The following is a 122,888-nucleotide window of genomic DNA, read 5'->3' on the forward strand; positions in this document are numbered from 1 at the left end:
GGGATTTCAATTATGTGGTTAGATTGCAGAAGCTGCAGCTGTTCTCCTGGGAGAAGGTTGAGAAGAGGTTTGATAGATATGTTCAAAATCAGTGAGGAGTCTAAACAGAGTAGTTAGGGAGAAACTGTCCCTATGGGAAGAGTGAAGAACTAGAAGACACCGATTTAAGATGATTGGCAAAAGAAGTAACAATAACATATGGAAATGTTTTTTTACGCAGCTAGGACCTGGAATGCACAGCTTGAGAGTGTGGAAGAGGCAGATTCAATCGTGGCTTTCAAAAGATCATTATCAGAAGAGAAATAATTTGCAGGGCTATGGGGAAAGGGCAGGGAAATGGCAAAGGTCAACCACTCTTGCAGAGAGTTGGCTGAATAGCCTCTCTCTCTGCTGTAACCATTCTATGACTCCATTCTAAACAGAGCTGATCACTAACTCCTGATAGACAAGACTTTCAGGTTTGAGGATTGTAACTGCCTGTAATTCCCTAATCGGTCTATCACAGGCCACTTTGCCATCTCCTTCCTCTAATCATGCCGCTTTCTGTGAAACTCAGCACCAGAAGTGTCCTAAGCAGTTATTGTGTGACCGAGCTGTGCGGAGTAGCAGAGCATAGGTAGGAGGCTAGTGTGGATGGTCGTTCTGTTTGTATATACGTTATTTACAGTATAAGTTTCTATTTATCTTTTTTCAGAAAATGCACCAATAAAAGTTTCTGTCTCATGTGGTATCTGCTTCCTTCAGCCAACAGGTGTTCTGCCTATCTGATCAAGCTGTACTAGGGAAAACAATTCAGAGAGCTGGAACTCCAAAGCTACAGCTGTGTTTTTGCCCCATGTTCCTTGTGTGAAATATTTCTACTCTACACTACTCTACCTGTAAATAAGGGGCCAATTAGCTTAGATGGCTAGGGCATGGTTCAGAATAACACCATGTTCCGGCTGAGGTAGACTTGGGACCTACCTCCTAGAACTGCCACTGAGAGTAGAAGGAATGGCAAACTACCCCTGAAAAAAAACTACTAAGGAAATGGCTCAGGATGAAGCATCAGCAGACAAAGGGCTTTGGGCAGAGCACACATGAATGAATGAATGAATGACTTGTAAATAATAGTATTTTAGTCAGTACACAGTGGGCTAACAGTGTGATAGAGACCTGGAGTTATACGTGCACAAATTGTTGATGGTAGCAGGGCAGGGTTGAGAAAATAGGTAATAAAGAATTTGGGATCTTAGGTTTTATAAATAGATGCATGGATTACAAAAGCATGGAAGTCATAATGAACCTTTATAAAACGTTACTTAGTCTTACTTGGCGTATTCTATCCAATTCTGGACACCTCACTTTAGGAAGGATGTGAAGGCATTGGGAAGGGTATAGAAAAGATTTGAGACTGGTTTCAGAGATGAGGGACTTCACTTTGATGAATAAATTGGAGATGCTAGGGTTATTTTCCTTGGAGAAGTGAAGGTTGAGAGGAGATTTGATAGAGATGTCCAAAATCATGAGGGGTCTGATCAGGAGAAACTTCCCATTTGTGGAAGGGTCGAGAACCAGAGGACATCGATTTAAAGTAAATGGCAAAAGAACCAAAGGCAACATGAGGAAAAGCTTTTTACACGAGACTAGGATCTGGAATGCACTGCCTGATTGTGTGCTGGAAGTAGATTCAATCTTTCAAAAGGGAATTGGATAAGCACCTGAAGGGAAAAGAAATCGCATGGCTACAAGGAAAGAGCAGGGAGAGTGGGACTAGCTAAATTGCTCTTGCAGAGAGCCTGCATGGATAGAATCAACAGGTCAAATGGCCTCCTCCTATTCTGCAATGATTCTAAGATTCCAGGTAGCACCATAAGGGTGGGATATTCTGGTCCCGCCCAGTGCTGGGATTGTCCGGTCCCACCGAAAATCAATGGACTTTTGGCTGGTCTGCCGAATCTCCTGCAGTGGGTCCTGCCACAATGGGGCTGGAAAATCCCGGTCTAAGTGTTCCAGGGAGAAATTTATTGTGATTGGGATTTGCTTTTAGATTTGGGCTGCACTAACCCACACAAAGCTGATTGAATAGAGGTTTGTGTTCTTAGAAACATTGGTCAGCTCCTGGAAACTGTCAGCAGTTGTGTATATGAGGAAAGGTTTTGGGAAACAGCCCATCCCATAACACATGCCTCACTGTAGCATCTCACCCAAAACAGCTCTGACAGTGCAGCACTCTAAGCACTGCAACCTTGATAGTGACACACTTAAAGACAACCTTCAAGAATAAAACCTTCTCAGTGACTTGGGAATGTGATATAGGCAACAAAACAAAGATGTGTGGGTTGGAATCTCAGGATGTGGTACTTCTGTGGTAGCATTCTCTGATTGCAAGGCTGTGCATCTTCTGAAATGGTGTTTTTGATGTGTTACACTTCCTGTGTGCCCTTCCCAAAAATGCACTCGTCACATCCTGCCAATGCAGATGTAAAAACATCCACCAGGAACTGTTAATAGTTTCGAAGGCCATGATCATGTGAATGAGAACAATCCTATAGTTCAAATAAACCATCTGTCTCTGCACCTGTGGGAGGATCCAATTCCTCAATGAGAGATTAATGAAATCAACTATGGGCTTGGTATAGCTACAGGTTGAATATTCTACAATGCACTGGAATCCAGGCTTGTGTGTTGAATACAGTCGGCCTGATTAGTGAGGGGCATGGTGTGCCTCAGCGGACGGGACAGTCATGCAGATCCTCCACAACCACCCATTGTCACCCACTACCCTCCCCCCCACACCCACCCCTCAAATGATGCAAGCGGTCCCTAAAAAGGCATTAATCCTTAAGGTCAGCACTGCACTGGGCTCCAGATAAAATTCTGGACTTCTCCAATTGCAGCTCAGCAATTGCACAGTATTGGTCAAGGCCAGGGATGCAGTACACAATTTAGACCAAACCCTTCCCTGCATCACTGTGGAATGAAACTAGCACACTGTACCAAGCAACATGCTGAGATTTATTTTACTTCTGAGGTGGCAATGCAAGATAAGGAATCATTTACACTGAAATATTTAATATATATTTACCAGGATAGTAGCATCTGTTTCATTTGGATCTCTAGTTGTATAATATTAAATCAGAAGCAAAAAATAAACTCTGAATAAATACAATTAAAACAAGTTTGCAAGAGACACATTTATCTGTAAAATGGAGAACGCTTCGATGTTTGAGGCTGCTATTACAGGTGGAATATGCTGATGAATTCCTATATCTTATCCTGCACAGCGCAGTGTTAAGTTTGTATTGAGTAGAAACTCTAACCCCAACTGCTTACTTTGTTCCCAGAGGGACTTCCAAGCCAATTTCCACTGTGACTTGTGTTAAATGTAGAGACACTGCCCATCTTTCATCTGCGTTGAGGTGGAGTCATGGGCTAATGCTGTTTGTTGTATTGAGCTGAAGAAAAGCCCATTTTATCTAAAAGGAATAATGCCTGGCACAGCCCTGAATCTCACATGGATGCCTGTCTGGAGGAGTCAGAGCGCCTACAGCTCACTGGTTCTGCATTTAATTGGATTCATATCTCTATCTTTGATGTAGATTAGGAAGAAGTTGAATGCAACAATATCTATCTTTAATGCATAATCGTAGGCTGATACAATTGGGCAAATGCAGCTTTGACGCCTGCAGCCTACATGTTTAATTGATAAACTCACTGACCATTTATTATCCAGGCCTCCAGATGAAGCAGATTGAGCTCGCTGTGTTACATTAGGGGACTAAAATTACTTAGTGAACATAGTTCTGTCGACCAACCTGAATCTGTATCATTAGCAGCTGGGGAGAGATTTATCCTATAGCATATCCCCAAGGAGACTATGGGGAGGAACCATCAGGAATAGAGATGAAAGAAGATTCTGTAGAAAACTTCTATGGTTTAATCAGATCCCACCCTGAGAAGTAAGCAGCACCAGTCAAGTGTAGTTCAAACTGCTTTGTCAGGGTTATTTCAATACACAGCAAATTAGTGGTTACAGAATAACAAATGTGGAAAGAAAAACTTTTAAACATGGAAAAAAAACAGAAGTTTGAGGAAAAAATGCTAAATTGCTTTTTGTTGCACTGACTACTGCCTCATCTCTCTGAAATAGCAGCAGTGTGTTGTTTTAAGAGTTTGGAGCTGTGGAGGTGATGATGTAAATGCTGTTACTGCAGCAGGTTAAGAATCTTGGAGCACGATCTGATGAATACTTTGAGGAGCAAGGGAGTCAAACAGACAGCAGATCAATCGTTCCACCTGTTCAAGAAACCAAGGTAACAAAGAGTAATCATTCATCTCATAAACCGCAGGGCTAAAGTTCAGGGAATAATCACTCACCCTGTAAATCAGCTCTCACCACTCCTCTCCACATCTCCCTCCAGATTGTCTGTTCTTGTGAACAAGCCTTGCCATCAATTAACTTAATGAGGATGATTGTATCCACAATGTGGCCATAATGGAAACTTGGCTGAGGGGGATGACACCTTTCCCCTAAACAAAGCCTCCTCACCTGATTATACATTCCACCATTTGCTTTGCCCAGACAGTTGTAGTGGTATTGTGGCATTTATCACAAAATCATACCTACTCCTCCGGCACTTTATCCTTCTTTGAACATCTCCAACCGTTCCCCCCCTCACCTCTGTTTCAAAATCCACATTCTCTACTTCCCACCCAAGTAAGATAAAAATGTTCGCACCAAGGTATCAGCACTTCTTTCCTCCCTCAGCCTCTGCACTGAAAGACATCTTCGTGCTCTCTCTCCTTTGAATTCACTGTCTTCTTATCCTCCCTAAATCTCTCCCTCCATGTGAACTCCCCAAACCATATTCACCTCCATCCCCTTGCTATTTTAAGTGACCTCACTCCTCCCGTTGTGAGTCACAGATATGGTCATCTCTGATCACTTCCTTGTATCGCTGTCTACCCACTTCAACTATCCCATCCCAACTCTGTATCTCCCTGTATCTCTGTATTTATGTATCTTCCCCCAGCCCAACCCAGAAAAAGCAAACCCCCCCAACTTACTTACAATTGCACTTTCAAAATCCCAACCGTTTAACCAACTGTTTAACCTCTGTTTACTATGATAATTGTGCAGCTACTGATTTGTTCAGCTGCAGAAGTATCAAAGTGAACTGCACCCTCACTTCCATCTTTGAAACTTTAGTCATCACAAAAACCATTGCTTTCTCTCACCCTGGCCATTCCCCTACCAGGGTCCTCATCTCTGCTACCTTAAGTCCAACAGACACAGACTTGAACGGATATGGTGAACTGGTTTAGCTATTTACTTCCAGGTTTTGTTGGACCAGATAAAGGACTATCAGGTCCTGTTCTTGTCTGCCAAAACTGCTCACAATTCCAGGAACATCCTGGAATGTAAAAATAACCCCGGCTTCTTTCCCTGGTGGAAGGCATCTTCTAAAACCCCTATTTCACGTCTCCTCCACCTTCACCAACAAGTGTGAGGATCTTATGGAGTTCTTTACCTCCGAGATCAAGACCATCTAATTAGCTGCCTCTCTCATGTCCCGCTCTTGCACTAGTCCACCAGGCCAAACTTCCTTTAAAGATCTGCTGCCTGGCCTGAATTTACACTGTTCTCAACTTTCTTTCCTATCTCCCACCATGTCCTCTCCAAGGACCTTATTCTGACTGTGACAAAGATATACAATCCCTTGTCCTTTTCGACCTGTTTGGGGATAGAGTCGGTGCAAAAGGCACAGGGGGTGCAGAATTCTTTAAATGCTTTCAGAAGAACTTCTTTTGTCTATGCAACAAGTCCCACAAGGACAAGGGGCAATTCTGGACTTAGTTTTAAGAAATGAAGTTAGGCAGATGGAAGGTATCAGTGGGAGAACATTCGGTAGTAGTAATCATAATTCAGTTAGATCCAGAGTAGTTTAGAAAAGCATAAGGAAAGACCAAGTGCAAAAATTTTAAATTGGGGAAAGGTCAATTTTACTAAGCTATGATGCAATTTGGAAAATGTGGATTGGATATAGCTACTAGCCGGTAAATCAATGTCAGAGCAGTGGGAGGTATTCAAGGAGGAGATAATGAGGGATCAGAACAAATATGTTCCCACAAGGAAAAAGGGCGGGACTCTCAAACCTAGATCCCTCTGGATGTCAAAGAGCACACAGAGTAGGATAAGGCAAAAAGAGAAATCTCAAATGTCAAGAGCTCAATAATGCAGAAAGCCTAGATAGGTAAATAAAATGCAAGGTAAAATTAAAAATGAAATTAGGAAAGCAAAGAGAGGCAAGTAAAATCAAGAAAATCCCAAAGATATTTTATAGGTACAAAAACAGCAAGAGGATGATTAAGGCTGTTTCCAGGGGAGTTTTGCGGGGTTAGGCACTCGGTCCCTTGATTTTCACTGTATAAATCAATGATTTAGACTTAAATAAATGGGACATGATTAAGAAGATTGCAGACAATACAAAAATTATCTGTGTGGTTGAAAGAGAGGAAGAAAGCTGTAGTCTGCAGGAAGATATCAAGTTAGGTAGATGATCAGGTAGATTGAGGTAGATGATCAGCAATGATCTAATTGAATGGTGGAGCAGGCTCAATAAGCCGAATGGCCTACTCCTGTTCCTATGTTCCTACATCAGGTGGGCAAAAAGGTACAAATATAATTCAATCCAGAGAAACGTAAGGTAATGCACTTGGGGTGGGCTAACGAAATCACAGAATGGTTGCAGCACAGAAGGAGGCCATTCGTCTCGTCATGTCTAACAAGGCAAAGGAATACACAATAAATGGTAGGTTACTGAGATCTATAGAAGAAAAGAGGGACGTTGGAGTATGTGCCATACCTCTCTGAAGATAGCAGGACAGGTAGCAAAGATGGTTAAAAAGCCATATGGGGGATATATTCTATGCCTATAAAAGAAAGTAACAGCAGGAAGGTTATGCTAGAACTGCAAAAACATTAGTTAGGCCACCAGCTAGAGTACAGCGTGCAGTTCTGGTCACTGTCGAGGAGATTTATGAGGATGTTGCCAGGAACAGAGAATTTTAGATACAAGGAAAGTTTGGAAAGGCTGGGGTTTTTTTGGCATAAAGGATGCTGAGGGGAGATTTAATTAAGATTGTGAGGGGCCCAGGACAGAGTGGATAAGAAGGACCCATTTCCTTAGCAGAGGGGTGATTAACCAGAGGGTGTAGATTTAAAATAAGTGACAGAAGGATTAGAGAGGAAGTGAGGAGAATCTTTTTCACTTAAGAGGGTAGTGGGGGCCTGGAATTCACTGCCTAAAAGGGTGATAAAGGCAGAAACCCTCATAACATTTAAAAAATACTTGGATATGCACTTGAAGTGCTGTAACCTATAGGGTTTCAGACCAAAAGTGGGATTAAGCTAATTTGCTCTTTTATGGCCGACAGACACCAATGGACTGAATAGCCTCCTTTTGTGCCGCAAGTTTGCTATTTTTCTATCCTACCTTCCTTAAACTTGAGGTCATCTGAAACTCTGCTGCCCATGTCCTGACTTGCACCAAGGGCTATTCACCCATCAGCAGCCTTGTGCTCGCTGATTTACATTAGTTCCTGATTTTAAAATTTTCATCCTTGTTTACAAATCCCTCCATGGCCTCACTCCATCCTATCTCTGTAATCTCCTCCAGCTCCGCAACTCTTGGAGATATCTGTTCTCATCTAATTCTGGCTTTTGAGAATGCTCAAATTTTAATTGCTCCAATATTGGTGGCCATGCTCTTCAGCTCCCAAGGCCCTAAACAGTGGAATTCCTCCCTAAACCTCTCTGCCTCTCTATTTCTCTCTCCTCCTTTAAAACACTCCTTAAAACCCACCTTTGTCCAAGCTTTTTGTCATCTGCCCCTATATCTCCTTCTGTGCATGTGTCAAATTTTGCTTTATAATGCTCCCGTGAAGCACCTTGGCATATTTAATTAGATTTATGATGCATTAGAAATAAAAGTTGTTGTTGAAAACCACAGGATTGAAGTTCAGGAAGCAATTTTCATGTTCAATGTGGCTGTAGCGGTTATATGGGCAGGTCTAGAGATCATTGCTTTGGCCGGTTCTGCCACTGTACTGAAACCGGAACGGAACATTCTTTACAATTATTTCAAAATTAGGTTAGAAAATATTAAAGGAAGTTAAATTGTTTCAATTATTTGATTCAAATTAGGATTTATCAAGTTATTGAAAATCTCCAGTTCAGTTCAGGTATAGAATGACTAGCACAGCCCAGTCCCAGTCCACAAAGAATGGGTAAAGTAGCGAAGATATTTGTTATTTTACATAAAACATAATATTCATAAGTGAACAAATTTTACATCATTTTCAAAAAGAACAGAAAGGCAAATTGTGTGAAAGTTCTAGAACATCGATATGTATAAGATGTAAGTGGCAGCCTGCAGGAAGCAATGGACTGAGTACTTACCTGTGGCTCACTCTTTGGGTAGATGAAATACTGCAGACAATCCTCAAGCTCCAGTTTTTTCCAAGCAAGGCTGGAATAGACAGGGGCAGTTAATTTGGGAATTTTGTCATATACATTTAAGTTATTTATGAAAAGAATTAGACATCTGTCTAAACTTTTCCACTCGTGGATTTTTTTGCTTGAATGTTTGAAGACCCAACTTATAATTTTTAATCATTAAGTACAAGTAGTCCAGATTGGCCATTGGGAAAATCAGAGGTAGCCACTAAAAAACTTCCTGCAGCATATAAACCCACTTCACTCCCATGTTGATGTTTTAGCTATTTTGCTGGTGTAATGCTGCTGGGGCAGACTGAACGATTGTATGGTCAGCTGCTTAGTAGTGCTGACTGAAGGCTTGATTCATATTCAGGGCCGGGCTGGATATACCAAATAGTGGACAGCTGGCAAAAGGACTTCACAGCTTGCCGACTCAATATTTGGAGGCCCACATCCTGACTTGACCTGGATGGGGTGATGGGGCAATTCTAATATGCTAGCAGCCCACATTATTTGTATGGTATCCCTGGTCCTCCTAGCCCCACAACAGTGATTAAAAATTTTCTGGCTGCCCTTGAGCTGGAGTGCCATGTGTATTTGGTGGGGTGAGCTCAGTGCAGGCTCTGCCCAGGTGAGTCCCAAAATGATGATTGGGATCCTATGCACATCATTAAACCCAAATGTTGATAATGTAGAGTCTACTGGCAGAATCAGGGTGGGGGGAAGTCTCCAGCCCATATGAAGCTGACATTGGCCAAATGGGACGCAGGGCCAAGTGGCAAGGTTTTTCACACTGTTGTAGGGTTGTTAAAACTTGTTTTAGTGACAGTTGTGAAAATCTCCCCCATTATATACAATAAACTCGGAGAGAGCCTGAAGGCTGGATCAACAGTTACTGCCACTTGGAAATATTTCCATTCAAAGAACAGAATGTATAGAAAGCCTGCCATTTTCATTGCATATGTCTTGAGTCTGACTCCATGACACACCGGGTCGGGGGGGGGGGGGGGTGTGTGCCGGGGGGAGGGGAGAAAGAAAGGAATTAAAGGAAGGGGTGGGGAGAGAGAGAGACACACAGAGGGGTTGCTCTGACAAATCATATTAACTCTTTTCTTCTCCGTTGATGCTGCCAGACCTGCTGAGTTTTTCCAGGTAATTGTTTTTGTTTTGGATTTCCAGCATCCGCAGTTTTTTGTTTTTAAATCATAGCTTGTCCTTCGCAGACAAATCCATTTATATTTGATTTATGAAGAGGATTGCATCAATTGGCAATCCTGCAGATTTCAACATTAGACAATTGTGTTTTTGGGATAAATCTAAACTGGAAATCCTTTGATTTGGGCGAATGGGGGAGGGTTATTAGTTTTGCCTGATTTGGGACAGTGAGGAGATTAGAAGGAGAAGAGACAGTGGGCAGAATTTTATGTATGACGTGCAGGTGGCGAACCACGCACGTCAGCACTTAAAATGTCATGCACTGATGTCAGGTGAGCGTGATGTCAGCACGCACCATCGCGATATTTAGCTGGGCGGGAACGCGATGAAGTGCAACGCGCGCCCGCCATTAATTAAAGGCCTTGTTAAGGCCCTTAACTCAGCAATCAACACTGATTTTGAGGAGCCCGTGCGATCTTTGGCTCGGCGCACGGGCGCAACAGGCAGGTGGATAAGTGGCTTTTTAACAAACCTCATACACGGGCGGAATATGTGGGCTCAGAGGGGTTGTTAATGTTTTATCTGAAGTATTTATTGCAGAAAGCGTTTTAAACTTGCCTGTGTGATTGTTTGCAGTTCAGATCGACTTCCAACAGCTTTCCCTGTACTTTGAAGCTTCAGCTCACCAGTCTGCAGGCAGTAATCTTTATCGGGCCTGCAGCTTTCCAGAGACCTCCATTTAGCCTGGGGGTATGGGTTCTAACATCTTCACTGGAAGCAGCTCCTCTGAGGAGGAAGGGAGGGATAGGATAAGGAGGAGGCCAGAAGTGGACAATCAGCCTCCAGGGGAGCCACCTTTGGGAGGCCAGACGCAGGTACAAGGGGCGCAGGGCCAAGAGGTTGTCCAAGGTGGAAGGGGCCGCAGAAGACGCCACTATCCTGCTGCTAGGGTGTATAGGTGGCAAAGCAGTTACCTCAATATGACTGAGGTGCAGTGCCGAAGGAGGCTCCGACTGTCAAGGGGGACACTGAATTATGTCTGTCAAATGATTGGCCCTGAGATCTCCCCTAACTGTGTGGGTGGACACCCCAAGCCAGCAACTCTGAAGATCACAGTTGCTCTCCACATCTATGCACCTGGCTCCTTCCAGGGCTCGGTGGGTGATCTTTATGGTGCCTCCCAATCAGCTGTCCACACTTGTGTCAAGCAGGTTACAGATGCTCTGTTCAAACATTCATTGACCTTCATCCACTTCCGCTGTGACCAGGCAAGTCAGGCACAGCGAGCCAGAGGCTTCGCAGCCATTGCTGGCTTCCCCTGTGTCCAGGGTGCAATAGACTGTACACATGTGGCCATCAAGGCACCAGCAGGTGAGCCCGGTGCCTTCGTCAACAGGAAGGGTTTCCACTCCATGAACGTGCAGATAGTGTGTGATCACAGGATGCAGATTCTGCAAGTTTGTGCAAGGTACCCAGGCAGCTCCCACGACGCCTACATCCTCAGACATTTCCAGGTGCCGGGGCTCTTCAGTGCTCCCGCTCGGCTGGATGGTTGGCTGGTGGGTGACAAGGGCTATCCCCTCTGAAGTTGGCTCATGACGCCACTCCGCCGTCCAAGAACAGAAGCTGAGGAGCACTACAATAGGAGCCATGCCTCCACAAGGGCTGTGGTGGAAAGAGCCATCGGTCTTCTCAAGATGCGCTTCCGTTGCCTGGACCACTCAGGGGGCGCACTCCAGTATCCTCCAGATCATGTCTCTGTGATAGTGGTAGCATGCTGCGCTCTGCACAATCTTGCGTTGGGAAAGGGGGGATGCAGTTGATGATGAAGACCTTGACGCAGTGGATGAGGCTGCACATGATGAATCCAGCAGTGGCTCAGAGGATGAGGAAGCACAGGGCGATGATGAGGGGCAGCATGCAGACTCGCTACTACATCAAGGAGACAGGGACATCCGGGACACTTTAATACAACGAACCTTCAGATAGCTCCACACACATGAATCTGCAGGACCAGCATTGCCTGGCACTTCCACACACAGCACTTAGGTGCTACATCTTCCGCCTCATCAGCTGCAACTAAGGGTTTAGTACATAAACATCAATATCCACTCAAACACTCACGATATGTCTGTGAAACATACAAATGCAGCACAAAGGAAACACCCCCAGCCTTGGTCAAAAATGTGGACTTTATTGCTACCAAAAAAATGAACAAACGTTGCTCTGACGCTGATAATCAAACATTCCCTAATCTAGGGCCAACACAAATTCACCAGTGACAAACCTGCCTTATGCTTACGTTTGCGGGTGCTACGTCTTGGTGCCGCCCCATCGCTTGGAGTGGCTTGTAAGACAGCCTGCTGATTCTGCTGTCCTGTTGGCCTCGATGACCTTGGCGGCCGTCCTCTGGCCAGTAGAGCCTGTGCTGGCCCCGCCTGGGAGGGAGTGGCCAGTTCCACAACTGATACAACGGTCACTGTCAGAGGGGCGGAGGAGCTGCTGCCCTCATCCGGAACGCCCTGAGAGGAGCTCGTAGCGACGATAGGCAGCTGCTGCGCAGACATGAGGTCACATTGGACCTCCCTGCTCACCACAGATGGATGGGTACGGAGCTGGGACACTTGGTGCCCAGAACATCTCCCACATTGCCAATGACCACCTGAGGCCATTAGCGCTGTGAAGGCTTGCAGGTCAGAGTGTAACCCAATCAGATGATTCTCAATCTGTTGGAAGCCCCTCTCCATCAGTCGCCAATCTCTCAATGGAGGAAGCCTGAAGCTCTGTCCTGAGGTTCATGCCATCACTGACACTCTGCCTGGATTCCTCCACCACAGAGACCAAGTGAAGCATACCCTCATGCAACCCTGCCAGATGCTCCCGCGCACCCTGCCGTTTGTCCTGTAGCTGCTGCATGGCAGACATCTCCAGAGGCACATCATCACTGCCCGACTCAGCATGTGCCTGGTCCCCTGCAGACCTTCGGCTGCTGGCGCCATCGGCACTCTCTGTCCGTGCCATCTCCTCCAGCGATTGTGAAATGCCCTCTCCACTGTGCCCCGGGACACGAGCCGACGCTATAATCCCCAATGATGTGGTAGTCGCTGTGCTGGTGCCTGCCTCACTAAAATGATGTGACGCAAGTTGCAAGTGACGCCCCTCAGGTGTGGAGGGGGGGCAGATTTTGGACTTGTTGCTGGCAGCCATGCAGTGGTAATGCTGAAATTAACAACAAGGACAGTGCATCAGTTAGCGTTCAGTCAGTAACACCATTCATCCCTTCCCCCCCCAGGCTCATAATGCGCTCAACCTTCAAGAACCTAAGGAGACAAACATTGGTGGGCTGGTAAATAGTCAAGAAGAGGCCCAAACGTTACACGTGCATACGGACAGGCTGGTCAGATGGCCTAAGGAATGCCACATGGAATATTATGTGGATAAGTGTGCGGTTCAACACTTGGGCAAGACAAACAAAGTACAGGAATACATGATTAATGGTAGGACCGTAAGTCACAACGATTACAGGGACCTTGCTGGGCAGACCCGTTAAGGTAGCAGAACAGGAACATAAGGCGCTTAACAAGGTCAAAGCCAGATTGCCTTTATTAGACGAAGAATAGAATGTAGGAAAAGGGAGGTCATGTTGCAAGTACAGAAAAAGCTGTCAAGGCCACATCTACACTTCTGCGTTCAGTTGTGTCCTGTGCTTCATGGGAGGGGTAGCATTGGAGTAGGGAGAGTGCAGAGGTTCCTGACCTGGATACTTGCTGGCCTGGAGAGTTGGAGTTATGAAGAAACATTGCGTACACTTGCGATATTTGCCGTGGAGCACAGGAGATTGACAGGTCACAATATTGACCTTCATACCGTTATGAGGGGCATAGAACAGGCGGACAGAAGGCAACATTTCCCCTTGGTGCAGGGATAACTAACGTGGTGGCATTTATTTAAGTTGAGTGCCATGAGGTTGACAGATGAGGTGCTGAGGACCTTTTGGACAGGGTAATGTGGGACGCACTGGCTGAAAGGGTGGTGGAGGTACAAACCTTCCTACGATGCACTAAGTCTTTGGATGTGCAGCTGTGATGCCATGGCAGGTTAGGCCATGGGGATAGTGCTCACAAATGGGATAAGGTGACTTTGGAAGGTGCTAGAGATGCGCATCCTTAAGGGGCCAAGGGACCTTTGTGTATGAACCACATGTCTGACTGTATCAGTCTGTGAATGAGCAGTGTTGTTACATTAACGATTGCAGCAATCATCAGTGCTTTGGATGGTGGAGAGACAGAGTGGATGGGACTGTGGGCCTCAAATACCTGGCTGCTGCACCCCAGCCTCACTGACACCTGCCGACCTGGCTGCTTGCCTCCTCCCCAGCTCCATAGCCTACTCCTCAAATGTGGTGAGATGCTGCAGCACAGTGTGCCCACCACCAGTCCTCTGGTGCTCCCTGAGATTGTGTTCTGTTTTTGCCTGCAGAACATAGAGCATTTATTGGGGCTGATCGCTCATGTACTCTGCACGCGCATGCCGCACCCCAACCACAGTGGCCCATCTGAGGCCTCCAGCAGCTCCTGTCCACACTACTGGTGATCAGTCACCAGAAGATAGTACGGCTGCTCCCAACCCCCTCCCCCAACAGCCACCTTGGACACATTCGGCGTCCATCACTGAATAACACACGGGTCTTAGCGCCCGTGGCAAGGAGGCGCAACTAAGTGCGGCGCTGAGGCCAGCAGATGGCTCTTGGCCACAACACCTTGAGGCTCCCCTTCCACCATCTCATCGCCATCTGAGTTCTGAGTATGTGCCTAGCTGCCTCCCCTGCAGTTTGCCCCCAGACTACTCAAATGCGACAAACACCAACATATGCTGTGGGGAGAATCCATCTTCTCCTCAACCACTAAGGCTGATGTAAGCATGGTCACTATCTGTTTGCCCACCCAGCGTGCGCCAAATGCCCAATGCAGTAATGACACTAAGACTTGGGGGGGTGGCGTCAAAGGCTAAGGCTACCTGCTGGGTTAAATGGCCAAGGCCGACATGGTACTCACCCTTCCAGAGCGCAACAAATCATTGAAGCGTTTGTGGCACTGGGATCCTGTGTGCCGCACAGCATCTTGAGAGCTTACTACCTCCGCCACCTCCTGCCACGCCTGCTTGGTAACGTGGGAGGCTCTCCTCCTCCCATCCTCAGGAAACAACACCTCCCAACAATGTGACACCTCTTCAAGGAGGGCAGCAAGGCAGGCATCAGAGAACCAAGGGGCACATTGGCTCCCCGCTGGCCTACCCTGCAGCCTGCCCCCCTCTTCCTCTGCCCTGCCCTCCTCTAGAGCCTGCTGTGCAGACTGGTCGGTGAACAGCCAAGAGGAGGCTGCCTGGCCTTTCTCTATACAGACTGCTGGTTCCCCATTGGAACCGACGGTCTGTACACGCTCGTCACACATTTGAAATTGCCACTGTATACTGGAGTCTACAACGCGCAGGGCGGGCCTTAATTGACCCGCCTGCACAAAACGGCAGTGGGGCCCATTTTGCCGGTGGAGTTTGGCTACGCGCCTGCTGCCGATTGGGTCAGGCCCACACGCCCGACAAACATAAAATTCTGCCCAGTGATTCTGTTATAAGATAAACCGGCAATGTTAAAATGAGCTCAGTCCTGGATATTGCAACAAGATATTCTGGAGAACGGCAGATATTACAAAATAATAAATGAAAGAGTTGCTGCAACTACAGAAGTTTCAGAACAACTATACTTTGATATTCCGGGAGGGTGGAGAGGTGATCTTGAACCTCAGTGAGAGCCACTGCCTATGCCAGAAACCCTTAGACTACATTAACAGCATTTCTGGGCCAAATCGGGTAATACATCCATCTGAATCTTAAATGAGGGAAATTCACACTGAGTCAAACTTGGAGTTCCTGAAGGTATGCCTTTGAGAGTGGCAGCAGGTTTTGCTGCTGCTCTATCCAGCCTCAACTGGAATATTGGCCGGAATTTTTCTGTCGGCGAGTTGGGAGTGGGGCACGCTCGCCGATGCGAAAATGACGCGGGATGACGTTGGGGAAAACCCCAGACGTCATCCAGCTCCAGTTAAATATTCAGGAAGGTGGGTGGACAGCGAAATCAGCTGTCCGGCCGCCGACCTGTCAATGGCCAATTGAGGCAATTGACAAGATAGTTAACCCAATTAAAGGACCTGCCCGTCCAACCTTAAGGTTGGCGGGCAGGCCAGGAGCCCCAGTGGGCTTCTGAAAAAACATGAAAACTTATCCACTGGCGGGATGAGGTTTCATGTCTGTTTTTAAAAAGTTTATTAAATAAAGTTTTAGTCATATTTATTAACATGTCCCATCTCATGTGACATTGTCACATGAGGGGGACATTTTAATAATTTTTTTTATTTTTCTATTTTTGATGTTTATAAAGCTTTCACCGATCTCCCTGAGACAGCACTTAGTCTCAGGGAGATGTGCACTCTTTCATGCGCATGCGCGAAAGAGTGCACTTTGACAGTTGGGGAATCCCTCCCCCCTTCCTGTCGGGCAGCCTGCTGGGTGGGACTTAATTGGCCCGCCCACTCAAAATGGTGGCGGGGCCCACTTCGGCAGCAGCAATCGGCTGCCCACCTGCCGCCGAGCCAGTCAGGCCCGCTTGTCCATCAAGGGCAAAATTCTGCCCATTGTGTCCAGTTCTGGGCACCACACTTTAGGATGGATGTGATGGCTTTGAAGAGGGTGCAGAAAAAAGATTGACAAGAATGGATGAGGAACTTACATTATGAGGATAGTTTGGAAAAGGTGGCACTGTTCTTCTTACAGTAGAGAAGGTAGAGAGGAGATTTGATAGAGATGTGCAAGATCATGAGAGATCTGACAGAGTAGATTGGGAGGAATTTTTCCCATTGGTGGAAGGGTCAAGAGCCAGAGGACACCAATTTAAGGTGAATGGCAAAAGAACCCAAGGCTAGATGAGAGAAAAAACTTTAAAATGCAGTGAATGTTTGGAATCTGAAATATACTGCCTTAGTGTGTGGTGGAAACAGATTCAATCATGGCTTTCAAAAGGGTATTGGGTAATTATCTGAGGAGAAAGAATTTGCAGGGCTATGGGGAAAGGACAAGGTCAGGGACTAGCTGAGTTGTGCTTGCAGAGTGCCAGCACAAACATGATGGACCAAATGGCCTCCTCCTGTGCTGTAACAGATAACTGATGATTTGGCGGCTGGAATTTTTGCAGCTATACAAAATATTGAGAATAACATTGCTAATTTATCTTTTCACTTCTGAAAAATGGAAATGTTCTCATCTTGCAGAATCCCTCCCATTATCTCTCCATCCATCTCTCTACTGAAATAACCTAAGGTATACGTAAAAGGATACACAGTGAGCAATTAAAGATGTGACAGATTTACTCACCTATTCAGCAGTGTACTAAAGCAGCAGACTCCGTTATCTCTCTCCAGAGCCAGCATCAGGCAAGGACCACTAGTGAGCAGTGAGCACTGGGGAAAAAGAATCACAGCTATAGATATCTGGCAAAGAGATAGCATGAAATAAAAATACACGTAACTACCCAGTGCTATATTCCTACCTCACACATCCCCAGGATAGACTGTGCATGAATAGGTAGATAGAAATAGACAAAAGGAGAAAACCTAGTATGTGCAATACTGCATGAACTGCCTGGCTGAGTGTCTATTCCTGTTAACAGCAAACTCCCTTGGGTGGGTTCTAACTTGTTCCCTATATTCAATGTCTTGTTATCAGCATGACTGTGAACCTAAGCACACACCCAAAACAGCAAGGGAAGAACAGTGACAATTAACTAAGGATACACAACTGTGTAAACTCTTACCAAGCAACAAACTGACTATACATAATAGCTGGAGGAAAGAATTAAAAATAAATATGCTAAACTTATTTCAAGCCTTGGTTGGACTACACTTGAAGAGTTCTGGTCGCCATACTAAATGAAGAAAATAAAGGCACTGGAGAGGTGCAAAATGATTAACAAGGATGATGCCAAAAAGACAAGATTACAACTAACAAGAAACGACTGACAGGGTAGATCTCATTTCTCTTGAAAAGAGAAGGATGAAGGTGACTTATTGGAAGCCTTTAAAATTATGAAAGGTTTGATAGATTGGATACAGAGAGTGTGTTTCCACTAGTGGGCATCAGCTTAACTAGAGGTCATCGATATAAAATAATCACCAAGAAATCAAATACAGAATTCAGGAGAAACTTCTTTACCTTGAGAGGTTGAGAAGGTGGAACTCACTACCACAGGTTGAGGTAAATTACATAGATCCATATAAGGGAAAGCTAGATAAGCACCCGAAGGAGAAAGGAATAGAACAGTGGTTCCCAAACTGTGAGTCACGACTCCAATTGGGGTCACAGAAACAACGAATGGAATCACAAGAAATAAGATCATGTTAATCCCCCAACCCTCATATTGTCCTGGCAGTGGGACGTAACCAATCATAAGTAGAACTCCTGGCAATGGACACTTTGATTGGCTGCGGCAGCTTTGATCATGCATGAGCTTAAGTAACTATGCATCTACGTAAATATGTTAGATGTTTTCCAGAGAGGGTGATGGAAGCGGATGCAGATTTAGCGACCAGTGACAGCCCAGTCACTGAGGGTTTGGGACTTTCATCACAAATCTTCATATTTTTATCATGTTCTATAATATCTGGACTTTAATAATTATATACATAATGTTACTATGCTGCTTTATTGCTGTTTTTGTTGACGTCTGGAGTTGTGCTAAATTATGTGTTAAAACGTGTATTGAAAAATAGTTTCAAAAGTCCTGGAATTGAAGGGTATGCTGATGATATGTTTAGATGAGGAAGGATAGTGGGAGGCTCGAGTGGAGCTTAACCACCTGCAATCGACTGGATGGGTCAAATGGCCTGTTTCTGTGGAACACATTCTATGTAATTCTATGAAACTTTGTCTGATAGGTGCAATGGGAATGAAGCAGTAATGATAAACACAGTGGAAATAACAGTCTTTCTGTAAAGTTCCCCTATGATTATTGTGTGACTGTTTTCACTTGTTTCCTCACTTCCTTCCTTACACACTGTTCAATTGTACAAAGGCCTGATATTCTACACAGGCAATTGCAGTGGGGTGAGTATAGGCAAATCTCACGTATATTTCCAAGCAATTTTCTGATCATTAATTTTAATGGAGCACATGTTCAGGGTATAAAATGTGCTCAGTATTCATGTGAATGCCCCTGAGAAGATCAGTGAAAGGGGCGTACTATTGTTGAGATATTGTCCATAGTGATGAGCTCTGCCACATGCTGAGCCTGTGATTGGTCCAGGACACTCATCCTTGCCCCCATTAGCCTATAATTACAGCTTTCCAACTGGTCCAGCACTTCAATGTATGGTGGGTGGTGACACCTCCTGATGAGTGGAGAGGCCAGCAGCAGGCACATGGTCTGGCACAGTGGTCTGGGCAGCAGCAGGTCTGTGGGGCAAAGAAAAATAAAGAGCAGTAGATTAAATCTGACACTATGCTAGGAAACTGAGATTTCAAATGTGATGTTCCAACTCCAGAGGCAGAGGGAATTACAGACTTGCACTTAATATGAACTGCTCTCAACAACGTATTTATATAGCGCCTTTAGCATAATGAACTGTCCCAAGGGACTTCACAAGAGCAGTATAAAACAAAGTTTGACACTGAGCCACATAAGGAGAATTAAGTCAGATGAGAAAAGTTTGGTCAAAGAAGTGCCTTAAAGGAGGAAAGGAAGGTACAGAGGTAGAGAGGTGTACAGAGAGTATTCCAGAGCTTGGGGTTTAGTCAACTGAAGGCACATTCACCAATAATGGATCAATTAAAATGGGGGGGTGCACAGGAAGCCAGAATTAGAGGAGCGCAGATATCTCAGAGGATTATGGGTATGAAGAAAATTACAGAGATAGAGAGGGATTTGAAAACAGGGATGAGAATTTGAAAATCAAGACATTGCTTGACTAGGAGCAAATGTAGGTCAGTGAGCAGAGGGGTAATAGGCGAATGAGACTTGCTGCAAGGTAAGACACAGGTGGCAGAGTTTTAAAGTTACCTCACAGGCAAGATCCCCATCAATCAGATATACACAATTCCCAGGATTGGCTCCTTCCTATAGATCCCACCCTCACACTGGCAACATTATTTGCAGTAGTGGCTGGTATTGTTACTGAAGGAAGGTGCTGTGGTAATGATTGTTATTATTGGCTGGTATTGTTATTGAGGGAGAGGTTGTGATGCAGACTAGTATTGTCATTAAGGGAGGCACTGTGGTTCAAACTGGTATTGTTACTGTGAGGGAAGGTTTTTGCAGTAGCTGGTCTGATTACTGAGGGAAGGGGCTTCCTCACTAATTTCTGAACTGTTCCTGAGTTAGTTGGCAGCATCAATAATTCTTTTGTGGAAATTAGTGTCAATGGTAAATCATTTGAAGGTAGATGTAATATTTAGATTGAAGAGTCCTAATACTATGGCTGGGACTGAAAGCATGGAGCTCCTATTTATTCAGGCTAGGACATATTGTAAGGATTACCTTGCTGCTGCTGCCATGTGGGAGCTCCTGAATCCAAATGGGTGAGAGTTAAAGACTTGACCAGCTTGAATTTTTTTGGGAACTCAGGGCTTATGAGCCAGTCCTTTCTGTTACTGTCAATCTGCAAACAAAAATTGGAAATTTGAGGAATGCATTTAAGTGACAGCTATGGGGAAGTTAAAGGAGCAGTGTTGTGACCCATAGATCCCAGGAGGTCCTGATCTTTTTCTAGTGCTGTTGCCCGAGGGTCCCAGGATGTCCTGGCCTTTTCTCAGTGCTCCTATCTGATGGTCCCGTGAAGTCCTGGTGCTTTCCCAGTGCTTCTGTGCTGATGAGATGAAGTGACAGGTTTTTGATTTTCTGCCTTATTTAGCTGTCACATAACCACTGTGCACCTTCAGAGGTCTCTAACAGGCTCTGGGGCTTTCTAGCAGCAGCCAGGCCCTGGTGAGTGAACCAGAAAAGCTGTTGCATCTCAATTTCATCTCAATGGTCAGTCTCAAGGCCCAGGTAGGGCCAGGTCTATACTTGGTGTGTGCCGGGGCTCCTAGGAACTGTCATCTAGAGAAAGAGGTGACATTAGCACCAAACTTTAACAAGCTAAACACATCCTACATATCGCTATCTTTCAAATTAAATTAAGATGTTGATTTAGGACAGACTTTGTGTTTATGAAGGTGAAACTCAAAAATGTCTGCTTATAAAACAAGTCATTTGATACCAGGCCTCCCCTATGGTTTTACTGTGCTCAGAGGTGGGGACACTTTACCAACAGATCTACTGAGAATATTAAGATGAACCAGGCAAATCCTCTGTGGTTTATACCAGGAATGTCGACCTCACTAAAGAAACTGGAAACACAGATGGGATTTTGCCAAGTCTGGGGGAGGAGGCCAGGGATTTGGTGCTGCTTTCCTTCCTCCAGAGAGTGTGAGGCTACTACTAGTGTCGGCAGTTGCTGCAACGTTATGGAAGTATTTTGCCTTCAACTTTGAGATTGGGCTATTGATCCCAGCCTGGACCCGCAGGTGGGCTCATGTACATCTGATGATATTAGGGTACATCACTGCTGATGCCACTCTGGACAGGATTTTCTGCTCAGCATGCCGGCGCATGCCTGACTCGCCCGAGTGTGAAATAGCATGCGATGACGTCAAGCGAGCATCCCGACACCATCACGCACTCGTGCGATATTTCAGGTCATGGGCGCACGCGAGAGTCAGCAGCAAGCCTGCCAACAATTAAGAGGCCTATTAAGGCCATTAAAGTCTTAATTAACTGCTATGTTTCGCTGCCCGTCCGACCTTATGGTTGGCAGACGGGCGAATCGGCTAGGCAGCCTTTGAATTTTTGAGGAAACCTCATCCAAGGGTGGGATGAGGTTTCCAACATTAATTAAAAAAAATATTTCGACATAATTTTTATAATGTTTCTGTTCATGTGAGTGAGTCCTATGTGGGGACAATTTTTTCTGATTTTCAAAATCTTTATTTTTGATTTTAATATTCTTCAGCTCCCTGAGGCTGCTCCCTGCTTTCAGGAAGCTTTCAATGCGCTCTCCCCCACGCATGCGCAGGCTTTTGTGCTCGGCCTCCTCCTGCCCTCACCTCGGCAGCACTGAGCGTCTCAGTGCACCTTTCACACTGGCTGACCGTTAATTGGCCAGCCAGTGAGAAATCGCGGATAGGGGCCGATTGCGGGTGGCGGGCTGTTTCCCAACCGTTCCCGAGGCCTGCCTGTCTCGCTCGCTGATGACCCGAAAATCTTACTCCCTGTGCTCTAAATGAGGGAAAGAACATGCAAACTCCCAAGTTAGGGCTCCCCATGCTTACTCCAGTGGTCTTGGAAAAACCAAGGGATTTCAGTCTGAGTTTAGATCACTTCCCATTTTTTATAACATGATAGGTCACACTGAGTTCATAGGGCATGACACAGACATCTGGTGCTATATATAGAGACATCTTTACAAAATAATGGGGCATCTGAAACACATTTCTTCAGAGCAAATGTCAGGTTTTACCTGCTCATCCTGCATCATTTGTGACTCTTCACAGCAAAGTCCTTCTGGGAAAAATGCCTTTACATCCCGGATTGCTGTCACAAAGGACGAGGAACCTGTAAAGGAGAGAATCAGACACAGAGAACGTGCAAGTAAACGCCAATAAATTTCCACTATCTATAATACATTAAATTCAATCTTATTTGGTGTCTCAACCCATGTCCTGTCTCTAGGGAGCATATCGCTAGGATTTTTCAACACTAAGTGAGCAGCTCCAAATGAAGGGAAATCCTAATCAAACTGGAAGTATGTTTTCTATGAGCATTCCAGATGATTACTCTAGAATCACTGTCTATGTCACACAAATATAACAATGGTATTTACTTTGTGAACAAAATACGCACAAACGCTGTTCAAGTCCTTAAGATGGTCTCTCAAAGCTTTGTTGCATGCTCTCACATATTAACTTTTCAGTTCAAGGTTACAAATACCAACTACTACTGAATTGGGATATACCTTACTAAATTCTGCAAAATTGTCACACCTGTTTACTCCTACAAATTTTATTGTGTTGGCCCTGTATTGAGCTGTTCTCCTTGGAGAAGAGAAAATTAAGAAGAGATTTGATATAATTGTTCAAAATTATGAGCAGTCCATGCAGAGTATGGATTGGGAGAAATTCTTCCTGTTAGCGGATGGATCGAGGACCAGAGGCAACGATTTAAGCTGACTGGCAAATGAAACGATGGTGGCATGAGGAAAAACATTTTTTAATGCACAAATGGGTTAGGATTTGGAATGCACTGACTGGGAGTGTGGTGGAGACAGATTCAATTGAGACCTTCAAAAGAGAATTGGATAATTATCTGAAAAGAAAACTTTTCAAAGAAAACTGCAGGGTCGCGGGGAAAAGGTGGGGGCTGAGTGGGGCTACGTGAGTTGCTCTTGCACAGAGCCGGCATGTACACGAAGGACCAAGTGACCTACTTCTATGCTGTAAACATTCTATGATTCTATAAGAGCTGAATGCTGGAGCTGTCCAATGTCACAAGTGCTTCTTAAATGACAGCAGCAAAGTAGGATCCACAGTTTATTCATCCTACACGTTTGGTAAAATGGATTTGTTGCATTAAATCTACCAAAGTGCCTAGTGCTAATGTGTTAAATGGCTTACCATATAAGCCGTTGTGGACTATGTCTGTTCCACAGTGACCTCTCCATAGGAACTGGTCCAGGCTTCTGGCCACCCGGGGATCTTCAGGGCCGAGCAAATCAAGCAGCTTTTTCACAGCATTATCTCGTTGAACACACAAGATGATGGAAGCACCGGAGGTCAGGGAATCAATGCTGCATTTCACCAGCCATGGATCCTGCAAAAGTGTTCAGCTATTGCAGGTCAAGAGTGCGTTAACCAGTGTCAGTGTTGAGTATAGAACACCAATGGTGAAATGTACCATAAAATAAATGTCCACAAAAAGCAGAACAAATCCAATTACAATTACAACCCCATCAGTCTACTCTCGATCATCAGCAAAGTGATTGAAGGGGTCATCGACACTGCTATCTAGCAGCTCTCACACAGTAATAATCTTCTCATTGACGCTCAGTTTGGGTTCCGCCAGGGCCACTCAGCTCCTGCACTCATTATAGCCTTAATCCAAATATGGACTGAACTCAAGGGGTGAGGTAAGAGTGACTATCCTTGATATCAAGGCAACATTTGACTGAGTGTGGCATCAAGGAGCCCTAGCATTCCCAACCTCTGACCCACACTGTAGCACATTATTTATATGGCTGGTCCAGTTGAATTTCAGGACAGTGGTGAGCCCAGGATGTTGATGGTGGGGGGAGTCAATGATGATAATCCCATTGAATGTCAAGGGCAGAAGATTAGATTCTCTCTTGTTGGAGATAATCATTACCTGGCAGCTGTGTGGTATGAATGTTACTTGCTACTTATTAGCCTAAGTCTGAATGTTGTCAGGTCTTGCCACACACGGGCATAGAAACAAAGAAAATAGGAACAGGAATAGGTCATTTGGCCCTTCAAGCCTGCTCCGCCATTCAATATGATTATGATGCTCTATCTCAACACCATGTTCCAGTGCTCTCCCCATACCTCTTGACGCCTTTAGAGTCCAGAAATCTATCTATTTCCTTCTTAAATATATTCAGTGACATAGCCTCCACAGCCTTCTGTGGTAGAGAATTCCATAGATTCACCACCCTCTGAGTGAAGAAGTTTTTCCTTATCTCAGTCCTAAATGGGCATGGACTGCAACAGTATCTGAGGAGTCACTGTACCAGGAATAGGCTCAGGTGATAAACCAACCTGGCTGCCTGACCAGCTGTGCTGTTTGGAGGGAGTGGTTAACAACTGAGTGCAAGACTATGTGCTCATATCTACTGGCAGAGCTGAAACCACTGCTGCTATAGAGGTATCCTCGACAGGTTAAACAATCTGTAACTGCAGACTTTCACTTGCTGTTAGTCAAAACAGAGTGATCCCCAACTGGAAACACTGGGGACTCCTAGGGGTTTATGTCATTAGCACACTTTAGTATAAAGACAAATTCTTTCAACCCTACCGACCTGCTGAATGCTCTGTGGAGTCAGAAGTGAGGCCTTTTCTGTATCTAGACTGATAAGTTTCATTCCAACAACACAGAAATGCTCCCAGTCTAACTTGCGGAGTATCTTGAGGTGATGTTGTGGCCAAGCAGAGGGTTTGATAACCAGCACTGTAAACAAAGGCTGGGCACCTGCAACCAACAGCAACACAATTGTAGACATTGCACCAACTACAACAATGACATGCTATTAAACACAGATGGCTTAGGGATGTATAACCCGCCGGCAGAAGATGTGTAGGGCAACTCTGGAAGATCTACCAAGGTTCACGACAACACTTTTGGTCTGTTGCTTGTAATATGATCTTCGTTCATTTTTTTGGTGAGGTAAAGGATATGTGTAGATGAATTGTACGGAGAGCATAACGTGACCTCCCTAGAGGTGATAGATGTGGACACTCAGGACTTACCAAGCAGCATGTAGCTGAAAATGGATTCTGTGCTGACAGTTTGTGTATCTTTATCTGAAACAGAATGAAGAATGATAAGAGACAGACAGACTGTGATATGCGTTTGAACCTTATACCAGAGATACAAACAAAATGAACAATAGATTCATGCCCATGTGGTTATACATACCCAGCTTGGTGTTCCCAGACCTGAGAGAGGGAGAGAGGTACTTCAGTAAAGGTCGGGCCCCTGAATCTGTGGATGATACAATATGCCTATAGTTATAGGAGCAATTCAACAATCAGACCAACACCTCTAAGCTGTTGGAAGTGGATGGGAATGAAGCTGTATTTCACAGAAATTAAATGGACTAGACTTTAGCTGTCAGCAGCTTCTACTTTTAATATGCCCACACCACGAGAAGATATGTAATACATCCTGAAGATTCGGCATTGGCCTGATTTAAAGGGTGGAATTTTCCCTGAGTTGCACGAAGTGCGGTGGTGGGTGTGAAAAAAGACGTTTGTCCCGCCAGCCACAAGGGTGGGTTTTTGCGCATATCATCTGCTTCCTGCCTCATTAATTATGCAGCCACAGGAAATACACCGTATCACTGGCGGGCAGCCTCTGAATCACCCGGCATGCTGTTATCTCACCATTTCCTCACTCAGAGTGTCACATCTAAATTTTGACAAGGTCCCACATGGGAGACTTATAAAGAAGGCAAATGCACGTGGGATGCAGGGTAATTTGATAAGGTGGATTCAAAATTGGCTTAGTTGTAGGAGACAGAGGGTGATGACAGAGGGATGCTTTAATGACTGGAAGTCAGTGTCCAGTGGCATACCACAGGGATCTCTGCTGGGTTCCTTATTTTTCGTCATTTATATAAACGACATAGATGACTATGTGGGGGGTAGGATTAGTAAGTTTGCAGATGACACCAAGATTGGCCGGGTGGTTAACAGTGAGGTTGAGTGTCTTGGGCTACAGGAAGATATAGATGGGATGGTCAAATGGGCAGATCAATGGCAGATGGAAGTTAACCCTGAAAAGTGTTAGGTGATACACTTTGGAATGTGTAATTTGACAAGAAAGTATTCAATAAACGGCATGACACTAGGAAGTTCTGAGGAACAAAGGAACCTTGGCATGTGTGTCCATAGATCTCTGAAGGCGGAGGGACATATTAGTGGAGTGGTGAAAAAGGCATATGGGACACTTGCCTTTATCAATTGAGGCATAGATTACAAAAGTAGGGAGGTCATGTTGGAGTTGTATAGAACATTGGTGATGCCACAGCTGGAGTACTGTGTGCTGGAGTTCTGGTCGCCACATAATAGGATTGCACTGGAGTGGGTGCTGAGGAGATTTACCAGGATATTGCCTGGAATTAAACATTTAAGTTATGAAGAGAGGGTGGATAGACTTGGGTTGTTTTCATTGGAGCAGAGAAGACTGAGGGGCGACCTGATCGAGGTGTACAAGATTATGAGGGGCATGGACAGGATGAATAGGAAGCAGCTGTTCCCCTTAGTTGAAGGGTCAGTCACAAGGGGACATAAGTTCAAGATGAGGGGCAGGAGGTTTAGGGGGGATGTGAGAAAAAACTTTTTTTACCCAGAGGGTGGTGACAGTCTAGAATGCGCTGCCTGGGAGGGTGGTGGAGGCGGGTTGCCTCACATCCTTTAAAAAGTACCTAGATGAGCACTTGACTATGGGCCAAGTGCTGATAAATGGGATTAGGTAGGTAGGTCAGGTGTTTCTCACGTGTCGGTGCAGACTTGATGGGCCGAAGGGCCTCTTCTGCACTGTGAGATTCTGTCATTCTGTGAACTACACCTGTATACACAGTTCTCAAAGCTTGCAGCCCAGGACTGCTCAAGTGAAGACATGGCCCTGAAAGCCAAGAAGAGTTCAGTGACCTGTCACTGGAATGCCTTCTGGAGGCCCTGGCTGCAGCTTCACCAGTTCAGCTTGGAAGGCAGTAGCAGTGGTGGTGAGTGCACAGAAGAGGTTGGCCATCCAGTACAGAAAGAGGATGAATTATCTCATCCGTTGACAGGGTAAGTTAACCTTCTCATCACTCTAAGCTCACATATTCACAAGCCCATCACACATTCATTGGCATCTCATTCACTGCCAGATCAAGGGACATCACCACTTACTCTCTCAAACACACCCTCACATCTCCATCTAGCCTCACGTCCTCTGGAGACTGCCCCCTCAGCGCTAACCATTTTCAGACCACTTGCACAGATCAATATGTGCCCACACCCTGGAATACCCATTTCCCCAGTACAGCCGTTGCCCTGCAGCCTCTTCCCTTGGTTGAGGTTACTTCTCTCCCTTCCCCAAGCAAGCCCTAGTCCTGCTGCCATTGAAAGGCTACCCGGATTTTCCGCAGGTCTGGTAGGTAGAGACTTGCCTGTGAGTCCTCCTAAAACCAATGTGGTGCTGCCTGTGAAGACTGGTGCTGATGACCATGAGTGTTACCTGAAGCAAGGTTGGCAAACAAGCCTTGAAGTCCCAAACAAAGTGCAGATCGCCAGGTGCACGTCGCTTATGTACTATTGTGAAATACATCAGCGTGATTTGTGAGCTCATGATCCAGTGTGGCAGGGGGATGATTCCAGCAAGCAGGGTTTAAAATGAGATTCTAATGTACTGAAGTTAACTTCCCGACATATGGCGGTGGGAAACGTGGCCCGCCGTTCAGAAGTGGAGCAGGTGATCGCAAATTGCTTTTACGGTGACGTGAAACCGATTGTTGCAAGCTCCCAATATTTTCTGCTCCAGTCCAACATGATGCCCGCCACAAACAGGAGCAGAAAAATCCCAGCTTAAAAGACTTGTAATCTAACAACCATTTGTCCAACTTTTACTATAGGAAGATGACTACTAGAGGCAGCTCTTCAACTGCTAAGACCCAGGGCCATGAGAAAATCACCCATGGTTTTGAGTGTAATAAATAGTGGAAGTACAAGCTTGGGCATTCAGTCCTTCTCCAATTTCTCCAATGTTCTTTTTTTTAAAAAAATTATTTGTTCATGGGATCTCAGCAGCGCCGGCAAAGCCAGAATTTATTGACCAACCTTAATTGCACTTGAGAAGATGGTGACGAATTGTCTTCTTGTATGACTGCAGACCATGTGGTACTTCTGAAAGGACACAGTCAGATGGGAACCCAAATGCTCTGTTCATCTCTGCAGTTTTGCTGACTGATGACAGGCTGTGGACTGGTGACCAAACCAGAAGGTCAGCCTGATACAGGACTGACGTTAGGGAGGAAGAGACCTGGGGCCATAGCTCTGATTGGCCAGGTGCACAGATTCTAAGGTCTCCCTGGACCAATTGAGATTGGACATTCTGGAGGTCAGGTTTGCCTGATAGTCTCAGACTCAGTCACTATCACACTGCCTGTGAGCTGAACCTGGCCCAGGTGCCACACATTTTGCAGTAATGGAAGATATTGGCAAAGAAACTACAACAAAAGCTACAACACTGGCATCTACCAGGTAATATGGAAAAATTGCCCAGGTATGTCCTGTACACAAAAAGCAGGACAAATCTAAGCCGGCCAATTACAATCCCATCAGTCTCCTCTCAATCATCAGTAAAGTGATGGAAAAGGTCATCAACAGTGCTATCAAGTGGCACTTGCTTAGCAATAACCTGCTCACTGATGCTCAGTTTGGGTTCCGCCAGGGCCACTCAGCTCCTGCCTCATTACAGCCATGGTTCAAACATGGACAAAACAGCTGACCTTCAGAGATGAAGTGCAAGTGACTGCCCTTGACATCAAGGCAGCATTTGACCGAGTGTGGCATCAAAGTGCCCTGGCAAAACTAGAATCAATGGGAATCAGAGGGAAAACTCTCCGCTTGTTGGAGTCATATCAAGCACAAAGGAAGATAGCTGTGGTTGTTGGAAGTCAATCATCTCAGTTCCAGTACATCACTGCAGGAGTTCCTTAGGGTAGTGTCCTAGGCCCAACCATCTTCAGCTGCTTCGTCAATGACCTTCCTTCCATCATAAGGTCAGAAGTGGAGATGTTGCTGAAGATTACATAATGTTCGGCACCATTCACAACTCGTCAGATACTAAAGCAGTCCATGTCCAAATGAAGCAAGACTTGGGCAATATCCAGGCTTGGGCTGACAAGTAGCAAGTAGCATTCATGTTACACAGGTGCCAGGCAATACCCAACTCCAACAAGAGAGAATCTAACCATCGTCCCATGAATTCCCCACGATCAACATCCTAGGAGTTACCATTGACCAGAAACTGAACTGGACTAGAGATATAAATACTGTGGCTACAAGGGCAGGTCAGAGGCTAGGAATCCTGCGGCGAGTAACTCATTGCCTGACTCCCCAAAGCCTGTCCACCATTTACAGGGGACAAGTCAGGAGTGTGATCGAATACTCTCCACCTTGCCTGGATGAGTGCAGCTCCTACAACACTTAAGAAGCTTTACACCATCCAGGACAAAGCAGCCCGCTTGACTGGCACCCCATTCACAAACATCCACTCCCCCCACCAGCGACACACAGTGGCAGCAGTGTATACCATCTACAAGATGCACTGCAGGAACTCACCAAGCCCCCTTAGACAGCACCTTCCAAACCCACAACCACTACTAACTAGAATGACAAGGGCAGCAGATACATCAGAACATCACCACCTGGAAGTTCCCCTCCAAGTCATTCATCATCCTGACTTTAAAATATATCACTGTTCCTTCACTGTTGCTGAATCAAAATCCTGGAACTCCTCCCCTAACAGCACTGTGGGTGTATCTACACCAAATGCATTGCAGTGGTTCAAGAAGGCAGCTCACCACCACCTTCCCAATGGCAATTAGGAATGGGCAATAAATGCTGGCCTCACCAGTGATGCCCACATCCCATGAATTAATAAAAACCAAGAAAGCCAGAGTCAGCTGGAGGCCAGGATCCATAGGGCTCAATGTAAAGACTGAACCCAGGCAGTGGACTGGGCCTGACATCCAATGAGATTGGTTTCATCCCAGAAGTCTTCAGGTGAACTGGGAAAATCTCTTCTCAGACTTCAAAGTCAAAATCCCAAACTCTCTAAATTGTTTCTAACTCCATTCTATCAGCAAGAAGTTAGCTAAAGCAAAGCCAACAGACAGTGATCATTCGGACTCTGTCAGAGGAGGAGGAGGCTCATATTGAAAGAGAAATGACTGACTGCCTCACACATGAGGGAAAATGACTGTCTGATTCCTGGGGCACAAACCTCCTTAAAGGCACAGCAGTACAGGTGATATGAAAGTTGACTGTATGAGGAAGAAATGAACATAGTTTTAAAATGAAAAGCCAGCCCATAAAATGTCATATCTGGAGAATGCAAATGAGAAATGGATATGAAAGTTAATTTCAATCTGACTTTAGTTTCTACACATTCCCTCTTCAGGAAGAGGGAGAAACATGTTTCTGTGCCTTTAAGACTGACTTGAGATGAAATGTGCATCATACCTGACATTAGCTCCCTGTCAGTGAAGAACAAAGCTGCCTGTCTGAAGGCCAGCTCCGGGGTTGGTGACATCACTTTCTCCAAGTTTCTGTGGTTTTCCTTGAACAGGCTGGCCCTGGGTTTGGGTGTGCTGAGTATTGCAGCCAGTGCTTTGAAAGCACCCACACGTCGCAGCACACACACCAGGGCAGAGCTGGACACCAGGCAGTCAATGCTCGCCTGCCAGTGTCTGTCACCCACTTCAAATGGTGTCAATTCCTCGGCCTGGCTTCGGCTTAGATGTGGCAGCCATTTCAAACCCAGAAGCTCAAAGCCTCCATCCATTAGATCTTCACCTGAGGAGAGAACTACAGGTTAGGGACATGTCCCATGTATGCCTGTATATCACACACTCACAGCTCATTCCTGCACTACCAGTAAAACCTGACCAACTGATTCAAAACAGCTTTCACAGCCCCAAAAAAGCCCTCAATTTCAGAATAGCCATGGTGTGTGAAAACCAGAATTAAAATATGCTCATTCTAGAAAATTTGTTTAATTTCAGGCTTGATCTGATATGCAGACTTTGATGAACCTTAACTTAACTCCAGCTTAAATTCAGGAGGACCAAACCATTTGTCTTCAGCTCTAGCCACCGCCTGTACCAATGATTTCAACTACTGTCTTTGAACTTTGCAGTCCTGTTTGATGCTGAGCTGAGCTTCACATAATTTATATTACAAAGGCTACTTCAATGCTACACCATGCTGCATCTCTGACTCAGGGGCTTTGTACATGCCTTTGTCACCTCCAAACTTGTCAACACTAGCATTGTTCTTGCTGGCACCCACCCTCCATCTTCCATAAATTCTAGCTTATCCTCGTCCTGCCCCACTCACATGCCATTGTTGCCCTCTCTGACCTGCATGGGCTCTTCAGCCCTATGTATAATAAATTAAAATTCTCAATTCATCTTTAAACCCCTCAATGGGCACAGCCACATGACACAATTGCAATTCTCTCTAGTACCTGAATTCTCTGATCCTCTGATCGACCTTTACTAATTGGTAGCACTGTATTCCAACCCAGCCCTACTTTCTGGAACTCTCTGCTTAGACCTCTCCATCATGCTGCACTCCTTTAAAAACTTCAAAGCCCATCTCGCTGTGCAAGTTTTTGGTCACCTCTCCTGCTCACTCCATTCTTGGCTCAGTGTATGTTTTCCTTATGCCTTTCTGTGAAGCACCCTGGATAATTCTTTACATGAAAGATGCTAAAATAAATGCAAAAAAATGATAAATGGCCTCACCTGATGTGTTGCGTGACTTGTTTAATGGGGGTCGTAGAAGGTCCCGCAGACAGTTCCCAGAATTTTTCATGGCAGTGGGTCCAGTTAGTGTGAGAACAACAACTTGCTCCAGTTCAGGGTTGGACACAAAGCTGTGTTTATACAGCACACCCAGGATCAGATTGGCAGAATGGGGCACGGCACTGAGAGATCCTCCTACACAGGCAGAAAGCAATTCCATCACCTCAATCCACAGTACACAAAATTACTTGCTAATGCTTTTCACTTCTAAGTAGAGTTCTGGAATATATGCAGGCCCCACAAGAAACAACTTCATAGGTGATAGTGGTAATGTTAGAAAAACAGAAAATGTTGGAAATACTCAGCAAGCCTGGCAGTATCTGTGGAGAGAGAAACAGAGTTACGTTTCAAGTCAATGACCTTTCATCAGAACTCATCAGAAGTGGTAATGTTACTGGAATAGTAATCCAGAAGTCTAAACTAATGATCCAGATATGAAGCTCAAATCCCACCTGGTGAATTTAAGTTCAATTAATTAAATAAATTTGGAATAAAAAAAAACTTGTCTCAGTAATTGGCTTATAAGCCCACCTGGTTCACTAATGTCCTTCAGGAAAGGAAAGCTGCCATCCTTACCTAATCTGGCCTACATATGACTCCAGACCCACAACAATATGGTTGACTCCTAACCGTCCTCTGAAATGGTCTAGCAAGTCAATCAGCTGCATCAAACTGCTGCAAGAAATATCAAACTGCTACAAGGAACAATAAAAATAAGACTGGATGCAACATCAACCTAGGTACCAGACATGACAAAGCCCAGTCTAGTTGACCCTGCAAAATCATCTTCACTACCATTTGGGGACTTTGCCAAAATTGGGACAGCTGTCCCACAGAGTTCTCAAGCAACAGCCTGAAATAGTCATACTCAACAAATCATATCTTACAACCAATGTCCCAGAATGGTAGTGGACAATTGAACAACTAACTGGAGGAGGCGCCTCCAACATCTCCATCTTCAATGATGAGGAAGCTCAGCACCTCAGTGCAAAAAACAAGGCTAAATTGTTTGCAATTATCTTCAAGTGCCAAGTGTATGATCCCAGAGGTCCCCAGCAATACAGATGCCAGTCTTCAGGAAACAGATTCATTCCATGTGCTATCAAGAAACAGCTGAGCACACTGGATACAGCAAAAGCTATGGGCCCTAACAATATTCCAGTTACAGTGTTCAAGAGTTTTGATCCAGAACTAGCTGTGCCCGTGAACAAGCTGTTCCAGTAATCCAATTGAATGTGGTAAACTGTCCAGGTCCACAAAAAGTAGAACAAATCAAATCAAGCCAATCGCTCTACTCTCAATCATCAGCAAAGTGAAGAAAGGAGTTACTGACAGTGCAATTAAGTGGCACTTACTCACCATCAACCTGCTCAATGATGATTAGTTTGAGTTCCAGCAGAACTACTTGGCTCCAGAGCTCATTACTGCCTTAGTCCAAACATGGACAAAAAGAAAAGAGCATAATTCCAGGGGTGAGTGGAGAGTGACTGCCCTTTACATCAAAGTAGCATTTGACCGATTGTGGCATCAAGGAGGCCTTGTAAAATTGAAGTTAATGGAAATCAGAGAAATCTCCCCACTGTCTGAAGTCATACCTACGACAAAGGAAGTTGGTTGCAGTTGTTGGAGGCCAATTATCCCAACCTCAGAACATCACTGCAGCAGTTCCTCAGGGCAGTGTCCGAGGCCCAGTTGGTTCATTAAAACCTTTCCTTCATCATAAGGTCAGAAATGGCGATGATTGTTGATGATTGCATAGTGTTCAGTTGTATTCAGAACTCCTTAGCTGTCCATGTCCTCGTGCAGCAAGACCTGAACAACATTCAGGCTTGGACAGATAATTGGCAAGTAACATTTGCACCACACAAGTGCCAGACAATGATCATCTCCAACAAAACAAAATCTAATCATTTCCTCTTGACATTCAATGGCATTATCATCGTTGAATCCGCCACTATCAACATCCTGGTGGTTATCAGTGACCAAAAATTCAACTGGATCTGCCACATAAATACTTAGTTTGAAGAGCAGGTCAGAGGCTGGGAATTCTGCAATGAGTAACTCATCTCCTGACTCCCCGAAGCCTGTCCACCATCTACAAGGCACAATTCAAGATTGTGTTGGAAAACTTCTCACATGCCTGGTTGAGTGCAACTCCAACTGTACTCAAGAAGCTTGACGTCATCCAGGACAAAGCAGCCTGTCTGACTGGCACCTCATCCGGAACACTAAACATTCATTCTCTCCACCACTACTACACGGTGACAGCGGCAGCAGTGTGTACCATATTTAAGATGCATGGCAGCAACTTGACAAGGCTCTTTTGACAGCACCTTCTAAACCTGTGACCTCTGCCACCTATAAAACCAAGGGCAACAGACACATGGGAACACCACAAAGATTTGCTCTTAGGCTGAGTGGCCCAGAAATTCCCATGCATGCTGCACACAAATTGACTCTTTTAAGTTAGCATGCATATGCAGCCATGCAAATATTTTAAAGGCCTGTGCACTTAAATGAATTGATGGAATGTTGAACACCAACACCTGCAAATTCCCTTCCAAGTCACACACCATCCTGACTGGAACTGCTGTTGCTTTGCTGTTGCTGGGTTAAATCCTGGAAGCCCTTCTCTTACAGCACTATAGGTGTATCTATACCACATGGACTGCAGTGGTTCGTTCCATGAACAAAAAAAAAACTGATCTGAAAGTCTGAAAGAAGCTCAAGCCACTAGACTCTAGGATCCCTGGCACTGACTGGTACTTCATTTCTCAGTGACTTCCACAATGTATCATCTATTGTGAAACCTTACCTAAGCCCTGCAGTGTTTGTTCAGTGTAGGGTACCACGTGAAAACATGATTCAACCTCAAATTCGGCATTGGGAGGAAGCCTGTTCCGAACACTTCCGAGTAATCCCTGTTCTGCCAGCTCATTCGCTAAACCTACAGCAGGACAGAAGCACAACATGAATACAACATAATGTATGAAGAGCTGTAATAATGGTGACAGACCAGTGACTGCAGAAGAATTGGTACCTCAGTTAGGGTAGGACGCTACTGCAAAAACACAACCAGTAGTTCCGTACTGGTGAAATATTCTGATTGTTGTACCTTTCAGCAAGCTGACAATGTGGTGACTTGCATTTTCTTTTCTTATAAGTAGCAAGAAGCAGGGACAGGGCAGCTCAACAGTGGAGGGGCCACCAGCAGAATCATGAGGAATTAGGGCTCCAGTTCGGCAAAACACTGGGATCTGCAACAGCAAAGGAGATTTCCTGTTCAGAGCTCCCAATAAACAGTAGGTTGCAAGTTATTCAACTGTCCATTATCAAATATTGCACAATTCGCTAAACATATTCTCACCTGATACACTAAATCACATATTCTCCAAAACTACTTTCACAATTTCATCCTTCACTCACCTCTAACCGGCAAGGTCCCACCCCAATCTTCCTTTTATAATGGGAAAGTCCCATCTCATGGTCTCTTTAAATGTGAAATAGGAACTATTTAAATATGTCAACTTTTCACTTAAAAGATGCAATGGTCTTTGCTTCAATCACTCCCTGTGGTAAAGCATTCCAACTAGATTTCTGTGAACTTAAGAAAACCCTTTTAAAGCAAATTTCTACCAGATCCACAGTATTATCTTTATATACTCAAACTTTGTTAAATTTGTCAATGATGACTTTAACAAATTCATTCTGGCTCTCCTTGATTAAGTCATTATCAGGAAAAGGAAGAGACCATTCAGCCTCTCAAGCCTGTTAACATTTGATCATGGATGATTTGTACCTCAACTCTACCATCTCTCTCCCTTGAATAATTTGTACAGTACCTTCTTGTTGTGACCCCTGACCTTCTCCCATAACCCTTTTACCACGACCTCTGATGTTGTCCCACAATGCCATAACCCTTTTACAATGACCCCTGACCTTCGCCTGCTGTGCTGTACCTGCATACTTGCAATCCCAAGGCTCCCTGCTCTCTTTGGAGACAATCGAAGGCGTCGCATGCCCTGTAGACTGAATCCTCGCTTAGTACAGATGGCCATTATATCTCCATAGCAACAAGGTGGCACAGCAGGAGATACTAGCAGAAATATATCAGCTGGGAAACAAGGAAAAGTGAGAAATTCAGTATTTCTTTCAAAATATAGAATGATATTTGTTTATAGTGGAACCTGCAATTTGCATGTTACTGACTGACAGAGTGCCAAGGGCAGAAAGCAGCAGCCAATTCAGCTTGAAAACATCCATTCCCCATTACCTTGCATGTTCTTAGCAGGGAGTAGCCCCTTCCTCAACAACGGAGCAGCACAATTAGGCAGGAAAGCACTGGGTCATTGAAGGTCAGCACATGCTGCTGCCAGGGCTTGCCTCCGTACTTCAGGAATCTCAGTCACTGGAACTGACTGCTGCCCTCAGGTCTGGAGTGACTGGCAGAAAATGCTTAACAAAGAGTATCATTAAAGGGTTCTTATAGGAATAGCACAGTGTGTCATCCCTTGCAACAATGGTACAATACATATTATTCTTCATGAGCCAGTCTAGAACCCGAATCTGTAGCCTTACACCAAGAATCAGTCTAAACCACAGCCTCCTGATTGGGAGTTATTGCACATTATTCTGTCTGTGTGGTGAGAGTTACCTCGAACGGTTGCAACTAGTGTAGCAGGAGGTCTGCAGGTCTCTCTGGGGTCTATGTGCGTTCCTGTAGACTGGAGACTATGAGATCTGTGGATGAAGAATTGGTACAGCAGAAATAGAATAAGGCTGTATATCAAAATCCTTGACAAGTGCATGTTTTAAAGGAAAGTATTTTAAAATTGACTTCTCTTGATTCTTTTGTCAGCTTGGCTGAGTTAAGTTGGACTCTTACCTGAGTCAGAAGTCATGAGTTCAAGCTGCACTCCAGGAATTAACACCTAATACAATAGGATAGGATTGCTTATGCAATAATGGCAGTACTGAAGGAGGGCTGCACTGTGGTAAAACCTCTGTGGAGTACCCGATTCCTCATTGTAACTTCCATTTCAGTGTATAACATACCTGGATTTCAAACTGTTTTTCCTGCCAGGGTTCTGAATGCCGACTCGTACAATCCCATTTTCAGGAATCCTTCCACCAAACCACACACAGAGCTCCCAGTGGATACGGCTTTCCTGGTGTGGGGAGTAGAGGACTGGCTCATCACGATGCTTGCAATAGAGAGCATTGATGGAGTGCTGGTCTGTCACACTGGCCAGCTGAGGATCAGAGGGCCCAACAATGTCCATCCACAGTGCACCAGCATTCACACCTCTCAGTGCTAATGCCAAAACAGGTCTTGAGTCAGCATCATCTGGAGTGTAAGCAGAAGGCAGCTTACCTATGGAGAAAGAAAACACTGTAACCATATCTACCAGCAAACGTAAAAAATTACCTATCAAATAATTAATGTAACTATGAGTTTGAATTCTATGATATGTTTAGCAAAACTGGAGTCAATGGGAATCAGGGAGAAAACTCTCTGCTGGTTGGAGTCATACCTAGCACAAAGGAAGATGGTTGTGGTTGTTGGGGGTCAATCATCTCAGTTCTAGGATATCACTGCAGGAGATCTTCAGGGTAGTGAGAAACTTCACAGCTGACTTCACCCAAGAGAATGAGGATGAAAGTATGGAACTCGGGGAGAGAGACTGCGAGGTTCTTGAGCAAATTGATTTAGGGAGTGACAAGGTATTGGAGGTGTTGACAGGCTTAAAGGTGGACAAATCTCCAGGTCTGGATGATTTGTGTCCCAGACTGCTGAGGGAGGCAAGGGAGGAGATCGCAGGGGCTGTGACCCAAATTTTTAATTCCTCTCTGGGGAATTAATTCCACAGGGGAAGTGCCAGAGGACTGGAGAATAGTTAATGTGGTTCCGCATTAAGGGTTGAAGGGATAAACCATGGAACTACAGACCAGTGAGTCTCACGTCAGTGGTAGAGAAACTATTGGAGAAATTTCTGAAGGAGAGTATCTATCTCCACTTGGAGTGGCAAGGTTTGATCAGGGAAAGTCAGCATGGCTTTGCCTAACAAATTTGATTGAATTTTTTGAGGAGGTGACCAGATGTGTAGGTGAGGGTAGTGCAGTTGATGTAGTTTATATGAATTTCAGCAAAGCCTTTGACAAGGTCCCACATGGGAGACTTATAAAGAAGGCAAAGGCACATGGGATACAGGGTAATTTGATAAGGTGGATTCAAAATTGGCTTAGTTGTAGGACACAGGGGGTGATGACAGAAGGATGCTATAGTGACTGGAAGCCAGTGTCCAGTGATGTACCACAGAGATCTGTGCTGGGTTCCCTATTCTTCATCATTTATATAAACGACATAGATGACTATGTGGGGGGTAGGGTTAGTAAGTTTGAAGATGACACAAAGATTGGCCGGGTGGCTAACAGTGAAGTTGGGTGTCTTGGGCTACAAGAAGATATAGATGGGATGGTCAAATGGGCAGATAGCGGCAGATGGAATTTAACCCTGAAAAGTGTTGGAAGGAGTAATGTGACAAGAAAGTATTTAATGAATGGCATGATACCAGGAAGTTCTGAGGAACAAAGGGACCTTGGCATGTGTGTCCATAGATCTCTGAAGGTGGAGGGGCATTTTAGTGGGTGGTGAAAAAGGCATATGGGACACTTGCCTTTATCAATCGAGGTATAGATTACAAAAGTAGGGAGCTCATGTTGGAATTGTATAGAACATTGGTGAGGCCCGGCTGGAGTACTGTGTGCAGTTCTGGTCGCCACATTATAGAAAGGATGTGATTGCACTGGAGGGGCTGCAGAGGAGATTCACCACAATGTTGCCTGGGATGAAACATTTAAATTATGAAGAGAGGTTAGGTCGACCTGGGTTGTTTTCATTGGAACAGGGGCGACCTGATCAAGGTGAACAAGATTAAGAGGGGCGTGGACAGGATGGATAGGGAGCAGCAGTTCCCCTTAATTGAAAGGTCAGTCATGAGGGGACATAAGTTCAAGGTGAGGGGCAGGAGGTTTAGGGGGGTTGTGAGGAAAACCTTTTTCACCCAGAGGGTGGTGATGGTCTAGAATGCACTGCCTGGGAGGGTGGTGGAAGCGGGTTGCCTCACATCTTTTAAAAAGTACTTGGATGGAGTACTTGGCACATCATAACATTCAAGGCTATGGGCCAAGTGCTGGTAAATGGGATTAGGTAGGTAGGTCAGGTGTTTCTCACGTGTCGGTGCAGACTCGATGGGCTGAAGGGCCACTTCTCCACTGTGTGATTCTGTGACTCTGTGACTAGTGCCCTAGGCCCAATCATCTTCAGTTGCTTCATCAATGGCCTTCCTTCCATGAAAAGGTTGGAAGTGGGGATGCTTGCTGATGATTGCACAATGTTTAGCACCATTTGCAACTCCTCAGATACCGAAGCAGTCTATGGCTAAATGCAGTATGACCTGGACAATATCCAGGCTTGGGCTAACAAGTGGCAAGTAACCTTTGCGTCACACAAGTGCCAGGCAAGGACCATTTCCAACAGAGAAGGGTCTAACCATAGCCTCTTGGCATTCAATGGCATAGCCACCACTGAATCCCCAACTCTCAACACCTCAGGGGTTACCATTGACCAGAAACTGAACTGGAATAGCCATATAAATACTGTGGTTACAAGAGCAGGTCAGAGGCTTGGAATTGTGTGACGAGTAATTCACCTCCTGACTCCCCAAAGCCTGTCCATCATCTACAAGGCACAAGTCAGGAGTGTGATGGAATACTCTCCACTTGCCTAGATGGGTGCAGCTCCAACAGCACTCAAGAAGCTTGACACCATCCTGGACAAAGCACACCGTACACAAACATTCACTTCCTCCACCACCGATGAACGGTAGCAGCAGTGTGTACCATCTACAAGATGCAATGCAGCAACTCACCAAGGCTCCTTAGGCAGCACCTTCTAAACCCACGACCACTACCATCTAGAAGGACAAGGGCAGCAGATACGTGGGAACACCACCACCTGGAAGTTCCTCTCCAAGCCACTCACCATCCTGACTTGGAAATATATCGCTGTTCCTTCACTGTCGTTGGGTCAAAATCCTGGAATTCCCTCCCTAACAGCACTGTGGGTATACCTACACCGCAGGGACAGCAGCAGTTCAAGAAGGCAGCTCACCACCACCTTCTCAAGAGCAATTAGAGGCAGGCACATGAGTGGTGGCATGTCCAGTGACACCCTCATCCCATAAATGAATAAAAAAAATTTCAGAATCACAGGATCACAGTGCAGAAGAGGCCCTTCGGCATATCGAGTCTGCACGAGCACGTGAGAAACACCTGACCTAATCCCATTTACCAGCACTTGGCCCACAGCCTTGAATGTTATGACGTGCCAAGTGCTCATCCAGCTACTTTTTAAAGGATGTGAGGCAACCCGCCTCCACCACCCTCCCAGGCAGTGCATTCCAGACCGTCATCACCCCTAAACCTCCTGCCCCCCACCTTGAACTTATGCCCCCTTGTGACTGACCCTTCAACTAAGGGGAACAGCTGCTCCCTATCCACCCTGTCCATGCCCCTCATAATCTTGTACACCTCGATCAGGTCGCCCCCTCAGTCTTCTCTGCTCCAACGAAATCAACCCAAGTCTATCCACCCTCTCTTCATAACTTAAATGTTTCATCCCAGGCAACATCCTGGTGAATCTCCTCTGCACCTCCTCCAGTGCAATCACATCCTTCCTATAATGTGGTGACCAGAACTGCACACAGTACTCCAACTGGGGCCTCACCAAGGTTCTACTCAACTCCCAACATGACCTCCCTACTTTTGTAATCTATGCCTCAATTGATAAAGGCAAGTGTCCCATATGCCTTTTTCATCACCCCACTAACATGCCCCTTCGCTTTCAGAGATTTATGGACACACACCAAGGTCCCTTTGTTCTTCAGAACTTCCTAGTGTCATGCTGTTCATTGAATACTTCCTTGTCAAATTAGTCCTTCCGAAGTGTATCACATCACACTTTTCAGGGTTAAATTCCATCTGCCACTTATCTGCCCATTTGACCATCCCGTCTATATCTTCCTGTAGCCCAAGACACTCAACCTTACGGTTAACCACCCGGCCAATCTTTGTGTCATCCGCAAACTTATTAATCCTACCCCCCACATAGTCATCTATGTCTTTTATATAAATGACAAATAATAGGGGACCGAGCACAGATCCCTGTGGTACGCCACTGGACACAGGCTTCCAGTCACTAAAGCAGCCTTCTGTCATCACCCCCTGTGTCCTACAACTAAGCCAATTTTGAATCCACCTTATCAAATTACCCTGTATCCCATGTGCCTTTGCCTTATTTATAAGTTTCCCATGTGGGGCCTTGTCAAAGGCTTTGCTGAAATCCATATAAACTACATCAACTACACTACCCTTAGCTACGCATCTGGTCACCTCCTCAAAAAATTCAATCAAATTTGTTAGGCATGACCTCCCTCTGACAAAGCCATGCTGACTATCCCTGATCAAACCTTGCCACTCCAAGTGGAGATAGATTCTCTCCTTCAGAAATTTCTCCAATAGTTTCCCTGCCACTGACGTGAGACTCACTGGTCTGTAGTTCCCTGGCTTATCCCTGCAACCCTTCTTAAACAGCGGAACCACATTAACTGTTCTCCAGTTCTCTGGCACCTCCCCTGTGGCCAGAGAGGAATTAAAAATTTGGGTCAGAGCCCCTACGGATCTCCTCCCTTGCCTCCCTCAACAGTCGGACACAAATCATCCGGACCTGGAGATTTGTCCACTTTTAAGCCTGCCAACACCTCCAATACCTTGTCACTCCCTATATCAATTTGCTTAAGAACCTCGCAGTCTCTCTCCCCGAGTTTGATACTTTCATCCTCATTCTCTTGGGTGAAGACGGACATGAAGTATTCATTCAACACTCTAGCGATGTCCTCTGGCTCCACCCATAGATTGCCCCCTTGATCCCTTATGGGCCCTACTCTTTCCCTGGTTATCCTCTTCCCATTGATATACTTATAGAATATCTTGGGATTTTCCCCACTTTTACCAGCCAGAGCTTTCTCATATCCCCTCTTTGCTCTCGTAATTGCTTTCTTAAGCTCCACCCTGCTCTGTCTGTACTCCAGTAATGCCTCTGCTGATTTGCTTCCCTTGTACCTGCTAAAAGCTTCTATTTTCCTTCTCATCGTAACCTGAATATCTCTGGTCATCCATAGTTCTCTGGGCTTGTTACTCCTTCCTATCACCCTAGAGGGAACATGTTGAGCCTATACCCTCCCCATTTCCTTTTTGAATGTCCCCACCATTCCTCTGTAGATTTCCCCACAAGTAACTGTCCCCAGTCTACCTTGGCCAGATCCTGCCTTATTTTACTAAAATCCACTCTTCCCCAATCCAAAATATTTTTTTGCAACTTGTTGATTTCTTTGTCCATAACAAACTTAAATTGTGCCATGTTATGGTCGCTATCACTAAAATGCTTGCCCACCACCACCTCAGCCACCTGTCCAGCTTCATTCTCCAGAATTAGGTCCAGCAATGGACCGTCCCTTGTTGGACCCTCTACATATTGACCTAAAAAGTTCTCCTGTACACATTTCAAGAAATCTACTCCATCCAAGCCCTTAACACTATGTCTATCCCAATTAATGTTGGGAAAATTGAAATCACCTAATATAATTACCCTATTGTTATTGTTTTTATATACCTCACAAATTGTGCACATATTTGCTCCCAATTTCCCACTGACTATCTGGGGGTCTATAATAAACATCTAATATTGTGGTTGCCCCTTTTTTATTCCTAAGCTCTACCCACAAAGCTTCATTCAATGCCTCCTCCAAGATATCATCTCTCCTTACTGCAGTAACTGACTCCTTAACTAATAATGCAACGGCTCCTCCTCTTTTACCCCCTCCCCTGTCTCGCCTGAAGATTCTATATCCCGGAATGTTGAGCTGCCAATCCTGCCCTTCCTTCAGCCACGTCTCAGTGATGGCTACCATATTACAATTCCACATGTCAATCCTCACCCTTAACTCATCCGTTGTACCTGTAATACTCCTGGCATTAAAGTAGAGGCCATCCAGCCTTGCCTCACTCCCTTGAAGATTGCAGCTGTACTCCCTCTGGCTTGATTGTTTTACTGTATTATGGTGTGTCCCGCTTCTGCTAACATTCTGTGTCCCCTCCCCCTGCCGAATTAGTTTAAACTCCTCCCAACAGCACTAGCAAACACGCCCACAAGGATGTTAGTCCCGCACTGGTTCAGATGTAGACCGTCCCGCTTGTACAGGTCCCACCTTCCCCAGAAACGGTTCCAGTGATCCAGGAATCTAAAACCATCTCTCCTGCACCAACTCATAAGCCACGTATTCATCTATGCTATTCTCCTATTTCTGAGCTCGCTAGCACATGGCACTGGGAGTAATCCAGAGATTACAACCCGAGAGGTCTTGCTTATTATCTACTGCCTAACTGCCTGAATTCTTGATGCAAGACCTCATCCCTCTTTCTACCTATGTCATTGGTACCAACATGTACCATGACCTCTGCCTTATCACTCTCCCCCTTTAGGATGCCCTGCAGCTGTTCAGGGACATCCCAGACCCTGGCACCAGGGAGGCAACGAAACATCCTGGAGTTATGTTGACGGCCACAGTGGCACCTATCTGTTCCCCTGACTATAGAATCCCCTATTACTATTGCTCTTCCTCCCTTCCTGTACAGACAGGCTGCTTATGATGCCAGAAGCTTGGCTCTGTCCGCACTCCCTGGAGGAACCAGCGCCCTCATCAGCCTCCAAAATGGAATACCGATTTGCGAGCTGGACCCCAGGGGACTCCTGAACTAACTGCCTGTTTTTTTACTTTTTTTAAAATTCCACCAACTGCCATGGTGGGATTTGAACCCAGGTTCTCAGAACATTACCCTGGGTTTCGGCATTACTAATCTGGTAACAATACCACTGCACCCCCTCCCTCCTGGGGGCTGACAAGAGTGAGTTGAATCCAGCCCAGGGTTTGCTGGCTGATTCTTCAGGAGGACTAATTAGTGATTCTGCTGCTCAGACTAAGTTAGAATACACATCCTACTGGTCACGTTTGGCTTTGCATTCTGTTTACCTGCATTCTCAGCCAGGAGTCTGTGTGAAGGGTAAAGTAGTCGAAGGCCACAGATATCCATACCATAGCCAAGGATGAGCTGCAGTGTGTGATGAAGGGCCATAGGATTAATCAATAGGTTCTCAAACACTAACGCCATGGTAACCTGAAACAAAGTAATGTTGAAATTAACCAATCAAATGGCACTTTAATTCTCAGTAAGCATCTAATGCAATCCATTATCCTCCATACATGAAAGGAGAAACTTATATACAAGAGTTTGCCCACAACTTCCTGTTGTGTGCGGTGGTGGGCATGGTCTACTATTGTGTTTCCTCCAGTCAGTATTTGCTGGAGTACTGATATTGTGTACAAGTGCTGTATGCCTTAACGGCATTTCTCCCATAATTTTAAGTAAGTTTTTAGCATTCCCAACACTTGGGATGTAAGTCTCTTTATTCCTGTGGCCCATCATTAGCTATGGACCTGACTGGATATTCACACAGGCCTGTTCCATTCTAACACTGTCGCTGATATGTGACAGCAGTGTGTGATCCTGTCCTTACCTCTGGTTTCTCTTCACAGCTCTCACCAATCTCAGTCACTGAGGGACAATAGCTCTCGTCTGTCTCTACTGTCTGCCAATAAAACCCCATCTCAATTTCAAATATTTTCTTAACCATCTGTGTAAAAACCAAAGGACAAATTCAAAATCTGATCAGAGTCACATATTTAAAGATCCTGTGCTTGTTATATTATCTTTCACATCCTCCAGTGCAACTAAACAATAAACAGACCCGCGAGTGCTCAGTGTGAACAAAACAGTTTTTTCAAGCTCACCTTGAGATCTGGGTTGACAGAGATCATGGAATTGAGACGAACTGGGGGAATGTAGATATGTGGAGGGAACATTTGTTCTTGAAGAGAATTGTTCAGTTGCTTACTCCACCATGTCACTGCTTTCAGGCATGTTTGGGATAAGAATTTCACAACTAGCTGATAAAATATTGACGTTCCTCGCAGTTCCTCCTTTGTCTGTGAATAACCAAAGAAAGGAGGCTAGGGTAATCAGTTCTCCAACTAAATATCCCCATGATAGTGTCTGTCCCTTTAGTCACCCAGGAACAACAGCTATTCTGGCATCCCATTGAGAATAGGTAGGGCTGGTTAGCACATCTGGCCAAGGCTCTAAAGCACTGGTTACGGCCTTGCAGTGTCTTCACTCTTTAAAATGACGGGCGTCTTCCACAGACAGTGCAATTCATACAGCCCTGGATACTTCCTAGGGAGAACAAGAGGTGAAGATGCACAGCTTGTGATGTTAACTGCTCCAGGACCTTATACATGTCCTATTCACATTATTCTCATGCTGTAAATATGTCTTCCTACTCACAAAATGCATGCATTACAGTTCTTTCTCATCTCCAAGCAACTTAAAAGTCAAAATCCTAAACAGCATAGTGTGCCCCTGTAAGTTATGAGAGCTGAGATGGGAGGGACGGAACGTAGCTTGTGGGCTACACATATCATTGCACAAATGAAGGACACTACAAAGTACTAATCTTTCTTCATTCAGTATCCTCTGGATAAACCAGCATTCAGATTAGAAAGACTCAGCATGGATAGTAAGAGTAGACACTACTGACCTTGTTTTTCCGGCTCTTATTGTAGGTGGGCTTGTTGGGGCTTGGACCTTGACTCACTGGCACCACACAAACATAAAGAGCCAGACCATCTTCTTGCCAGGTCTGTTGAAGACCCACCACCTGAAACGGTGCCCTCAGCTCAACCTCAGCACAGTCTCCATGTAATGCATTCACAGGAACCAGCTGAGTGGGCACCTGGTCAACAGGAAAAACAGTTTGTTTATAAATAAACATTTCGAAAGTTGGAAACATCAGTTAATTCAAAGTATTAGATGGATTTTTTTTTCCTCAGTTGGCTATCATCTTGTAGTCAGCTATCTTCCACGCATTGAAGTAATGGGAAACAACAGGCTGAAATCCGTGAAAGCCAGACACAAAACACTTGTAATTCTTTTTGGAAGAAATGGACCACCATATTGGAAAGAAGTGGTTTATGAAATACCAACACACTCCTGTCCAGGTGATGTGAAAGAAACTAAAATAAGATTGTGTCTAGTTGGAGACCACAATCCCTGTTCAGCCTAGGAATACTGGAGTTCAGAATCTCATTTGTCCCTTTTTAGCCAGAAACTCACCAGGGAAAGGAACCATGACACCAGTGCATTATACAAGTTGGATGTGGTCATCATACTGTCCAGCAAGTGTCCGGCCTGCTGTCCACTTGTCACAAGTTGACCACAGCTGGAGAGTTGAACAGTCAGTAGAAGCATGTCACTTCTTCCTTTCTGGGGTAAAGTGCTGATGTTGGGCAAATAGGAGGCCTCCTGAAAACAAAGAGAAGAGAATGAGCCAAAGGCTGCAGAGTTTTCTCTGGTTTTAAATGGAAGTTGATTGCCCAGTTATCCAAAAGATAAAAGGAATCTGAGACTTCAAACCTCATATCTCACACAGTATCACTGTCCCCCCACTGATACCTAATACTTCACACCTCTCGCTGTGCGATAACAGGAGCAGGTCATTGAGGGTAATACTAATGATAGTGGTTTTGGTAAGGAAATTGCTGGTAGTTACTGCAGGAGATGTTCACAATTCAACATTGCTACAGATGTTCCTGTCTCCTTTCCATTTTCTTCTGAAGTAGCTCCTTCAAGTCACCACAGCACAAATCTCTGGGTAGTCACTGTGAAGGCAGCTGGTGGCCCACTAAATCCTGCTTGCTCAATTGCAATCCCAACCCATCACTCCACCTGCTATCAAGAATTGGACAGTGATCCCAGAGACACGTTCCAAATTAGACTTCTGGAAAGTTCAACTGGAAGGTTCACCACTTGGGCATCCGGGTTCCTGACTTGGAAAAATCGCCCAGAAAAATTTGCCGTTCATGCAAAATCTAAGGCTGCAAGATCCATCCAGTTTCTCAATCTCTCACCGTCACCCTCCAGTTCATACTTCACACAGTATCTCTGCTCCAGTCCCACCTTCAGATGTGTTCATTGACAACCAGGGAAAATTCTATTCTTGTTTCATTTTCCTTTCTAAATCTTGCACTCATGTAGGAATGAGGCAAAGAGAAATTTCTTCACTCAGAGCAAATCTTTGAAATTCTCTACCCTATGATCTGTGAATGATCAGCCATTGAGCATATTCAAGGCTGAGATTGATAGATTCTTAGGTACTAGGGGAATCAAGAAATAGGAGGATAGTGCAGAAAAGTGGAATTGAGATAGAAGATCAGTTACAATCTTATTGGACAATAAGAGGCTCCTGCTCTTTTTTTAATGTTCTCACAGATTTCAACAAAAAGGAGCTGAGTGGGTATAAAAAAATGGATGAGAAAATGTTCCAGGCGTTCTCTCCACGGTGCACTGCGCACCCTAACCTGTGAAAGAGGAGTGACATTCCATCCGTGCAATGCTGCTCACAATAACCATGTGGAAGAGGAATGATGCCCTTCCATACTGCACTGCACACACTAACCGTGTGGAAAAGGAGTGGCGTTCCCTCTGCACCACGCTGCTTTCCTGTCACAGACCTCAGGGGCTTCAGGCTGTCTAGCTGCCTGTGCAGCCGCTGTCGGCTCTGCTGCTCTTTCCTCTTGTGCTCTCTCTGCCTTTGGTCATTTGGCTCCAGACTGCGACTGCAGCATAGATTACTGTTTCAAAATTAAATAGAAAGGAAAAGCAGAATATTTTTTAAAAGACGTGTAGCTTGTAAATGTTGATGTTCAAAAGGTCTGGATGTACCCTTAAAACAAATAAAGTTAGCATACAGGCACTGCAAGCAGTTAGGAAGGTAAATAGCATGTTGGCCTTTACTGCAAGGGGACTAGACAGCAAGAAGAAGGGAGACTTGCTACAATTGCATAGGACTTTGGTGAGACCACATCTGGAATACTGTGGGCAGTTTTGATCTCCACATCTAAAGATGGATATGCTTGCACTGGAAGCGATGCTGTGAAGGTTCATTAAATTGATTCCTAGGAAGAGAGGCTGAGTAAATTGGGCTAAAACGCTCCGGAATTTAGAAGAATGAAAGGTGATCTCATTGAACATAAGAAATACGAACAGAAGTAGACCATTTGGCCCCTCGAGCCTGCTCCACCATTCAATAAGATCGTGGCTGATCTTCTTGTGTTTCGATTTCCACATTCCATCTACTCCTGCTAGCCTTTGATTCCCTTGCCTATCTACCTCTGCCTTAAAAATATTCAATTACCCCGCCTCCACCACCTTCTGAGGCAGAGAGTTCCAAAGGCGCACAAACCTCTGATAGAAAAAATTTCTCTTCATCTCTGTCCTAAAGGGTGACTCTTAATTTTAAAACACTGCCCCCTAGTTCTGGAATCACCCACAAGAGGAAATATCCTTTCGACATCCACCTTGTCAAGGCCGTTCAGAGTCTTGTATGCTTCAATCATATCACCCCTCACTCTTCTAAACTCCAGTGGAAACAAGCCCAGTCCGTCCAATCTTTCCTCATAAGACAACCCACTCATTCCAGGTATCAATCTAGTAAACCTCCTCTGAACCGCTTCCATGCATTTACTTCCTTCCTTAAATAAGGGGACCAAAACTGCACACACTATTCGAGGTGCAGTCTTACCAATGCCCTGTATAACTGAAGCATAACATCCTTATTTTTATGTTCAATCCCTCTCATAATAAAGGATAGCATTCCATTAGCCTTCTTAATTAATCGCTGTACTTGCATACTAACTTTTTGTGACTCACGTACGAGAACATCTAGATCCCTCTGCACCTCAGAATTATGCAGCCGTTCTCCATTTAAGTAATACTCTGGTTTTTGTTCTTCCTGCCAAAGTGAACAACTTCACATTTTCCTAAATTATACTCCACTTGTCAGATCTTCACCCACTCACTCAACCTATCTATATCCATCTGCAATCTGCTCATGTACTCTTCACAACATTCTTTCCTACCTATCTTTGTGTCAAGATTGTGAAAGGACTTGATAGGGTAGAGACAGAGATTGTTCCCCCTGGCTGTGGAAATAGAATACTGGGGCAGTCTCAAGAGAAGGGGCTGATCATTTAGGATTGAGATGAAGAGAAATTTCTTCACCCGAAGGGTTGTGAATCTTTGGAAATCTTTATCTCAGAAAGCTATGGATGCTCCATTGTTGAATATATTTAAGGCTAAGATAGACATATTTTTGGTGACTCAATGAATCAAGGGATATTGGAGCAGGTGGGAAAGTGGAATTGAGGCTGAAGATCAGCCATGGTTGCAATGAATGGAGGAGCAGGCTCTTAAGACCATATGGTCTACTTCTGCTCCTATATCTTATGTTCTAAATCAAAAGACTTTACAATAGGGAAAAAAATAATTACATCCAATTTATTCACTAACAGTAGTTAAACCTCTATCACATCTTGCTGAAGGTTGGTGTTCACTGACTGGAATGTTAGATTACTTGTCATAAATGTAGGCTTTTTCTTTGAACAAAGTTCTGCCTCAATAAATTATTGTTGATAAATATTGTTAGACACTTGCCCTTTAAAAAGTTCACATACTGAGTGGCGATGTGATCTTTCCCCATTCTTCTGCGTCAGAGCTTAATTCTCTGGGAGAGGAGATATACAGAGGTAACAAATGCACCAAAAATGAACCAATCTCTACCTAACTTTTGTGGGATGAGGACACAATCAGGCTCTTCTGTGATGGTCAGCCGACCCATCAGGTTCACAGAAGAGTGGTCTGTTGACTGAGGTACCGGGGGCTCCTGAAAGCCACTGACCTGAACACCAACAAGTCACTGAGGTAGTTATAGATTTGATGCATTAAATACACCATAATGGCTTGCAACTATACTGCACCTTTTCCACTTCACAGATAAGAGAGAAAGATTAGGAGGGGTGACCAAATACTTGGCCAAAAAGGTGGATTTTAAGGGAAATCTCAAAGGACGAGAGGAAGATTGAGATACAGAGAGGTTTAGGGAGAGAATTCCAGAATGTGGAGTCTAAAAGGGTGAAAGAGCAAATGTCATGAGCTAGGGATAATGCACAAGAGATAGGGTCTGAGAAATGGGGAGTTTGCAGGGTGTTAGAATCATAGAATCTTACAGAACAGAAGGTCATTCAGCCCACTGTGCCTGTGCTGGCTTCTAAGGAGCTATCCAATTAATCCCACTGCCCTGCTTTTCTCCCATTGCCTAATATGTTGTCATCTGGTGAATGTTACAGAGGTTGGCATGGGTGAGGCTATGAATGGATTTAAAGTTAAGGATGACAATTTTAAATTCGGTGTGTTGAGGGACCAATAGCCAAGTTGGGTCATTGGTGGTCTGTAGAATCACTGAGGTCAGCCAAGGCACATTGCTCTTCTGTAACTGGAGGGATAAATCACAGAGAGCAAGGGAGAGAGAGAGAGATAGAAGGAGAGAGAGAGAAAGAAAAATCAGAAGAGAAAGGAAATTAGTGGAGAAACAACAGTTTGAATTTTGATGAAAGGTCATCTTCCTGAAAGTTTACCTCTGTTTCTCTCTCAGTAGTTGCTACCATACCTGCTGAGTATTTCCAGCATTTTCAGTTTTATTTCAGGTTTTCAGCATCTTCAGTATTTTGCTTTTGTTTTGAAGAATAGATTGATATTTTGTTAGAGCATCTATGCAGTAACCCCGTCTCAGACATACGCCCTTCCTTACCGGTTTATATTTGCAGGATATTGCTCCAACCTAGGCAGTGTTGGCTCACTCTGTCTAACAGATGGTATTGTGACTTTTGAAGCACAGTTTTTCAGTGTGGGAGCAGATGTGAGGGCAAGTTGTTCACTGGAACTAGAACTGAGTTCCTCTAGGGCTCTTCTCTCCGTGTTGGTATTTGGAGCCACAGACACTCCAAGTCGTTCACCAACAGGTTTCCTGATTTCACTTCTTGCTTTCCTTCTCTTCATCTGGGTTGGTTTGGCTGCTTCACCAGTTGCTTCTGCCTGTCCAGCTGTACATTTAGAATCATTGTATGGCATTTTTAAGTACTTGACAGAGGCTTTTCGCAGTTGCTTCAGTAACATGCTTTTACCAGTACAGTTGCCGTATCTGGTAGAGAAAAATAGAATCAGATGCATGAATGACATTAAAATCAAGTGTAGTAAGTCCATAATTTTGCAAGAGGGACAGTAATGCTCCTGAACTCTCAATCCAGAGGTCTGGGCGAATGCTCCGGGGGTAAGTTCAAATCCTATCACAGCAGCTGGGGTAAGTTAAATTCAATTAATTAAATATATTTGGAATAAAAAATCAAGTCTCATTAATAATGATCATGAACCCAATGGATTGTTTGAAAACCTGTATAGTTCACTAATGTCCTTCAGCTGATGAAATCTGCTGTCCTGACCCGGTCTGGCCTACATGTGAGTCCAGGCCCACAGTGGCTAGCTCTTAACTGCCCTCTCAACTGGCCTAGTAAGCCACTCAGTTGCAGATGGCTTACTATCACCTGCTCAAGGACCACCTAGGGATGGACAATAAATTCTGACCTTGACATCAATGCCCAAGGATGAATAAAAAAAAGTCTGCCCCATTCCCCCTGCTGCATATGCACCTGAGTCACCCAGCATGAGAGCTGGAAGTCAAGGCTCCCACTAGTATTGCATATCTCTCCATAAAGCCCCTATGGTAACCAGTGTATGTTGATCTCTGTACAAGTTGAACAGTTTCCTTAAATTTCAGTACAAAGTGGTATATATCTTAGTTTCAGGAAGAAAATTTAACAGGAAGCATCACTGTGGTATAACTCACATGGATATAATAACCAATCTGTGTCACACGATGTAATCTCAGTCCCACAAATAAACATAGGTCGCAATTCATTCACACCACACCAATGAACAACAAAGTTCCTTCAGCCACTGTGTCTCTGGTTTGATGGGATTAAATTGAATTGAGAGAGCTCAAATTCCAGTTAACCATTCAAATAGCATGATTTTCATTCACACACAAAATGATTAACCTTCCTACCCCGAGTCACTCTGTGGCTCTTTCTGTTCTTGGTCACTGTCTTGGGTTGACATGCTGTTCTGGTTGTCTTCCTCAAAGGATGATTCTGTAGAACTATGTAAAGCAACAGGTACAGGAACAGGAATTAAAGATAAATATTACCCTCATACCCACTGCCAACTGGCAGCAGCAAGACCTTAGGAAATGACTGAACATGTCGCCATGGTGATGAACCCAGTAAATCTAACAAGAAACCAACAGGACACAGGTAGGCTCACAGTTTGAAGTTACATATTGAAGAGATTAGGTAACAACTTCAGCTTGGCCTAGCTTCCTTTAGTTTGGGCGGGTTTTGAAATCCAGTGCTCCCAAGGTACAAAGTACTCACAGGGAGTGTAATTCAGGAAAACACACATGCCTGCAAATTCTACTTCCCTTTGTAAGTGCTGGATCATGGGTAAGCTGTCATTATTTCAGTAACAGTGTGGACACTTTGGAAAGAAATGGATAATTTTCTTAAAGCTATTAAGCCATGAGGGGTAATAATGCCTGTTAACCATTTAAGTGGGCTGTAAGAAGACCTGGATAGTAAATTTTAGTTTAACTTGGCCACTTATATATATATATATATATCACCTCAGTTCTAGGATATCACTGCCGGAGGTCCTCAGGGTAGTGTCCTAGGCCCAACCACCTTCAGCTGCTTCATCAATGACCTTCCTTTCATCATAAGGTCAGAAGTGAGGATGTTCGCTGACGATTGAACAATATTCAGCACCATTCGCAACTCCTCAGATACTGAAGCAGTCCATGTCCAAATGCAGCATGATCTGGACAATATCCAGGCTTGGGTTGGCAAGCGGCAAGTAACATTCACGCCACACAAGTGCCAGGCAATGACCTCCTCCAACAACAGAGAATCTAACCATCGCCTCTTGACATTTAATGGGCTTACCATCACATAATACCCTACTATCAACATCCTGGGGGTTATCATTGACTGGAAACTGAACTGGACTAGCCATATAAATACTGTGTCTACAAGAGCAGGTCAGAGGCTATGAATCTTGCAGCGAGTAAATCACCCCCTAATTCCCCAAAGCCTGTCCGCCATCTACAAGGCACAAACTAGGAGTGTGATGGAATACTTTCCACTTACTTGGATGAGTGCAACTCCAAAACACTCAAGAAGTTTGACACCATCCAGGACAAAGCAGCCCGCTTGATTGACACCACACAAACACTCACCCTCTCCACCACCGACAACCAGTGGCAGCAGTGTGCATTGCAGAAACTCACCAAGGCTCCTTAGGCAGCACCTTCAAAACCCACGACTGCTACCATCTAGAAGGACAAGGGCAGCAGGTACATGGGAACATCATCACCTGGAAGTTCACCTCCAAGCCACTCACCATCCTGACTTGGAAATATATCGCTGTTCCTTCTCTGTCGCTGGGTTAAAATCTTGGAACTCCCTCCCTAACAACACTGAGGGTGTACCTACACCACAGGGACTGCAGTGGTTCAAAAAGGCAGCTCCCTACCACCTTCTCAAAGGCAACTGGGGATGGACAATAAATGCTGGCCTACCCAGCAATGCCCACACCTCATAAATGAAGAAAAGAAAGTTTTTACATTACATTGACTGTAGTAAGCTAACAAGGCCAAGAGACCATTTTGTACTAATATAGGGCCAAAGAAGCTATTTTCTACTTAATACTTTATATTAATTCAGATGTATTAATTAATTAATTACTGTATGATAGTAACCAGCCAGCAATAAAAGATCAAATAAGTAGTGAGCCTCCGTGTATAATTGAAGGAAAAGTAATTAGTCAGGTAGTTCATTAAAGGCTAGATAATATGCTAATGTTTGAAGTTTAAAGTATTAATTTGCTGCTGTAAGCATTCTCTGTGGGAACAGAGAGCACTCAATACCACTGTCTATGGCTGTCTGAAGCAAGTACATATGAAGATACAAGTTAAGAGCAGGCCCCTCCAGCCTGCTCCACCATTCAATAAGATCATTGCTGATCTGATTGCAATCTCAACTCCACATTCCTGCCTGCCCCAAATAACCTTTCACCTCTTTGCTTATCAAGGAATAAGAGAATGAATGGAGAATTGTCCAAACTCAAATAAAACAAAGATTAAGAAATGTTCCATTGTTCTTCTCCATGGAACAATGTACGTAATTGACTAAATCCAACTAAATTAACCTGGTAACAACAATGACCAATCGGATAATTACAACAGAATTAATTTGAGATGAGGTAAGGCTATTTCAAGAGTTAAAAGTGGGTTCCAAGAGCCATTTTGTTGCTTGCAGGTTGGACTAAGGTCATGGTGATACGGAGTGCCTCCTGGGCAGGATTTGTGGGAAACCACTACCAGAGAGAGAACGAGAGGAAAATTTACACTTCAACCTGGGGTGTTTACCCAAACTGCAGATGTAAAGGTCAGTCGTACATTGATAAGTATATCTTTTCCTTTCTTTTTAAATAAGCTTTCATATTATTTGCTAATTCAGAGTCCTGTCTTGCTTTATTGTTGAGTCTCATTCAAACTAATCCATTTTAGAAGGTCAATTCGGAACCGATTAATCATGCCGTGTACAACTAAATAAAACTGGATCTAAATTTAAATTAAATACCCCTTTAAAACGGACAGGGATTCGATCTCAAAAATCTGCTATGAAATAAATACTTCAGTGACACACTATTTGTACAGATATGGAGAAGACAAGTCTTATCTTTCAATATTCAGAATTCATGGAGTGTGTAGCCCATCTACATAGGAACTGTTTTGCACTGGGAACCAATTCAGCAGACCTGTTAGCACAGACTGAATACTTCTTCCTAAACACACTTACAGCATGTTACCCTGGATTACTGCCCATTACCTTTCATTCTGCAGACATGTGAGCTTCTCCTTACTGTTTCTGCTGTCTGTCTGTGATGTCCTTCTTTCCTGCTCCCAGTTCCGTAGGTCAATGAAAACAGTTTTTGGTTCAGAATCCTTTCTCATTGTCAGCTTTTCTTCCATCCACCTGGTACATGTGTTTGCTTCAGGACTGAGAGCATGAAATGCGAAAATAGAAAAGATTATTAAGGCTATTGTTTAACAAAAAGCTATACTGTGAGGTAACAAATACACCTCCCTATGCAGATCTGAAATCATGGCTGGCAATTTCCTTGATGTTATTCCTATTTCGCCATCATAACTTTGACAGAATGTGGTTTCCAGAACCTGGTAGGTCAAGAAATGATTAGGCGCTTTAAAAATGCAATCAGTCTCTCAGAACGTCATGAACATTAGAGATCCCACAACAAAATTCAAAGAGGAAAAGAGTTCTCTCGATGTCTTGGCTAATTTTCCACCGTCAATCAACACCACCCAAAATAACAAATTAATTTGGCATTTTTCTCATTTGCTATTTGTGAGAGTTTGTAGTGTGCAAATTGATCTATTTTTGCCTACAACTACTCTGAATATCAAAATTAATTAATTGACAGTAAGACACTTACTGAAATGTTCTTTACATATCTTAATCACTGAATGAAATATATATATATTGTTAGGTGTGAACTTAATTCATTCATTTTTAATATATTATCCAAAGTTCCTAATGACTGCCAAATAGCTTTGTTTCTGATTCCCATTCCCTGATTTTCAACTAAAAGCACATTTTAAACTTAAAAGCACATTTTCTGAAACCATATTTTTAACAAATTAAACTCTCATATTATTGATTACTAACTTGTTTTATACCTCAGGAAATATTTGAGGTCATTGGTTTTGCCTCCATCAAGCCTGGTCCATCTCGCCCTGTCAGGCTGGTGCTCTCCATTACACACTGGTGTTTGGTTGGTCAACGTGACAACTCCCCCTGACTGCTTGACAGACAGTGAGGTGAGCTGTTCCATTAGGCTCTGTTCTCTATTGACACGAGAAGGTACTGTATAGCAAAATGAGAACACAGAGTGAAATCCGCTTACACTAGATGCAGATTTGCATTTCTTTTCACACAATAAAACAAGTAGTTGTACAAAAGCTAGTTAAGGTGCAACTCTGAGACAATGTAGCACATAGTTCCATTAGTATATGGTTCCTTACAGCTTGTAACTGAGGAGCGCTCTGTATTCTTAGCAGTAATTAAGTATGTGCAGTCACCCAGGAAACGTTGTCATCCATTGTAACTTTTACAATCGGTAAATCGAAGTTATAATGCATGCTAATGAACTAAAGAAAAATCAGCCATGCATCTTTAACAAGTCAACTGTACCCTATCTAATTATATGGGATGAAGGCATGTTACAAGAGGTGGAAAGGAAGCATTTGTCTGTATCTGATTTAGCCAATTCCTGACCTGACCTGGCCTGACACTCACAGAGTGCTTAAAGTAGGTGTTCCACTCCTCACTTTGATCAGCACATACACCAGAAAAATTAAATTCACCTATCTACATCTTTTTTTCCAAAAATAGACTTTATTCATAAAATTTATAAAAGTACATTGGATTTTTTTTTACTCACTACATTTACAATTGCAGTTACTATTTACAATATTCATTACATATCAAACATACAGCCCAAGGGGTTTTACCCAGTTTCCAGCCTCTCAGTTTACCATGACTGAAAGGCCTCAGAGGGTGGCCTCTCTCCAATGCAGCTTTGCAGTGGCTGCATGAAGCTTTAGTGCATCACTCAGCACAATGTCCTGGACCTTGGAATGCGCCAGTCTGCAATATTCGGTTGTGGGCAACTCATTTCACAGGAAGACCAGCAAGTTTCAGGCAGTCTAAGGTGCATCTTTCACCAAGTTAATGATCCTCCAATCACAGTTGATGTTTATCTCGATATGCATCCCTGGGAACAGTCTGTAGTCCTACGTCACAGAGCTAATCAAGATGAACCTCAACAAAACCACTGCACTCTTTTCAGACCTTCTTTGCAAAGGCACATTCCTGAAGGAGGTGGACACCAGTCTCTTCCCTGCCACAGTCCCCTCAAGGGTAACGCGGAGGTGGTGAGACTCTGGGCATACAGGAAGGAACTGACAGGGAGGGCCTTTCTCACCAGCAGCTAAACTACATCAATTCACTCATCTACTGCTGCCTCTACAAGGCTGCTTCTCAAGCTCAGACCACAATCCCTGTGAGAATGGCTAATTTGGAGAATCATGGGACACTGTTCACACCAAGTACATAGTGAATTGCTGGAAAAAAAGTTTCTATCTTTTATAAATGCTTCACTCCAACTGCTGTCAAGCTACAAATCACTGACGTATATTGTGCTCATCACATACAGATAATAATCACATAGAGATAATAATGCTGGTCTTTATATCTAGAGGACTAGAACACAAGCTTCAGTTGTATAACGATTAAATATAAAAAAGTGGCAAATAAGCTTTATTTTTTATTTAATCCTGTTTAGAAATATGTTTGTAAGGGTCATCAGATATTTGGCACACTGAATAACAATTTTTTATGGTGTCGCATTGGTCAGTGAATTAAAAACTCTCCAATTTGTCACCCTTGTAACAAAGACTAATTGTGCAGTGAATGTGAAACAGGTGGTAGAATTTCATTATTGGGCTTCTGGGGATGGTGGTGTAGTGGTAATATCATGGACTAGTAATTCAGAGGTCCAGGTTAATACTCTGGGGACACAAGTTCAAATCCCACCATGGCAACTGGTGCAATTAAAATTCAACTAATTAAAAAAAATGTCTGGATTTCAACACTACTCTCAGTAATGGTGTCCATGAAACCATCAGAATGTTGTTAAAACATGTCTAGTTCACTAATGTCCTTTAAGGAAAAATTGCTGTCCTTACCCAGTATGGCCTATACGTGACTCCAGACGCTTAGCAATGTGGTTGAATCTTAATTCCCGTCTGAAATGGTCCAGCAAGCCACTCAATTGTACAAAATTGCTCGAGTAAAGTTACAAAGGAAGAAAACTGGAAAGACCGCCTGGCATCAACTAGGCAGCAGAAACAACAATGGCACACCCTGCCCAATTGACCCTGCAAAATCTTCCTCCCCAAAATTGGGAGAGCTGCCTCACAGACTAGTCAAGCAACGGCCTGACGTACCAAATCATAACTTACCGCCACTGCCCCAGATTTCTCCATCACCATTCCTGGGTATGTCCTGTGTAAGTCATATTTAGGGCTAGTTTTAAGCCAATCCACCTAACTTACAGTGAATTATGTCAACACAGCTAGAAACAATCATCTAAGTTCAGCACGTGACCTAGAGGGTACCTTAGAAAGGATTTTTGCATTTCTGTCAGCCAGCAAAACAATATGTACTCTTAATAATTAATATATTTAGTTGCAGAAACAATAGAGATATATATGCCCATAACTATGATAACATACTAAAATGTATGCTAGAAGAAACAGATTAATTGAAAGCAATGTGCTTTGGCGGTAAGCCGAAGAATTAACCCTAATCAGCAGAGCTGACACTAAACATTCAGGCTTTTAAGTTTATAAGTATTATTTCACCTTTTTATGTTCCATTCAAGATAGAACTGTTTCTTTAAAATCTATTACTCTTTATAGATTAATTTCATGTTATATTCACAATAAGCTGACAATGTCAAAATACTATTCTTGTGCTAACACTGAGATAAAAAGCCATTTTGTGTTCTGTACTTTATAATCACTTACATATAATAATTAAGGGTTATTATATAATTAGGAATCAGCCAGGAACAGATGATGACCAAATAATGGACCTCAATTAAGTTGTAATTGAAGAAACAGTAATTAATCAAGTAGCTATATTGAGGCTGGATTTAAAAGTGTATAAGTTTAAACAGTACTGTAAGATTTCTGCATGGATGAGTATCAAATCAGATATTTTGTGCTAAGCTCTGCATAAGCCTTGAACAAATGGACAAGAGACAATTATACTAAGTCAGATAACAAAAGACACTGTGAGTAGTCAAACTCCAATTAAAATAAAGCAATAATTAAATTAACCAATTATGGAATTACACAGACACATTTTTTCCTTTTAATATAAACTCTCTCTTTTAATTTACTATTCGAGAAGACCATCTTTGCCTTATGGTCATGTCTTGTTTGAACCAAAACCTTTATTGGATTTTATTCGGTTAATTTGAAGTCGGATAATTGCATAATTAAGAATTAAGATAAATTAAAATAATCTATATATAAAATAGCTACACCTGTCCCATCAGATGTGGTGGCAGGAAGGCATTGCTCTATGAGTTCTCAACATTGACTCTGGACCCCATGAAGTCTCATGGCATCAGGCCAAAATAGGCAAGGTAACCTCCTGCTGATTACCACCTATTGCCTTTTCACAGTTGATAAATCGGCACTCCTCCATGTTGAATTCCACTAGGAAGAGACAGTGAGGGTAGCAAGGGCACAGAATGTACTCTGGATGGGGGACTTCAATGCCCATCACTAAAAGTGCCCACTAGTACCACTACCGAAAACTTACTGAAGGACATATCTGCCAGACTGGGCCTGCGGCAGGCGGTGAAGGTACCAACAAGAGGGAAAAACCTATTTGATCTTGCCCTCCTACCCATTAGAGATGCATCTGTCCATGGCAGTATTGGTAGGATTTACCATTGTGGTGCTTGCAGAGACAAAGTCCGGTTTTCACACTGAGGATTTCATCCATCATGTTGTGTGGCACCACCAACGTGCTAAATGAGGTAGATTCAGAACAGGTCTAGCAGCTCAAAACTGGACAACCATGTTGCACTTGGCCATGAGAAGCAGCAAAATTTTATTTAACCACAATCTGTAATGTCATGGCCCTCACTCTACCACTACCGTCAAGCCAAAGTATCATCTTTGGTTCAATGATGAGTGCAAAAGGGCAATCCAGGAGCAGCACTTAAAAATAGCTAAAAATGAGGTGCCAATCTGGTGAAGTTACACCACAGGCATGCCAAACAGCAGAAGTAGCATGCGATAGAGTGAAACAATCCCACAACCAATGGATCAGATCAAAGCTCTGCAGTTCTGCCACATCCAGTCGTACATGGTGGTGGACAATTAAACAACTTAAACAGACAAATCAGTTCCACAAATATCTCCATTCTCAATGCTAGGTGAGACCAGTATGTCAGTGCAAGAGACAAGGTTGAAGCATTTGCAACCAGCTTCAGCCAGGAGGGGTGAGTGAATGATCCATGTTGGCTTTCCAGAGATCCCCAACATAGATGCCAGGCTTTTGCCAATTTAATTCACTTCACGTGATATCAAGAAAGGGCTGAAGGAACTGGATACAGCAAAGACTATGGCCCCTGACAACTATCCTGGCAGTAGCACTGAACATGTGCTCCAGGACTAGCCATAGCCCTAGCCAAGTTGTTTCAGTACAGCTACAACACTGATATCTACACAACAATGTGGAAAATTGCCCAGGTATGTCCCGTTTACAATAGGCAGGACAAATTCAATCCGGCTAATTACCACCCCATCAGTCTACTTTCAACCATCAGCAAAGCGATGGATGGTGTCAACAATGCTATCAAGTGGCTTTTACACAGCAATAACCTGTTCATCAATGCTCAGTTTGGTTTCCACTGGGGCCACTTGGCTCCAAACGTCATTGCAGCCTTGGTCCTAACAAGAGGTGACATGAATGTGACAGCCCTTGACATGAGGCAGCATTTAATCAAGTGTGGCATCATGGAGCTCTAGCAAAATTGAAGCCTATGGGAAACGGAGAAAAATTCTCCATTGGTTGGAATCATATCTAGCACAAAGGGAGATAGTTGTAGTTGCTGGAGGCCAATCATCTCAGCCCAAGGACATCAGGGAGGCTCAACCATCTTCAGTTGCTTCATCAATGACTTTCCGTCCAGCAGAAGGTCAGAGGTGAGGAGGTTTGCATAGTGTTCAGTATGATTCGCGACTCCTCCGATACTGAAACAATCTGTGTCCATATGCAGCAAAACCTGGACAACATTCAGGTTTAGGTTGATAAGTGACAAGTAACATTTGCGCCACACAAGTGCCAGACAATGACCATCTCCTTCAAGAGAAAATCTAACCATTTCCCCTTGACATTCAATGGTAGTACCATTGCTGAGTTCCCACCATCAACATCCTGGGGTTATCATTGACCAGAAACTTAGCTGGATCAATTAAATAAATACTGTGGCTACAAGTGCAGGTCAGAGGCTGGGAATTCTGTGTCAATTAACTCAACTCCTTACTTTCTCCAAAGCCTATTCACTATCTACAGGGCACAGATCAGGCATGTAATGGAATATTCTCCACTCACCCGGGTGAATGCAGCTCCAACAACACTCAAGAAGCTCAACACCATCTAGGGAGAGCAGCCTGCTTGATTGGCACCCCATTCATCATTTTACGATCATAAAATCATAAGAAATAGAAGCAGGAGAAGGCCAATTGGCCACATTGAGCTTGCCCTGCCATTCAATAAGATCATGGCTAATCTGATGGTGCCCTTAACTTCATTTTCCTGCCTGCCTCCTCATAACACATGTGGATCAAAAATATGTCTAACTCAGCCTTGAATAAAATTAATGATCCAGCTCAAAGGGAGATGGTTAGATTCTCTCTTGTTGGAGATGGTCATTGCTTGGCACTTCTGTGGCACAGATGTTACTTGCCACCTGTCAGCCCAAGCCTGAATGTTGTCCGGGTCTTGCTGCATATGAACACAGACTGCTTCAGTGTTTAAGGAGTCTCGAATGTTGCTGAACATTATGCAATCATCAGCGGACATCCCACTTCTGACCTTTTGATGAAGGGAAGGTAATTGATGAAGCAGCTGAAGATGGTTGAACCTAGGACATTATCTACGTCACCCTGGCTACTTTATTATTTTTCTTTTAAAATAGGCAAATGGCTGGACGGATAAATGACCGCCATTCCCCACATGATGGTAGCTCTGGAAGTTCTGAGCAGTTTAAAAGTGGACAAGGGCTAACACATCAAATCCCTGGAATGTAAAACTCCTTGCATTCTATAAACATTTCAGCCTAGCCAACAAAGGACAATGGATGAGATGTCTGCACCAGCTATGCACAAATGCAGAGCTTTTTATGACTCATCTCCAACACTGTGCTAATGGTTCTACAGTTACCTGCTCAAAACACAATGGGTTTTAACCAAAGGAGCTTCATTAACTGAATAGTTCAACCCAAAACCATCCTGTCATGTGACTACGACTTGAACTGTTTTAATTGCTTTAATTATATAGCTTTCAGATTCCATCTTCAGTCTGCTGTTTAACATCTGATTGGGAGGCCACGCAGAAGCAAGCTCTGACCAGGTTGAGCAACTAGCCTCATCTGGGGGAGGGGGTGGTGTGTGTGTGTGTGTGTGTGTGTGTGTGTGTGTGTGTGTGTGTGTGTGTGTGTGTGTGTGTGTGTGTGTGTGGTGAAGGGGGGAGGGTGGGGGGTGGGTGTTATTAATACAGGATTGGATCACTCCAAACCGAAGGGTTGGGTAACATATGCCATCTATATAAAAGGTCATCAAAAATCAAAACACCTTTGGATGGCTAGTGAGTGGAGAAATCAGGGCTATTCTAAATTAAACCCCCTCCTGTCCGTAACACTATCCTGAGGAACTCCTGCAGTGCAGTCTCAGGCTGAACCTTCTCACAGCAAAGAAACACAATGGTGAATATGCAGACAATTCAGAGCTCCTAGCTGGAGGAGGCTAAATTATAATGAGTATCTAAATAACCTAGTTCCCTGCTTTAGGGAGAATCGTGGAATCCACCCTAAATACTTTCATGCTGGTGAGGAGAGTCTGTGGGGCGACTGATTCCCCAACCTCTAGAGTGTCCCATCCTAATGAGTACAGCTCGAACTATCTTGCTCCATGGTTGGGAGGATTTTAGTGGTGAACAGATTGCCAGAGGCAATGGGGAAAGAGCAAATATTAATAGATTGTAAACATGCAAAATTGATCTCTACTTACCTGAAGCAGACCAAGTTCTATTCATGATGTTGTCTAAATCACTGCTCCAGTTTTCCACCTGTTGCAGACTCTGTAAGATCCCATCCAGGTTTACTTGTTCTATACACTACAAACAAGTTCAACAGCAGCTGGAGGTCAGCTTGTCAGCTTACACTAAATATTATTAGATTTAAAATTAAAGGAGAACATCTGTTTAAAGAATATAATTCGAGGGCAGCTTTCAGAAGCTGAGGACAAACATTAGGAAGACTTGGTCTTTGAGACTGATATTGGTGCCTGGGCTGGAGCAGAGAACATTACTTCAGATTTACCAAATGCTATTAGTGGAGATGGAGAGGAGATCAGCTGACTGTCAGTCAGAGAACTGGATGCTCCTATCACTCATTTGGTATTGATGTTGGATAGCAGTAGCCCAACAGATAAACCTAAAGGTCCAGCTCACTACCGATGAATACCGGAGGAAGCTATGGAGGACCTGAAGTGCTTGGACGACTCCGCTCTGACACAATGCTCAGAAAATGTATCCATAAAGGGAAGCCCCTGAGAATAATTCCATCCGCCTCTTAATGTACTTGACCAACATTTTTAAAAATCAAAATAATTGCCATGATTCTTTCATATCTGGTCAGGATCTTACCCAGAGGTGAAGGGCAGTAAATACCTTCTACAAATCAGTTATGGTCAGTATTCTAACTCAACACCGCTCTGCCCTCTTCAGGAACATCTTAAGGAGGCAGTTGTGTCTGCAGCAGTGAGAAGAATGTTTATCTGCTCACCTCTAAAGAGAGTATAGGTGGTCTGTGGGTGTGCTGTCCAGTACATGTTGAATTCCTTCCATTTAGCCCTTCCTTTGGCACTTGTATAGTTTCCTGGTCTCTACTGGAATTAATTAAATGACTTTTGGTGAATGTTGCCTTGTTCTTGTTCAGCACCGTTTCCAGAATGTTTTCTGGGATATTTTGCATGAAGTATTTTTCAGTTGTTAATTCTGAATCTAAGTTCCTATCTCCACTGCCTTGACACCTTAGAATTTTCGGTTTCTTATTGTTAATGACTTTTGGAGTTATGGATGATTGAGGGTCTCCTCCACCATTATTTCCTAGATCCACAAGGTGCTCTTTTTCACCAGGCCGGGATTCCGTTTCTAAGTCCAGTGAGTTCTCACTCTCACCAGTGATAAAAGCTGCTGATAACCCCAGTGATTCAACATTGTTACCAATTAATGGGCCAGCTTCAGCTGCCATAAATTTATTAGTGGTGGTCGATTTTTCGGAGAGTCTTGAATTTTCACTCCTAAAGTCCTGGTGATCCTCGAATGGTCTTTCTTTATAGTCCTGTGCCCAAGCCTCACGTGGGCATCTTGCAGATTCCAGCATTTCCTGTGAACATTCAGAAATCATTGACATTGTCACCAAGATGGAGAATTAATGTTCGAGAGTTAAGGCTTCAAGAAGAGAGGTGACAAAAACATTTTAAAAATCAATAGGATGGAAAGCCGTACTTGATACGAATGTGGGTCAGAGAAAGAACTACAACATGGTGGACACAATTCTTCATTCACTATTGATGTTTAGCAGGCTCAGCACCAGCACAAAAACCTTGCACTTTGTGTCCCATATAAAATATAGTGTGAATCAGATGTCCCTTTATTCAGGAGATTTGGCAGTTCTGCTCCCATCCTAGCTTGCACCTGACAGAATGGCACATGCCCAATTTTATTTCAGCCTGAAAAATTCATCTTAGCTATTTTTTTGTAGGAGAGGGAGGAACATCTCTGGACTGCTGTCATACTGCCTGTGCTGGCAATTCACGGATAGTGATGTATGACAGACTCAGCTTTGCATTCATTTTAATGAATAAAATAACTGTAACAGGTTAAAGTTGTTGTTTCACTGATTCAATAGAATGACTTACAATGCACTTCAACATGCAGCCTAAAGCACATGCATTTCAAATCAGTGCAGTGTCAGGTGACCCGGAGCTCTATCACAGATATGTGAACAGAACTGAATCAAGATGGAATCAGCTGAAATTGGGTCAGTGCTGAGGCATTGGCTACAATGAAAAATCCTAAGCCAGATTCTAGTGTAGAATGAAATGGAGAAGAGCACAGGTATTAAAATACCTTGCAGGGTTGCTAAAGGAATGTGATATATGTTGAACAGTTGCACTTTACCTCAAGAACTGGATCATCGAGTGATAACTCCCTCAGATCCTCGGGCAGGTGGGAAATTAGACCTATGGTACCACGTTGGAAAATAGGAACTTCACCATCTTCTGAACCAGACTGTGCAACAAAAAAAATGCAGAACATGAGGGTTTAGATCGGATTGCAGTAAGACTGAAGAATAAAAGGAGTTGGGTTGATGTTTGGTGACAGGTGAGGTAGCTCACCATCAGTGCAGGCTTAGGGAATTCACTCCCAAATTCAGTAAGAAGCACATTTAACTGTGGGATTCTAAAGCTGAGACTTACTGATGAAAAGTCTGAATCAATGGAGGGAAGTTCATCCTTAACATGAGCGAATATCCTATCCCAGTACGATTTGAGACCATCACAACCAATCGTTGAGCTGTCATATGTTCTCTGAAGTTCACAGTTGCCTTCATCAAATAATGCTGGTTTCTGATTATTTGAAGTCATTTTTATTCAGGGCCCTGCTTGCTCATATAGTAGGAATCTGGAAACAGAAACAATTAAATGGTTTGGATCATTTACATTTCTTAGTGATTAATCCAACCAGGATAACAGGACACACTCAAAGGCTCTCCGGTCAGTCAGATTGTGAAAGATACATTCACCCAGGAGTGAAAGGAAAGATCTTTCATACAACCTCTTCCAGTTAGAGGAGTTACTATAAACAAGGAGTAAATTCATATCCAGTGGAATGAGAAAATACATCAGGAAAGAGGATTAAAATGGCAGCAAATGAACAGGAGGACAGCATTCAACTCATCAAGCACCTTCAACCACTCAATTCGATTATAGCTGATCTGTACCTCAACTTGATTTACCTGCCTTTGGATGATCTTACCCAACAAAATCTTACAGATCTATCTTAAAAATTTCAATTGGCCCAGAATCAAAAGTCTTCTGGGGGATTCAGTTCTAGAGTTCCTTTGTGCAAAAAATGCAAAACACCACCAGGTTGTCACCTCCAGGTGTGTTCCCCTCTGAGCCTGCATTCTCACAGCCCCTCACCCCACAGTTGGTGTTTCCTCTCATTCTCTTCAAACCAGGGCCCCACTTCATCCCCTGTCTCTGTGTTTCTCACTCCTTGGGTCAGTGTTTCTTCCACATTCAGGGCCTATGTATTCCACCACCTGGAGGCCTGTGTTTTCCCCCACTAGGGCCTATTGTTTCACCAGCCCTTCCTCAAGATCTTGGACCTGAGTTTGCAGTCCCTCTCCACCCCCACCACCCCAGGCCTGCTTGTCCCAGGACTGTGTGTTACACTATCAGGGCCTGTATTTGCCCCTCCCACCACCTTGGGGGTCCTTGTTTGCCCACCTGCCTCAGGGGGAATGGGGGGAACTGTGTCTGCCCACCCAAGGGCCTGTGTTTTCCCCCACCTTGGGAGTCGTCTTTGTTTCCCAACCCACTACACCAGTAGCCCTGTAATTACTGTCATTTGCGGCATACGTTCAACCCCCCTCCTGATGAAGTATGTGTTTGCTGCCCCCCCACTCCCCCGGAGGCATGTGTTTGCCTCCCCCGCCCCCACCAACTCCCCAGAGCATGTGTTTGCACCCCCCCTCCCCCGGGAGCATGTGTTTGCCCCCACATCCCAGGAACATACGCTAGCCCCCACAGCCCGGGAACATGTGCTTGCCTCCCCTCCCCCGGGAGCACGTGTTTGCCCCCCCCCCTTCCCCTGGGAGCACGTGTTTGCCCCCCTTCCCCTGGGAGCACGTGTTTGCCCCCCTTCCCCCGGGAGCACGTGTTTGCCCCCCCTCCACCGGGAGCACGTGTTTGCCCCCCACCATCCCCCTCCCCCGGGAGCATGTGTTTGCCCTCACCATCCCCCTCCCCCGGGAGCATGTGTTTGCCCCCACCATCCCCCAATCCCCCGGGAGCATGTGTTTGCCCCCCCCCCCCAATCCCCCGGGAGCATGTGTTTGCCCCCCCCCCATCCCCCTGGAGCATGTGTTTGCCCCCCCCATCCCCCTCCCCCGGGAGCATGTGTTTGCCCCTCCTATCCCCCTCCCCCATGAGCATGTGTTTACCCCCCCCCATCCCCCATGAGCATGTGTTTGCCCCCCATATCCCCCTCCCCCTCCCCCGGGAGCATGTGTTTGCCCCTCCCCCTCCTCCTCCGGGAGCATGTGTTTGAACTGCCCTCTCACCACCCACAGGCGAGACATGTATTTGCCCCCCTCTGATGAGCTGTGTTTGCCACCCGCGGTGGCCTGTGTCAACACCCCCGCACCCATCGTGTTTTGTGGTTGCCCCTTCTCCGGGGGAGAGTCTGTGTCTGACCGTCCCCTGGGCCTCTGTTTTGCCCCCCAACTGTTTCTCACCTCTTAACGGTCGGTTGGTCGGTTCAAAACCACCCGGCACAAAATGGTTGCCGCTGTTGCCCCTGGTTACTGGACGCCAATCAGGCTATGGGTTCGCATGAAATGTAACAATAAGAAGCCAGTAAAGCACAAGATGGTTGTCCCCCCAATTACAAAGTGCTCTGGACAGCGCCGGCATCTCGGAGGACTCCCTGTGACAGCTGCTGAGGTGTTGCCCAAGGACCTTTAATGTGGTTTGTTTTGAGAATTGGTTAATCGGACTCCAAGAAAACAGCATCCACCATAATTTGCATTTGTTTGTATTTTGCTCTTGCAGAGAGCTGACACACACATGACGGCCGAATGGCCTCCTTCTTTCTTGTAGCCAGCCTATTAGTCTAATTTATTGATATGCTTATTTTTGATGTAAGGGAATTGATGGCTGATTTTACAACTGTCCACAACTCTGAGCCTGACTGTGCAGGAACACGAACCCAAGAAGGAGTTGACCTCAGTTCCCCAGTCTTTGTAGCATTGTTAAGACTATCACTCCCAATTTGCACCGTTTGATCGGTTGCCCAAAGATACTGTCACTTAAGGGAAGATCAGGGGTTTGGCAGGGGGACATGGAATCTGAATGTGCAACTGCTGACCCCAGAGAACATTGAGGAGCTCAAGAGGGATTACAAAGGTTGGAGAACCATGAAACCCCTCTTTGAGTCCCTGACACACCGGTGGGAAACGATCAAGGAGAACATCAAGAGGTTTTTCATCCTCAAAGGTGTCCAGAAAGCTAGAAAGGAACAGAGGGAAATATCCCGACTCCAGAAAAACATGCAGAAAACGCTTCGGCTGCAGTCAATGGGGGTTGATGTCAAGGAAGAACTCCAAGAGGTGGAGAGCCAGCAAGCCTTGCTCTTTGCCCTCGGAGGCGTCCAAGATCATCTTCCGGTCCGATCGCTCCGTGGAACAGGATGAGACGTTCTCATGTTTCTTCTTCCAAAAGGTACACACAGAGAGCTCCGTAATTAGCAGCTTGAAGGAAGAAGACGGCTCAGTAAAGTCATCGCAATCTGACATTTTGAGGATTAGCAAATCCTTTCATGTTGGATTGTATGACATGAAGCTCGCAGACAGCACGGTCTCCCAGTCCTTCCTGTCCTCTATCATGCAGGTCTTAGATGACAGTACACGGGAGAGTCTGGACAGACCGCTAACTCCTGTCAAACTGACAGGAGACCTTGAGTCCTTCGAGAAGAGTAAAACTCCTGGAAGTGACGGCTTACCGGCTGAGTTGTATTTGGCTCTGTGGGACTGGATCGGCCCAGCCTGCTAGAAGTATGCTGCTGGCTGGCAGCATATCAGAATCCATGAGAAAAACCATCATCACCCTCATCTACAAGAAGAAGGAGGAAAAGGAGGAATTTAGAAATTGGTGACCCATCTCACTGCTGAATGTGGACTGTAGGATTCTGTCCAAGGTCATTGCCATTCGGGCCAAGTCTGCCCTGGAGTTGGTGATCCACCCTGAGCAGACCTGCGCTGTACCCGACAGGAAGATCTCTGACAGCCTTGCACTACTCAGGGATACGATTGCCTAAGTACAGGACAGGGGTGTGGACACCTGCCTCATCAGCCTGGACCAGGAGAAGACCTTTGACAGAGTTTCACACACCTACATGGTGGATGTGCTTTTCAAAATGGGGTTTGGGGAAGGAATCCGCAACTGGATCCAACTGCTCTACACAAACATCAGTAGTGCAGCTTCAATCAATGGGTGGGAATCAGAAAGCTTTCCAATTAAATCTGGAGTCAGGCAGGGCTGCCCTCTCTCCCCTGTCCTGTTTGTTGCATAGAACCCTTTGCTGAGTCCATCAGGAAGGATCCGGGCATAAGAGGAATGACGATCCCAGGCAGTGGAGGCACTCAGGTCAAAGCCTCCCTGTACATGGATGATGTCACCGTCTTCTGCTCGGATCCACTGTCGGTGCATACTGATCAACATCTGTGACCAGTTTGCACTGGCCTTGGGAGCCAAGGTAAATCGTGGCAAGAGCGAGGCCATGTTCTTTGGGAACTAGGCTGACCGATTCTTTGTCCCTTCACCATCAGGGCGGATGGCCTGAAGGTGCTGGGGATATGGTTCGGAGGGACCAGGACATGCATTAGAAACTGGAAGGAGTGAGTGGCTATGTTGGAAAGAAAACTGGGAATGTGGGAGCAACGCTTCCTCTCCATTGTGGGTAAGAACCTGGTCATCAGGTGTGAGGCACTCTTGGTGTTGCTGTACATAGCGCAGATCTGGTCCATTCTTCACTCCTGCACGATGGCAATCACCCGGGCCACCATTCACTTTATGTGGAGGTCAAAGATGGATCGTGTCCACAGGGACACGATGTACAAGCCTCTAGATAAAGGGGGTAAAAATGTGCCCAACATCGCCCTCATCCTGATGGCACCTTTGTGTGCGGCTGTATCAAGCTGTGCGTAGACTGTCGGTACACAAACACCAAGTGTCACTACGTGCTGAGGTTCTACCTGTCCCCAGTGTTGCGAAGGATGGGTCTGGCTACCCTGCCACAGAATGCTCCAAGTAGTACCACCTATCCCTCATGGAAGAATTTATGCGGAGAAACACTTTTGACCACAAGTCTAACAGGAAGTGGTCGGCGCGTAACGTCCTAGAGGCCCTGCAGGGAAAGGAGATGGTGGATCCTGTCGGATGATTCCCCAAGCAGACTGCCTAGGTCATTTGGCAGAATGCCTCATCGCCAGTACTCTCCAACAAGCACCAAGATGTAGCTTGGCTGGTGGTGAGAAAGGCCCTCCCCGCCAGATCTTTCCTACATGCCAGGAGTCTCACTCCCTCTGCATGCTGCCCTTGAGGTGGCTGTGATGGGGAAGAGACCTTTGTTCACCTCCTTGTGGAATGTGCCTTTACAAAGAAGGTCTGGAGAGAGATGCAGTGGTATTTGTTGAGGTTCATACTGAGCCATTCTGTGACACAGGACTCTGTGCTCTATGGGCTGTTCCCAGGGACACATACCAAGACAAACATCAACTGCAGCTGGAGGATCATCAGCTCGGTGAAGGACACCCTTTGGTCTGCCCAAAACTTGTTGGTCTTCCAGTGCAAAGAATTGTCCCCACCGAGTGTTGCAGACTGGCACATTCCAAGGTTCAGGACTACGTGCTGAGGGACGCACTAAAGCTTGGGGCAGCCACTGCAAAAGCATAATTGGGAAAGGTCGCTGTCTAAGACCTTTCCGCCATAGTGCACCGAGGGGCTCGGAATTGTATAGATCCCTCGGGTTGTATGACTCACAAGGAATGTGTACAGTGAAAACTACAATTGTATTGAAGCACTTCAGAGTGCAACATGAACTATGCAGATAACTTGAATACCATTACACTGTCTGACTGTTTGTAATGACCATGTTGAAATGTCTGTAATGTTCATTGATTGTATTGAAGCATCTCATGATCTATGTGGGAACTTGAATCTGATTGCACTTTTTGTGATGGCCATTTTGAAATGTATTGTAATGTTCTTTCAGAAATTTCATGAATAAAGTATATTTTCCCAAAAAAAAATCAAAGCTACAACCCAGCAGTTGAGACTCTTAAAATCAGTCCCTTGTGAATAGATTCCCTCCCACAGTTAAGAAAGCATTTAAAATATGTACATCAAATAGGGGTAGCAATCTTGCCTATGGATCAGAGATTATGGACTTGAGGCTGATCCTTCAGTGAGGGAGTACCACTCTGTCAGAGGTTCCATATTTTACACAAGATGACAGGTGTGTGTAAATGATTCCTTGGGGCTATTTGAAGAGAAGGGATGGAGCCAAACTTGGTTGGGCATTTTCCTGGAGGTTTGATCACATGTCATCTGATCAAGTGAATATGATCATGTGATATTTCCCCATAGTTTGACAAAGTTGTTGTATTTACCTTGTTCTGGAATGTATTGCGGTAAGTGAATATGGCTGTAAACCTTCCCCCCTCTTCTCCAGTCGAAATGAAAGGTGATATGTGACAGAACTGGCAATTTTCCCACCTACAATGGCAAAATTACAAGCTGGCAACAGAGTTAATTAGCAAGCTGGAACTGATAAGAGTAGCCATGCTTCTAACACTGTTGGGGAGGGACTGCTATAAATTGTATTCCACCCTAAATCCTACAGATGAACAAAGAAAACGGACAACAGAGATTTTGAAAGTCTGAGCACACTCTTGAGTGCTATGTATTTAACACTAGAGCTCAAGTGAAGAAGAAACTATAGATCAGTATGCGACTGCAGTAACACAGCTTGTAGAATTGTGAATTTAGGCAGCTAAAAGATGATCTGATTAAAGATAGAATACTCTTAGGCATACAGGACCCTTCCATGGGAGAAAGTTTACTGACAGAGGGGAAACTTATGCTCAGGAAAGCGATAAACACGTGTAGAAATGTGGAGCTTGTAAAATGTCAGTTAGACCACATGTATGGCAGAGCAGACAAGGAGATATATTATGCTGAGAGACTTTCCAGGCCAAAAGAGCAGAACAATCGCGGACAATGGGCAGGATGCAAATACCATGCAGGGCATCACAAAAAGGATTGTTTAGCTTCGGGAAAGTAGTGTTTTAACTGCAAGAAGCAGAATCATTTCGCACACAAGTGTTTGGAGAGAAAAAATCAAAACGAGCCTATACAGATGGCTTTTGGAGAGATATCAGCAAGACTCTGATGAAGCACTATACACAATACAACAGGCTGATTCCGTCAAGTCTATGGTGATAAATGGTTTGTGACTGTTACAATGATGACCGCAGAATGAGAGTATCAAGCAAACAAGGAGTATCAGATAGACACTGGTGTGTCATGCAATACCATGACCATGACAGAACTTTGCAAAGTGGCTCAACATGGCGATCCAAAAATGAAGCCCTCAAAAGTAAGGCTGAAGCTATATGATGGCACCATACTCATACCGAGAGGACAAATTAGTCTGAGAGCCGAAAGTAATGGCAAGATAGAAGATCTAGAGTTCCAGATTATAGATGGGATGCAACAACCACTCATCTCAGCTGAAGCAAATCTAAAGCTTGGACTGGTAACCCTGAAAGTGCCATTGGAGATTTACAACGTATCACAGCATACAAAACCATTGAATCACAGAGTCACAGAATTTTAACGGCTCAGAAGGAGGCCATTCGGCCCATCATGTCTGCACCACTCTCCAAATGAGCATTATGACCTAGTCCATTGCCCTGCCTTTTCCCCGTACACTTGCACATTGTTTCTATTCCAATAAACATCTAATGCCCTCTTGAATGCCTCGACTGAACCTGCCTCCACCATACTTCCAGGCAGTGCATTCCAGAACCAAACCACTTGTTTTTTCACACATCACATTTGCTTCTGTTACAAACCACTTTAATCACTCTTGTTCTTGATTCTTTTACGAGCAGGAACAGCTTCTCCCTATCTACTCCATCCAGCCCCCTCATGATTTTGAACATCTCTATCAAATCTCCTCTTAGCCTTCTTCCCTTCAAGAAGAACATTCCCAACCTCTCCAATCTATCCTCATAGCTGAAGTTTCTCTTCCCTGGAACCATTCTTGTAAACCTCTTCTGCATTCTCTCCAATGTGTTCACATCCATCTTACAATGTGGTGCCCAGAACTGTACACAATATTCCAGCTGAGGTCTAATGAGTGTTTTATATAAATTCAGCATAACCTCTTTGCTCTTATACTCTAATCTCCTATTAATAATAAAGCCCGGGATACTATATGTTTTATTAACTGCTCACCACCTGTCCTGCCACATTCAATGATCTGTGCACATATACACCAAAGTCTTTCTGCTCCTGAACCCCCTTCAAAATTACACCCCTTATTTTATATTGTCTGCCCATGTTCTTCCTACCAAAATGTGTCACCTCACACTTTTCCACATTGAACTTCTTCTGCCACCTATCTGCCTACTCCAGCAACTTGTCCATGTCCTCTTGAAGTTCCACACCTTGCAGTTTACAACATTCCCAAGCCTTGTATTATCTGCAAACTTTGAAATTGTCCCCTGCACACCAAGATCTAGACCATTAATATATATCAGGAAAAGCAAGGGTCCCAATACTGACCCCCACAGGAACTCCACTACAAACCTTCTTCCAGGCCAAAAAATATACATTGACCATTACTCTCTGCTTCCTATTTTTTTAACCAATTTTGTATCCACATCGACACTGTCTTTTTATTCCATAAGCAATAACTTTTCTCACAAGTCTGTTGTGTGGCACTGTGTCAAAAGTGTTTTGAAAGTCCATGTACACCACATCAACAGCATTGCTCTCATCGACTTTTTCTGGTACCTCTTCAAAAAACTCCAGCAAATTAGTTAAACAAGATTTCCCCTTTAGAAATCCATGCTGGCTCTTCCTTATCAACTCATATTTTTCCATGTGAATACTAATTATATCCCGAATAATTGTTTCTAGAATCTTGCCCACCACTGAAGTTAAACTGACTGGTCTGTAATTGCTGGGCTTATCTTTACAACTGTTTTTGAACAAGGGTGTAATGTTCGCAATTCTCCAGTTGTCTGGCACCACCCCTGAGTCTAGGGAAGGCTGAAAGATTATGGCCAGTGCCCCTGCAATTCCTACTCTCACTTCCTTCAATATTCTTGGATGTATCTCATCCGGTCCCAGTGCCTTGTCAACTTTAAGTACTGACAATCTATTCACCACTCCCTTCTTATCAATTTTGAACCCTTCTAGTGACAGAGTTTCCTCATCTGTCACCATGACCTGGGTAGCATCCACCTCCTTGTAAAGACGGGTGCAAAGTATTCATTTAATACCTCAGCCATGGCCCCTTCGTCCATGTGTAAATTTCCTTTTATGTCCCTAATCGGCCCTACTCCTTTTACCACCCTTTTACTATTTATATGTTTATAGAAGACTTTGGGATTCCCCTTTATGTTGGCTACCAGTCTTTTCTCATAATCCCTCTTCGCTTCTCTAATATGCTTTTTCACTTTCTTCTGAACCTTCTGTATTCCTCTTGGTTCTCAATTGTATTTTCTACCTGACACCTGTCATAAGCGCACTTTTTCTTCTTTATCTTAATTTCAATCTCTTTTTTCATCCAGGGAGCTCTGGATTTGTTTGCCCTACCTTTCCCTTTCGATGGACTATACCTTGACTGTGCTCAAACCAATTCTTTTTTGAAGGTAGCCCATTGTTCAGCTACAGTTTTTCCTGCCAATCTTTCGTTCCAGTTTATCTGGCCCAGCTCCGTTCTTGCCCCATTGATGTCAGCTGTTGTCCAGTTGATTATTCTTATTCGGGATTGCCTATTGTCCTTTTCTATCATCATCCTAAAACGTACAATACAAGTCCCTTGACTGCTGAACAGATCCTAGAGGAGTACAGGGTTGGGATGTCCACCAGGAGAATATCATCTAGAAGTAGATGAGCATGTGAGACCAATTCAGCATCTGCCGAGAAAAGTTCCAGCTGCCCTCAAGTCAAGCCTAAAAGACAAGATAAAAGAGCTGGAAAAGAAGGGAGTAATCAAGAAAGTAACAACTCCTACAGACTGGATTAGCAGCATGGTAGCAGTGAAACAACCTGCGAGTATACTTAGATCTAAAGAATCTAAATAAAGCGCTGAAGAGATCTCACTACCCCATACCAACCATCAAAGGAATTTTGCCACAATTTGCCAAGACAAAGATCTTTACTACTCTAGATGCGAAGGATGGTTACTGGCAAGTGAAGCTGGATGAAAGCAGCAGCTTTCCAATTACATTCTGGACACCTTTCAGGGCAGGTATTTTGCATCAGTTTTCACTATAGAGGATACAAGTAACACCCCAGAAGCAACTATAAACCAGGAAATGGAAATGGGGAAGGAGGTCAAGGAAATTACAGTCATCAGAGAAGTGGTACTGAGTAAATTGTTGGAGCTGTGGGCTGACAAGAGCTCGGGTCCTGATGGAATTCATCCTAGGATCTTAAAAGAAGTGTTTGTGAGGTAGTAGTTAGGAAAGCTAATAGAATGTTATCATTTATTGTGAGGGGAATTGAATACAAAAGTGGTGGGGGGAGGTTATCTTTCAGTTGTACAGGGCACTAGTGAGACCACATTAGGAGTACAGTGTACAGTATTGGTTACACTATTTAAGGAAGGATGTAAATGTATTGGAAGCAGTTCAGAGAAGGTTTACCAGACTAAAACCTGGAATGGGTGTGTTGTCTTTTGAGGAAAGGTTGGACAGATTAGTCTTGTATCTGCTAAAGTTTAGAATAGTAAGAGGTGACTTGGTTGAAACATATAAGATCCTGAGGGGTCTTGACAGGGTTGATGTGGAGAAGATGTTTCCTCTTGTGGAAGAATCTAGAACTAGGGGTCACTGTTTAAAAATAAGGGGCTACCCATTTAAGACAGAGATGAGTTGAAATTTTTTCACTCAGAGGGTCATGAGACTTTGGAACTCTCTTCCTGAAAAGGTGGTGGAAGCAGAATCTTTGAATATTTTTAAGGCAGAGGTGGAAAGATTCTTGGTAGGCACGGAGTGATAGGTTATCGGCAGTAGGTGGGATGCAGATTTCAGGTTACTACCAGATCAGCCATGATCTTATTAAATGGCAGAGCAGGCTCAAGGGGCTGAATGGCCTACTCCTGCTCCTTATTCATTTGTTTGTGTGTTCGTATGTATACAGATGGTTATGCATGCCGTTTGCCATTTCCATGGCTTCAGAAGAATATCAACGTAGACAGCGTAAGATAGTGATCTTTCCAGCATGGAAACCATTGTGGATGATCTACTAGTCTATGGATACGGAGACACAATGGAAAAAGCCATGGCTGACCATGATCACAATTTAATATGACTGCTAGAGAGTGCTTGGCTTGCCAGATGAACCTGAAGCTGGACAAGAAAAAATTGCAACTTAAGATGCCTGAAGTCAAGTACATTGGTCATATATTGACAGCAAAAGGTCTTTGCCCGGAACCTGACAATGTGAGCTGTAGCAGCGATCAATAGATGTGAAAGGAGTGCAATGATTTGTTGCAATCATGAACTATTCAGCAAAATCTTTGCCTAATTTGTTGCCAAAAGTATGAGCCATTATGCAAGCTCGCTGCAAAGAATGTGTAGTGGAATTGGAGAACAGAACAAGAAGCAGCATTCACTAAAATCAAACAACTAGTGACGACAATGCCAGTGCTGAAGTACAATGATGTCAATGAAGAAGCCACCTTGCAGTGTGATGCCAGTGAGACAGGTATTGGAACAAACCTAAAGCATCAAGGGCAACCAATCGCGTTTGCACCCAGGGCATGAATGCAAAAAGAACGATGCTACGCTCAGATCAAGATAGAGTGCCTGGCTATTGTTTTTGCTTGTGAGCATTTTCATCAATAATTCCTTGGGAGAGACAAACTAATGGTGGAGTCTGACCACAAGCCACTTCAAAGCATTTTTGTCAGACTGCTGCTATCTGCTCCAAAGTGTGTGCAAAGAATGTTACTTTGTTTACAGAGATATCATCTGGACATGACATACAAGCAAGGGACACAGGTGTACATTGCAGACATGCTGTTGAGAACAGCACTCCCCATGAAGAAAATTGAGGATGGTACAACAGAATGTGAAATCATCCAGATTCAATGTTAAGCAGCAGCTAGACATTATCTGGAAGTCATCAATCCAGCAGAGACATTGAATCTGACAGACGAGCACCTTGCTCAAATCAAACAAACTACCCAACAAGATGCAACTCTCCAAGTGCTGCAAGAGGTGGTGATGAGAAGATGGCCTGAAAGCATCAAGGACAGAACTGTGCTCACAAGAGCATAATGGGTACACCAAGATGAATTGACAGCCCAAGATGGCATTTTGTACAAAGGAAATAGTTAAATCCCAAAGGAGATGAAAGGAGAGATGCTGAAGCACATGCATGCTAGCCATCAAGGAATTGAACTGAGTCTGAGAAAGGCAAGATAAGTGCTCTACTGGACAAATATGAGCAATGAAATTAAAAACCACATTGGCCAGTGCGGTGCTTGTAACGAGAAATAAGCTAAACAAGCTAGAGAGCTGTTGGTGACACATGACATCCCAGACAGATCATGGATGAAGCTAGGAGTCGATTTCTTCACTATAGTGGGAACTGATTATCTTATCACTGTCGATCACTATCCTGATACTGGGAGTTAGACCAGCTAACTTCAAAGATGACAAAAGAAATAGTAGAATTGCTGAAAGCACAACTCAGTTGTTACTGCATTCCAAACATTGTGATGAGTGACAGTGGCCCTCAGTTCACGAGTGAAGAATTCAGCTGTTTCACAAAGGATTGGGAAATTCAGCAGTGTACGTTATCTCCACAGTATCCCCTGTTGAATGAAAAGGCTGAGGCGGCAGTGAAAATCGCTAAAGGAATCATCAAGAAATAGAGCAAATCTAGCACTGAAGTACACAAGGCAATCCTTGAGTGGAGAAACACACCGACTGAAGGTGTGAAAAGTAGTCCCGTCCAAAAGCTAATGTCACGCTGCACCCAAATTACTCTTCCAATAGCAAGACGTACTACTAAAACCAGAAGTAGTAACAGGTGCATGCGAAAAAAATCAAGGTGAAACGGCAGAAAACCAAATTTCATTTTGACAAGACTGCCAAACCACTGCCAGAGCTGAGCATTGGAGAGCCATTCAGGGTACAAACCTTCAATGCTCTCAACAGGAGTCAGCCCACGTGGAAACTTGCATAGAGAAATTGTCAACTCGATAGTACACAGTGGAAGTAAACGACCAAATAACCTGCAACTGCAGGCATATACGCACAACTAGCGAAGCAATAATTCATAGCAATCGAGCAGTTAGAGAGAAGGGCCCTCACCAGCTGTACTGAGTACAGAATGCTCATCAATCCCAAAGGTCCATGGGTCCCCAGCAACGGCAATGGAACAACAGTTACCATGGCAACAAATACTATGGGAACAACACTCCCTAGACAAGAAACATCACCCAGATGAACAGCCAATGACAATGCGCACATATACCATTAAGAGACCAGTACGATTTAAAGACTATGTATGCAATGCAAGGGCAGAGACTGACTAATAGAACAAACAGTTGTTAATGCATGAGAACAGTGTATGTACAGTGGGTAAGTAACTTGGGTAATTCACAGTTACACATGACCGTGCATGCAAATGTGTCTTCAGTTCATTAGGAAAAGGGGGATGTTTGGTGTTTAAATGCAGCATTACTACATATTCTATCTGGCTTGCTGTGGTCATATGACCTCTGCCATGAGGAAAGCTCTGTAAGCTACCATCGTACAATCAGTTCAATAAAGACGCTCACTAATAAAGACACTAATAAGCACTAAGAAGTCTTTGAATTAGAGGCATACTTCATTGATGTAAAGTGTTTTGGGGCTTCTTGAAATTAAAACAGAAAATGCAGTAAATACTTAGCTGCATCTGTGTAGAGAAACAAGAATTAATGTTTCTCTCCACAGATAGAACCTAACTGACCTAGAATATTTTCAGTATTTTCTGTTTTAACTTGAGATTTCCAGCATCTGCAATATTTTGTTTTTGTATTGAAGCTTCTTAAATTCTTCTTTCTTAAAACAAGGCATTAAACCCCACAAAAAAACTTCGCAACAGCAAAACCAAAATTTGCTTCCATAAAGGTAAAGGGAGGTCCTCCACCCCAGTGGTGCTGTGCTTAGCGGAACAGAGCGCTTTACTGCAATAGAACCCCTTCTTGTATTCACAAACCTCTCGTTGTTTATAATGCCTCCTGGGCTGTGTTATTGGTTGGTCCCTGTCATATGACCATGTAGCCGGAAGAGGAGCAACGCTGAGAAATCCAGTGGCCATTTTCTGTCCAACGACAAATACTTGTGTTTGAAAAGGTAGCCAGCACCGCAGGGGGTGGGGAGAGGAGGGATTGGTTCTTGCGGATGTAGGAAAAGATTGCAGTAGAAATAACCTCGCGCCCGAGGCAGAGGGCATAGTAACCCGTAACCCATAGCAACAGGGGTGATTGACACGTGGGTGGGGGGGGGTGCACAGTAACCCATAGCAACAGGTGTCACTGACACATGATGCGCAGTATCCCTTAACAACAGGCACAGGAGTGACAGTGAGCCATAGCAACAGGAATGACAGTAACCCATAGCAACAGGTGTTCCTGGCACACTGATGGGGCAACTGGAAATTCCTGTAACTCCTGAAATTATTTAATCACTTTAAGTTTTAAATATTTTAGTGGATTAGCGGTTATTCACAGCTCCGTGACATTCGCATCCAGTGACAATCTCAGCCGTTCTTTGGCATGCTCATCGCAGCAGATGCGACTACACTAAGATCCTACGGTGCTACACAGCCTGATGCCATTGAGGTCCATACATGAGCAGAGTTTTGTGTCTTGAATGGTCAGTTTCTATAGATGCCGGAGTGACTATTGCCTGAGCACAATATAAACCCCACAGGTACCCAACATACTCCTGATTTATCGGGCTGGACTGACTGGGATTTCCTACCTCAGTGTCGATGTGACATGATGGAGGTGTTGTGATGATCTTCTCTATTTGTACAGGAATTGAGTACAGCATGTCTGAACTGAGTGATGAGTCGAGTGAGACGGAGCTTCTGAATCGTAGCCTGTCCATGTGGCATGGCTTTGAGCAGCGGACTGGCTGTGAGGACCTGGACGTTCCATTAGACCTTCACACGGCATCATCGATTGGGCAGTATGATGTAGTGAAAGAGTGCATCCAGAGGTAAGAGCAGGATTGTTGGCTGCTGAGTCCGAACAAGCAGTGAAACAATTTCAGCAAGTGGAAGCACCTACATTTAAAGATGTGAATTCTTCTAAATCGGTCTTAAATCTACCTGCAAAGATTTTAACCTATTCCCTGTATGAATCCTAATGTGCCATTAGATTGAATGTTTCAATACTTGAATGTTGTCCATTGACCTGCCAAACCGCCCAGCTCAGACGGTTAGTGTTCTGTCGATCTGCCAGTAATTCCAATGTAAGACACCACATCAGCAATCCCAATGTAAAATGCACATCAGCAATCCCAGTGTAAAACACACATCAATAATCCCAGTGAAAAACACACATCAGCAATCCCAGTGTAAAACATAAATCAGCAACCCCAGTGTCAAATGCACATCAGCAATCCCAGTGTAAAACACAAATCAGTAATTCCAGTGTAAAACACACATCAACAATTGCAGCAAAGCAGCTCAAATTAATGTCCCCAGCTTCAGGAATCTGTCAGTATTTCCCCCTTATCCCAAACCCAGGAATCCCTATTTAGTGACTTACACACTTACAGATAGAGAAAATCAGTGTTAAACTGGATAGACTGTAATTTATTATCTTTGAATTTGATGCCAGTGTTGAAGGTACCCCTGGGCTGAGGGAGTCATCAGTAACTATGTTGGTGCATAGAGTCGGATGACAGAGACTGGCTCAGTATGTGGGTGTGAATCTGCTTCAGTGAGTGGGTATGGATCTGAGTCAGTGTGTGTGTGGGTCTGGGTCTGTCTGTGTGGATATGTGCTTGGGTCAATCTGTGTGTGGGTCAGTCAGTGTGCAGGTGTGTGTCTGGGTCAGTGTGTGGGAGACCTGCTGTGAGCAGAGAGTGATTTATTATTTGCCATGTTTAGAGGAAAGGTAGACCCGAATCAGAAGAATCGGGGAGGCTGGACCCCTCTAATGTATGCATCATATATTGGCCATGATACCATCGTCCACCTCTTGCTGGAGGCGGGAGTGGATGTCAACACGACGACAGAGAGAGGGCAGAGCGCGCTGATGCTGGCAGCCAGCTGTGGCAACGAGAGCATCGCCTATTTCCTGCTTCAGGTCAGTTTGTTTCAAGCTCAGCTATTGTGTCATGTGTTCTGGGGCATGTCAGAGGTAGAAGTTAGGTTATAGAAGCTGATGGAGATAATGTAGTGCACACAAGGCAACAGAACATCCTGAGTATGCAATGAATGGGATTGAATTGGTGCGTAAGGAGAAACTGGGACTATAAGACTCATCACTTCGAATATTCAGCCAGTGTAGCAAAGCAATGGAATTGGGATCCTTGGATATGTAGCTATAATAGTTGTGTATGATTCCACAGTGGTTATGCTGGGGACATATAATGCACTGGGCAGCCCTCATTTAAGATAATGGTCACCACAACACCAAAGTTGTACTTGTATTTGAGCAGGAGTAGGGAACCTCTGATTTCATTTGGCCCGCAGCAAGATTTCTAAAAATATAGACCTATGAGAGTAACGCCTTCAAAATAGCATTTATGATCATAATTACGAATTTGCTTTGGATAAAAGCATCAGCTAAATTACTGTAATAATATTTAACAATATAATATTTAAATTTAGCCATTGCATTAAAACAGCGGTGAGTTAAGCATTTCTGTATTCTCTCTTTAAAGAAAACTAAATTCAGTTGATTTTTATATGTCTGTGGCCTGTGACTGATTTTGTCTATGCGTGAATGGCCCATGATAAAAAAAGCCTTCCCACCCCTGTGTTAGAGAGACACCCAGACTGATCGAGTGTAAAGGAAGGAGCTATGAGGAAAGGTTAGGGAAGACCTAAATCTACAGTGATGAGAGGAGGTGATAATGGGACATCATTCGGGATATAAATATTAAATGGGGAATTTTGAACATATCATTGCAGAACCTTATTGCATACTAAGCTACAAAAGTAGAACCAGATATAAAAGTAAGGCTTCAATGGGAGGGTTAAGACACTAGAGGGTTTGATAAAGGGTCATACAGCCTCGAAATGTTAACCCTGTTTTTCTCTCCACATAGGCTGTTAGACCTGCTGAGTTTTTCCAACATTTTCTGTTTTTGTTAGGACACTGGAGGAATAGGCTCCACTGGGAGTGTTAAGGCACCAGAGGTTTGATGGGCTATATGGCCTTTTTTTTCCATTCATGCAGCAAGGGGCTGAGCTGGAGCTGAAGGATGACAGAGGCTGGACTGCTCTGTTCCATTGCACGAGCACCGGACACCAGCAGATGGTGAAGTTCCTTCTGGACAACGGGGCTGATGCAAACCTAAAGTAAGACACAGCTTGCATGTCTATCACTCTGAGAGCTTGTCCCGTGTCCCATTTGATCACACAAATAAAATTTAAAAAATACTATAAATACACAGCAGGCCTATCTGCGTTTAGGTAACTGATAATGTACTAAGTCAAAATTATTCACCTGACCTCATCTCCATCTGAAACATTAAACTAGAATATGATTAAATGTTATTACCTGGAAAAACTCAGCAGGTCTGGCAGCATCGGCGGAGAAGAAAAGAGTTGACGTTTCGAGTCCTCATGACCCTTCGATGAGGTCATGAGGACTCGAAACGTCAACTCTTTTCTTCTCCGCCGATGCTGCCAGACCTGCTGAGTTTTTCCAGGTAATTCTGTTTTTGTTTTGGATTTCCAGCATCCGCAGTTTTTTTGTTTTTATGATTAAATGTTGCCCCCTGCTGGCTTCCTAGAATCTTTATACTGTATTCTCTCTCTTTGAAGCTACTTATTCCCATTTTTAAAAGAATTTCTAAACTCTGTTTCAACACAGTTTTTGAAGAGAATTTCACATTCTACCCAACTTCTAGTTAAACATTTTTTTCCATCCCCTTTAATTCTTTTTAAAATTATCTTAAGTTTGTGCCTTTCATTACCATCTCGCCAGTCAATGGAAACTCACCCACTATTTACTCTTATCAAAATCCTCCATGATTGTGAAGGTCTCTGTCACTACTTGACCTGCTCAACTATAGAAAAACTAATAATCTCCCTAAAATATTTGTGCTATCTCCAAACAAAACATTTGTAATGTCAACCTTACATGTGAGGTTTTGTCTAGTCACCGCTGAGTCTTTTACTGTTGGTTTTTGTCTCAAGGCACTGCCTCATATGTCTCTAGTCCTCAGTCCTCACCACACACCCCACAGCCACCCCTTTCCACCCACAACCCCCCGCCCTCGTACTGCACTTCTACATAATACCAACAGCCCCAAATGTTGCTAAGCCTTCTCTCCAGTAACTGAGCTAACACTGCTACCTTCTGTTTTAGAGAGCCTGTGTTTGGATTTACGCCTTTGATGGAAGCTGCTGCCTCTGGTCATGAGATCATTGTCCAGTACCTCCTGAATCATGTACGTGTCTCTCACTTCCCACCTTATCCTGTGCTGCACTAAGTTCTGGGTTTGGGCAGATGGGTAGAAGTCAAATGTCAGCTGGATGTAACAGTCTTTCAGCTATCTCTTGATGACAGGTGTTTCCCCTGCTTTGTGTGTTTATTGTCCTGATCCCATACAGGATTTATGTCTGGGTCAGGCTGACAGACCCCACCATCATTAGTGGTGAGCAGCTGAGTCTCACAGAGCAGGGAGACAGCAGTCATTCCTGGCCTGTGCTGCATCAGCTGGAAATAGACTAGGCTAGGAGGGAGATCTTTTAATTCTTTCATGGGTTGGCATCACTGCCAAGGCCAACGTTTATGTCCATCCCTAATTGACCTTGTGAAGGTGGTGGTGAGTTGCCTTCTTGAACTGCTGCAGTCAGTCTGGTGCAGTTACGTCTGCAGTGCTGTTAGGAAGGGAGTTCCAGGATTGTGATCCAGCGACAGTGAAGGAATGCTGATATATTTCCAAGTCAGGATGGTGTGTAGCTTGGACGGGAACTTGCAAGTGGTGCTGTTCCTGTGCACCTGATGCCCTTGCCCTTCTAGGTGGTAGAGGTCACTTTTTTGTAAGGTTCTATGGAAGAAGGCTTGGCAACTTGCTGCAGTGCATCTTATATATGGTACACACTGCTGCTACCGTGTGTCGATGACTTCAAGGTTTCAATCAAGCAGATTGCTTTGTCATGGATGGTGTCAAGCTTCTTGAGTGTTGTTGGAGCTACACTCATCCAGGCAAGTGGCGAGTATGCCATCTCACCCCTGAATTGTGCTTTGCAGATGGTGTACAGACTTTGGGGAAACAGAAGATGAGTTACTTACTGCAGAATTCCCTGCCTCTGACCTGCTCTTGTAGCCACAGTATTTATATGGCTGGTCCAATTCAGTTTCTGGTCAATGGTAATATCTGTGGCGTGAATGTTACTTGCCACTTATCAGCCCAACCTGAAAGTTGCCCAGGTCTTGCTGCATATGGACATGGATTGCTTAACTATCTGAGGAGTTGCAAATGGCACTGAACATTACACAATCATCAGTGAAAATCCCCACTTCTGACCTTATAGCAGTAAGGCCAATGATGAAGCATCTGAAAATGGTTTTGCCTGGGACATTGCCCTGAGGAACTCCTGCTGAGATGTCCTGGAGCTGATCTGATTGGCCTCCAACAACTACAACCAACTTTCTTTGTGCTAGGTATGACTGCAACCAATGGAAAGTTTTCCCCTGATTCCCATTGACTTTAGTTTTACAAGAGCTCTTTGATGTCACATTAGGTCAAATGCTGCCTTGATGTCAAGGGCAGGCAATCTCACTTCACCTCTTGAGTTCAGTGCTTTTGCAGTTGTTTGGACCAAGGCTGTAATGAGGTCAGGAGCTGGATGGCTTGGCAGAGCCCAAACTGAGCATCAGTGAGCAGGTTATTGCTGAGTAGGTGTCGCTTGATAGCATTGACGATACTTTCCATCATGTTGCTGATGATTGAGAGTAAACTGATTGGGCAGTAACTGGCCAGATTGGATTTTGGTTTTTGTGGATAGGATATAACTGGGCAGTTTTTCACATCGGCAGGTAGATGCCAATGTAGTAGCTGTACTGGAACAGCTTGTTTAGCAGCACAGCTTGTTTAGGGGCACAGGTCTTCAGTACTACTGCCAGGATGTTGTCAGGGGCCATAGCCTTTGCAGTATCCAATGCCTTCAGCTGTTTCTCAATATCACATGGAATAGATTGAATTGTCTGAAGATTGGCATCTGTGATACTGGGGTCCTCAGCACAAGGCTGACTCGACTGTTCTGGCTGAAGATGGTTGCAAATGCTTCAGCCTTGTCTTTTGCACTGATGCCCTGTGCTCCTCCGTCATTGAGGATGGGAATATTTGTGGAGCCTCCTCCTTCTGTTACTTGTTTAATTACCCACCTTCATTCACAACTGGATGTGGCAGGACTGCAGAGCTTTGATCCGTTTGTGGTGGGATTGCTTAGCTCTTTCCATAGCTTACTGCTTCCATTGTTTGGCATGCAAGTAGTCCTAAGTAGTAGTTGACCAATTGACATTTTATTTTTGGATATGCCTGCTGTTGCTCATGATATGTTCTCCTGCGCTGCTCATTGAATCAGAGTTGATCCCTTGTCTTGATGGTCATGGTAGAATGAGAAGTTACATGGAATGTGGTTGAATACAATTCTGCTGCTGCTGATGGCCCACAGTGCCTCATGGATGACCAGTTTTGAGTTGCTAGATCTGTTCTGAATCTATCCCAATTAACAAGTTGGTATTGCTATAAAACAAGATGGTGAGTTAACTCAGTGTGAAGAATGAACTTCTCCACAGAGCTGTGCAGTGGTCACTCCTACCATACTGTCATAGACAGATGCATCTGTGACAGGTAGATTGATGAGGACAAGGTCCAGTAGGTTTTTCCCTCGTGTTGGTTAACTCACCACCTGAGGCAGATATGTCCTTTAGGATTCTGCTTTGGTCAGTAGTGGTGCTATCAAGCCACTGTTGGTGATGAACATTGAAGTCCCCCACCCAGAGTACATTTTGTGCTTCTTCCAAGTGGTGTTTAACATGGAGAAATATTGATTCATCAGCCGAGAGAGGGCCATTGGTAGTAATCAACAGGAAGTTCCTTTGCCTGTCTTTCAGTTGAAGTCATGAGTCTTCTTGGGGTCTGGATTCAATGTTGAGGACTCCCAGGGCAACTCCCTCCTGCCTGTATACCATTGTGCTTCCACCTTTGGTGGGTCTGTCTTGGCAATGGGATGGTGATGGCCATGTCTGGGACATTGGCTATAGGGTATGATTCGGTGAGTATGACTAAGTCAGATTGTTGCTTGACTAGTCTGTGGGACAGCTCTCCTAATTTTGGCGCAAGTCCCCTGATGTTAGTTAGCTTGACAGGGCTGAATGTGCCGTTGTTGCTTGCAGTGCCTAGGCTGATGCCAGGTGGTCCGTCCAGTTTTATTCCTTTTCAACTTTTCTGTACTGGCTTGGTACAACTAGGGGCCATTAATTGTCAACCACATTGTTATCTGTCTGGAGTAGACCAGACCAGGTAATGATGGCAGATTTCCTGAAGAACATTAGTGAAACAGATGGGTTTTTACATCAATCAATGATAGTCTCAGTAATGGTGGCCATGAAACTATCCTTCAATTCCAGATTAATTAATTAATTAAATGTATTAATTCATTGACTCTAAATTGCACCAGCTGCCATGGTGGGATTTGAACTTGTGGCCCCTGAGCATTAGCCTGGGTCTCAGGGTTCTAGTTCAGTAACATTACTGCTAAGCCACCAACCCTGTAACTCCACTAATGAAACTACCTCCTTTTACCCATTCTGAATGCAGGACGTCCAGGTTGATGTGAAAGATAAAATTGGGGACACAGCTCGTTCCTTAGCACTGATGTATGGGTACATGAAGATAGCTAGTCTTATCGACCTGCACACAGCCCCGGTGTCCAAGTCTGTTCGTAGGGACACAGGTAGGTTGCGGTGCCGATGCATGAGGCTACTCCTTCTTCATATACAATAGGCCCAAATGTGCAATAGGCCCCTGCCTCAGACTTTTCCACACACTTAACAGGAAATCCCACAGTGTGGGACTGGATGCAGAAATGCTGTACTGAGGAGATAATAACATGATTGAATTTCACATTCAGCTTGAAAGAGAGAAGAGCAGGTCTAAGATTAGTGTTTAACCTTAAATAAAGGCAATTATGAGTGTATGAAGATAGAGCTGGCTAAAGTGAATTGGTAAATTAGGTTAAGGGATAAGCCAATGGAGATGCAGTAGCAGATATTTAAGGAGATGTTTCATAAAACTCGGCAAAGATACATTCCAGTGACAAAAAAAGACTTTAGGGGAAGGACGCACCATCCGTGGCTAAGGAAGTTAAAGGTAATATAAAATTGAAAGAAAAAGCATGCAATTCCATGAAGATTAATGACAATTCAGATGATTGGACAGAATTTTAAAAACAACGAGCAATGATTAAAACATAATGAGGAGGGAGAAATTAGAGTATGAGAGAAAGCTAGCTAGAAATGTAAAAACAGTTCATAAGAGTTTCAACAGGTATTTAAAAAGGAAAAGAATAACTAAAGTGAGCATTGGTCCTCTAGAGAGTGAGTCTGGGGAATTGAGGTTGGAAAATAAGGACATAGCGGATGAATTGAACCGATATTTTTTGTCTGTCTTCACTGGAAGATACAAATAACACTCAGAAATAACTGTAAATTAAGGGGTCAAAGGGAGTGAGGATCTTAACAATTATAATCACTGAAAAAATTATTAGAACTAAAAACTGACAAGTCCCCAGGTCCTGATGGCCTTCTTCCTTGGGTCTTAAAAGAAGTGCCTGCTGAGATAATGGATGCATAGGTTTTAATTTTGCAAAATTATCTAGATTCTGGAAAGGTCCCATCGGTTTGGAAACTAGTGAATGTAACTCCTCTATTCAAGAAAGGAGGGAGACACAAAGCAAGAAACTACAGACCAGTTAGTTTAACGTCTGTCAGAGGGAAAATGCTGGAAACTATTATTAAGGAGGTTATAGTGGGGCACTTAGAAAACCTCAATGCAATCATGCAGAATCAACATGGTTTTGTGAAAGGTAAATCATATTTGACAAATTTATTAGAGTTCTTTGAGAAAGTAACAAGCAACATGGATAAAGGGAAACTGTAGCTGTGGTGTACTTGGATTTCCAGAAGACATTTAACAAATATATCAAAGGTTACTAAACAAAATAAGAGCTTATGGTGTGGGGGAACATATTAGCATGAATGAAAGATTGGTTAGCTGACAGGAAACAGAGAGTAGGCATAAATGGGTCATTTTCAGTTTGGCAAGATGTAACAAGTGAAGTGCCCCAGGGATAAGTGCAGGGCCTCAACTATTTTACAATCCATATCAATGACTTGGATGAAGGGGCTGAATGTATGGTTATGAAATTTGATGATGACACAACAATAGGTAGGAAAGTAAGTTATGAAGAGGACATAAGGAGCCTACAAAGGGATTTAAATAAAGTAAATGTCCAAAAATTTGCCAAATGGAGTATAATGTGGGAAAATGTGAACTTGTCCACTTTGGCAGGAAGAATAGAAAAGCAGCATATTATTTAAATGGAGGGAGATTGCAGAACTCTGAAGTACAGAGGGATCTAGGTGTCCTGGTACATCAATCATAAAAAGTTAGTATGCAGGTACAACACATGATTAAGAAGTCAAATGGAATGTTGTCATTTATTGAACGGAAATGGAATATAAAAGTCGGGATGTTTTGTCACAATTGTACAGAGGATTTGGTGAGACCAAAGTGTAGAGTACTCTGTAGAGTTTTGGCCTCCTTATTTAAGAAGCGACATAATTGCATTAGAAGCAGTTCGGAGAAAGTTCACTGATTCCTAGGATAAAGAGGTTATCTTATGAGGAAAGGTTGGACTTCAGAGTTTAGAAGAATGAAAGGTGATCTTATTGAAACTTATCTGATCCTGAGGGGACTTGACAGGGTGGATGCTGAAAAAATATTCCCCCAAGTGTGAGAGACCAGAACTAGGGGATACCATTTAAAAATAAGGAGTCTCCCATTTAAGATGGAGATGAGGCGAATCTTTTTCTCAGAGCATTGTGAATCTGCGAAATTCTCTTCCCAGAGAGTGTTGGAGGCAGGGCCATTGAATATTTTTAAGGCAGAGGTAGATAGATTCATGACTAACAAGGGAGTCAAAGGGCATGGGGGTAAGCTAGAAAGTTGAGTTGAGGCCACAATCAGATCAATGATGATCTTACCAAATGGCAGGGAAGGCTTGAGAGGCCGAATGGCCCACTCCTGCTCCTAATTTTTAGGTTCATGTGTTCGTGTTCCACAGTGTGGGACCAGGGGCAGGAATGATGTAGGGTAGAGATCCCATAGTGTGGGGCTGTGGGGGGCAGGAATGCTGTCGGAAGCACATTATACAGTAACAGTCAAACTGGAGATGGAGAGGCAGTGGGGAGTAGAAAAAAACCTGCAACATTGGGGAGTTGTTACTGGAGCAGAGGCATCAGGTTTTATTCTGTCACTAGAATCGGTACAACTATGGCTCAAGGTGGGTTAAATAATAAGCAGAGATAAAAACAAAAAATTGCGGATGCTGGAAGTCCAAAACAAAAACAGAATTACCTGGAAAAACTCAGCAGATCTGGCAGCATCGGCGGAGAAGAAAAAAGTTGACGTTTCCAATCCTCATGACCCTTCAACAGAACTGAGTAAAATTAGGAGAGGGGTGAAATATAAGCTGGTTTAAGGTCCGGAGAGGGTGGTTTCCCCCCACCTTAAACCAGCTTATATTTCACCCCTCTCCTAATTTTACTCAGTTCTGTTGAAGGGTCATGAGGACTCGAAACGTCAACTTTTTTCTTCTCTGCCGATGCTGCCAGACCTGCTGAGTTTTTCCAGGTAATTATGTAACTAATAAGCAGGTCTACTTATTTACTCTCGGAGACCATGTGGGTACAAGCTGATGGATAGCGATCCAGTATCCAGTCATAGCTTCTATCAGCCAGTCTCCCAGTGAGATTGCTGGGCAGCATAGTAAGAGGTCACTGAACAGAGTGTGAAAGAACTGTGTGAAGCTGCTTAATCTCTCTACAGGAATGGACGAAGACTTCAGCTCCTCCGATGAGTCCTGCTCATTCCAACCGCACCACCCACACACTCGCCACTCAAATTTCCGGAGAAACAAGGGCCCCAGTATTCATGATGGACCACAGGCACTAGCCCACATCACAGGTCGTGGAACCAAGGGATGGCCACAGCAGTATGGTATAATTGGTTTCATTATCTGTGAGGGGGTGAGAGACTGGATTGTGTGATGGGTGCGTTGTGGGGGGGCCTTTGTTTAATGTCTCAACCAAAAAATCAACTTAACTTTTGTGCTGAAGTTTCTGTAATGAGATTGGCACTTATAACCTCCTGACTCAGAGGTGAGAGAGAAAGTAATACCCACTGAGCTTTGGCCGATCTAATTTGACTGGGAGGCATAGATGCAGAGGGTAAGATTCCCTGTGAACTTTGAGTGTGTTGGGAGACTAATAGATTACATTTTAAAGCATGGTTCTCAGACTGGGGTTGGTAAAGAATTTCAAGTGGGTCCATGAAATAATGTGAAAGTATCATGGTCAAGTTTAAACAAATGAGTGATGGCCAAAGGCATGTTCCAGCTCTCTCCCTGGGCCCCTGCTCTCTGCTCAGGCTGCAATCATCTTCATACTCTCGCTCTCCCCCTGCTCCCTTAATGCTTTCCCCATGCTCTGTTCCCTCCATACTGCTGCCTTCTCTGGGTTCCTGCCAAGGATAAACACTCTGCAGTGAGAAGCAGACACACCCATCTCACTGATATCTGTACACAACTACATACTTTCTTAAAAGCATTATTAAAACACTCCTTACAAGCAACACTTTTATATTCTGAGTATTTCATAGTATTTTAATTTAAGTGGATGGGGGTCCAAGATTACTAATCCATTTGAAAAGAGTCAATTCAAAAAAATTGAGAATCACTCTTTGAGGGGAGAGTCCTGTGTTAATCAACTCACAGTGGGTGTCTTCAGCTCCCCCACCCCGTTCTCACCATTCCTCCTCTCTGCATTGTCACATTCACTGTCTTTTCAGAGTCTCTCCCACCGCAAGGGTACGTCACATTCAAAAACAGCCAGGAAGTAGATGAAGAGGATATCCGGAACCGTGATGTCACCTCCCCGATTAATGAGCACGACGTAGAGAGCAACAGCAGCAGGGGTAGGTGCAACTGCTGCTGTCTCATCATTCACTGGCAGCTGAGGGGCTGGTCGCTTCCTTGCAGCTAGGTGTGTGTTTGAATAAGCAGAAGCATGAATGTGCGTGTGCAGATGAACATGTGTGCGAGTGAGAGCACAAGCGTGAGTCTTAAGTGAGTGTGAGTGAACATGAGCATGACTGTGTAAGTGTATACAAATGAGCATAAGTGTGTGTGTGTGTGAGAGAGAGAAAGTTCTTCACTCATACAGAGTTTTGTGCACCTCCCCTGCTCCCCAGTGCTGAACTCTGCATCCCAAGAGAACAAGACTAGCAGCAGCTTAAAAGGCAGCTTATTGTTTTGGCTACAAATCTCTGATTGGGATGCTCAATTGAACCATTAATCAGTTTTCCTCCTCTCTTGCCCATGCCACTGTCTGTGAATTTTTTTTTTTGCTCTGTCTGCATTGACTCCATGGTTGGGCTAGATTTCCCTGTGGTAGGAGTGTGCATGTTGGATGTCTCAGGCTGATGACAGTTTCTCTAATATAAAAATAGAGAATGCTGAAAACAATCAGCAGGTCAGGCAACATCTGTGGAGGGAGAAACAGGGTTAACATTTCAAGACTGTGACATTTACTTAGAATGGTCTTCGACCTGAAATGTTAACTCCGTAGATGCTTCCAGACCTGCTGAGTTTTTCCAGCATTTCTGTTTTTATTTCAGATTACCAGCATCTGCAGTATTTTGCTTTTGACAGTGTTCCTAACAATGACTGACAGTTTTCCTCTGCTGTAGAAGAAAATTCATTCTGCATCACCGACACTGTGACCACTCGCAGGAGCAGCGGCAGCAGCAGCGAAGGGCTGGTGAAAGCATTGGGTGTTAGCCGTGAGGGATCTGTGGAAAGTAACGAGGTGAGAAAGGGTACAGAAAGATGCTGGCCCATTATGCAGATGTCAGGGTATTTCCAAACCATAAGTGAACTTGCTTAATCCTCCACTTCCCCAGCCCTCTGGAGATGCAAATAGCAACTCCAGTTTGCATGTGAATGAGCTGAGAGGAGCGCAGTTCGAGAACTAATATGGCTAACAGTACAGTTGTGGTCTGTGTTTAGATGCAGATAATTGTAAAATTATCTATTGGAGTTATTAGGACATGTCTGTAGTGAAAGACAGTGGGATCTGGTTTCGGAGTGAAGGACAGTGAAAGCTGGATTCTGAGTGAGGGGCAGTTGGATATGATTTCTGAGTACTGTGTTAACGGCCGCACTATCCATATTCTCTACAAATCACACCCTTTTTTTTTGAAGGATTCGGATCAGTCTAGTAAATGCAGTAACAGAAGGCAGTTGAGGATTCGCAGAGGCTACGTCCGGAGCGTGGAGAGTGCCCATTCAGGAGGCAATGACATTCCCACAATTCTCAGTCCACAGCTACAGATTCCAAATAAGGAAGTGGTGAAGTACCAAGGACCAAAGGTACAGTTTGGTCCTGAGCACAGTAATTAGCTTGTGTAGGTGGTTATCCTGGGTCCCTTTGTGAGGTCAGAAACTTCCTATAACCTCGATCTGATGATCTGAATCTTCCATAATTATCTCTTACATTAACTTAAAATCACAGCTGTTAATCGTTAGGAATGACACATGTCATCACCCCATTTAACATCTTAAAACTGGTTTACTGCTAAATGTGAAATACATCATTGGACATATCACAGAATCACAGAATTGTTACGGTGTAGAAGGAGGCCAGTCAGCCCATTGTGTCTGCACCAGTCCTCAGCATTTTAACTTAGTGCCAATCTCCTGCCTTTTCCCCGTAACCCTGCACATTGTTTCAATTAGATAATCACCTAATGCCCTCTTGAATGCCTCATTTGAACCTGCCTCCACCACACTTCCAGGCAGTGCATTCTAAACTATAACTACATACTCTCTGTGTCAAAAAGTTTTTTTCTCACCTCGCATTTGCTTCTTTTGCAAAACACTTTAAAACTGCCCTCTGGTTTTCAATCTGTTTACGAGCGAGAACAGTTTCCCCCTATCTACTCTGTCCAGGTTCCTCATTATTTTGAAAACATCTATCAAGTCTCCTCACAGACTTCTCCTCTACAAGGAAAACAGTCTCAATTTCTCCAATCTTCCTTCATAACTGGTTCCAGGGATGAGACACTACATTCTTGTAAACCTCTTCTGCACTCTCTCCAATGCATTCACATCCTTCCTATAGTGTGGCGCCCAGAACTGTACACAGTACTCCAGCTGAGGTCTAACCAGTGTCTTACATATGTTCATCATAATCTCCCTGCCCTTGTACTCTATGCCCCTATTAATGAAACCTAGAGTAGTGTATGCTTTAGAAACGGCTCCCTCTACCTGTCCTGCCACCTTTAATGACTTATGTGCATATAGACCCAGGTTTCTCTGCTTCTGCACACCCTTTAGAATAGTATCCTTTATTTTATACTGCCTCTCCATATTCTTTCTACCAAAGTGTATCACCTCTCACTTCTCCATATCGAACTTCATCTGCCACCTATCTGCCCACTCCACCAATGTGTCAATGTCCTTTTGAAGTTCTACGCTGTCCTTCTCATAGCTTACAATTCTCCCAAGTTTTGTGTTGTCTGCACACCAAGATCTAGATCATTTAAATATATCAGGAAGAGCAAGGGTCCCAATACCGACCCCTGGGGAACTCCACTACAAACCTTCTTCCAGCCCGAAAAATACCCATTACTGTCTGTTTCCTATCCCTCAGCCAATTTTGTATCCACATTGCTACTGTCCCTTTTATTCCATGACTTATAACTTTCCTCACAAGCCTGTTGTGTGGCACTGTATCAAGCATCTTTTGGAAGTCCATATACACCACATCAATGGCCTTGCACTCATCAACCATCTCTGATACCTCTTCAAAAAACTTCAGTAAATTAGTTAGACACGATTTTCCTTTAACAAATCCATGCTGACTCTTCTGAATCAATTCAAAGTTTTCCACGTGACTATTAATTCTAACCCAAATATTTGTTCCTAGAAGTTTCCCCACCACTGAAGTTAAATTGACTGGTCTGTAATTGCAGGGAAGATCTTTACAAGCTTTTCTGAACAAGGGCGTAATGCTTGCAATTCTCCAGTCCTCTGGCACCTCCCCTGAATCCAGGGAAAATGAAAGATTATTGCCAGTGCCTCTGTAATTTCCACTCTCACTTCCTTCAATATTCTTGGATGCATCTCATCCGGTCCCGGTGCCTTATCAACTTTAAGTACTGACAGCTTATCCAATATTTCCTCCTTATCAGTTTTAAACCCTTCTAGTGACTGAGTTTCCTCCTCTGTCACCATGGCGTGGGCAGCATCTGCCTCATAGATAAAGACAGATGCAAAGTATTCATTTAACACCTCAGTCATGCCTTTTGCCTCTATGCTTAAATCCCCTTTTTGGTCCGTAATTGGCCCCACTCCCCCTTTTACCACCTTTTTACTATTGATATGCTTATAGAATACTTTGAGATTTCATTTTATGTTAGCTGCCATTCTTTTTTCATAATCCCCCTTTGGTTCTCATATTTGCTTTTTCACATCCCTTCTGAACCTTCTGTATTCATCTTGGTTCTCAATTGTATTTGCTACCTGACATCTGTAAGCACACTTTTTCTTTTTTAACTTAATTTCTATCTCCTTTATTACCCTGGGAGCTTTGGATTTATTTGTCCTACCCTTCCCTTTTGAGGGAATACACCTGACTGTGCCCAAATCATCTCCTCTTTGAAGGTGGCCTATTGTTCACTGTTTTTCCCGCTAACCTTTGGTTCCAGTCTGTCCAGCCCAGCTCCGTTCTTGCCCCATTAAAGTCCTCTCTGTGCTAGTTGATTATTCTTACTCTGATTTGACCAATATCTTTTTCCACTGTAATCCTAAACCTTATAATACAATGATCACTGTCCCCTAAATGTTCCCCTACTGTCATTGATCTTCTTGGCCCACCTCATTCCCAAGAACCAGGTCTAGGTGCCTCCCATCTTGTTGGACTGGACACATACTGCTGTGGGAAATTTTCCTGAACGCAGTCTAGGAACGCTTGTCCCTCACTGCCCCTTACACTACCACTATCCCAGTCTATATACGGGTAATTAAAGTCCCCCATTATAACTACTCAATAAAACTCAGCAGGTCTGGCAGCATCGGCGGAGAAGAAAAGAGTTGACGTTTCGAGTCCTCATGACCCTTTGACAGAACTTGAGTTCGAGTCCAGGAAAGAGCTGAAATATAAGCTGGTTTAAGGTGTGTGTGTGGGGGGCGGAGAGATAGAGAGACAGAGAGGTGGCGGGGGGGGGTGTGGTTGTAGGGACAAACAAGCAGTGATAGAAGCAGATCATCAAAAGATGTCAACGACAATAGTACAATAGAACACATAGGTGTTAAAGTTAAAGTTGGTGATATTATCTAAACGAATGTGCTAATTAAGAATGGATGGTAGGGCACTCAAGATATAGCTCTAGTGGGGTTTTTTTATAATGGAAATAGGTGGGAAAAGGAAAATCTTTATAATTTATTGGAGAAAAAAAAAGGAAGGGGGAAACAGAAAGGGGGTGGGGATGGGGGAGGGAGCTCACGACCTAAAGTTGTTGAATTCAATATTCAGTCCGGAAGGCTGTAAAGTCCCTAGTCGGAAGATGAGGTGTTGTTCCTCCAGTTTGCGTTGGGCTTCACTGGAACAATGCAGCAAGCCAAGGACAGACATGTGGGCAAGAGAGCAGGGTGGAGTGTTAAAATGGCAAGCGGCAGGGAGGTTTGGGTCATTCTTGCGGACAGACCGCAGGTGTTCTGCAAAGTGGTCGCCCAGTTTACGTTTGGTCTCTCCAATGTAGAGGAGACCACATTGGGAGCAACGAATGCAGTAGACTAAGTTGGGGGAAATGCAAGTGAAATGCTGCTTCACTTGAAAGGAGTGTTTGGGTCCTTGGACGGTGAGGAGAGAGGAAGTGAAGGGGCAGGTGTTGCATCTTTTGCGTGGGCATGGGGTTGTGCCATAGGAGGGGGTTGAGGAGTAGAGGGTGATGGAGGAGTGGACCAGGGTGTCCCGGAGGGAGCGATCCCTACAGAATGCCGATAAGAGGGGTGAAGGGAAGATGCGTTTGGTGGTGGCATCATGCTGGAGTTGGCGGAAATGGCGGAGGATGATCCTTTGAATGCGGAGGCTGGTGGGGTGATAAGTGAGGACAAGGGGGACCCTATCATGTTTCTGGGAGGGAGGAGAAGGCGTGAGGGCGGATGCGTGGGAGATGGGCCGGACACGGTTGAGGGCCCTGTCAACGACCGTGGGTGGAAAACCTCGGTTAAGGAAGGAGGAGGACATGTCAGAGGAACTGTTTTTGAATGTAGCATCATCGGAACAGATGCGACGGAGGCGAAGGAACTGAGAGAATGGGATGGAGTCCTTACAGGAAGCAGGGTGTGAGGAGCTGTAGTCGAGATAGCTGTGGGAGTCGGTGGGTTTGTAATGGATATTGGTGGACAGTCTATCACCAGAGATTGAGATAGAGAGGTCAAGGAAGGGAAGGGAAGTGTCAGAGATGGACCACGTGAAAATGATGGAGGGGTGGAGATTGGAAGCAAAATTAATAAATTTTTCCAAGTCCTGACGAGAGCATGAAGCGGCACCGAAGTAATCATCGATGTACCGGAGAAAGAGTTGTGGAAGGGGGCCGGAGTAGGACTGCAACAAGGAAAGTTCCACATACCCCATAAAGAGACAGGCATAGCTGGGGCCCATGCGGGTACCCATAGCCACACCTTTTATTTGGAGGAAGTGAGAGGAGTTGAAGGAGAAATTGTTCAGCGTGAGAACAAGTTCAGCCAGACGGAGGAGAGTAGTGGTGGATGGGGATTGTTCGGGCCTCTGTTCGAGGAAGAAGCTAAGGGCCCTCAGACCATCCTGGTGGGGGATGGAGGTGTAGAGGGATTGGACGTCCATGGTGAAGAGGAAGCGGTAGGGGCCAGGGAACTGGAAATTGTTGATGTGACGTAAGGTGTCAGAGGAATCACGGATGTAGGTGGGAAGCGACAGGACAAGGGGAGAGAGAAGGGAGTCAAGATAACGAGAAATGAGTTCTGTGGGGCAGGAGCAAGCTGAGACAATTGGTCTACCGGGGCAGTTCTGTTTGTGGATTTTGGGTAGGAGATAGAAGCGGGCCGTCCGAGGTTGGGCGACTATCAGGTTGGAAGCTGTGGGAGGGAGATCCCCAGAGGAGATGAGGTCAGTGACAGTCCTGGAAACAGTGGCTTGATGTTCAGTGGTGGGGTCATGGTCCAGGGAGAGGTAGGAGGAAGTGTCTGCGAGTTGACGCTCAGCCTCCGCGAGGTAGAGGTCAGTGCGCCAGACAAGTTCGACTAGGGACTTTACAGCCTTCCGGACTGAATATTGAATTCAACAACTTTAGGTCGTGAGCTCCCTCCCCCATCCCCACCCCCTTTCTGTTTCCCCCTTCCTTTTTTTTTCTCCAATAAATTATAAAGATTTTCCTTTTCCCACCTATTTCCATTATAAAAAAAACCCCACTAGAGCTATACCTTGAGTGCCCTACCATCCATTCTTAATTAGCACATTCGTTTAGATAATATCACCAACTTTAACTTTAACACCTATGTGTTCTATTGTACTATTGTCGTTGACATCTTTTGATGATCTGCTTCTATCACTGCTTGTTTGTCCCTACAACCACACCCCCCCCCCCCCCCCACCTCTCTGTCTCTCTATCTCTCCGCCCCCCCACACACACACCTTAAACCAGCTTATATTTCAGCTCTTTCCTGGACTCGAACTCAAGTTCTGTCGAAGGGTCATGAGGACTCGAAACATCAACTCTTTTCTTCTCCGCCGATGCTGCCAGACCTGCTGAGTTTTTCCAGGTAATTCTGTTTTTGTTTTGGATTTCCAGCATCTGCAGTTTTTTTGTTTTTATAACTACTCAATGTTGTTTACACCTCTCTGTAATTTCCTTGCAGATATGTTCCTTTATATCCTTCTCACTAGCTGGTGGTCTATACGTTACACCGAGCAATGTAATTGCACCCTTCCTATTCCTTAGCTCTAGCCAAATCGATTCTGTCCTTGAATCCTCTGACACATCCTCTTTCTCCAGTACAGCAATATTCTCCTTAACCAAAAACGCCACATCTCCTCCTTTTTTCCTATCTTTTCTGAACACTTTGTAACCAGGAATATTTAGCACCCAGATCTGCCCTTCCTTAAGCCAGGTCTCCATTATCGCCACAACATCATAATCCCACAAGGCAATCTGTGCCTTTAACTCCTCAATTTTAACTATACCCTGTGCATTCACATACATGCAGTGTAACCCTGATTTAGACTTCATTACTTGCTTCCTTACTCCGACTCTATCTATTAACTTAGTAATCTCTGTTTTAGTGCTGTTTGCCTCTCCCAACATTCCGTTCACCCTGGTGTCACTTTTTAATATTCTCTCATAGTTACCACATCCCTGCTGAGTTAGTTTAAACCCTCCCCGACAGCACTAGCAAAACAACCTGCAAGGAATTCAGTCCTGGCCCTGTTCAGATGCAACCTGTCCAGCTTGTAAGGTGCCATCTCTGCCAGAGCCAGTCCCAGTGTCCCAGGGCTCTAAAGCCCTCCCTCCTGCACCATCTTTCCAGCCACGCATTCATCTGTCTTATCTTCCTATTTCTGTACTCAGTTGCACGTGGCACTGGGAGTAATCCGGTGACTGCTACTTTAGAGGCCCTGCTTGCTAATTTTCTACCTAGCTCCCTAAATTCCAAGCGCATTCCCCTTCCTACCTGTGTCATTAGTACCAATGTGCACCATGACCTCTGGCTTTTCGCCCTCCCCCACAAGAATGTCCTGCAGCCATTCTGTGACATCCATGACCCTAGCACCAGGGAGGCAACAAACCATCCTGGAGTCACGTTAACGGCCGCAGAAACGCCTGTCTGCTCCTCTAACTAAAAAATCCCCTATCAGTACTACCTTGTGCTCTTCTTCCTTCCCTCCTATACAGCTGAGCCTCCCGTGGTGCCACGGGCTTGGCTGTTGCTGCACTGCTCCAAGGATCCATCACTCTCACTGATATCCAGAATGGAAAACCAGTTAGTGAGCTGGACTTCTGGGGACTCCTGCAGTACCTGCCTGTTTCTCTTGGACTGCCTGGCACCACCCATTCCCTATCTGCCTGCTAGCCCCTATCTTGCGGTGTGACCCCCTCTCTGAATGCGCTATCCATGTAGTTCTCTGCCTCACGGATGCACCTCAGTGACTCCAGCCACTACTCAAGCTCTGAAATGTGGAGCTCAAGGTTGTGCAGCTGGTGACACTTCCTGCACATGAGCTCGTCTGGGTCATGAAAAGTGTCCATGACTCCCCACATGCCACAGGACGAGCATTTCATTTGGCTGAGCTATCCTGCCATGCCTTAACCTTGAACTTTTAAATCATTTAAACTTTTAAATCCTATTGAATAAACTTTACCAAAAAGTACAGTTCCTACTTTATTCTGAACCTTAGGAATAGAATAAACATTTCTGTAATGGGATACTCTCTCAGACACTGGGATCCTGTGACACTCTCTCAGACACTGGGACCCTGTGATTCTCACAGACACTGGGATACCGTGACTCTCTCACAGGCACTTGGAGACTGTGATTGTGTCTCTCACAGACACTGTGGCTCTCTCAGACACTGGGATAGTTAGTGTTTTGCATAGATACTGTTAAGGCAGTGATAGTTAAAGCACTAATTTAAACATCCATACTTATGAAGGATCAGAACTCAGCTATTCCCTCCCACTTCTCTCTGGAATAGGCTTGAGAAGTTGGGGGGCTTGCTAATGTTTCTGTGTCCTATCTTGTTGCATCACTTCCATATCCTCAGTGGTATTATGGAGTTTTGTCAATGTTCCCTCTGGTTACAGGACTTGCCAGAGTTTCTGGAGCAGATCGGCTGCCTGAAGTATCTGCACATCCTCGAGGAGCAAGACGTGGATTTGCGAATATTCCTCACTCTGACAGAAACTGATCTGAAAGAAGTAGGCATTACGTGAGTAGGTGCTACGTGAACAGGTAGATCCAAGGTGTGTTGTAACTGGGAGACCGAGGACTAGGAAGGACTGGTGATGGAGTATCAGTTGGAGGGTGGTGGGAAGCAGTGGGAGGTGGGATGAAGTTAGTGACGAAACTCTGGGTGTGTGATTTATTGCTGGTGTCTCTGCAGGTTGTTTGGACCTAAAAGGAAGATGACAGCTGCGATCGCCCGCTGGCACAGTAATGCCCTGCCTCTCGATAACACCCTGGAGCAGGTCTACGCTGACCGGCTGGAGACAGAAATGCAGGAAATGGCCATTCAGCTTCACAAGGTGCAATTTATTTCATGGGACTGAAAGTAATTAACTGTCTCTGTGAGAAATTCATTAATTGAGGCATTGATTTTCTAGGGCAAATACAGCATGGATTAGTTATAGAGTAAAGCTCCCTCTACACAGTCCCATCAAAGACTCCCAGGGCAGGTACAGCATGGGTTCAATAGGTTAAATACAAAGTAAACTCCCACTGTTCCAATCAAATACTCCCAGGTACAGGATGGATTAGATATAGAGTAAAGCTCCCTCTACACAACACAAAAACAGAATTACCTGGAAAAACTCAGCAGGTCTGGCAGCATCGGCGGAGAAGAAAAGAGTTGACGTTTCGAGTCCTCATGACCCTTCAACAGAACTAGGTGAATCCGGTTTTAGGGATTCACCTAGTTCTGTTGAAGGGTCATGAGGACTCGAAACATCAACTCTTTTCTTCTCCGCCGATGCTGTCAGACCTGCTGAGTTTTTCCAGGTAATTCTGTTTTTGTTTTGGATTTCCAGCATCCGCAGTTTTTTGTTTTTATCTCCCTCTGCACTGTCCCATCAAATGTTCCCAGGGCAGGTACAGCATGGGTTAGATACAAAGTTAAACACCCTTCACAATGTCCCATCAAACACTCCCAGATATAGAGTAAATCTCCTTCTACACTGTTGCATCAAATGCTCCCAGGCAGATACAGCATGGCATAGATACAGAATACAGCTACTTCTACGCTGCCTCATTAAATGCTCTCAGGACAGTTACAGGATAGGTTAAATGCAGCTCTCTCTACACAGTCCTGTCAGACACTCCCATGGCAGGTACAACAGGGGTTAGATACAGAGTAAAGATCCCTCTACACTGCTCAGTATTTAGGAGACGTGTGAATGTGAACATTCTGGGCAGCCAGAAGCAAGTCTAACTCCACCCTCTGGATCAGTCTATTAAAGCTTTGTGGTTCTTTTGTCAGAAATGTGAAGAAGTGGAGTTGCTGAAGGGACGAGTATCACAGGAGCAGGAGCTGCGAGCTGTGGTGGAAGGGTTTTTAATGGAGGATAAAATGGCCTGGAAACAACAACAGAAAGAGATTGAAGATACACAGAGGGTCTGTCGCGAGATAGCGATTGTCCTTGAGCAAATCAAGTGAGTCAGTACTATCAGACACCAAGGATATGGAATTCCTAATGGGCTGTGTGTGTGACGATACGATGGGGTGATGGTACAACAGGCTGTTTGTGGGATGGACTGTGTGTATTTCAATGCCTGTGTAACAGACTGACTCTCATGGACTGTGTTTTTAACGGTCTGGTTATGACTTGGGTGCAGATGGGAAAGGCTGAGCCTTGATATCTTCAGGCAACAGTAGAGTGGAGAGTGAGGAAGCATGGAGACTATGTGAACCAAAGTTGTTGCTGTGTAACGTGATTTGTAGGTGTCTCAGTGTTGACTGGTATAGGCTCAGTCCCTTGTGTTAACCCCTGAACCACCCAACCACCTTCTCAGCTGAGGCAACAGTTTCTCATCACTTTACCATCTTTCCCAGGGCTTGTCAGTCTGAACTATCGGCCCGATTCAAAGATGGCAATGGACAGAGGAGGAAAATAGAGTTCTGGAAGCAACCACGAAACACACAGGAAGGTTAGTAATGGCTCAGTTAGGGGCTGCGTTCGTGTGTTTAATTCCCATATAAGCAGCCTCAGAGGTAACTAACTGTGCTACTGCACAGTACCAGTGGACCAAACAAACTGAAGGTTCTGACTTTTTGGAGAACAGCGTCAAATGCGCTGTCATCTTCACATGTAATTATACACGGTGAATAACACCATAAATTGTCTTCATATCTCAGCTCTATCTTGTCCTCACTTGACCACATTGAGAAGGAACCCTAGCTGATTCTATCTCCCATCCCATTCCCCTCACCAATCCCCATAGCTCAAGGGACAGTGAGGTCGATTTTAACAACCCTGCCTCCACTTACGTTTCTTGCGGAGCCCTGAATGAGTGGTATTGATAGTTGGTTAATGAAAGATTCTGACCACCCTCTTGGTCTTGTCCTTCAATCATTCAGTTCCATGTTTGGAGGAGTAGAAGGTAAGAAATGGACCTCGATAATGATATCCCTTTGGTAGCACTCCTCCATCTGAGTCAGGAGGTTATGATAAGTCCCACTATGAACTTAATCAGAAATATAGGCAGATACTGTAAGAACTACTGAGTGCTGCACTGTTAGAGGGACGGTACTGAGGGAGATCTGCAATCTCGGAACAGTGGCAATACTGAGGAAGTGCTGCACTGTCAGAGGGGCAGTACTGAGAAGGAACTGTTCCGTCAAAGGGACGGTGCTGAGGGAGTTCTGCTCTGTTGGAGGGGCAGTACTGAGCGGGTTCTGTATATTCCGAGGGGCAGTACAGAGGGAGTTCTGCATTGTTGGAGAGGTAGAATTGAGGAAGGTCCACTTTGCTAAAGGGGCAGTGCTGAGCAGGTTCTGACTGTCAGGTGGGTAATATGAGGGAGAGCTGCACTGTTGGAGGGGCAATACTAAGGGAGTTCTGCACTGATGGAGAGGCAGCACTGAGGGACTGCTGCACTGTTGGAGGGGTACTGAGGAAGGACAGCCCTGTCAAAGGAGCAGTACTGTGGGATTCTGCTCTGTCGGAAGGGCAGTTCTGGGGAAGTGCTACACTGTTGGAGCATTGGCACTGAGGGAGTTCTGCATTGCCAGAGAGGCTACTCAGGCAATGCTGCACTTTTGGAGCAGCAATACTGAGGGAGTCCTGCACTTTTGGTGGGTCTGTACTGAGGGAGTACTGCACTGTTGGGGCTGTACTGGGGGAGTGCTGCACTGTTGGAGGGGCTGTACTGAGGGGGTTCTGCACTGTCAGAGGATCTGTACTAAGGGAGTGTGCTGCACTGTTGGAGGGGTAGCACTGAGGAAGGACTGCCCTGTCAAAGGGGCAGTACTGTGGGAGTTCTGCTCTGTCAAAGGGGCAGTTCTTGGGGAGTGCTACTTTGTTGGAGCGTTGGTACTGAGGGAGTTCTGCATTGTCAGAGAGGCCACTGAGGGAGCACTGCACTGCTGAAAGGCTTTACTGAGGGAGTGCTGCACTGTTGAAGGAACAGTACTGAGGGAGTTCTGCATTGTCAGAGGCACTGTACTGCGGGAGTGCTGCACTTCTGGAGGGGCAGTACTGCGGGAGTGCTGCACTTTTGGAGGTGCAGTACTGAGGGAGTGCTGCACTGTTGGAGGGGCAGTACTGAGGGAGTGCTGCACTGTTGGAAGGGCAGTACTGAGGGAGTGCTGCAGTCTCCATTGAATAATCAAGATATAATTTGCCTGTTTGGCGTTTATGTGGGGTGTTGCAGTTGAATGCTGCTGCATTCTATGACCTGTGACCCAGTCTGTTTCTGTTGCTAATTTTCTTTTCTCTCTTTCCAGAAGGTCTTGCTAACTGGAAATCTCTTCTAGGATCCCTGAGCATATCGGAATTAAGTGGAACTCTTAAAGAATGTACAGGAGAAATGGGTAAGCAAAGCCATGTAAAAATCAGCAGGCTGTGTGTATTGCCGTTTGCTTTATATAGAGACTGGGGACTGCTTTGGCAGTGTGTGGAAGATCAATGAGTCTCCTTCATTGTCAGAGAACAGTAATTGGCCATTGATAAATGTGCAGCACACACCGAGTTCCTGTGTCACTAGGCTCTCCAGCCTTTGCTGCCTTTTGGAGTCACCTATCTGTCCACCTCCACTGGCCTGTGGACAAAACGAAGTGAATCCGTGATATAAAAACAGAAAATGCCGGAAAAACTCAGCAGGTCTTGGCAGCATCTGTGGAGAGAGGAACAGAGTTAATGTTTTGAGTCCGTATGAATCTTCTTCAGAGCTCTTTTATCAAAGTGAATCCGTGACTCAGCTGCATCTTGTTAACAGCTTAAGTGTGAAACGTGCCAAACATCTAAAAGGTATGTTGTCACTCACTGATTTCACCCCGTAGTGTGGGCTGGAACCCCAACTGGGAACGACACCCCCTGCCACTCTCCCACCCCAACTGGGAGGGACACCCCCTGCCACTCTTCCACCCCGACTGGGAGGGACACCCCCTGCCACTCTCCCACCCCGACTGGGAGGGACACCCCCTGCCACTCTCCCACCCCGACTGGGAGGGACACCCCCTGCCACTCTCCCACCCCGACTGGGAGCGACACCCCCTGCCACTCTCCCACCCCGACTGGGAGGGACACCCCCTGCCACTCTCCCACCCCGACTGGGAGCGACACCTCCTGCCACTCTCCCACCCCGACTGGGAGTGACGTCCCTGCCACTCTCCCACCCCGACTGGGTGACCCCCCCGCCACTCTCCCACCCTGACTGGGAGTGATGCCCCTTCCCCCTACTGGGATTGAGGCCCCTCCCTTCCTCAATTGGGAGTGACCGCCCACCTCCCCCCTCCAATCCCGAATGGGAGTGATCTCTCGCTGACTGGGAGTGACAAGAGTGACATTCCCCTGACTAGGGGTGACCCCATCTGTCCGGGAATGACCTTCCCTGGACTGGGAGTGACTCTCCCCCTTGATATGGAGTGATCCCACCCTGACTGTCAGTGACCACCCTGACACGACACCCCGCCCCCAGCCCTCATTGGGGGTGACTCCCACCTCCCTGGCCCCCCACCAACCCAAACCTGGTGTGACCCCTACTGAATGGGAGTGACCCTGATTGGATTTTGACTGAAGCTGTATTTACTGTGAGTTTCTGCTTCTAGGTGAAGCTGTACAAACAGTTGAACAGCATTTGGAAAACCTGCTGAACTCAGACAAAAGAAGCCCAGAATGGAGACAGAACGCTGATATCTGACACGGGTGAGTGAAGCACACTATAAGGTATTTAGCACACTGCTAGCATTTCCCACAGTGTACAGCAGCTGTTCCAGTATGTGGCCCTGCCCTCCCTCTGGCTCTGCTCTGTGCTGTTCAGGCTCTGCTCTCTCTGGCATTCCCCTTCCACATCCCTGTTTCCCATTGCACTTACTTTAGATTTTCTCAGGTTTGCTAGGCTGTGCTGAGTGAAGGGAAATGAATGACACAAGAACCCATCCTGTTTGGGGATAAATTCCGATGTCCTTTTTGAAAGTCCTTTGCTGCTTTTCTTGTTAATGTTTTTCCTTTTCTCTTCCATCCTTAGATCCGACACTGTCAGATGTCTGAGGGATTCATGGAATCCAGTATTAGCTGACTGGACGGAGGGTGAAAGTGCCACCCTGAAGAAAAGCAGCCTTTCTCTGTAGCTTCTAGACCCCAGGCCTCTACAAGATCCAGGCCACCCTTGGGGATGAAGAGTGGGAAAGACAAACAACTCAGCCCTGCCCAGGCCCTGATGACGTGCAGGACTCGAAGCAGTTCCTGTGATGGAGCAGTGAGATGAGGAGATGTTTGGACTCAGCACTAACAGGCAGCCTTCCTGACGCAATGTGCCCCTCTGGTTGACGGGCCGCTGAAGTCGATGCTTGTTTACCCATTGTGTCGCTCTTCAGTAGCTCATTTTACTATTAACTCCCTTCAACATCTGACCTGCTGAACAATGGATTCTGATCCTCTGAAAACTGATTAGCCCAGCTCTAGGGCAGCCAGTACAGACACAGGTCCTTTCCCCACAGCCCTAGTATGACTTGAGATGTTTTAGTCAAAAGCTGCAGCTGGTGATGTGGGAGTGTATCTGAGGGAATGTGTGCTGAAAACTTGAACTATTTAGCCAACAGTGATCTGCAATGTGAAATCATCCATCACTGATCTGCAGGGCAACTGGAAAGCTATAATTTAACACTCTTACAGGGACCAATGCCTGGATTTGAACTGTGACCTTATGAAGATCAGGACCTGAGCTAATGAACTGTGACCTTAGAGACAACAGGTCCTTGGCTGATGAACAGTGACCTTATAGCAAGCAGGACCTGGCTGATGAGAGAGTGTGTTCTGTACTGTGTAGAAAACACTTGTCCAATCAATAAACCAGTGGTCTGTGTGACTATGTGACACCCTAGGCAAGATGTGAAAATAATCACAGAATGTTGGTGTGTTTCCACTCGCTGTATTCACTACAGCATACAGCAAATACTGTTTCCTAGCATTCATTTAAAGGTTTTGTTTTCAAATGGGAATATGTTGAGGTATTGCAACTCGAGCCTGGTTAAAGAGAATGAGCATGTGGGATTTATACCTGTGTTTGGGATTTATACCTGTATATTAGAGAGTGAGTCATTGAATAGAAACATGGAAATTTGGAGCACAGAAAGAGGCCCGTCATGCCTGTGTCAGTCAATAGAGCTATCCAACCTAATCCCACTTTCCAGTCTGTTGTCCTGTTGGTTACAGCGCTTCAACTCAATATCCAGGTACTTATTTAAATGTGAGGAGAGTTTCTGCCTCTTCCATTCTTTCAGGCTTTGAGTTCCAGACCTCCAACATCCGCTGGGTGAAAAAAATTATCTTCAACTCCCTTCTAATGCTTCCATCAATCACTTTAAATCTTTGCCCCAGGTTATTAACCTCCCTACAAAGGGCAATAGCTTCTTTCTATCCATGCTATCTAGACTCCTTATAATTTTATACATCTCAATTAAATTGCCCCTCAGCCTCTACTGTCCTAAAGAAAATAACCCCAGAAAATCCCATCTTTCCACATAGCCAAAATGCTCCATTCTTGGAAACCTTCCCATAAATCTCCTCTGTACCCTCTCTAGTGTGATCACACCCTTCCTGTAATGTGGTGATCAGAAATTTTTTTTATTCATTCACAGTATGTGGGCTTTCCTGCCTGGGCCAGCATTTATTGCCCATCCCTAGTTGCCCTTGAGAAGGCGATGGTGAGCTGCCTTCTTGAACTGCTGCAGACCCTGTGGTGTAGGTACACACACACTGCTGTTAGGAAGGGAGTTCCAGCATTTTGACCCAGTGACAGTGAAGGAATGGTGATATATTTCCAAGTCAGATGGTGAGTGACTTGGAGGGGAACTTCCAGGTGGTGGTGTTCCCATCTATCTGCTGCCCTTGTCCTTCTAGATGGTAGTAGTCATGGGTTTGGAAGGTGCTATCTAAAGGGCCTTGGTGAATTCGTGCAGTGCATCTTGTAGCTGGTACACACTGCTGCCACTGTGCATCAGTGGTGGAGGGAGTAAATGTTTGTGGATATGGTGCCAATCCTGGTTGCTATGTCCTGGATGGTGTAAATCTTCTTGAGTGTTGTGGGAGCTGCACTCATCCAGGCAAGTGGGGAATATTCCATCACACTCCTGAATTGTGCCTTGTAGATGGTGGACAGGCTTTAGGGAGTCAGGAGGCGAGTTATTTGTTGCAGAATTCCTAGCCTCTGACCTGTTCTTGTAACCACAGTATTTATATGGCGAGTCCAGTTCAGTTTCTAGTCAATTGCAACCTCCAGGAGGTTGATAGTAAAGGATTTAGTGATGGTAATGCCATTGAACATCAAGGGACGATGGTTAGGTTCCCTCTTGCTGGAGATGGTCATTGCCTGGCACTTGTTTGGCACGAATGTTACTTGCCACTTGTCAGCCCAAGCCTGGATATCGTCCAGGTCTTGCTGCATTTGGACATGGACTGTTTCAGTATCTGAGGAGTCGCAAATGGTGCTGAACATTGTGCTATCATCAGTGAACATCCTCACTTCTGACCTTATGATGGAAGAGAGGTCATTGATGAAGCAGCGGAAGATGGTTGGGCCTAGGGCACTACCCTGGCATCTGTGATGCTGGGGACCTCTGGAGGCAGCCGAGGTGGATCATAGGAACAGGAGAAGACCATTCAGCCCATTGAGCCTGCTCCGCCATTCAATATGATCATGGCTGATGGAACACTTCAATACCTTTTACCCACACTATCCCCATAACCTTTTACGTTATTGTTAATCAGAAATCTATCAATCTCTACTTTAAACTTACTCAATGACTGAGCTTCTATGGCCCTCTGGGGTAAAGATTTCCAAAGATTCACAACACTCTGAGTAAAGAAATTTCTCCTCACCTCAGTCCTATGTGGCTTCCCCCTTATTTTGAAATTGTGCCCCCGGCTCTAGACTTTCCAACCAGGGGAAACATCTTACCTTCATCTAACCTGTCTATTCCTTTAAGTATTTTATAGGTTTCAATGAGATCACCTCTCATTCTTTGAAACTCTCAAGAATAAAAGCCCAGTTTGTCTAATCTCTCTTCATTAGACAGTCCTGCCATCCCCAGGACAAGTCTGATGAACCTTCGTTGTGCTCCCTCTGTGGCAATAATATCCTTTGAGGTAAGGGGACCAAAACTGCACACAGTACTCCAGATGCAGTCTAACCAAGCTTCTATACAATTGAAGCAAGACTTCACTACTCCTGTACTCAAATCCTCTTGTGATAAAGGCTAATATTCCATTACCCTTCCTAATACAAAAACATAATTACCTGGAAAAACTCAGCAGGTCTGGCAGCATCGGCGGAGAAGAAAAGAGTTGACGTTTCGAGTCTTTCTAATAGCCTGCTGCACCTGTATGTTAGCCTTTAGTGACTTATGGATCAGGACACCCAGATCCCTTTGTACATCTACACTCTAATCTCGTAGCATTTAGGAAATACTCTGCACATCTGTTCCTTCTACCAAAGTGGATAACCTCACATTTTGCCACATTATATTCCATCTGCCATGTTCTGTCCCACTCACTAAGTCTGTCCAAATCCTCCTGCAGCTGCTTTACATCTTCCCCACAACACACATTCCCACCTAGCTTTGTATCATCCGCGAACTTAGAAATATTACATTTGGTCCCCACATCCAAATCATTGATATATATTGTGAACAGCTGGGGCCCAAGTTCTGATCCTTGCGGTAATCCAATAGTCACAGCCTGTCAACGTGAGAATGATCCATTTATTCCTACTCTCTGTTTTCTGCCTGTTAGCCAATCCTTAATCCATACCAGTATATTGTCTCCTATCCCACATGCTTTTATTTTGCTAATCAGCCTCCTGTGGGGGACTTTATCAAAATTCTTCTGAAAATCCAAGTATACCATGTCCATCGATTCTCCTTTATCAATTTTGTTAGTAACATCCCCAAAAAACTCCAAGTTTGTCAAACATGATTTCCCATTCACAAATCCATGCTGACAATGCTTAGTCAGATCATGGTTATCCAAGTATCCATTTATCACATCCTTTATAATAGATTCTAGCATTTTTTCCCAGCTACTGATGTAAGGGTCTGTACAGGTCTGTGGTTCTCTGTTTTTGCTCCCTCCCTTCTTAAATAGTGGGGTGACATTTGCTACCCTCCAATCTTCAGGAACCCTTCCAGAATCTATAGAATTTTGGATTCGACACTTCTTGCTGAAGTTGTAGCAAATGCTTCAGCCTTATCTTTTGCACTGAGGTGCTGGGCTCCCCCATCATTGAGGATGAGGATATTTGTGGAGCCTCCTCCTCCAGTGAGTTGCTTAATTGTCTGCCACCATCCACAACTGGATGGGGCAGAACTGCAGAGCTTAGATCTGAGCCGGTGGCGTGGGACCCTTAGCTCTGTCTAACACTTGCTGCTTATGCTGTTTGGCACGCAAGTAGTCCTGTGTTATAGCTTCACCAGGTTGACACCTCATTTTTAGGTATGCCTGGTGCTGCTCCTGGCATGCCCACCTGCATTCTTCATTGAACCAGGATTGATCACCTGGTTTGATGGTAGTGGTAGAGTGGGGGATATGCCGGGCCTTGAGGTTACAGATTATGTTTGAGTACAATTCTGCTGCTGCTAATGGCCCACAGCACCTCATGGATGCCCAGTCTTGAGTTTCTAGATCTGTTCGAAATCTATCCCATTTAGCACAGTGGTAGTGCCACACATGATGGAGGGTATCCTCAATGTGAAGGTGGGACTTCATCTCCACAACGACTGTGCAGTGGTCACTCCTACCAAACTGGCATGGACAGATGCATCTGCAGCAGGCAGGTTGGTGAGGATAAGGTCAAGTATGTTCTTCCCTCTTGTTGGTTCCCTCACCACCTGCCGCAGACCCAGTCTAGCAGTTATGTCTTTTAGGACTCAGTCAGCTCGGTCAGTAATGGTGCTACTGAGTGAGGCATTCTTGGTGATGGACATTGAAGTCTCCCATCCAGAGTACATTCTGTAACCTTGCCACCCTCGGTACTTCTCCAAGTGGAGCACTGATTCATCAGCTGAGGGAGGGTGGTACATGGTAGTCAGCAGGAGGTTTCCTCACCTATGTTTGACCTTATGCCATGAGACTTCATTGGGTCCGATTGTTGAAGACTCCCAGGGCAACTCCTTCCCGACTGTATACCACTGTGCTGCCACCTCTGTTAGGTCTGTCTTGCTGGTGGGACAGGACATGCCCAGGGATAGTGATGCTGGTGTCTGGGACATTATCTGTAAGATATGCAGAGTACTCCAGCTGTGGCCTAACATATTTAATACAGTTCCAGCATCACCTTCCTGTTGTTATGCTCTCGGCCTCAGCTAATATAGGAAAGCATCCCACGTGCCTTCATTTTCCCAAAAATATACTTTATTTGTACAATTTATAAAAGTACATTTCATTTCAGTTCAAAGTTGACATTACATAAAGTGCAAACCAGTACAGTTCAATACAGTATGTGATACTCTGAGGTGCCTCACAACAAAAACAGCTTAAATTTACAATATTCATTTCATGCCAAACAAAAAGCCCAAAGATTGTTATTCTGTTACTAACCCTTTAATGTGTCCCTCAGCATGTTGTCCTGAACATTGGAATGTGCTAGTCTGCAATACTGGGTCATTGACAGCTCTTTGCACTGTACGACTAGCAAGTTTCAAGCAGACCAAAGAGTGTTTTTCACCGGATTGATCGTCCTCCAGCAACAGTTGATGTTTATCTCGGTGTGCATTCCTTGGAACAGCCTGCATTATGGAGTTGCTGAGATGAATCTTGACAAATACATTGCATCTCTTTCCAGACCTGTTTCGCAAAAGCACAATCTAGAAGGAGGTGGCGAGAGTCTCTTCCCCACCGCAGCTAACTCGAGGACAATGTGTGGAGTGGATGAGATTTAGCATGCAGGGAGGATCTTTCCAACATATGCCAGTAATAAAGCAGGGTGTCCTGGATTTGTTTGCCCTATCTTTCCCCTTCATAGGAATATACCTTGATTGTGTCTGGGCTGCCTTTAAAGAAGAGATAGTTCATTGTTCAGTTACTGTTTTGCCTCCTGACCCAGATCCATTCTTACCCCATTAAAGTTGGCTTTCCCGCAGTTAATTGTTCTTACTCTGGAGCCAATCTAAACCTTATGGTGCAATGATCACTTCCCTAAATGTTCCCCTATTGACACTTGACCCAGTTGTCCCAACTCATTCCTAAGAACCAAGTCTAGCAATACCTCCCTTCTCAGTGAACTTGAAGCACACTGTAGAAAGTTTTCCTGAACACACTCTAGGAACTCTTGCCCATCTCTGTCCTTCACACCAGTCTATATTCAGATAAGTCCCACGTCACAACTACTCTATAACTCTTGCACTTCCCTGTAACTTCCTTGCAAATTTGTTCCTTTACATCTTTTCCATTAGTTGCTGGCCTATAGACTACACCAAGCAATGTAATTGCACAATTTTTTGTTCCATAGCTCCAGCCAAATAGACTCTGTCCTTGACTCTTCTGGGAAATCCTCTCTCTCCAGCACTGCAATGTTCTCCTTAATCAATACTGCCACCCTTCCCCCTTTCCTTCCTATTTTTCCTGAATATCTTGTATCCCATAATATTTAATACCCAGTCCTGCCTTTTTGAGCTAGGGTTATTATTATTGCCAGGAAATCATACTTCCACATGGCTATCTGCATTTGCAAAGCACCAAGCTTGTTTACCATACTCTGCATTAATATACATGCTCAGTGACCCTAATTAGACTTTATTGTTTTCCCTCTTACTCTGAACCCATCTAATATCTTACTATTTCCTATTCTGATGCTTTCTGTCTCTTGCAGTATTCTGTGTGCCTAGGTCTTCCTCAAGTATTATCTCCTCATTCCCGCATCCCTGCCAAGTTAGTTTAAATCTTCCCCAAAAGCACTAGCAAATCGCCCCACGAGGAAATTGGTCCCGGCTCTATTTAGGTGCAACCCATCTGGGCTGTACAGGTCCCATCTCCCCCAAAGATGGTCCTAATGGCCCTTTGAACTGAGGAATCTAGACTGGAGGTGGACGTTTGAGGGAAAATCAACAACTAACATGCTTTCAAACGTCAGTTGATAAGAATTCAGGACCGGCATGTTCCTGCTAGGATGATGGATAAGCATAGCAAATTTAAGGAACCTTGGATAACAAAGGATATTGTGAGATTAGTCAAAAAAAGGGAAGCATTTGTAAGGGCTAGAAGGCTGGGAACAGATGAAGCCCATGGAGAATATAAAGAAAGTAGGAAGAAACTTAAGCAAGGAGTCAGGAGGGCTAAAAGGGGTCATGAAAAGTCACTGGCAACCAGGATTAAGGAAAATCCCAAGGCCTTTTCTACATATGTAAAAAGCAAGAGGGTAGCCAGGGAAAGGGTAGGCCCACTCAGGGACAGAGCTGGGAATCTGTGTCTGGAGCCAGAAGAAATGGGAGAGATACTAAATGAAAACTTCTCATCAGTATTCAACAAAGGGAAGGACTTAGTGGTCGATTTGTCTAGGGAAGAGTGTGTAAACAGCCTGGATCATGTTTAGATCAAAAAAGAGGTGTTAGGTGTCTTGAAGAATATTAAGGTGGATAAGTCCCCAGGGCCAGTCCCCAGGATCTACCCCAGAGTACTTAGGGAGGCAAGGGAGGAGATTGCTGGGGCCTTGACAGGAATCTTTGTATCCTCACTGGCTATGGGTGAGGACTGGAGAATGGCCAATGTTGTTCCATTGTTTAAGAAGGGTAGCAGGGATAATCCAAGAAATTACAGGCCAGTGAGCCTTACGTCAGTGGTAGGGAAATTATTGGAGAAGACTCTTCGTGACAGGATTTACTACCATTTGGAAGCAAATGGGCGTATTAGTGAGAGGCAGCATGGTTTTGTGAAGGGGAGGTTGTGTCTCACTAACTTGATCGAGTTTTACGAGGAAGTGACAAAGATGATAGACGACAGAAGGGCAATGGATGTTATATACATAGATTTCAGTAAGGCCTTTGACAAGGTCCCTCATGGCAGACTGGTACAGAAGGTAAAGTCGCACGGGATCAGAGGTGGGCTGGCAAGATGGATACAGAATTGGCTTGGTCATAGAAGACAGAGGGTAGCAGTGGAAGGGTGCTTTTCTAAATGGAGAGCTGTGACTAGTGGAGTTCCGCAGGGATCAGTGCTGGGACCTTTGCTGTTTGTAGTTTCAAAAATGATTTGGAGGAAAATGTAACTGGGCTAATTAGTAAGTTTGCAGATGACACTAATGTTGGAGGAGTGCAGATAGTGAAGAGGATTGTCAAAGGATACAACAGGATATAGATTGGTTGGAGACTTGGGCGGAGAAATGGCAGATGGAGTTTAATCCGGACAAATGCGAGGTAATGCATTTTGGAAGGTGAAATACATTAAGGAATTATACAGTAAATGGCAGAACCCTTAAGTACATTGATGGGCAGAGGGATCTGGGTGTACAGGTCCACAGGTCACTGAAAGTGGCAATGCAGGTGGATAAGGTAGTCAGGAATGCATATGGCATGCTTGCCTTCATCAGCAGGGGTATTGAGTATAAAAGCTGGGAAGTCATGCTGCAGCTGTATAGAACCTTGGTTAGGCCATACTTGGAATATTGCATGCAATTCTGGTCGTCACATTACCAGAAGGATATGGAGGTGTTGGAGAGGGTGCAGAGGAGGTTTACCAGGATGCTGCCTGGTCTAGAGATTATTAGCTATGAGGAGACGTTGGAGAAACTCGGATTGTTCTCACTAGAGCGACGGAGACTGAGGGGCGACTTGATCGAAGTTTACAAAATTATGAGTGGCATAGACAGAGCAGATAGACAGAAGCTTTTTCCCAGGGTGGAAGAGTCAATTACTAGGCGTCATAGATTTAAGGTGAGAGGAGAAAACTATAGAAGAGATGTGCTGGGCAAGTTTTTTACGCAGAGATTAGTGAGTGTCTGGAATTCGCTGCCAGAGGAGATAGTGGAAGCAGCTGTGATAGTGGTTTTTAAGAGGCAGCTTGACAAATACATAAATAGGATGGGAATAGAGGGATATGGACCCTGGAAGTGCAAAATATTTTGGTTGATGGGCAATATGATCGGCGCAGGCTTGGAGGGCCGAAGGGCCTGTTCCTGTGCTGTACTTTTCTTTGTTCTTTGAATCTAAAGCCTTCCATCCTGCACCATTTTTACAGCCATGCATTCATCTGCTTTATTGTCCTATTTCTATACTCACTTGCATGTGATACCCCAAGTAATCCGGAGATTACTGCCTTTGAGGTCCTGCTTGCTAATTTCTTACCTAACTCTCTAAATTCAGGCTGTAAGACCACATCCACCTTTCTACCAATGTTGTGGACCGCAACTGCCGACTGTTCACTCTCCCCACTCCAGGTGCTCTGCAGCTGTCCAGTGATATCCTTGACTCTGGCATGATGGAGGCAACATATCATACTGGATTCATGTCTGCGGCTGCTGAAACACCTGTCTATTCCCCTATCAAATCTCCTATCACTATTGCTCTTCCAGACTTCTTCATGCTCCCCTGTACAGCTGGGCCAACCATGGTGCCGTGACGTGGCTCTGGCTGCACTCTCCAGATGAACTCATCACTTTCATTAGTATTCAGAACTGAATACCGGTTGGTGAGTGAGATGCACTCAGTGGACTCCTGCATTACCTGTCTACTTCTTAACTGCATGGTGGTCACCTACCCTCTATACCCCCTCCATTAACATGTTATCCATGAAGCACTGAACCTCACCAATATGCCACAGTGATGCCAATTGCTGCTCAAGCTCCAAAGCCCACAGCTCAAGCTGCTGCAGCTGATGACACCTCCTGCACGTATAGTTATCCAGAAGTTCCCATATGGTAGAAGAGCACCCCAGAGGTCGGAGTTGCCCCGCCATTCCTTTACTTATTAGATAATAAACCTTACTACTTGTACAGAAAGACTCACCAGCTACTCACTTCTCTTCTGTCAACATCACTTAAATATAGGGAAATGAAGTGAAATGTTTTAAATAATCGTTTGGGAGTACAGAATTTGAGTTGCTGAAAAAAGACATTTTGTTGAAGCTTTTCATCTTGCATTCATCAGGACAATCACAAGAAGACAAATGTCAGGGGAAGCAACAACTTTACACTGTATGGGAAGAGAGTGCTGTTTGGTTGGCAAGTGGACTCCGATTGGTAGAGGTGTTGCCATGGAGAATGCATCAGTTAATGGTGACTGTTAACTGCCAAGTATTGTTTGAAATTTAAACCAGGTAGCCTGACCCTGATTGGTCAAGGAATTGCCCTGAGGAATGAACCCAGCAAATGGCTGTCACTTATTTTGTTTAGCTGAAACAGGCACAATGTGTGTATATGTTCTTTCTGTCTGCAAAGAACAGGACCCTGTGAATTAATATATGTAGCTTCCAGTACATGCAAATGCATCACATTGCGAGTCCGACTGACAATCTTAAATTGGTTGTCAGCATAATTTTTAGTACACTGAGGATCATTTAGCAAATGTCCAATCGCAGAGTCACATCTAATGCTGGAGACTGTGTTTTAAGTTTTGCAAGCACGGGCTGGTTGGGTACAGTCTGTATCTTGCCCGTTGCAAGCAGATAAAGGGACATGCTGTTTGATATGATCTGCCAGTCTTTGGGACGTATTACCTATATACCTAGCATCACACTGGCACTGAAATTCATATACCACATTACTCATTTGTGTGATAAGCAGAACGTCCTTTTGGCTTGCCGGCAGCATCCTGTTAATGGCAAATACCACTCGTGCTGCTACTTCATCGAAGCAGCGTGAAACAGATAACTTCACCTGTTGCTCAAATTTTTGAGATACCTTGCCCTTCCAAGGTAATCTGATGTAGAATGGGCACTTTTCAGGGCCAAAAGTGATGGTCTTAGGCCTGTTCATGAGTTTGCACAATATACAGTGTGAAATGATCAGATCAGGGTAGCCATTATCCCTAGGATGTCATTGATGCATCATATTTCAGCATCAAACCTGCGTGGTGAGCAAATTGCTTGGGCCCTATTTACAGGGTTGCCAATAAGGCCAATCTTATAGCACATGGAACTGTACGAATCCCAACACGTTCTGACCGGTGAAGGTTGGCTTGTGATAGACCGTTGTAGAGAATCCTCTGGCAGTTTCTCAACTAGTACGTCAAGGAAAGGGAGTTCAGTTGACTGCTCCATTTCAAAGGTGAATTTGAGCACGGGATGGAGTCCATTGAGACATGCAAGGAAATTATTAAATGCTGCTATGGATTTAAGTTTAGCAAAGGTGTCATCCACATATTGGAAATATGCAAGGGGTAGGAGGTTATGTGTCATTCCATCTAAGACGTATTTCATTGTGACATTCGTATTCTTACGATTGTCCTGATGAGCACAAGACAAAAAGCTTTGACAAAATGTCTTTTCTCAGCAATGCTGAAATGTTTTCCAAATAATTTCCCAGCTCCTTAGACTAACGCCCTAACTTGGGAGATAGGGACACGCAGCTACGATATTCATCAAACCAATCAACTCATGGTCTTCTTATGATGTCAGTTTTGATTTTTTTCTCATTTTTTTCAAACATGAGCGTGCCCAGGTCTGTTGCTGCAGCTGACTGCCTCCAGGTAATATCCTCAGTTACCCACACTTGGGGAGCTCAGAGCCATGCATTACAGAAATCAATCAAGTGAACTTGTACCTGACGGACCTCCTTCTCAATATAAAAGCATAAAGTTTTCCACAAATGGGCATGAGCCTTTCCTTATAGCATGATTGTATCCTGATTTTTAAAAGCTTTTCTTCAAAGACTGGACCTCCTTAGGTATCTCAAACGTTCTGCAACTTTTGACATGGGTCCTCCAATGCCTCTCCACTGTAGTCCTATTGGGTGGGACTGCACTTGCATGGTTCCATTTTTATCTATCTAATCATAGCCAGAGTATCACCTGCACTGGCTCCTCCTTTGTTCCTGCGCTATTATCTCTCCCAAGGATCTATCCTAGGCCCTCTCCTATTTCTCATCTATATGCTGCCCGTCCTTCATCAACACGGGGTAAGTTTCCACATGTAGCACATGTACCTCCACTGTACTCCTCCACATGTCTTCCTCCACTGGTCTCTAAATTATCGGACTATTTTTCTGACATCCAGCATTATAGGAGCAGACATTTCCTCCAGTTAACCACTGGGAGGTTAAAGCCACAAACTACGTTCCTGAACCACCAGCTGTATAAATTGTCTAAGGCCAAACCGACTGTTCACAAACTTGGTGTCATATTTGTCTCCAAGATGAAAGCTTCTAAGCACATGGTCGCGCCATCACTAAGATTGTCTATTTCCGACTCCACCTCCTTTCAGCTCGTCTCCTGCCGCATCCCCTTGTTGCTGCTAGAATGAAAAGTTCTAACGCGTTCCTGAAAAAACCTTATTGTTATCGCCATAGTGCAACGCACCTCCGTTTATAATTCCAGATGATTGTTTGCTGGGGTAGAGTGTTGCAATTGGCAGCGGCTGGAGGGGAGGTTTCAATTCAAAGTTGCTCCGGGGCTCCCCCTCTGACTGAACGGGGTTACTGTCCTGCAGCGGACAGGCTGTGTCCCAAAATGCTTTGCGAGGTTTGCAAAAATTATTTGTGTTCGGCAAGTGCAGAATATATGAATATACCGTATGTTCCTAGGAACATGTTGTTATAAAATAGTCAGTCTGTATGATAACGAGGTTCAGGAAAATTAGTGAACGGCTGTATACAGTTTGGTCACCCTTACTGTACAGTGTACTGCAGGTGATCAGGTCCAAGCTTCGCAAGAGCTACAGTAAAAGGGTTTCTGCTGTGAATGGCACATGGAAGAGGCGCTTGCGCTTTATCCGTGCGGAATCGATATCAAGAGATTTCGGAAGCACAATTTTTGTTCCTTGGAGCTGCTGGTGATCGTTTGTCTCGGCGCTCCGCAATTAAGTTTAATTTAGAACGGAAGAAAAAAAGTCTTTTGCATTTCCTTAGTACCCGAGGTTAGTGTAGCATTTGTTTTGTTTTTATAAGTGTAGCACCTGTAGGTTGAGCGTAGTAGAACAGTTGCTGCATTAGTCATCAACCTGAAGTAGCGCTCCCGATGAGCGCTTTCATTTTAAGAGTGCTGAATATAGGCATGTGAATTTGCTACCATCTACATTCTGAACGTGAATGTATGTGCCACAGCGTAAACACATGGTATTTAAATCTAATGGAAGCATTCATTAGAAATAGGGAAGGACTAAAATTTAAAGCAGCGCAAAAAGAATTTGCATTTCTTTTGAACCTTGCATGTGCCATCTGAAAAACAAGCCACCCAGTCTAATCCCACTTTCCAGCATTTGGGCCGTAGCTCTGCAGGTTATGACACTTGAGGTGCTTATTCAGACACCTTTTAAATGAGTTGAGGGTTTCTGCCTCTGCAACCTTTTCAGGCAGTGATTTCTAGACCCCCACAACCCTCTGGGTGATAAAAAATTCTTCTCCCCTCTAATCTTTCTACCAATGACTTTAAATGTATGCCCCCCGTCACTGACCTCTCTGCTGAAGTAACTAGGCCTTCCCATTCACTCTATCCAGGCCTCTCATAATTTTGTGGATCTCACTTTAATCTCCTTTCAGCCTGTTTCAAGGAGAGCAATCCAATCTTTCTGCATAGTTGCAATTTTACAGTCCTGGCAACATCCTCATAAATCTCCTCTCATGCAATTACATACTTTCTGTAATGAGGTGACCAAAACTGCACACAGTACTCCAGTTGTATTTTATATAGTTCCAGCATAGCCTCCCCGCTTTTATATTCTATGCCTCAGCTAATAAATGAAAGAATTCCACAGGCCTTCTTAACCACATTATCAACTTGTCCTGCTATCTTCAGGGATCTGTAGACATTCACTCCAAGGTCCCTCACTTCCTCGACATCTCTCACTATCCTCCCAACTCTTGTGTAAGCCTTTGCCTTGTTTGGCCTCGCCAAAGGCATCACCTCATACTTCTCTAGGTTGTATTCCATTTGCCACTTTTCTGCCTACCTGACCAGTCCATTGATAACTTGCTGCAGTTGGCAGCAATCCTCCTAGCTATCACAGCCAGTGAAGTAATTTTGAAACGTAGGAAACAACAGCAAATTTGTGGTGCCATTAAAATATGTTATGTCTAGCTGAGAGAGCTCACAATACTTCATTTTCACATCCCATCTGAAAGACAATGCTGCACCCAGTACTGTACTGGAATGTCAGCTGACATTTTTGTACTCAAATCTCTGGAGTGGGATATGAACTAGCAACCTTCTTACTCAGAGGCGACCTTAAATTGACATTTAAAATTCACATTCAAGGTGTGAAAATATTTGAATATTTTAATTGGAAATCATCACAAATGCTGTTTAGGTTCTGAGCCACAACACAAAAAGAACACATAAAAACAAAGATTTAAGAGTTGTTAAAGTGCAACTTTTAATAAAAAATTAAAACTTCATATTCGAGAATGCAAAGTAAACAGGTGACAGTCTTTGTATTAATTGTTTACATTCATAGAACAATATGGAGGAAACCAAGTCAGTGCCACTCCAGGTACCATATCTCACAAAGTCCAAATGAACATTCAGCATCCTCACATTGATAACTTGAAAACTGTGCTGATTAGTTGTTTTGCAATTGGTTCATTGAAACACCACTGCACAGCATCAGTTACAATTAATTCTGGGCTTTTTCTTTCACTTTGGTTATTCATTGTTTTCAGCCTCAAGTTTTAGGGGTTTTGAGCCAAATTGAGCTACATAATTAAAAACATGCAATAATAAAATTCACTATACAGAAAAATTGACAATGTTTCTGATTCAAATTACCTCAGCCTCACAAAGTCTAAGACAAAAAAAAGGAAACTAAAAGTTAATTTTAATTTCTGTCTGACTCAGATCCAAACCAATGGGACTGATTTTCCATTGCTAGAGGTAGTGTTGAGGGTCCAGCCTGTGATATCAGAACATGATGAGCGAGCTGCCATCAATCTTGGATTTTCTGAAATGCTCAGTGAGGTTGCCACATGGCATTAGAACCTCAGATAATGGATAATGTTTAAAAAGCAGACACATTAGAATCACACCAATACAGGCAGAAATCTGGAACTGACCCTCATCCCCAGCCTTATACCAGCTGACCTAAGACCCTCCTTTGCACAGCCCAAACCACCTAAAAGTTCGGACAGTCTATAATAAAGTGAAACTTTGAGATACAACAGCATTACTATCACATGAACCAGACCTCAGCTTCAATAAATTGTATCTCAATAATGCCCATCTATCATTCCCACTGATAGGCTCCAAATATGTTAAGTGTCTCTGGTTAACCTACACAATGCAAATTGATTTCTATTCAGAAGATAATGTTTAGATTAAAACACTAAAGTATTGATACATTCACACTCTGACTGGGTGGGATCACTGACAGTTCAGGAACACATGTTTGTTAGTGGAGGTCAGGATTTTTAAAGTTTTGTTAAATCAAATGGAAACAAGAATGATAAGTGCTTGCAGTGGGACAGTCCTCATTTCTTGGTAACTGGAATCTGCCTGCACACTCACCCAGTACAAAGTCTTCACTGAATTAGAATTGCACTTTAAATTTTTCAAGTATCTCCCAGAGTAGATCAGACATCGCTGACAGAGTGATATCTTAAGACTACACAGAGGAGCCCATGAAACAATGTCAGAGACCGACAGATCTTGTCAGCCACAGAAAGGGGTTCCTTGCATTGAAAGTTGTCGTTCTGATCCATGGTTCCATTCCAACCCATGATGTATGTACATCCTATTTGATCCATTTCACACGCTGTTTCAAGATTCCAACTACAGTTCGGTTGTAAAGCAGTTTTTAATATCTGTAGAATGCCACCTTTCCTCATCCCCATTCCTGAATCGCCACTGACACTACTTTCCTGTAAAATACAGGAACTTATGTAGAAGTAAGATTAGACTACTCAATTTCCAATCCACTGATTTAAGGTGATTGGTAAAAGAAACAATAGGGACATGAGGAAAATCTTTTTACATAGCCAGTGGTTAGGATCTGGAATGCATTGCCTGAGAGTGTGGTAGAGGAAGATTTAATTGTGGCTTTCAAAAGGGATTTGCATAATTATTTGAAGAAAAAAAATGCAGGGGGAGTGGCACAAAGTGAGCTGCACTTGCAGAGAACTGGCACAGACATGACAACAGGCCAAATGGCACAGGAGGCCCTTTTTTGATTCTATGTGCCATTTTAGCAGCTGGAGAATGGAGTCATTATGTTTCATCTATTTTTCCTGGACACTTGATTTATTCGGTTCTTTCAAGGGAGTGGCTGCAGTGTGTCTGTGATCTGCTGGTATTACCAGTAAACCAGAACTTGCAGCAGGGGCATTCTAGGAACAAATCTACACTAGCAACAAACCACAATTATTACACAGGTCAATTGCTTTTCTCATGTATATCTCCTTTAGGCCCGTCTTTTGTTTCTTTACTTGTCCCATTACCATCTCCTTCTGCCTTGCAAGATCATCATGGTTATTTTTTCCTTCTTTCCCAGGGTATGGA

At 44.5% G+C, this 122,888-nt stretch overlaps 2 protein-coding genes and 1 non-coding gene across 17 annotated transcripts; 2 read left to right on the top strand and 1 right to left on the bottom strand.

Moving 5' to 3' along the window:
* Positions 1–2,991: 2,991 nt before the first annotated feature.
* LOC121287918 (dynein axonemal-associated protein 1) lies at positions 2,992–91,670 on the bottom strand. 14 transcript variants are annotated; one of them, XM_041205994.1, is made up of 32 exons: positions 91,595–91,670; positions 65,699–65,903; positions 65,400–65,510; positions 64,000–64,602; positions 63,224–63,329; positions 56,027–56,213; positions 55,158–55,328; positions 52,277–52,369; positions 50,966–51,355; positions 47,777–47,951; positions 46,435–46,623; positions 45,860–46,054; positions 45,054–45,248; positions 44,780–44,896; positions 44,235–44,379; positions 37,141–37,459; positions 36,740–36,825; positions 36,045–36,199; positions 35,201–35,342; positions 34,901–35,032; positions 32,026–32,220; positions 30,740–31,072; positions 25,425–25,490; positions 25,256–25,309; positions 24,808–24,977; positions 23,390–23,585; positions 22,237–22,331; positions 20,217–20,337; positions 18,924–19,135; positions 17,060–17,145; positions 8,444–8,513; positions 2,992–4,278 (listed from the first exon to the last, which is right to left on the bottom strand). In XM_041205994.1, exons 2-32 carry the CDS (start codon positions 65,864–65,866, stop codon positions 4,201–4,203), a joined length of 5,355 nt encoding a protein of 1,784 aa, XP_041061928.1. In that variant the 5' UTR covers positions 65,867–65,903; positions 91,595–91,670; the 3' UTR covers positions 2,992–4,200. The 14 variants fall into 14 exon arrangements, 10 of the variants coding, with proteins under 10 accessions (XP_041061928.1, XP_041061930.1, XP_041061927.1 ...); XM_041205996.1 differs by having other exon boundaries at positions 91,560–91,640; XM_041205993.1 differs by lacking the exon at positions 91,595–91,670 and adding an exon at positions 80,290–80,417.
* anks3 (ankyrin repeat and sterile alpha motif domain containing 3) lies at positions 80,360–107,161 on the top strand. 2 transcript variants are annotated; one of them, XM_041206003.1, is made up of 16 exons: positions 80,360–80,529; positions 81,428–81,626; positions 82,725–82,846; positions 83,862–83,943; positions 87,325–87,460; positions 90,616–90,786; positions 91,636–91,761; positions 92,536–92,654; positions 93,050–93,217; positions 100,690–100,814; positions 100,989–101,130; positions 102,081–102,253; positions 102,654–102,748; positions 104,547–104,633; positions 105,870–105,966; positions 106,289–107,161. In XM_041206003.1, the coding sequence occupies exons 1-15, from the start codon at positions 80,360–80,362 to the stop codon at positions 105,959–105,961; spliced, it is 2,007 nt and encodes a 668-aa protein (XP_041061937.1). In that variant the 3' UTR covers positions 105,962–105,966; positions 106,289–107,161. The 2 variants fall into 2 exon arrangements, with proteins under 2 accessions (XP_041061937.1, XP_041061938.1); XM_041206004.1 differs by having other exon boundaries at positions 104,550–104,633.
* An 11,960-nt stretch (positions 107,162–119,121) lies between these two features.
* LOC121288765 lies at positions 119,122–119,256 on the top strand. The gene has a single exon (XR_005945442.1). It is a non-coding gene; the product is annotated as a U11 spliceosomal RNA (small nuclear RNA).
* The last annotated feature ends 3,632 nt before the right edge of the window (positions 119,257–122,888 follow it).

This window comes from Carcharodon carcharias, chromosome 15 (genome assembly GCF_017639515.1).
Source record: "Carcharodon carcharias isolate sCarCar2 chromosome 15, sCarCar2.pri, whole genome shotgun sequence".
NCBI lineage: Eukaryota > Metazoa > Chordata > Chondrichthyes > Lamniformes > Lamnidae > Carcharodon > Carcharodon carcharias.

Bases quoted from the DNA above. Each gene is read 5' to 3' on its own strand.
- LOC121287918 (XM_041205994.1), bottom strand. From the start codon at position 65,866: ATGACTTCAAATAATCAGAAACCAGCATTATTTGATGAAGGCAACTGT. The intron at 51,356-52,276 runs GTAGGAAGGTTA...TTTCTCTACCAG, and splicing joins GAGCCACAGAGTGACTCGGG to ATACGGCAACTGTACTGGTA. The intron at 35,343-36,044 runs GTACAGCACAGC...TTGCTGTTGCAG, and splicing joins TTGGGATTGCAAGTATGCAG to ATCCCAGTGTTTTGCCGAAC.
- anks3 (XM_041206003.1), top strand. From the start codon at position 80,360: ATGTCTGAACTGAGTGATGAGTCGAGTGAGACGGAGCTTCTGAATCGT. The intron at 91,762-92,535 runs GTAGGTGCAACT...CCTCTGCTGTAG, and splicing joins AGAGAGCAACAGCAGCAGGG to AAGAAAATTCATTCTGCATC. The intron at 102,254-102,653 runs GTGAGTCAGTAC...CATCTTTCCCAG, and splicing joins ATTGTCCTTGAGCAAATCAA to GGCTTGTCAGTCTGAACTAT.